Consider the following 144,179-nt stretch of genomic DNA (forward strand, 5'->3'; position numbering starts at 1 on the left):
GAATCCACTCTCCAGAAACCTAAAACTAATCTTAAAAAACTTCTTTCAGGCATCCAATCTTCCTAATCCTAAACGAAAATTTTAATTAACTTGTTGAAATAATTCAATCACATTTATCCTCAAACTACTTATAAATCAATTTTTTGAAGTAACACTCTCACCTTTTTCATTAAACTAACATATATTTTTTTCAGGAATCCGCTCTCCAGAAACCTGAAACAAATCTTGAAAAAACTTGTTTAAGGCATCCATTCTCCCTAATCCTAAAAGAAAATTTGAATTAACTTCTTGAAATACTAAAATAAATCTTATCCTCAAACTACATTTAAATCAATTTTTTGAAGTAACACTCTCACCTTTTTCATAAAACTAAGATATATTTTTTTTCAGGAATCCACTCTCCAGAAACCTAAAACTAATCTTAAAAAACTTCTTTCAGGCATCCAATCTTCCTAATCCTAAACGAAAATTTTAATTAACTTGTTGAAATAATTCAATCACATTTATCCTCAAACTACTTTTAAATCAATTTTTTCAAGTAACACTCTCACCTTTTTCATAGAACAAACATATTTTTTTTTCAGGAATCCACTCTCCAGAAACCTGAAACAAATCTTGAAAAAACCTGTTTAAGGCATCCATTCTCCCTAATCCTAATAGAACATTTTAATTAACTTCTTGAAATACTAAAATAAAGCTTATCCTCAAACTACATTTAAATCAATTTTTTGAAGTAACACTCTCACCTTTTTCATAAAACTAAGATATATTTTTTTCCAGGAATCCACTCTCCAGAAACCTAAAACTAATCTTAAAAAGCTTCTTTCAGGCATCCAATCTTCCTAATCCTAAACGAAAATTTTAATTAACTTGTTGAAATAATTCAATCACATTTATCCTCAAACTACATTTAAATCAATTTTTTCAAGTAACACTCTCACCTTTTTCATAGAACAAACATATTTTTTTTTCAGGAATCCACTCTCCAGAAACCTGAAACAAATCTTGAAAAAACTTGTTTAAGGCATCCATTCTCCCTAATCCTAAAAGAAAATTTTAATTAACTTCTTGAAATACTAAAATAAATCTTATCCTCAAACTACATTTAAATCAATTTTTTGAAGTAACACTCTCACCTTCTTCATAAAACTAACATATATTTTTTTTCAGGAATCCGCTCTCCAGAAACCTGAAACAAATCTTGAAAAAACTTGTTTAAGGCATCCATTCTCCCTAATCCTAAAAGAAAATTTTAATTAACTTCTTGAAATACTAAAAATAAATCTTATCCTCAAACTACTTTTAAATCAATTTTTTGAAGTAACACTCTCACCTTTTTCATAAAACTAACATAGTTTTTTTTCAGGAATCCGCTCTCCAGAAACCTGAAACAAATCTTGAAAAAACTTGTTTAAGGCATCCATTCTCCCTAATCCTAAAAGAAAATTTTAATTAACTTCTTGAAATACTAAAATAAATCTTATCCTCAAACTACATTTAAATAAATTTTTTGAAGTAACACTCTCACCTTTTTCATAAAACTAACATATATTTTTTTCCAGGAATCCACTCTCCAGAAACCTAAAACTAATCTTAAAAAGCTTCTTTCAGGCATCCAATCTTCCTAATCCTAAACGAAAATTTTAATTAACTTGTTGAAATAATTCAATCACATTTATCCTCAAACTACATTTAAATCAATTTTTTCAAGTAACACTCTCACCTTTTTCATAGAACAAACATATTTTTTTTTCAGGAATCCACTCTCCAGAAACCTGAAACAAATCTTGAAAAAACTTGTTTAAGGCATCCATTCTCCCTAATCCTAAAAGAAAATTTTAATTAACTTCTTGAAATACTAAAATAAATCTTATCCTCAAACTACATTTAAATCAATTTTTTGAAGTAACACTCTCACCTTCTTCATAAAACTAACATATATTTTTTTTCAGGAATCCGCTCTCCAGAAACCTGAAACAAATCTTGAAAAAACTTGTTTAAGGCATCCATTCTCCCTAATCCTAAAAGAAAATTTTAATTAACTTCTTGAAATACTAAAAATAAATCTTATCCTCAAACTACTTTTAAATCAATTTTTTGAAGTAACACTCTCACCTTTTTCATAAAACTAACATAGTTTTTTTTCAGGAATCCGCTCTCCAGAAACCTGAAACAAATCTTGAAAAAACTTGTTTAAGGCATCCATTCTCCCTAATCCTAAAAGAAAATTTTAATTAACTTCTTGAAATACTAAAATAAATCTTATCCTCAAACTACATTTAAATAAATTTTTTGAAGTAACACTCTTACCTTTTTCATAAAACTAACATATATTTTTTTTCAGGAATCCACTCTCCAGAAACCTAAAACTAATCTTAAAAAACTTCTTTCAGGCACCCAATCTTCCTAATCCTAAACGAAAATTTTAATTAACTTGTTGAAATTATTCAATCACATTTATCCTCAAAATACTTTTAAATCAATTTTTTCAAGTAACACTCTCACCTTTTTCATAGAACAAACATATTTTTTTTTCAGGAATCCACTCTCCAGAAACCTGAAACAAATCTTGAAAAAACTTGTTTAAGGCATCCATTCTCCCTAATCCTAAAAGAAAATGTTAATTAACTGCTTGAAATACTAAAAAAAATCTTATCCTCAAACTACATTTAAATCAATTTTTTGAAGTAACACTCTCACCTTTTTCATAAAACTAACATATATTTTTTTTCAGGAATCCACTCTCCACAAACCTAAAACTAATCTTAAAAAACTTATTTCAAGCATTCCAATCTTCCTAATACTAAACGAAAATTTTAATTAACTTGTTGAAATATTTCAATCACATTTATCCTCAAACTATGTTTAAATCAATTTTTTGAAGTAACACTCTCACCTTTTTCATAGAACAAACATATTTTTTTTTCAGGAATCCTCTCTCCAGAAACCTGAAACAAATCTTGAAAAAGCTTGTTAAAGGCATCCATTCTCCCTAATCCTAAAAGAACATTTTAATTAACCTTTTGAAATACTAAAAAAAATCTTATCCTCAAACTACATTTAAATCAATTTTTTGAAGTAACACTCTCACCTTTTTCATAAAACTAACATATATTTTTTTCAGGAATCCACTCTCCAGAAACCTAAAACTAATCTTAAAAAACTTATTTCAAGCATTCCAATCTTCCTAATCCTAAACGAAAATTTTAATTAACTTGTTGAAATAATTCAATCACATTTATCCTCAAACTACGTTTAAATCAATTTTTTGAAGTAACACTCTCACCTTTTTCTTAGAACAAACATATTTTTTTTTCAGGAATCCACTCTCCATAAACTTGAAACAAATCTTGAAAAAACTTGTTTAAGGCATCCATTCTCCCTAATCCTAAAAGAAAATTTTAATTAACTTCTTGAAATACTAAAATAAATCTTATCCTCAAACTACATTTAAATCAATTTTTTGAAGTAACACTCTCACCTTTTTCATAAAACTAAGATATATATTTTTTCAGGAATCCACTCTCCAGAAACCTAAAACTAATCTTAAAAAACTTCTTTCAGGCATCCAATCTTCCTAATCCTAAACGAAAATTTTAATTAACTTGTTGAAATAATTCAATCACATTTATCCTCAAACTACTTTTAAATCAATTTTTTCAAGTAACACTCTCACCTTTTTCATAGAACAAACATATTTTTTTTTCAGGAATCCACTCTCCAGAAACCTGAAACAAATCTTGAAAAAACTTGTTTAAGGCATCCATTCTCCCTAATCCTAATAGAAAATTTTAATTAACTTCTTGAAATACTAAAATAAATCTTATCCTCAAACTACATTTAAATCAATTTTTTGAAGTAACACTCACCTTTTTCATAAAACTAACATATATTTTTTTTCAGGAATCCGCTCTCCAGAAACCTGAAACAAATCTTGAAAAAACTTGTTTAAGGCATCCATTCTCCCTAATCCTAAAAGAAAATTTGAATTAACTTCTTGAAATACTAAAATAAATCTTATCCTCAAACTACATTTAAATCAATTTTTTGAAGTAACACTCTCACCTTTTTCATAAAACTAAGATATATTTTTTTTCAGGAATCCACTCTCCAGAAACCTAAAACTAATCTTAAAAAACTTCTTTCAGGCATCCAATCTTCCTAATCCTAAACGAAAATTTTAATTAACTTGTTGAAATAATTCAATCACATTTATCCTCAAACTACTTTTAAATCAATTTTTTCAAGTAACACTCTCACCTTTTTCATAGAACAAACATATTTTTTTTTCAGGAATCCACTCTCCAGAAACCTGAAACAAATCTTGAAAAAACCTGTTTAAGGCATCCATTCTCCCTAATCCTAATAGAACATTTTAATTAACTTCTTGAAATACTAAAATAAATCTTATCCTCAAACTACATTTAAATCAATTTTTTGAAGTAACACTCTCACCTTTTTCATAAAACTAAGATATATTTTTTTCCAGGAATCCACTCTCCAGAAACCTAAAACTAATCTTAAAAAGCTTCTTTCAGGCATCCAATCTTCCTAATCCTAAACGAAAATTTTAATTAACTTGTTGAAATAATTCAATCACATTTATCCTCAAACTACATTTAAATCAATTTTTTCAAGTAACACTCTCACCTTTTTCATAGAACAAACATATTTTTTTTTCAGGAATCCACTCTCCAGAAACCTGAAACAAATCTTGAAAAAACTTGTTTAAGGCATCCATTCTCCCTAATCCTAAAAGAAAATTTTAATTAACTTCTTGAAATACTAAAATAAATCTTATCCTCAAACTACATTTAAATCAATTTTTTGAAGTAACACTCTCACCTTCTTCATAAAACTAACATATATTTTTTTTCAGGAATCCGCTCTCCAGAAACCTGAAACAAATCTTGAAAAAACTTGTTTAAGGCATCCATTCTCCCTAATCCTAAAAGAAAATTTTAATTAACTTCTTGAAATACTAAAAATAAATCTTATCCTCAAACTACTTTTAAATCAATTTTTTGAAGTAACACTCTCACCTTTTTCATAAAACTAACATAGTTTTTTTTCAGGAATCCGCTCTCCAGAAACCTGAAACAAATCTTGAAAAAACTTGTTTAAGGCATCCATTCTCCCTAATCCTAAAAGAAAATTTTAATTAACTTCTTGAAATACTAAAATAAATCTTATCCTCAAACTACATTTAAATAAATTTTTTGAAGTAACACTCTCACCTTTTTCATAAAACTAACATATATTTTTTTCCAGGAATCCACTCTCCAGAAACCTAAAACTAATCTTAAAAAGCTTCTTTCAGGCATCCAATCTTCCTAATCCTAAACGAAAATTTTAATTAACTTGTTGAAATAATTCAATCACATTTATCCTCAAACTACATTTAAATCAATTTTTTCAAGTAACACTCTCACCTTTTTCATAGAACAAACATATTTTTTTTTCAGGAATCCACTCTCCAGAAACCTGAAACAAATCTTGAAAAAACTTGTTTAAGGCATCCATTCTCCCTAATCCTAAAAGAAAATTTTAATTAACTTCTTGAAATACTAAAATAAATCTTATCCTCAAACTACATTTAAATCAATTTTTTGAAGTAACACTCTCACCTTCTTCATAAAACTAACATATATTTTTTTTCAGGAATCCGCTCTCCAGAAACCTGAAACAAATCTTGAAAAAACTTGTTTAAGGCATCCATTCTCCCTAATCCTAAAAGAAAATTTTAATTAACTTCTTGAAATACTAAAAATAAATCTTATCCTCAAACTACTTTTAAATCAATTTTTTGAAGTAACACTCTCACCTTTTTCATAAAACTAACATAGTTTTTTTTCAGGAATCCGCTCTCCAGAAACCTGAAACAAATCTTGAAAAAACTTGTTTAAGGCATCCATTCTCCCTAATCCTAAAAGAAAATTTTAATTAACTTCTTGAAATACTAAAATAAATCTTATCCTCAAACTACATTTAAATAAATTTTTTGAAGTAACACTCTTACCTTTTTCATAAAACTAACATATATTTTTTTTCAGGAATCCACTCTCCAGAAACCTAAAACTAATCTTAAAAAACTTCTTTCAGGCACCCAATCTTCCTAATCCTAAACGAAAATTTTAATTAACTTGTTGAAATTATTCAATCACATTTATCCTCAAAATACTTTTAAATCAATTTTTTCAAGTAACACTCTCACCTTTTTCATAGAACAAACATATTTTTTTTTCAGGAATCCACTCTCCAGAAACCTGAAACAAATCTTGAAAAAACTTGTTTAAGGCATCCATTCTCCCTAATCCTAAAAGAAAATGTTAATTAACTGCTTGAAATACTAAAAAAAATCTTATCCTCAAACTACATTTAAATCAATTTTTTGAAGTAACACTCTCACCTTTTTCATAAAACTAACATATATTTTTTTTCAGGAATCCACTCTCCACAAACCTAAAACTAATCTTAAAAAACTTATTTCAAGCATTCCAATCTTCCTAATACTAAACGAAAATTTTAATTAACTTGTTGAAATATTTCAATCACATTTATCCTCAAACTATGTTTAAATCAATTTTTTGAAGTAACACTCTCACCTTTTTCATAGAACAAACATATTTTTTTTTCAGGAATCCTCTCTCCAGAAACCTGAAACAAATCTTGAAAAAGCTTGTTAAAGGCATCCATTCTCCCTAATCCTAAAAGAACATTTTAATTAACCTTTTGAAATACTAAAAAAAATCTTATCCTCAAACTACATTTAAATCAATTTTTTGAAGTAACACTCTCACCTTTTTCATAAAACTAACATATATTTTTTTCAGGAATCCACTCTCCAGAAACCTAAAACTAATCTTAAAAAACTTATTTCAAGCATTCCAATCTTCCTAATCCTAAACGAAAATTTTAATTAACTTGTTGAAATAATTCAATCACATTTATCCTCAAACTACGTTTAAATCAATTTTTTGAAGTAACACTCTCACCTTTTTCTTAGAACAAACATATTTTTTTTTCAGGAATCCACTCTCCATAAACTTGAAACAAATCTTGAAAAAACTTGTTTAAGGCATCCATTCTCCCTAATCCTAAAAGAAAATTTTAATTAACTTCTTGAAATACTAAAATAAATCTTATCCTCAAACTACATTTAAATCAATTTTTTGAAGTAACACTCTCACCTTTTTCATAAAACTAAGATATATATTTTTTCAGGAATCCACTCTCCAGAAACCTAAAACTAATCTTAAAAAACTTCTTTCAGGCATCCAATCTTCCTAATCCTAAACGAAAATTTTAATTAACTTGTTGAAATAATTCAATCACATTTATCCTCAAACTACTTTTAAATCAATTTTTTCAAGTAACACTCTCACCTTTTTCATAGAACAAACATATTTTTTTTTCAGGAATCCACTCTCCAGAAACCTGAAACAAATCTTGAAAAAACTTGTTTAAGGCATCCATTCTCCCTAATCCTAATAGAAAATTTTAATTAACTTCTTGAAATACTAAAATAAATCTTATCCTCAAACTACATTTAAATCAATTTTTTGAAGTAACACTCACCTTTTTCATAAAACTAACATATATTTTTTTTCAGGAATCCGCTCTCCAGAAACCTGAAACAAATCTTGAAAAAACTTGTTTAAGGCATCCATTCTCCCTAATCCTAAAAGAAAATTTGAATTAACTTCTTGAAATACTAAAATAAATCTTATCCTCAAACTACATTTAAATCAATTTTTTGAAGTAACACTCTCACCTTTTTCATAAAACTAAGATATATTTTTTTTCAGGAATCCACTCTCCAGAAACCTAAAACGAATCTTAAAAAACTTCTTTCAGGCATCCAATCTTCCTAATCCTAAACGAAAATTTTAATTAACTTGTTGAAATAATTCAATCACATTTATCCTCAAACTACTTTTAAATCAATTTTTTCAAGTAACAATCTCACCTTTTTCATAGAACAAACATATTTTTTTTTCAGGAATCCACTCTCCAGAAACCTGAAACAAATCTTGAAAAAACTTGTTTCAGGCATCCATTCTCCCTAATCCTAAAAGAAAATTTTAATTAACTTCTTGAAATACTAAAATAAATCTTATCCTCAAACTACATTTAAATCAATTTTTTGAAGTAACACTCTCACCTTTTTCATAAAACTAACATATATTTTTTTTCAGGAATCCGCTCTCCAGAAACCTGAAACAAATCTTGAAAAAACTTATTTAAGGCATCCATTCTCCCTAATCCTAAAAGAAAATTTGAATTAACTTCTTGAAATACTAAAAATAAATCTTATCCTCAAACTACTTTTAAATCAATTTTTTGAAGTAACACTCTCACCTTTTTCATAAAACTAAGATATATTTTTTTTCAGGAATCCACTCTCCAGAAACCTAAAACTAATCTTAAAAAACTTCTTTCAGGCATCCAATCTTCCTAATCCTAAACGAAAATTTTAATTAACTTGTTGAAATAATTCAATCACATTTATCCTCAAACTACTTTTAAATCAATTTTTTCAAGTAACACTCTCACCTTTTTCATAGAACAAACATATTTTTTTTCAGGAATCCACTCTCCAGAAACCTGAAACAAATCTTGAAAGACTTGTTTCAGGCATCCATTCTCCCTAATCCTAAAAGAAAATTTTAATTAACTTCTTGAAATACTAAAAATAAATCTTATCCTCAAACTACTTTTAAATCATTTTTTTGAAGTAACACTCTCACCTTTTTCATAAAACTAACATATAGTTTTTTTTCAGGAATCCGCTCTCCAGAAACCTGAAACAAATCTTGAAAAAACTTGTTTAAGGCATCCATTCTCCCTAATCCTAAAAGAACATTTTAATTAACTTCTTGAAATACTAAAATAAATCTTATCCTCAAATTACATTTAAATCAATTTTTTGAAGTAACACTCTCACCTTTTTCATAAAACTAACATATATTTTTTTTCAGGAATCCGCTCTCCAGAAACCTGAAACAAATCTTGAAAAAACTTGTTTAAGGCATCCATTCTCCCTAATCCTAAAAGAAAATTTTAATTAACTTCTTGACATACTAAACATAAATCTTATCCTCAAACTACTTTTAAATCAATTTTTTGAAGTAACACTCTCACCTTTTTCATAAAACTAACATATATTTTTTTCAGGAATCCGCTCTCCAGAAACCTGAAACAAATCTTGAAAAAACTTGTTTAAGGCATCCATTCTCCCTAATCCTAAAAGAAAATTTGAATTAACTTCTTGAAATACTAAAATAAATCTTATCCTCAAACTACATTTAAATCAATTTTTTGAAGTAACACTCTCACCTTTTTCATAAAACTAAGATATATTTTTTTTCAGGAATCCACTCTCCAGAAACCTAAAACTAATCTTAAAAAACTTCTTTCACGCATCCAATCTTCCTAATCCTAAACGAAAATTTTAATTAACTTATTGAAATAATTCAATCACATTTATCCTCAAACTACTTTTAAATCAATTTTTTCAAGTAACACTCTCACCTTTTTCATAGAACAAACATATTTTTTTTTCAGGAATCCACTCTCCAGAAACCTGAAACAAATCTTGAAAAAACTTGTTTCAGGCATCCAGTCTCCCTAATCCTAAAAGAAAATTTTAATTAACTTCTTGAAATACTAAATAAATCTTATCCTCAAACTACATTTAAATCAATTTTTTGAAGTAACACTCTCACCTTTTTCATAAAACTAACATATATTTTTTTTCAGGAATCCGCTCTCCAGAAACCTGAAACAAATCTTGAAAAAACTTATTTAAGGCATCCATTCTCCCTAATCCTAAAAGAAAATTTGAATTAACTTCTTGAAATACTAAAAATAAATCTTATCCTCAAACTACTTTTAAATCAATTTTTTGAAGTAACACTCTCACCTTTTTCATAAAACTAAGATATATTTTTTTTCAGGAATCCACTCTCCAGAAACCTAAAACTAATCTTAAAAAACTTCTTTCACGCATCCAATCTTCCTAATCCTAAACGAAAATTTTAATTAACTTATTGAAATAATTCAATCACATTTATCCTCAAACTACTTTTAAATCAATTTTTTCAAGTAACACTCTCACCTTTTTCATAGAACAAACATATTTTTTTTCAGGAATCCACTCTCCAGAAACCTGAAACAAATCTTGAAAGACTTGTTTCAGGCATCCATTCTCCCTAATCCTAAAAGAAAATTTTAATTAACTTCTTGAAATACTAAAAATAAATCTTATCCTCAAACTACTTTTAAATCAATTTTTTGAAGTAACACTCTCACCTTTTTCATAAAACTAACATATAGTTTTTTTTCAGGAATCCGCTCTCCAGAAACCTGAAACAAATCTTGAAAAAACTTGTTTCAGGCATCCATTCTCCCTAATCCTAAAAGAAAATTTTAATTAACTTCTTGAAATACTAAAATAAATCTTATCCTCAAATTACATTTAAATCAATTTTTTGAAGTAACTCTCTCACCTTTTTCATAAAACTAACATATATTTTTTTTCAGGAATCCGCTCTCCAGAAACCTGAAACAAATCTTGAAAAAACTTGTTTAAGGCATCCATTCTCCCTAATCCTAAAAGAAAATTTTTATTAACTTCTTGACATACTAAAAATAAATCTTATCCTCAAACTACTTTTAAATCAATTTTTTGAAGTAACACTCTCACCTTTTTCATAAAACTAACATATATTTTTTTTCAGGAATCCGCTCTCCAGAAACCTGAAACAAATCTTGAAAAAACTTATTTAAGGCATCCATTCTCCCTAATCCTAAAAGAAAATTTGAATTAACTTCTTGAAATACTAAAAATAAATCTTATCCTCAAACTACTTTTAAATCAATTTTTTGAAGTAACACTCTCACCTTTTTCATAAAACTAAGATATATTTTTTTTCAGGAATCCACTCTCCAGAAACCTAAAACTAATCTTAAAAAACTTCTTTCACGCATCCAATCTTCCTAATCCTAAACGAAAATTTTAATTAACTTATTGAAATAATTCAATCACATTTATCCTCAAACTACTTTTAAATCAATTTTTTCAAGTAACACTCTCACCTTTTTCATAGAACAAACATATTTTTTTTCAGGAATCCACTCTCCAGAAACCTGAAACAAATCTTGAAAGACTTGTTTCAGGCATCCATTCTCCCTAATCCTAAAAGAAAATTTTAATTAACTTCTTGAAATACTAAAAATAAATCTTATCCTCAAACTACTTTTAAATCAATTTTTTGAAGTAACACTCTCACCTTTTTCATAAAACTAACATATAGTTTTTTTTCAGGAATCCGCTCTCCAGAAACCTGAAACAAATCTTGAAAAAACTTGTTTCAGGCATCCATTCTCCCTAATCCTAAAAGAAAATTTTAATTAACTTCTTGAAATACTAAAATAAATCTTATCCTCAAATTACATTTAAATCAATTTTTTGAAGTAACTCTCTCACCTTTTTCATAAAACTAACATATATTTTTTTTCAGGAATCCGCTCTCCAGAAACCTGAAACAAATCTTGAAAAAACTTGTTTAAGGCATCCATTCTCCCTAATCCTAAAAGAAAATTTTTATTAACTTCTTGACATACTAAAAATAAATCTTATCCTCAAACTACTTTTAAATCAATTTTTTGAAGTAACACTCTCACCTTTTTCATAAAACTAACATATATTTTTTTCAGGAATCCGCTCTCCAGAAACCTGAAACAAATCTTGAAAAAACTTGTTTAAGGCATCCATTCTCCCTAATCCTAAAAGAAAATTTGAATTAACTTCTTGAAATACAAAAATAAATCTTATCCTCAAACTACATTTAAATCAATTTTTTGAAGTAACACTCTCACCTTTTTCATAAAACTAAGATATATTTTTTTCCAGGAATCCACTCTCCAGAAACCTAAAACTAATCTTAAAAAACTTCTTTCAGGCATCCAATCTTCCTAATCCTAAACGAAAATTTTTATTAACTTGTTGAAATAATTCAATCACATTTATCCTCAAACTACATTTAAATCAATTTGTTGAAGTAACACTCTCACCTTTTTCATAGAACAAACATATTTTTTTTTCAGGAATCCACTCTCCAGAAACCTGAAACAAATCTTGAAAAAACTTGTTTAAGGCATCCATTCTCCCTAATCCTAAAAGAAAATTTTAATTAACTTCTTGAAATACTAAAATAAATCTTATCCTCAAACTACATTTAAATCAATTTTTTGAAGTAACACTCTCACCTTTTTCATAAAACTAACATATATTTTTTTTCAGGAATCCACTCTCCAGAAACCTGAAACAAATCTTGAAAAAACTTGTTTAAGGCATCCATTCTCCCTAATCCTAAAAGAAAATTTTAATTAACTTCTTGAAATACTAAAAATAAATCTTATCCTCAAACTACTTTTAAAGCAATTTTTTGAAGTAACACTCTCACCTTTTTCATAAAACTAACATATAGTTTTTTTTCAGGAATCCGCTCTCCAGAAACCTGAAACAAATCTTGAAAAAACTTGTTTAAGGCATCCATTCTCCCTAATCCTAAAAGAAAATTTTAATTAACTTCTTGAAATACTAAAATAAATCTTATCCTCAAACTACATTTAAATCAATTTTTTGAAGTAACACTCTCACCTTTTTCATAAAACTAACATATATTTTTTTTCAGGAATCCACTCTCCAGAAACCTAAAACTAATCTTAAAAAACTTCTTTCAGGCATCCAATCTTCCTAATCCTAAACGAAAATTTTAATTAACTTGTTGAAATTATTCAATCACATTTATCCTCAAACTACTTTTAAATCAATGTTTTCAAGTAACACTCTCACCTTTTTCATAGAACAAACATATTTTTTTTTCAGGAATCCACTCTCCAGAAACCTGAAACAAATCTTGAAAAAACTTGTTTAAGGCATCCATTCTCCCTAATCCTAAAAGAAAATGTTAATTAACTGCTTGAAATACTAAAAAAAATCTTATCCTCCAACTACATTTAAATCAATTTTTTGAAGTAACACTCTCACCTTTTTCATAAAACTAACATATATTTTTTTTCAGGAATCCACTCTCCACAAACCTAAAACTAATCTTAAAAAACTTATTTCAAGCATTCCAATCTTCCTAATACTAAACGAAAATTTTAATTAACTTGTTGAAATATTTCAATCACATTTATCCTCAAACTACGTTTAAATCAATTTTTTGAAGTAACACTCTCACCTTTTTCATAGAACAAACATATTTTTTTTTCAGGAATCCTCTCTCCAGAAACCTGAAACAAATCTTGAAAAAACTTGTTAAAGGCATCCATTCTCCCTAATCCTAAAAGAACATTTTAATTAACTTTTTGAAATACTAAAAAAAATCTTATCCTCAAACTACATTTAAATCAATTTTTTGAAGTAACACTCTCACCTTTTTCATAAAACTAACATATATTTTTTTTCAGGAATCCACTCTCCACAAACCTAAAACTAATCTTAAAAAACTTATTTCAAGCATTCCAATCTTCCTAATACTAAACGAAAATTTTAATTAACTTGTTGAAATATTTCAATCACATTTATCCTCAAACTACGTTTAAATCAATTTTTTGAAGTAACACTCTCACCTTTTTCATAGAACAAACATATTTTTTTTTCAGGAATCCTCTCTCCAGAAACCTGAAACAAATCTTGTTAAAGGCATCCATTCTCCCTAATCCTAAAAGAACATTTTAATTAACTTTTTGAAATACTGAAAAAAATCTTATCCTCAAACTACATTTAAATCAATTTTTTGAAGTAACACTCTCACCTTTTTCATAAACTAAGATATATTTTTTTTCAGGAATCCACTCTCCAGAAACCTAAAACTAATCTTAAAAAACTTCTTTCAGGCATCCAATCTTCCTAATCCTAAACGAAAATTTTAATTAACTTGTTGAAATAATTCAATCACATTTATCCTCAAACTACTTATAAATCAATTTTTTGAAGTAACACTCTCACCTTTTTCATAAAACTAACATATATTTTTTTCAGGAATCCGCTCTCCAGAAACCTGAAACAAATCTTGAAAAAACTTGTTTAAGGCATCCATTCTCCCTAATCCTAAAAGAAAATTTGAATTAACTTCTTGAAATACTAAAATAAATCTTATCCTCAAACTACATTTAAATCAATTTTTTGAAGTAACACTCTCACCTTTTTCATAAAACTAAGATATATTTTTTTTCAGGAATCCACTCTCCAGAAACCTAAAACTAATCTTAAAAAACTTCTTTCAGGCATCCAATCTTCCTAATCCTAAACGAAAATTTTCATTAACTTGTTGAAATAATTCAATCACATTTATCCTCAAACTACTTTTAAATCAATTTTTTCAAGTAACACTCTCACCTTTTTCATAGAACAAACATATTTTTTTTTCAGGAATCCACTCTCCAGAAACCTGAAACAAATCTTGAAAAAACCTGTTTAAGGCATCCATTCTCCCTAATCCTAATAGAACATTTTAATTAACTTCTTGAAATACTAAAATAAATCTTATCCTCAAACTACATTTAAATCAATTTTTTGAAGTAACACTCTCACCTTTTTCATAAAACTAAGATATATTTTTTTCCAGGAATCCACTCTCCAGAAACCTAAAACTAATCTTAAAAAGCTTCTTTCAGGCATCCAATCTTCCTAATCCTAAACGAAAATTTTAATTAACTTGTTGAAATAATTCAATCACATTTATCCTCAAACTACATTTAAATCAATTTTTTCAAGTAACACTCTCACCTTTTTCATAGAACAAACATATTTTTTTTTCAGGAATCCACTCTCCAGAAACCTGAAACAAATCTTGAAAAAACTTGTTTAAGGCATCCATTCTCCCTAATCCTAAAAGAAAATTTTAATTAACTTCTTGAAATACTAAAATAAATCTTATCCTCAAACTACATTTAAATCAATTTTTTGAAGTAACACTCTCACCTTCTTCATAAAACTAACATATATTTTTTTTCAGGAATCCGCTCTCCAGAAACCTGAAACAAATCTTGAAAAAACTTGTTTAAGGCATCCATTCTCCCTAATCCTAAAAGAAAATTTTAATTAACTTCTTGAAATACTAAAAATAAATCTTATCCTCAAACTACTTTTAAATCAATTTTTTGAAGTAACACTCTCACCTTTTTCATAAAACTAACATAGTTTTTTTTCAGGAATCCGCTCTCCAGAAACCTGAAACAAATCTTGAAAAAACTTGTTTAAGGCATCCATTCTCCCTAATCCTAAAAGAAAATTTTAATTAACTTCTTGAAATACTAAAATAAATCTTATCCTCAAACTACATTTAAATAAATTTTTTGAAGTAACACTCTCACCTTTTTCATAAAACTAACATATATTTTTTTTCAGGAATCCACTCTCCAGAAACCTAAAACTAATCTTAAAAAACTTATTTCAAGCATTCCAATCTTCCTAATCCTAAACGAAAATTTTAATTAACTTGTTGAAATAATTCAATCACATTTATCCTCAAACTACGTTTAAATCAATTTTTTGAAGTAACACTCTCACCTTTTTCTTAGAACAAACATATTTTTTTTTCAGGAATCCACTCTCCATAAACTTGAAACAAATCTTGAAAAAACTTGTTTAAGGCATCCATTCTCCCTAATCCTAAAAGAAAATTTTAATTAACTTCTTGAAATACTAAAATAAATCTTATCCTCAAACTACATTTAAATCAATTTTTTGAAGTAACACTCTCACCTTTTTCATAAAACTAAGATATATTTTTTTTCAGGAATCCACTCTCCAGAAACCTAAAACTAATCTTAAAAAACTTCTTTCAGGCATCCAATCTTCCTAATCCTAATAGAAAATTTTAATTAACTTCTTGAAATACTAAAATAAATCTTATCCTCAAACTACATTTAAATCAATTTTTTGAAGTAACACTCACCTTTTTCATAAAACTAACATATATTTTTTTTCAGGAATCCGCTCTCCAGAAACCTGAAACAAATCTTGAAAAAACTTGTTTAAGGCATCCATTCTCCCTAATCCTAAAAGAAAATTTGAATTAACTTCTTGAAATACTAAAATAAATCTTATCCTCAAACTACATTTAAATCAATTTTTTGAAGTAACACTCTCACCTTTTTCATAAAACTAAGATATATTTTTTTTCAGGAATCCACTCTCCAGAAACCTAAAACGAATCTTAAAAAACTTCTTTCAGGCATCCAATCTTCCTAATCCTGAACGAAAATTTTAATTAACTTGTTGAAATAATTCAATCACATTTATCCTCAAACTACTTTTAAATCAATTTTTTCAAGTAACACTCTCACCTTTTTCATAGAACAAACATATTTTTTTTCAGGAATCCACTCTCCAGAAACCTGAAACAAATCTTGAAAGACTTGTTTCAGGCATCCATTCTCCCTAATCCTAAAAGAAAATTTTAATTAACTTCTTGAAATACTAAAAATAAATCTTATCCTCAAACTACTTTTAAATCAATTTTTTGAAGTAACACTCTCACCTTTTTCATAAAACTAACATATAGTTTTTTTTCAGGAATCCGCTCTCCAGAAACCTGAAACAAATCTTGAAAAAACTTGTTTAAGGCATCCATTCTCCCTAATCCTAAAAGAACATTTTAATTAACTTCTTGAAATACTAAAATAAATCTTATCCTCAAATTACATTTAAATCAATTTTTTGAAGTAACACTCTCACCTTTTTCATAAAACTAACATATATTTTTTTTCAGGAATCCGCTCTCCAGAAACCTGAAACAAATCTTGAAAAAACTTGTTTAAGGCATCCATTCTCCCTAATCCTAAAAGAAAATTTTAATTAACTTCTTGACATACTAAAAATAAATCTTATCCTCAAACTACTTTTAAATCAATTTTTTGAAGTAACACTCTCACCTTTTTCATAAAACTAACATATATTTTTTTCAGGAATCCGCTCTCCAGAAACCTGAAACAAATCTTGAAAAAACTTGTTTAAGGCATCCATTCTCCCTAATCCTAAAAGAAAATTTGAATTAACTTCTTGAAATACTAAAATAAATCTTATCCTCAAACTACATTTAAATCAATTTTTTGAAGTAACACTCTCACCTTTTTCATAAAACTAAGATATATTTTTTTCCAGGAATCCACTCTCCAGAAACCTAAAACTAATCTTAAAAAACTTCTTTCAGGCATCCAATCTTCCTAATCCTAAACGAAAATTTTAATTAACTTGTTGAAATAATTCAATCACATTTATCCTCAAACTACATTTAAATCAATTTGTTGAAGTAACACTCTCACCTTTTTCATAGAACAAACATATTTTTTTTTCAGGAATCCACTCTCCAGAAACCTGAAACAAATCTTGAAAAAACTTGTTTAAGGCATCCATTCTCCCTAATCCTAAAAGAAAATTTTAATTAACTTCTTGAAATACTAAAACAAATCTTATCCTCAAACTACATTTAAATCAATTTTTTGAAGTAACACTCTCACCTTTTTCATAAAACTAACATATATTTTTTTTCAGGAATCCACTCTCCAGAAACCTGAAACAAATCTTGAAAAAACTTGTTTAAGGCATCCATTCTCCCTAATCCTAAAAGAAAATTTTAATTAACTTCTTGAAATACTAAAAATAAATCTTATCCTCAAACTACTTTTAAAGCAATTTTTTGAAGTAACACTCTCACCTTTTTCATAAAACTAACATATAGTTTTTTTTCAGGAATCCGCTCTCCAGAAACCTGAAACAAATCTTGAAAAAACTTGTTTAAGGCATCCATTCTCCCTAATCCTAAAAGAAAATTTTAATTAACTTCTTGAAATACTAAAATAAATCTTATCCTCAAACTACATTTAAATCAATTTTTTGAAGTAACACTCTCACCTTTTTCATAAAACTAACATATATTTTTTTTCAGGAATCCACTCTCCAGAAACCTAAAACTAATCTTAAAAAACTTCTTTCAGGCATCCAATCTTCCTAATCCTAAACGAAAATTTTAATTAACTTGTTGAAATTATTCAATCACATTTATCCTCAAACTACTTTTAAATCAATTTTTTCAAGTAACACTCTCACCTTTTTCATAGAACAAACATATTTTTTTTTCAGGAATCCACTCTCCAGAAACCTGAAACAAATCTTGAAAAAACTTGTTTAAGGCATCCATTCTCCCTAATCCTAAAAGAAAATGTTAATTAACTGCTTGAAATACTAAAAAAAATCTTATCCTCAAACTACATTTAAATCAATTTTTTGAAGTAACACTCTCACCTTTTTCATAAAACTAACATATATTTTTTTTCAGGAATCCACTCTCCACAAACCTAAAACTAATCTTAAAAAACTTATTTCAAGCATTCCAATCTTCCTAATACTAAACGAAAATTTTAATTAACTTGTTGAAATATTTCAATCACATTTATCCTCAAACTACGTTTAAATCAATTTTTTGAAGTAACACTCTCACCTTTTTCATAGAACAAACATATTTTTTTTTCAGGAATCCTCTCTCCAGAAACCTGAAACAAATCTTGAAAAAACTTGTTAAAGGCATCCATTCTCCCTAATCCTAAAAGAATATTTTAATTAACTTTTTGAAATACTAAAAAAAATATTATCCTCAAACTACATTTAAATCAATTTTTTGAAGTAACACTCTCACCTTTTTCATAAAACTAACAAATTTTTTTTTTCAGGAATCCACTCTCCACAAACCTAAAACTAATCTTAAAAAACTTATTTCAAGCATTCCAATCTTCCTAATACTAAACGAAAATTTTAATTAACTTGTTGAAATATTTCAATCACATTTATCCTCAAACTACGTTTAAATCAATTTTTTGAAGTAACACTCTCACCTTTTTCATAGAACAAACATATTTTTTTTTCAGGAATCCTCTCTCCAGAAACCTGAAACAAATCTTGTTAAAGGCATCCATTCTCCCTAATCCTAAAAGAACATTTTAATTAACTTTTTGAAATACTGAAAAAAATCTTATCCTCAAACTACATTTAAATCAATTTTTTGAAGTAACACTCTCACCTTTTTCATAAAACTAACATATATTTTTTTCAGGAATCCACTCTCCAGAAACCTAAAACTAATCTTAAAAAACTTATTTCAAGCATTCCAATCTTCCTAATCCTAAACGAAAATTTTATTTAACTTGTTGAAATAATTCAATCACATTTATCCTCAAACTACGTTTAAATCAATTTTCTGAAGTAACACTCTCACCTTTTTCATAGAACAAACATATTTTTTTTTCAGGAATCCACCCTCCATAAACTTGAAACAAATCTTGAAAAAACTTGTTTAAGGCATCCATTCTCCCTAATCCTAAAAGAAAATTTTAATTAACTTCTTGAAATACGAAAATAAATCTTATCCTCAAACTACATTTAAATCAATTTTTTGAAGTAACACTCTCACCTTTTTCATAAAACTAAGATATATTTTTTTTCAGGAATCCACTCTCCAGAAACCTAAAACTAATCTTAAAAAACTTCTTTCAGGCATCCAATCTTCCTAATCCTAAACGAAAATTTTAATTAACTTGTTGAAATAATTCAATCACATTTATCCTCAAACTACTTTTAAATCAATTTTTTCAAGTAACACTCTCACCTTTTTCATAGAACAAACATATTTTTTTTTCAGGAATCCACTCTCCAGAAACCTGAAACAAATGTTGAAAAAACTTGTTTAAGGCATCCATTCTCCCTAATCCTAATAGAAAATTTTAATTAACTTCTTGAAATACTAAAATAAATCTTATCCTCAAACTACATTTAAATCAATTTTTTGAAGTAACACTCTCACCTTTTTCATAAAACTAACATATATTTTTTTTCAGGAATCCGCTCTCCAGAAACCTGAAACAAATCTTGAAAAAACTTGTTTAAGGCATCCATTCTCCCTAATCCTAAAAGAAAATTTGAATTAACTTCTTGAAATACTAAAATAAATCTTATCCTCAAACTACATTTAAATCAATTTTTTGAAGTAACACTCTCACCTTTTTCATAAAACTAAGATATATTTTTTTTCAGGAATCCACTCTCCAGAAACCTAAAACTAATCTTAAAAAACTTCTTTCAGGCATCCAATCTTCCTAATCCTAAACGAAAATTTTAATTAACTTGTTGAAATAATTCAATCACATTTATCCTCAAACTACTTTTAAATCAATTTTTTCAAGTAACACTCTCACCTTTTTCATAGAACAAACATATTTTTTTTTCAGGAATCCACTCTCCAGAAACCTGAAACAAATCTTGAAAAAACCTGTTTAAGGCATCCATTCTCCCTAATCCTAATAGAACATTTTAATTAACTTCTTGAAATACTAAAAGAAATCTTATCCTCAAACTACATTTAAATCAATTTTTTGAAGTAACACTCTCACCTTTTTCATAAAACTAAGATATATTTTTTTTCAGGAATCCACTCTCCAGAAACCTAAAACTAATCTTAAAAAACTTCTTTCAGGCATCCAATCTTCCTAATCCTAAACGAAAATTTTAATTAACTTGTTGAAATAATTCAATCACATTTATCCTCAAACTACTTTTAAATCAATTTTTTCAAGTAACACTCTCACCTTTTTCATAGAACAAACATATTTTTTTTTCAGGAATCCACTCTCCAGAAACCTGAAACAAATCTTGAAAAAACTTGTTTAAGGCATCCATTCTCCCTAATCCTAATAGAAAATTTTAATTAACTTCTTGAAATACTAAAATAAATCTTATCCTCAAACTACATTTAAATCAATTTTTTGAAGTAACACTCTCACCTTTTTCATAAAACTAACATATATTTTTTTCAGGAATCCACTCTCCAGAAACCTGAAACAAATCTTGAAAAAACTTGTTTCAGGCATCCATTCTCCCTAATCCTAAAAGAAAATTTTAATTAACTTCTTGAAATACTAAAATAAATCTTATCCTCAAACTACATTTAAATCAATTTTTTGAAGTAACACTCTCACCTTTTTCATAGAACAAACACATTTTTTTTTCAGGAATCCACTCTCCAGAAACCTGAAACAAATCTTGAAAAAACTTGTTTAAGGCATCCATTCTCCCTAATCCTAAAAGAAAATTTTAATTAACTTCTTGAAATACTAAAAAAAATCTTATCCTCAAACTACATTTAAATCAATTTTTTGAAGTAACACTCTCACCTTTTTCATAAAACTAAGATATATTTTTTTTCAGGAATCCACTCTCCAGAAACCTAAAACTAATCTTAAAAAACTTCTTTCAGGCATCCAATCTTCCTAATCCTAAACGAAAATGTTAATTAACTTGTTGAAATAATTCAATCACATTTATCCTCAAACTACTTTTAAATCAATTTTTTCAAGTAACACTCTCACCTTTTTCATAGAACAAACATATTTTTTTTTCAGGAATCCACTCTCCAGAAACCTGAAACAAATCTTGAAAAAACTTGTTTAAGGCATCCATTCTCCCTAATCCTAATAGAAAATTTTAATTAACTTCTTGAAATACTAAAATAAATCTTATCCTCAAACTACATTTAAATCAATTTTTTGAAGTAACACTCTCACCTTTTTCATAAAACTAACATATATTTTTTTTCAGGAATTCGCTCTCCAGAAACCTGAAACAAATCTTGAAAAAACTTGTTTAAGGCATCCATTCTCCCTAATCCTAAAAGAAAATTTGAATTAACTTCTTGAAATACTAAAATAAATCTTATCCTCAAACTACATTTAAATCAATTTTTTGAAGTAACACTCTCACCTTTTTCATAAAACTAAGATATATTTTTTTTCAGGAATCCACTCTCCAGAAACCTAAAACTAATCTTAAAAAACTTCTTTCAGGCATCCAATCTTCCTAATCCTAAACGAAAATTTTAATTAACTTGTTGAAATAATTCAATCACATTTATCCTCAAACTACTTTTAAATCAATTTTTTCAAGTAACACTCTCACCTTTTTCATAGAACAAACATATTTTTTTTTCAGGAATCCACTCTCCAGAAACCTGAAACAAATCTTGAAAAAACCTGTTTAAGGCATCCATTCTCCCTAATCCTAATAGAACATTTTAATTAACTTCTTGAAATACTAAAATAAATCTTATCCTCAAACTACATTTAAATCAATTTTTTGAAGTAACACTCTCACCTTTTTCATAAAACTAACATATATTTTTTTCAGGAATCCGCTCTCCAGAAACCTGAAACAAATCTTGAAAAAACTTGTTTAAGGCATCCATTCTCCCTAATCCTAAAAGAAAATTTGAATTAACTTCTTGAAATACTAAAATAAATCTTATCCTCAAACTACATTTAAATCAATTTTTTGAAGTAACACTCTCACCTTTTTCATAAAACTAAGATATATTTTTTTCCACGAATCCACTCTTCAGAAACCTAAAACTAATCTTAAAAAACTTCTTTCAGGCATCCAATCTTCCTAATCCTAAACAAAAATTTTAATTAACTTGTTGAAATAATTCAATCACATTTATCCTCAAACTACATTTAAATCAATTTGTTGAAGTAACACTCTCACCTTTTTCATAAAACTAACATATATTTTTTTTCAGGAATCCACTCTCCAGAAACCTGAAACAAATCTTGAAAAAACTTGTTTAAGGCATCCATTCTCCCTAATCCTAAAAGAAAATTTTAATTAACTTCTTGAAATACTAAAAATAAATCTTATCCTCAAACTACTTTTAAAGCAATTTTTTGAAGTAACACTCTCACCTTTTTCATAAAACTAACATATAGTTTTTTTTCAGGAATCCGCTCTCCAGAAACCTGAAACAAATCTTGAAAAAACTTGTTTAAGGCATCCATTCTCCCTAATCCTAAAAGAAAATTTTAATTAACTTCTTGAAATACTAAAATAAATCTTATCCTCAAACTACATTTAAATCAATTTTTTGAAGTAACACTCTCACCTTTTTCATAAAACTAACATATATTTTTTTTCAGGAATCCACTCTCCAGAAACCTAAAACTAATCTTAAAAAACTTCTTTCAGGCATCCAATCTTCCTAATCCTAAACGAAAATTTTAATTAACTTGTTGAAATTATTCAATCACATTTATCCTCAAACTACTTTTATATCAATTTTTTCAAGTAACACTCTCACCTTTTTCATAGAACAAACATATTTTTTTTTCAGGAATCCACTCTCCAGAAACCTGAAACAAATCTTGAAAAAACTTGTTTAAGGCATCCATTCTCACTAATCCTAAAAGAAAATGTTAATTAACTGCTTGAAATACTAAAAAAAATCTTATCCTCAAACTACATTTAAATCAATTTTTTGAAGTAACACTCTCACCTTTTTCATAAAACTAACATATATTTTTTTTCAGGAATCCACTCTCCACAAACCTAAAACTAATCTTAAAAAACTTATTTCAAGCATTCCAATCTTCCTAATACTAAACGAAAATTTTAATTAACTTGTTGAAATATTTCAATCACATTTATCCTCAAACTACGTTTAAATCAATTTTTTGAAGTAACACTCTCACCTTTTTCATAGAACAAACATATTTTTTTTTCAGGAATCCTTTCTCCAGAAACCTGAAACAAATCTTGAAAAAACTTGTTAAAGGCATCCATTCTCCCTAATCCTAAAAGAACATTTTAATTAACTTTTTGAAATACAAAAAAAAATCTTATCCTCAAACTACATTTAAATCAATTTTTTGAAGTAACACTCTCACCTTTTTCATAAAACTAACATATATTTTTTTTCAGGAATCCACTCTCCACAAACCTAAAACTAATCTTAAAAAACTTATTTCAAGCATTCCAATCTTCCTAATACTAAACAAAAATTTTAATTAACTTGTTGAAATATTTCAATCACATTTATCCTCAAACTACGTTTAAATCAATTTTTTGAAGTAACACTCTCACCTTTTTCATAGAACAAACATATTTTTTTTTCAGGAATCCTCTCTCCAGAAACCTGAAACAAATCTTGTTAAAGGCATCCATTCTCCCTAATCCTAAAAGAACATTTTAATTAACTTTTTGAAATACTGAAAAAAATCTTATCCTCAAACTACATTTAAATCAATTTTTTGAAGTAACACTCTCACCTTTTTCATAAACTAAGATATATTTTTTTTCAGGAATCCACTCTCCAGAAACCTAAAACTAATCTTAAAAAACTTCTTTCAGGCATCCAATCTTCCTAATCCTAAACGAAAATTTTAATTAACTTGTTGAAATAATTCAATCACATTTATCCTCAAACTACTTATAAATCAATTTTTTGAAGTAACACTCTCACCTTTTTCATAAAACTAACATATATTTTTTTCAGGAATCCGCTCTCCAGAAACCTGAAACAAATCTTGAAAAAACTTGTTTAAGGCATCCATTCTCCCTAATCCTAAAAGAAAATTTGAATTAACTTCTTGAAATACTAAAATAAATCTTATCCTCAAACTACATTTAAATCAATTTTTTGAAGTAACACTCTCACCTTTTTCATAAAACTAAGATATATTTTTTTTCAGGAATCCACTCTCCAGAAACCTAAAACTAATCTTAAAAAACTTCTTTCAGGCATCCAATCTTCCTAATCCTAAACGAAAATTTTAATTAACTTGTTGAAATAATTCAATCACATTTATCCTCAAACTACTTTTAAATCAATTTTTTCAAGTAACACTCTCACCTTTTTCATAGAACAAACATATTTTTTTTTCAGGAATCCACTCTCCAGAAACCTGAAACAAATCTTGAAAAAACCTGTTTAAGGCATCCATTCTCCCTAATCCTAATAGAACATTTTAATTAACTTCTTGAAATACTAAAATAAATCTTATCCTCAAACTACATTTAAATCAATTTTTTGAAGTAACACTCTCACCTTTTTCATAAAACTAAGATATATTTTTTTCCAGGAATCCACTCTCCAGAAACCTAAAACTAATCTTAAAAAGCTTCTTTCAGGCATCCAATCTTCCTAATCCTAAACGAAAATTTTAATTAACTTGTTGAAATAATTCAATCACATTTATCCTCAAACTACATTTAAATCAATTTTTTCAAGTAACACTCTCACCTTTTTCATAGAACAAACATATTTTTTTTTCAGGAATCCACTCTCCAGAAACCTGAAACAAATCTTGAAAAAACTTGTTTAAGGCATCCATTCTCCCTAATCCTAAAAGAAAATTTTAATTAACTTCTTGAAATACTAAAAATAAATCTTATCCTCAAACTACTTTTAAATCAATTTTTTGAAGTAACACTCTCACCTTTTTCATAAAACTAACATAGTTTTTTTTCAGGAATCCGCTCTCCAGAAACCTGAAACAAATCTTGAAAAAACTTGTTTAAGGCATCCATTCTCCCTAATCCTAAAAGAAAATTTTAATTAACTTCTTGAAATACTAAAATAAATCTTATCCTCAAACTACATTTAAATAAATTTTTTGAAGTAACACTCTCACCTTTTTCATAAAACTAACATATATTTTTTTTCAGGAATCCACTCTCCAGAAACCTAAAACTAATCTTAAAAAACTTATTTCAAGCATTCCAATCTTCCTAATCCTAAACGAAAATTTTAATTAACTTGTTGAAATAATTCAATCACATTTATCCTCAAACTACGTTTAAATCAATTTTTTGAAGTAACACTCTCACCTTTTTCTTAGAACAAACATATTTTTTTTTCAGGAATCCACTCTCCATAAACTTGAAACAAATCTTGAAAAAACTTGTTTAAGGCATCCATTCTCCCTAATCCTAAAAGAAAATTTTAATTAACTTCTTGAAATACTAAAATAAATCTTATCCTCAAACTACATTTAAATCAATTTTTTGAAGTAACACTCTCACCTTTTTCATAAAACTAAGATATATTTTTTTTCAGGAATCCACTCTCCAGAAACCTAAAACTAATCTTAAAAAACTTCTTTCAGGCATCCAATCTTCCTAATCCTAAACGAAAATTTTAATTAACTTGTTGAAATAATTCAATCACATTTATCCTCAAACTACTTTTAAATCAATTTTTTCAAGTAACACTCTCACCTTTTTCATAGAACAAACATATTTTTTTTTCAGGAATCCACTCTCCAGAAACCTGAAACAAATCTTGAAAAAACTTGTTTAAGGCATCCATTCTCCCTAATCCTAATAGAAAATTTTAATTAACTTCTTGAAATACTAAAATAAATCTTATCCTCAAACTACATTTAAATCAATTTTTTGAAGTAACACTCACCTTTTTCATAAAACTAACACATATTTTTTTTCAGGAATCCGCTCTCCAGAAACCTGAAACAAATCTTGAAAAAACTTGTTTAAGGCATCCATTCTCCCTAATCCTAAAAGAAAATTTGAATTAACTTTTTGAAATACTAAAATAAATCTTATCCTCAAACTACATTTAAATCAATTTTTTGAAGTAACACTCTCACCTTTTTCATAAAACTAAGATATATTTTTTTTCAGGAATCCACTCTCCAGAAACCTAAAACGAATCTTAAAAAACTTCTTTCAGGCATCCAATCTTCCTAATCCTAAACGAAAATTTTAATTAACGTGTTGAAATAATTCAATCACATTTATCCTCAAACTACTTTTAAATCAATTTTTTCAAGTAACACTCTCACCTTTTTCATAGAACAAACATATTTTTTTTCAGGAATCCACTCTCCAGAAACCTGAAACAAATCTTGAAAGACTTGTTTCAGGCATCCATTCTCCCTAATCCTAAAAGAAAATTTTAATTAACTTCTTGAAATACTAAAAATAAATCTTATCCTCAAACTACTTTTAAATCAATTTTTTGAAGTAACACTCTCACCTTTTTCATAAAACTAACATATAGTTTTTTTTCAGGAATCCGCTCTCCAGAAACCTGAAACAAATCTTGAAAAAACTTGTTTAAGGCATCCATTCTCCCTAATCCTAAAAGAACATTTTAATTAACTTCTTGAAATACTAAAATAAATCTTATCCTCAAATTACATTTAAATCAATTTTTTGAAGTAACACTCTCACCTTTTTCATAAAACTAACATATATTTTTTTTCAGGAATCCGCTCTCCAGAAACCTGAAACAAATCTTGAAAAAACTTGTTTAAGGCATCCATTCTCCCTAATCCTAAAAGAAAATTTTAATTAACTTCTTGACATACTAAAAATAAATCTTATCCTCAAACTACTTTTAAATCAATTTTTTGAAGTAACACTCTCACCTTTTTCATAAAACTAACATATATTTTTTTCAGGAATCCGCTCTCCAGAAACCTGAAACAAATTTGAAAAAACTTGTTTAAGGCATCCATTCTCCCTAATCCTAAAAGAAAATTTGAATTAACTTCTTGAAATACTAAAATAAATCTTATCCTCAAACTACATTTAAATCAATTTTTTGAAGTAACACTCTCACCTTTTTCATAAAACTAAGATATATTTTTTTCCAGGAATCCACTCTCCAGAAACCTAAAACTAATCTTAAAAAACTTCTTTCAGGCATCCAATCTTCCTAATCCTAAACGAAAATTTTAATTAACTTGTTGAAATAATTCAATCACATTTATCCTCAAACTACATTTAAATCAATTTGTTGAAGTAACACTCTCACCTTTTTCATAGAACAAACATATTTTTTTTTCAGGAATCCACTCTCCAGAAACCTGAAACAAATCTTGAAAAAACTTGTTTAAGGCATCCATTCTCCCTAATCCTAAAAGAAAATTTTAATTAACTTCTTGAAATACTAAAATAAATCTTATCCTCAAACTACATTTAAATCAATTTTTTGAAGTAACACTCTCACCTTTTTCATAAAACTAACATATATTTTTTTTCAGGAATCCACTCTCCAGAAACCTGAAACAAATCTTGAAAAAACTTGTTTAAGGCATCCATTCTCCCTAATCCTAAAAAAAATTTTTAATTAACTTCTTGAAATACTAAAAATAAATCTTATCCTCAAACTACTTTTAAAGCAATTTTTTGAAGTAACACTCTCACCTTTTTCATAAAACTAACATATAGTTTTTTTTCAGGAATCCGCTCTCCAGAAACCTGAAACAAATCTTGAAAAAACTTGTTTAAGGCATCCATTCTCCCTAATCCTAAAAGAAAATTTTAATTAACTTCTTGAAATACTAAAATAAATCTTATCCTCAAACTACATTTAAATCAATTTTTTGAAGTAACACTCTCACCTTTTTCATAAAACTAACATATATTTTTTTTCAGGAATCCACTCTCCAGAAACCTAAAACTAATCTTAAAAAACTTCTTTCAGGCATCCAATCTTCCTAATCCTAAACGAAAATTTTAATTAACTTGTTGAAATTATTCAATCACATTTATCCTCAAACTACTTTTAAATCAATTTTTTCAAGTAACACTCTCACCTTTTTCATAGAACAAACATATTTTTTTTTCAGGAATCCACTCTCCAGAAACCTGAAACAAATCTTGAAAAAACTTGTTTAAGGCATCCATTCTCCCTAATCCTAAAAGAAAATGTTAATTAACTGCTTGAAATACTAAAAAAAATCTTATCCTCAAACTACATTTAAATCAATTTTTTGAAGTAACACTCTCACCTTTTTCATAAAACTAACATATATTTTTTTTCAGGAATCCACTCTCCACAAACCTAAAACTAATCTTAAAAAACTTATTTCAAGCATTCCAATCTTCCTAATACTAAACGAAAATTTTAATTAACTTGTTGAAATATTTCAATCACATTTATCCTCAAACTACGTTTAAATCAATTTTTTGAAGTAACACTCTCACCTTTTTCATAGAACAAACATATTTTTTTTTCAGGAATCCTCTCTCCAGAAACCTGAAACAAATCTTGAAAAAACTTGTTAAAGGCATCCATTCTCCCTAATCCTAAAAGAATATTTTAATTAACTTTTTGAAATACTAAAAAAAATCTTATCCTCAAACTACATTTAAATCAATTTTTTGAAGTAACACTCTCACCTTTTTCATAGAACAAACATATTTTTTTTTCAGGAATCCTCTCTCCAGAAACCTGAAACAAATCTTGTTAAAGGCATCCATTCTCCCTAATCCTAAAAGAACATTTTAATTAACTTTTTGAAATACTGAAAAAAATCTTATCCTCAAACTACATTTAAATCAATTTTTTGAAGTAACACTCTCACCTTTTTCATAAAACTAACATATATTTTTTTCAGGAATCCACTCTCCAGAAACCTAAAACTAATCTTAAAAAACTTATTTCAAGCATTCCAATCTTCCTAATCCTAAACGAAAATTTTATTTAACTTGTTGAAATAATTCAATCACATTTATCCTCAAACTACGTTTAAATCAATTTTCTGAAGTAACACTCTCACCTTTTTCATAGAACAAACATATTTTTTTTTCAGGAATCCACTCTCCATAAACTTGAAACAAATCTTGAAAAAACTTGTTTAAGGCATCCATTCTCCCTAATCCTAAAAGAAAATTTTAATTAACTTCTTGAAATACTAAAATAAATCTTATCCTCAAACTACATTTAAATCAATTTTTTGAAGTAACACTCTCACCTTTTTCATAAAACTAAGATATATTTTTTTTCAGGAATCCACTCTCCAGAAACCTAAAACTAATCTTAAAAAACTTCTTTCAGGCATCCAATCTTCCTAATCCTAAACGAAAATTTTAATTAACTTGTTGAAATAATTCAATCACATTTATCCTCAAACTACTTTTAAATCAATTTTTTCAAGTAACACTCTCACCTTTTTCATAGAACAAACATATTTTTTTTTCAGGAATCCACTCTCCAGAAACCTGAAACAAATGTTGAAAAAACTTGTTTAAGGCATCCATTCTCCCTAATCCTAATAGAAAATTTTAATTAACTTCTTGAAATACTAAAATAAATCTTATCCTCAAACTACATTTAAATCAATTTTTTGAAGTAACACTCTCACCTTTTTCATAAAACTAACATATATTTTTTTTCAGGAATCCGCTCTCCAGAAACCTGAAACAAATCTTGAAAAAACTTGTTTAAGGCATCCATTCTCCCTAATCCTAAAAGAAAATTTGAATTAACTTCTTGAAATACTAAAATAAATCTTATCCTCAAACTACATTTAAATCAATTTTTTGAAGTAACACTCTCACCTTTTTCATAAAACTAAGATATATTTTTTTTCAGGAATCCACTCTCCAGAAACCTAAAACTAATCTTAAAAAACTTCTTTCAGGCATCCAATCTTCCTAATCCTAAACGAAAATTTTAATTAACTTGTTGAAATAATTCAATCACATTTATCCTCAAACTACTTTTAAATCAATTTTTTCAAGTAACACTCTCACCTTTTTCATAGAACAAACATATTTTTTTTTCAGGAATCCACTCTCCAGAAACCTGAAACAAATCTTGAAAAAACCTGTTTAAGGCATCCATTCTCCCTAATCCTAATAGAACATTTTAATTAACTTCTTGAAATAATAAAAGAAATCTTATCCTCAAACTACATTTAAATCAATTTTTTGAAGTAACACTCTCACCTTTTTCATAAAACTAAGATATATTTTTTTTCAGGAATCCACTCTCCAGAAACCTAAAACTAATCTTAAAAAACTTCTTTCAGGCATCCAATCTTCCTAATCCTAAACGAAAATTTTAATTAACTTGTTGAAATAATTCAATCACATTTATCCTCAAACTACTTTTAAATCAATTTTTTCAAGTAACACTCTCACCTTTTTCATAGAACAAACATATTTTTTTTTCAGGAATCCACTCTCCAGAAACCTGAAACAAATCTTGAAAAAACTTGTTTAAGGCATCCATTCTCCCTAATCCTAATAGAAAATTTTAATTAACTTCTTGAAATACTAAAATAAATCTTATCCTCAAACTACATTTAAATCAATTTTTTGAAGTAACACTCTCACCTTTTTCATAAAACTAACATATATTTTTTTCAGGAATCCACTCTCCAGAAACCTGAAACAAATCTTGAAAAAACTTGTTTAAGGCATCCATTCTCCCTAATCCTAATAGAAAATTTTAATTAACTTCTTGAAATACTAAAATAAATCTTATCCTCAAACTACATTTAAATCAATTTTTTGAAGTAACACTCTCACCTTTTTCATAAAACTAACATATATTTTTTTTCAGGAATCCGCTCTCCAGAAACCTGAAACAAATCTTGAAAAAACTTGTTTAAGGCATCCATTCTCCCTAATCCTAACAGAAAATTTGAATTAAGTTCTTGAAATACTAAAATAAATCTTATCCTCAAACTGCATTTAAATCAATTTTTTGAAGTAACACTCTCACCTTTTTCATAAAACTAAGATATATTTTTTTCCAGGAATCCACTCTCCAGAAACCTCAAACTAATCTTAAAAAACTTCTTTCAGGCATCCAATCTTCCTAATCCTAAACGAAAATTTTAATTAACTTGTTGAAATAATTCAATCACATTTATCCTCAAACTACTTTTAAATCAATTTTTTCAAGTAACACTCTCACCTTTTTCATAGAACAAACATATTTTTTTTTCAGGAATCCACTCTCCAGAAACCTGAAACAAATCTTGAAAAAACTTGTTTCAGGCATCCATTCTCCCTAATCCTAAAAGAAAATTTTAATTAACTTCTTGAAATACTAAAATAAATCTTATCCTCAAACTACATTTAAATCAATTTTTTGAAGTAACACTCTCACCTTTTTCATAGAACAAACACATTTTTTTTTCAGGAATCCACTCTCCAGAAACCTGAAACAAATCTTGAAAAAACTTGTTTAAGGCATCCATTCTCCCTAATCCTAAAAGAAAATTTTAATTAACTTCTTGAAATACTAAAAAAAATCTTATCCTCAAACTACATTTAAATCAATTTTTTGAAGTAACACTCTCACCTTTTTCATAAAACTAAGATATATTTTTTTTCAGGAATCCACTCTCCAGAAACCTAAAACTAATCTTAAAAAACTTCTTTCAGGCATCCAATCTTCCTAATCCTAAACGAAAATGTTAATTAACTTGTTGAAATAATTCAATCACATTTATCCTCAAACTACTTTTAAATCAATTTTTTCAAGTAACACTCTCACCTTTTTCATAGAACAAACATATTTTTTTTTCAGGAATCCACTCTCCAGAAACCTGAAACAAATCTTGAAAAAACTTGTTTAAGGCATCCATTCTCCCTAATCCTAATAGAAAATTTTAATTAACTTCTTGAAATACTAAAATAAATCTTATCCTCAAACTACATTTAAATCAATTTTTTGAAGTAACACTCTCACCTTTTTCATAAAACTAACATATATTTTTTTTCAGGAATTCGCTCTCCAGAAACCTGAAACAAATCTTGAAAAAACTTGTTTAAGGCATCCATTCTCCCTAATCCTAAAAGAAAATTTGAATTAACTTCTTGAAATACTAAAATAAATCTTATCCTCAAACTACATTTAAATCAATTTTTTGAAGTAACACTCTCACCTTTTTCATAAAACTAAGATATATTTTTTTTCAGGAATCCACTCTCCAGAAACCTAAAACTAATCTTAAAAAACTTCTTTCAGGCATCCAATCTTCCTAATCCTAAACGAAAATTTTAATTAACTTGTTGAAATAATTCAATCACATTTATCCTCAAACTACTTTTAAATCAATTTTTTCAAGTAACACTCTCACCTTTTTCATAGAACAAACATATTTTTTTTTCAGGAATCCACTCTCCAGAAACCTGAAACAAATCTTGAAAAAACCTGTTTAAGGCATCCATTCTCCCTAATCCTAATAGAACATTTTAATTAACTTCTTGAAATACTAAAATAAATCTTATCCTCAAACTACATTTAAATCAATTTTTTGAAGTAACACTCTCACCTTTTTCATAAAACTAACATATATTTTTTTCAGGAATCCGCTCTCCAGAAACCTGAAACAAATCTTGAAAAAACTTGTTTAAGGCATCCATTCTCCCTAATCCTAAAAGAAAATTTGAATTAACTTCTTGAAATACTAAAATAAATCTTATCCTCAAACTACATTTAAATCAATTTTTTGAAGTAACACTCTCACCTTTTTCATAAAACTAAGATATATTTTTTTCCACGAATCCACTCTTCAGAAACCTAAAACTAATCTTAAAAAACTTCTTTCAGGCATCCAATCTTCCTAATCCTAAACAAAAATTTTAATTAACTTGTTGAAATAATTCAATCACATTTATCCTCAAACTACATTTAAATCAATTTGTTGAAGTAACACTCTCACCTTTTTCATAAAACTAACATATATTTTTTTTCAGGAATCCACTCTCCAGAAACCTGAAACAAATCTTGAAAAAACTTGTTTAAGGCATCCATTCTCCCTAATCCTAAAAGAAAATTTTAATTAACTTCTTGAAATACTAAAAATAAATCTTATCCTCAAACTACTTTTAAAGCAATTTTTTGAAGTAACACTCTCACCTTTTTCATAAAACTAACATATAGTTTTTTTTCAGGAATCCGCTCTCCAGAAACCTGAAACAAATCTTGAAAAAACTTGTTTAAGGCATCCATTCTCCCTAATCCTAAAAGAAAATTTTAATTAACTTCTTGAAATACTAAAATAAATCTTATCCTCAAACTACATTTAAATCAATTTTTTGAAGTAACACTCTCACCTTTTTCATAAAACTAACATATATTTTTTTTCAGGAATCCACTCTCCAGAAACCTAAAACTAATCTTAAAAAACTTCTTTCAGGCATCCAATCTTCCTAATCCTAAACGAAAATTTTAATTAACTTGTTGAAATTATTCAATCACATTTATCCTCAAACTACTTTTAAATCAATTTTTTCAAGTAACACTCTCACCTTTTTCATAGAACAAACATATTTTTTTTTCAGGAATCCACTCTCCAGAAACCTGAAACAAATCTTGAAAAAACTTGTTTAAGGCATCCATTCTCCCTAATCCTAAAAGAAAATGTTAATTAACTGCTTGAAATACTAAAAAAAATCTTATCCTCAAACTACATTTAAATCAATTTTTTGAAGTAACACTCTCACCTTTTTCATAAAACTAACATATATTTTTTTTCAGGAATCCACTCTCCACAAACCTAAAACTAATCTTAAAAAACTTATTTCAAGCATTCCAATCTTCCTAATACTAAACGAAAATTTTAATTAACTTGTTGAAATATTTCAATCACATTTATCCTCAAACTACGTTTAAATCAATTTTTTGAAGTAACACTCTCACCTTTTTCATAGAACAAACATATTTTTTTTTCAGGAATCCTCTCTCCAGAAACCTGAAACAAATCTTGAAAAAACTTGTTAAAGGCATCCATTCTCCCTAATCCTAAAAGAACATTTTAATTAACTTTTTGAAATACAAAAAAAAATCTTATCCTCAAACTACATTTAAATCAATTTTTTGAAGTAACACTCTCACCTTTTTCATAAAACTAACATATATTTTTTTTCAGGAATCCACTCTCCACAAACCTAAAACTAATCTTAAAAAACTTATTTCAAGCATTCCAATCTTCCTAATACTAAACAAAAATTTTAATTAACTTGTTGAAATATTTCAATCACATTTATCCTCAAACTACGTTTAAATCAATTTTTTGAAGTAACACTCTCACCTTTTTCATAGAACAAACATATTTTTTTTTCAGGAATCCTCTCTCCAGAAACCTGAAACAAATCTTGTTAAAGGCATCCATTCTCCCTAATCCTAAAAGAACATTTTAATTAACTTTTTGAAATACTGAAAAAAATCTTATCCTCAAACTACATTTAAATCAATTTTTTGAAGTAACACTCTCACCTTTTTCATAAACTAAGATATATTTTTTTTCAGGAATCCACTCTCCAGAAACCTAAAACTAATCTTAAAAAACTTCTTTCAGGCATCCAATCTTCCTAATCCTAAACGAAAATTTTAATTAACTTGTTGAAATAATTCAATCACATTTATCCTCAAACTACTTATAAATCAATTTTTTGAAGTAACACTCTCACCTTTTTCATAAAACTAACATATATTTTTTTCAGGAATCCGCTCTCCAGAAACCTGAAACAAATCTTGAAAAAACTTGTTTAAGGCATCCATTCTCCCTAATCCTAAAAGAAAATTTGAATTAACTTCTTGAAATACTAAAATAAATCTTATCCTCAAACTACATTTAAATCAATTTTTTGAAGTAACACTCTCACCTTTTTCATAAAACTAAGATATATTTTTTTTCAGGAATCCACTCTCCAGAAACCTAAAACTAATCTTAAAAAACTTCTTTCAGGCATCCAATCTTCCTAATCCTAAACGAAAATTTTAATTAACTTGTTGAAATAATTCAATCACATTTATCCTCAAACTACTTTTAAATCAATTTTTTCAAGTAACACTCTCACCTTTTTCATAGAACAAACATATTTTTTTTTCAGGAATCCACTCTCCAGAAACCTGAAACAAATCTTGAAAAAACCTGTTTAAGGCATCCATTCTCCCTAATCCTAATAGAACATTTTAATTAACTTCTTGAAATACTAAAATAAATCTTATCCTCAAACTACATTTAAATCAATTTTTTGAAGTAACACTCTCACCTTTTTCATAAAACAAAGATATATTTTTTTCCAGGAATCCACTCTCCAGAAACCTAAAACTAATCTTAAAAAGCTTCTTTCAGGCATCCAATCTTCCTAATCCTAAACGAAAATTTTAATTAACTTGTTGAAATAATTCAATCACATTTATCCTCAAACTACATTTAAATCAATTTTTTCAAGTAACACTCTCACCTTTTTCATAGAACAAACATATTTTTTTTTCAGGAATCCACTCTCCAGAAACCTGAAACAAATCTTGAAAAAACTTGTTTAAGGCATCCATTCTCCCTAATCCTAAAAGAAAATTTTAATTAACTTCTTGAAATACTAAAAATAAATCTTATCCTCAAACTACTTTTAAATCAATTTTTTGAAGTAACACTCTCACCTTTTTCATAAAACTAACATAGTTTTTTTTCAGGAATCCGCTCTCCAGAAACCTGAAACAAATCTTGAAAAAACTTGTTTAAGGCATCCATTCTCCCTAATCCTAAAAGAAAATTTTAATTAACTTCTTGAAATACTAAAATAAATCTTATCCTCAAACTACATTTAAATAAATTTTTTGAAGTAACACTCTCACCTTTTTCATAAAACTAACATATATTTTTTTTCAGGAATCCACTCTCCAGAAACCTAAAACTAATCTTAAAAAACTTATTTCAAGCATTCCAATCTTCCTAATCCTAAACGAAAATTTTAATTAACTTGTTGAAATAATTCAATCACATTTATCCTCAAACTACGTTTAAATCAATTTTTTGAAGTAACACTCTCACCTTTTTCTTAGAACAAACATATTTTTTTTTCAGGAATCCACTCTCCATAAACTTGAAACAAATCTTGAAAAAACTTGTTTAAGGCATCCATTCTCCCTAATCCTAAAAGAAAATTTTAATTAACTTCTTGAAATACTAAAATAAATCTTATCCTCAAACTACATTTAAATCAATTTTTTGAAGTAACACTCTCACCTTTTTCATAAAACTAAGATATATTTTTTTTCAGGAATCCACTCTCCAGAAACCTAAAACTAATCTTAAAAAACTTCTTTCAGGCATCCAATCTTCCTAATCCTAAACGAAAATTTTAATTAACTTGTTGAAATAATTCAATCACATTTATCCTCAAACTACTTTTAAATCAATTTTTTCAAGTAACACTCTCACCTTTTTCATAGAACAAACATATTTTTTTTTCAGGAATCCACTCTCCAGAAACCTGAAACAAATCTTGAAAAAACTTGTTTAAGGCATCCATTCTCCCTAATCCTAATAGAAAATTTTAATTAACTTCTTGAAATACTAAAATAAATCTTATCCTCAAACTACATTTAAATCAATTTTTTGAAGTAACACTCACCTTTTTCATAAAACTAACATATATTTTTTTTCAGGAATCCGCTCTCCAGAAACCTGAAACAAATCTTGAAAAAACTTGTTTAAGGCATCCATTCTCCCTAATCCTAAAAGAAAATTTGAATTAACTTCTTGAAATACTAAAATAAATCTTATCCTCAAACTACATTTAAATCAATTTTTTGAAGTAACACTCTCACCTTTTTCATAAAACTAAGATATATTTTTTTCCACGAATCCACTCTTCAGAAACCTAAAACTAATCTTAAAAAACTTCTTTCAGGCATCCAATCTTCCTAATCCTAAACAAAAATTTTAATTAACTTGTTGAAATAATTCAATCACATTTATCCTCAAACTACATTTAAATCAATTTGTTGAAGTAACACTCTCACCTTTTTCATAAAACTAACATATATTTTTTTTCAGGAATCCACTCTCCAGAAACCTGAAACAAATCTTGAAAAAACTTGTTTAAGGCATCCATTCTCCCTAATCCTAAAAGAAAATTTTAATTAACTTCTTGAAATACTAAAAATAAATCTTATCCTCAAACTACTTTTAAAGCAATTTTTTGAAGTAACACTCTCACCTTTTTCATAAAACTAACATATAGTTTTTTTTCAGGAATCCGCTCTCCAGAAACCTGAAACAAATCTTGAAAAAACTTGTTTAAGGCATCCATTCTCCCTAATCCTAAAAGAAAATTTTAATTAACTTCTTGAAATACTAAAATAAATCTTATCCTCAAACTACATTTAAATCAATTTTTTGAAGTAACACTCTCACCTTTTTCATAAAACTAACATATATTTTTTTTCAGGAATCCACTCTCCAGAAACCTAAAACTAATCTTAAAAAACTTCTTTCAGGCATCCAATCTTCCTAATCCTAAACGAAAATTTTAATTAACTTGTTGAAATTATTCAATCACATTTATCCTCAAACTACTTTTAAATCAATTTTTTCAAGTAACACTCTCACCTTTTTCATAGAACAAACATATTTTTTTTTCAGGAATCCACTCTCCAGAAACCTGAAACAAATCTTGAAAAAACTTGTTTAAGGCATCCATTCTCCCTAATCCTAAAAGAAAATGTTAATTAACTGCTTGAAATACTAAAAAAAATCTTATCCTCAAACTACATTTAAATCAATTTTTTGAAGTAACACTCTCACCTTTTTCATAAAACTAACATATATTTTTTTTCAGGAATCCACTCTCCACAAACCTAAAACTAATCTTAAAAAACTTATTTCAAGCATTCCAATCTTCCTAATACTAAACGAAAATTTTAATTAACTTGTTGAAATATTTCAATCACATTTATCCTCAAACTACGTTTAAATCAATTTTTTGAAGTAACACTCTCACCTTTTTCATAGAACAAACATATTTTTTTTTCAGGAATCCTCTCTCCAGAAACCTGAAACAAATCTTGAAAAAACTTGTTAAAGGCATCCATTCTCCCTAATCCTAAAAGAACATTTTAATTAACTTTTTGAAATACAAAAAAAAATCTTATCCTCAAACTACATTTAAATCAATTTTTTGAAGTAACACTCTCACCTTTTTCATAAAACTAACATATATTTTTTTTCAGGAATCCACTCTCCACAAACCTAAAACTAATCTTAAAAAACTTATTTCAAGCATTCCAATCTTCCTAATACTAAACAAAAATTTTAATTAACTTGTTGAAATATTTCAATCACATTTATCCTCAAACTACGTTTAAATCAATTTTTTGAAGTAACACTCTCACCTTTTTCATAGAACAAACATATTTTTTTTTCAGGAATCCTCTCTCCAGAAACCTGAAACAAATCTTGTTAAAGGCATCCATTCTCCCTAATCCTAAAAGAACATTTTAATTAACTTTTTGAAATACTGAAAAAAATCTTATCCTCAAACTACATTTAAATCAATTTTTTGAAGTAACACTCTCACCTTTTTCATAAACTAAGATATATTTTTTTTCAGGAATCCACTCTCCAGAAACCTAAAACTAATCTTAAAAAACTTCTTTCAGGCATCCAATCTTCCTAATCCTAAACGAAAATTTTAATTAACTTGTTGAAATAATTCAATCACATTTATCCTCAAACTACTTATAAATCAATTTTTTGAAGTAACACTCTCACCTTTTTCATAAAACTAACATATATTTTTTTCAGGAATCCGCTCTCCAGAAACCTGAAACAAATCTTGAAAAAACTTGTTTAAGGCATCCATTCTCCCTAATCCTAAAAGAAAATTTGAATTAACTTCTTGAAATACTAAAATAAATCTTATCCTCAAACTACATTTAAATCAATTTTTTGAAGTAACACTCTCACCTTTTTCATAAAACTAAGATATATTTTTTTTCAGGAATCCACTCTCCAGAAACCTAAAACTAATCTTAAAAAACTTCTTTCAGGCATCCAATCTTCCTAATCCTAAACGAAAATTTTAATTAACTTGTTGAAATAATTCAATCACATTTATCCTCAAACTACTTTTAAATCAATTTTTTCAAGTAACACTCTCACCTTTTTCATAGAACAAACATATTTTTTTTTCAGGAATCCACTCTCCAGAAACCTGAAACAAATCTTGAAAAAACCTGTTTAAGGCATCCATTCTCCCTAATCCTAATAGAACATTTTAATTAACTTCTTGAAATACTAAAATAAATCTTATCCTCAAACTACATTTAAATCAATTTTTTGAAGTAACACTCTCACCTTTTTCATAAAACAAAGATATATTTTTTTCCAGGAATCCACTCTCCAGAAACCTAAAACTAATCTTAAAAAGCTTCTTTCAGGCATCCAATCTTCCTAATCCTAAACGAAAATTTTAATTAACTTGTTGAAATAATTCAATCACATTTATCCTCAAACTACATTTAAATCAATTTTTTCAAGTAACACTCTCACCTTTTTCATAGAACAAACATATTTTTTTTTCAGGAATCCACTCTCCAGAAACCTGAAACAAATCTTGAAAAAACTTGTTTAAGGCATCCATTCTCCCTAATCCTAAAAGAAAATTTTAATTAACTTCTTGAAATACTAAAAATAAATCTTATCCTCAAACTACTTTTAAATCAATTTTTTGAAGTAACACTCTCACCTTTTTCATAAAACTAACATAGTTTTTTTTCAGGAATCCGCTCTCCAGAAACCTGAAACAAATCTTGAAAAAACTTGTTTAAGGCATCCATTCTCCCTAATCCTAAAAGAAAATTTTAATTAACTTCTTGAAATACTAAAATAAATCTTATCCTCAAACTACATTTAAATAAATTTTTTGAAGTAACACTCTCACCTTTTTCATAAAACTAACATATATTTTTTTTCAGGAATCCACTCTCCAGAAACCTAAAACTAATCTTAAAAAACTTATTTCAAGCATTCCAATCTTCCTAATCCTAAACGAAAATTTTAATTAACTTGTTGAAATAATTCAATCACATTTATCCTCAAACTACGTTTAAATCAATTTTTTGAAGTAACACTCTCACCTTTTTCTTAGAACAAACATATTTTTTTTTCAGGAATCCACTCTCCATAAACTTGAAACAAATCTTGAAAAAACTTGTTTAAGGCATCCATTCTCCCTAATCCTAAAAGAAAATTTTAATTAACTTCTTGAAATACTAAAATAAATCTTATCCTCAAACTACATTTAAATCAATTTTTTGAAGTAACACTCTCACCTTTTTCATAAAACTAAGATATATTTTTTTTCAGGAATCCACTCTCCAGAAACCTAAAACTAATCTTAAAAAACTTCTTTCAGGCATCCAATCTTCCTAATCCTAAACGAAAATTTTAATTAACTTGTTGAAATAATTCAATCACATTTATCCTCAAACTACTTTTAAATCAATTTTTTCAAGTAACACTCTCACCTTTTTCATAGAACAAACATATTTTTTTTTCAGGAATCCACTCTCCAGAAACCTGAAACAAATCTTGAAAAAACTTGTTTAAGGCATCCATTCTCCCTAATCCTAATAGAAAATTTTAATTAACTTCTTGAAATACTAAAATAAATCTTATCCTCAAACTACATTTAAATCAATTTTTTGAAGTAACACTCACCTTTTTCATAAAACTAACATATATTTTTTTTCAGGAATCCGCTCTCCAGAAACCTGAAACAAATCTTAAAAAAACTTGTTTAAGGCATCCATTCTCCCTAATCCTAAAAGAAAATTTGAATTAACTTCTTGAAATACTAAAATAAATCTTATCCTCAAACTACATTTAAATCAATTTTTTGAAGTAACACTCTCACCTTTTTCATAAAACTAAGATATATTTTTTTTCAGGAATCCACTCTCCAGAAACCTAAAACGAATCTTAAAAAACTTCTTTCAGGCATCCAATCTTCCTAATCCTAAACGAAAATTTTAATTAACGTGTTGAAATAATTCAATCACATTTATCCTCAAACTACTTTTAAATCAATTTTTTCAAGTAACACTCTCACCTTTTTCATAGAACAAACATATTTTTTTTCAGGAATCCACTCTCCAGAAACCTGAAACAAATCTTGAAAGACTTGTTTCAGGCATCCATTCTCCCTAATCCTAAAAGAAAATTTTAATTAACTTCTTGAAATACTAAAAATAAATCTTATCCTCAAACTACTTTTAAATCAATTTTTTGAAGTAACACTCTCACCTTTTTCATAAAACTAACATATAGTTTTTTTTCAGGAATCCGCTCTCCAGAAACCTGAAACAAATCTTGAAAAAACTTGTTTAAGGCATCCATTCTCCCTAATCCTAAAAGAACATTTTAATTAACTTCTTGAAATACTAAAATAAATCTTATCCTCAAATTACATTTAAATCAATTTTTTGAAGTAACACTCTCACCTTTTTCATAAAACTAACATATATTTTTTTTCAGGAATCCGCTCTCCAGAAACCTGAAACAAATCTTGAAAAAACTTGTTTAAGGCATCCATTCTCCCTAATCCTAAAAGAAAATTTTAATTAACTTCTTGACATACTAAAAATAAATCTTATCCTCAAACTACTTTTAAATCAATTTTTTGAAGTAACACTCTCACCTTTTTCATAAAACTAACATATATTTTTTTCAGGAATCCGCTCTCCAGAAACCTGAAACAAATCTTGAAAAAACTTGTTTAAGGCATCCATTCTCCCTAATCCTAAAAGAAAATTTGAATTAACTTCTTGAAATACTAAAATAAATCTTATCCTCAAACTACATTTAAATCAATTTTTTGAAGTAACACTCTCACCTTTTTCATAAAACTAAGATATATTTTTTTCCAGGAATCCACTCTCCAGAAACCTAAAACTAATCTTAAAAAACTTCTTTCAGGCATCCAATCTTCCTAATCCTAAACGAAAATTTTAATTAACTTGTTGAAATAATTCAATCACATTTATCCTCAAACTACATTTAAATCAATTTGTTGAAGTAACACTCTCACCTTTTTCATAGAACAAACATATTTTTTTTTCAGGAATCCACTCTCCAGAAACCTGAAACAAATCTTGAAAAAACTTGTTTAAGGCATCCATTCTCCCTAATCCTAAAAGAAAATTTTAATTAACTTCTTGAAATACTAAAATAAATCTTATCCTCAAACTACATTTAAATCAATTTTTTGAAGTAACACTCTCACCTTTTTCATAAAACTAACATATATTTTTTTTCAGGAATCCACTCTCCAGAAACCTGAAACAAATCTTGAAAAAACTTGTTTAAGGCATCCATTCTCCCTAATCCTAAAAAAAAATTTTAATTAACTTCTTGAAATACTAAAAATAAATCTTATCCTCAAACTACTTTTAAAGCAATTTTTTGAAGTAACACTCTCACCTTTTTCATAAAACTAACATATAGTTTTTTTTCAGGAATCCGCTCTCCAGAAACCTGAAACAAATCTTGAAAAAACTTGTTTAAGGCATCCATTCTCCCTAATCCTAAAAGAAAATTTTAATTAACTTCTTGAAATACTAAAATAAATCTTATCCTCAAACTACATTTAAATCAATTTTTTGAAGTAACACTCTCACCTTTTTCATAAAACTAACATATATTTTTTTTCAGGAATCCACTCTCCAGAAACCTAAAACTAATCTTAAAAAACTTCTTTCAGGCATCCAATCTTCCTAATCCTAAACGAAAATTTTAATTAACTTGTTGAAATTATTCAATCACATTTATCCTCAAACTACTTTTAAATCAATTTTTTCAAGTAACACTCTCACCTTTTTCATAGAACAAACATATTTTTTTTTCAGGAATCCACTCTCCAGAAACCTGAAACAAATCTTGAAAAAACTTGTTTAAGGCATCCATTCTCCCTAATCCTAAAAGAAAATGTTAATTAACTGCTTGAAATACTAAAAAAAATCTTATCCTCAAACTACATTTAAATCAATTTTTTGAAGTAACACTCTCACCTTTTTCATAAAACTAACATATATTTTTTTTCAGGAATCCACTCTCCACAAACCTAAAACTAATCTTAAAAAACTTATTTCAAGCATTCCAATCTTCCTAATACTAAACGAAAATTTTAATTAACTTGTTGAAATATTTCAATCACATTTATCCTCAAACTACGTTTAAATCAATTTTTTGAAGTAACACTCTCACCTTTTTCATAGAACAAACATATTTTTTTTTCAGGAATCCTCTCTCCAGAAACCTGAAACAAATCTTGAAAAAACTTGTTAAAGGCATCCATTCTCCCTAATCCTAAAAGAATATTTTAATTAACTTTTTGAAATACTAAAAAAAATCTTATCCTCAAACTACATTTAAATCAATTTTTTGAAGTAACACTCTCACCTTTTTCATAAAACTAACATATATTTTTTTTCAGGAATCCACTCTCCACAAACCTAAAACTAATCTTAAAAAACTTATTTCAAGCATTCCAATCTTCCTAATACTAAACGAAAATTTTAATTAACTTGTTGAAATATTTCAATCACATTTATCCTCAAACTACGTTTAAATCAATTTTTTGAAGTAACACTCTCACCTTTTTCATAGAACAAACATATTTTTTTTTCAGGAATCCTCTCTCCAGAAACCTGAAACAAATCTTGTTAAAGGCATCCATTCTCCCTAATCCTAAAAGAACATTTTAATTAACTTTTTGAAATACTGAAAAAAATCTTATCCTCAAACTACATTTAAATCAATTTTTTGAAGTAACACTCTCACCTTTTTCATAAACTAAGATATATTTTTTTTCAGGAATCCACTCTCCAGAAACCTAAAACTAATCTTAAAAAACTTCTTTCAGGCATCCAATCTTCCTAATCCTAAACGAAAATTTTAATTAACTTGTTGAAATAATTCAATCACATTTATCCTCAAACTACTTATAAATCAATTTTTTGAAGTAACACTCTCACCTTTTTCATAAAACTAACATATATTTTTTTCAGGAATCCGCTCTCCAGAAACCTGAAACAAATCTTGAAAAAACTTGTTTAAGGCATCCATTCTCCCTAATCCTAAAAGAAAATTTGAATTAACTTCTTGAAATACTAAAATAAATCTTATCCTCAAACTACATTTAAATCAATTTTTTGAAGTAACACTCTCACCTTTTTCATAAAACTAAGATATATTTTTTTTCAGGAATCCACTCTCCAGAAACCTAAAACTAATCTTAAAAAACTTCTTTCAGGCATCCAATCTTCCTAATCCTAAACGAAAATTTTAATTAACTTGTTGAAATAATTCAATCACATTTATCCTCAAACTACTTTTAAATCAATTTTTTCAAGTAACACTCTCACCTTTTTCATAGAACAAACATATTTTTTTTTCAGGAATCCACTCTCCAGAAACCTGAAACAAATCTTGAAAAAACCTGTTTAAGGCATCCATTCTCCCTAATCCTAATAGAACATTTTAATTAACTTCTTGAAATACTAAAATAAATCTTATCCTCAAACTACATTTAAATCAATTTTTTGAAGTAACACTCTCACCTTTTTCATAAAACAAAGATATATTTTTTTCCAGGAATCCACTCTCCAGAAACCTAAAACTAATCTTAAAAAGCTTCTTTCAGGCATCCAATCTTCCTAATCCTAAACGAAAATTTTAATTAACTTGTTGAAATAATTCAATCACATTTATCCTCAAACTACATTTAAATCAATTTTTTCAAGTAACACTCTCACCTTTTTCATAGAACAAACATATTTTTTTTTCAGGAATCCACTCTCCAGAAACCTGAAACAAATCTTGAAAAAACTTGTTTAAGGCATCCATTCTCCCTAATCCTAAAAGAAAATTTTAATTAACTTCTTGAAATACTAAAAATAAATCTTATCCTCAAACTACTTTTAAATCAATTTTTTGAAGTAACACTCTCACCTTTTTCATAAAACTAACATAGTTTTTTTTCAGGAATCCGCTCTCCAGAAACCTGAAACAAATCTTGAAAAAACTTGTTTAAGGCATCCATTCTCCCTAATCCTAAAAGAAAATTTTAATTAACTTCTTGAAATACTAAAATAAATCTTATCCTCAAACTACATTTAAATAAATTTTTTGAAGTAACACTCTCACCTTTTTCATAAAACTAACATATATTTTTTTTCAGGAATCCACTCTCCAGAAACCTAAAACTAATCTTAAAAAACTTATTTCAAGCATTCCAATCTTCCTAATCCTAAACGAAAATTTTAATTAACTTGTTGAAATAATTCAATCACATTTATCCTCAAACTACGTTTAAATCAATTTTTTGAAGTAACACTCTCACCTTTTTCTTAGAACAAACATATTTTTTTTTCAGGAATCCACTCTCCATAAACTTGAAACAAATCTTGAAAAAACTTGTTTAAGGCATCCATTCTCCCTAATCCTAAAAGAAAATTTTAATTAACTTCTTGAAATACTAAAATAAATCTTATCCTCAAACTACATTTAAATCAATTTTTTGAAGTAACACTCTCACCTTTTTCATACAACTAAGATATATTTTTTTTCAGGAATCCACTCTCCAGAAACCTAAAACTAATCTTAAAAAACTTCTTTCAGGCATCCAATCTTCCTAATCCTAAACGAAAATTTTAATTAACTTGTTGAAATAATTCAATCACATTTATCCTCAAACTACTTTTAAATCAATTTTTTCAAGTAACACTCTCACCTTTTTCATAGAACAAACATATTTTTTTTTCAGGAATCCACTCTCCAGAAACCTGAAACAAATCTTGAAAAAACTTGTTTAAGGCATCCATTCTCCCTAATCCTAATAGAAAATTTTAATTAACTTCTTGAAATACTAAAATAAATCTTATCCTCAAACTACATTTAAATCAATTTTTTGAAGTAACACTCACCTTTTTCATAAAACTAACATATATTTTTTTTCAGGAATCCGCTCTCCAGAAACCTGAAACAAATCTTAAACAAACTTGTTTAAGGCATCCATTCTCCCTAATCCTAAAAGAAAATTTGAATTAACTTCTTGAAATACTAAAATAAATCTTATCCTCAAACTACATTTAAATCAATTTTTTGACGTAACACTCTCACCTTTTTCATAAAACTAAGATATATTTTTTTTCAGGAATCCACTCTCCAGAAACCTAAAACGAATCTTAAAAAACTTCTTTCAGGCATCCAATCTTCCTAATCCTAAACGAAAATTTTAATTAACGTGTTGAAATAATTCAATCACATTTATCCTCAAACTACTTTTAAATCAATTTTTTCAAGTAACACTCTCACCTTTTTCATAGAACAAACATATTTTTTTTCAGGAATCCACTCTCCAGAAACCTGAAACAAATCTTGAAAGACTTGTTTCAGGCATCCATTCTCCCTAATCCTAAAAGAAAATTTTAATTAACTTCTTGAAATACTAAAAATAAATCTTATCCTCAAACTACTTTTAAATCAATTTTTTGAAGTAACACTCTCACCTTTTTCATAAAACTAACATATAGTTTTTTTTCAGGAATCCGCTCTCCAGAAACCTGAAACAAATCTTGAAAAAACTTGTTTAAGGCATCCATTCTCCCTAATCCTAAAAGAACATTTTAATTAACTTCTTGAAATACTAAAATAAATCTTATCCTCAAATTACATTTAAATCAATTTTTTGAAGTAACACTCTCACCTTTTTCATAAAACTAACATATATTTTTTTTCAGGAATCCGCTCTCCAGAAACCTGAAACAAATCTTGAAAAAACTTGTTTAAGGCATCCATTCTCCCTAATCCTAAAAGAAAATTTTAATTAACTTCTTGACATACTAAAAATAAATCTTATCCTCAAACTACTTTTAAATCAATTTTTTGAAGTAACACTCTCACCTTTTTCATAAAACTAACATATATTTTTTTCAGGAATCCGCTCTCCAGAAACCTGAAACAAATCTTGAAAAAACTTGTTTAAGGCATCCATTCTCCCTAATCCTAAAAGAAAATTTGAATTAACTTCTTGAAATACTAAAATAAATCTTATCCTCAAACTACATTTAAATCAATTTTTTGAAGTAACACTCTCACCTTTTTCATAAAACTAAGATATATTTTTTTCCAGGAATCCACTCTCCAGAAACCTAAAACTAATCTTAAAAAACTTCTTTCAGGCATCCAATCTTCCTAATCCTAAACGAAAATTTTAATTAACTTGTTGAAATAATTCAATCACATTTATCCTCAAACTACATTTAAATCAATTTGTTGAAGTAACACTCTCACCTTTTTCATAGAACAAACATATTTTTTTTTCAGGAATCCACTCTCCAGAAACCTGAAACAAATCTTGAAAAAACTTGTTTAAGGCATCCATTCTCCCTAATCCTAAAAGAAAATTTTAATTAACTTCTTGAAATACTAAAATAAATCTTATCCTCAAACTACATTTAAATCAATTTTTTGAAGTAACACTCTCACCTTTTTCATAAAACTAACATATATTTTTTTTCAGGAATCCACTCTCCAGAAACCTGAAACAAATCTTGAAAAAACTTGTTTAAGGCATCCATTCTCCCTAATCCTAAAAAAAAATTTTAATTAACTTCTTGAAATACTAAAAATAAATCTTATCCTCAAACTACTTTTAAAGCAATTTTTTGAAGTAACACTCTCACCTTTTTCATAAAACTAACATATAGTTTTTTTTCAGGAATCCGCTCTCCAGAAACCTGAAACAAATCTTGAAAAAACTTGTTTAAGGCATCCATTCTCCCTAATCCTAAAAGAAAATTTTAATTAACTTCTTGAAATACTAAAATAAATCTTATCCTCAAACTACATTTAAATCAATTTTTTGAAGTAACACTCTCACCTTTTTCATAAAACTAACATATATTTTTTTTCAGGAATCCACTCTCCAGAAACCTAAAACTAATCTTAAAAAACTTCTTTCAGGCATCCAATCTTCCTAATCCTAAACGAAAATTTTAATTAACTTGTTGAAATTATTCAATCACATTTATCCTCAAACTACTTTTAAATCAATTTTTTCAAGTAACACTCTCACCTTTTTCATAGAACAAACATATTTTTTTTTCAGGAATCCACTCTCCAGAAACCTGAAACAAATCTTGAAAAAACTTGTTTAAGGCATCCATTCTCCCTAATCCTAAAAGAAAATGTTAATTAACTGCTTGAAATACTAAAAAAAATCTTATCCTCAAACTACATTTAAATCAATTTTTTGAAGTAACACTCTCACCTTTTTCATAAAACTAACATATATTTTTTTTCAGGAATCCACTCTCCACAAACCTAAAACTAATCTTAAAAAACTTATTTCAAGCATTCCAATCTTCCTAATACTAAACGAAAATTTTAATTAACTTGTTGAAATATTTCAATCACATTTATCCTCAAACTACGTTTAAATCAATTTTTTGAAGTAACACTCTCACCTTTTTCATAGAACAAACATATTTTTTTTTCAGGAATCCTCTCTCCAGAAACCTGAAACAAATCTTGAAAAAACTTGTTAAAGGCATCCATTCTCCCTAATCCTAAAAGAATATTTTAATTAACTTTTTGAAATACTAAAAAAAATCTTATCCTCAAACTACATTTAAATCAATTTTTTGAAGTAACACTCTCACCTTTTTCATAAAACTAACATATATTTTTTTTCAGGAATCCACTCTCCACAAACCTAAAACTAATCTTAAAAAACTTATTTCAAGCATTCCAATCTTCCTAATACTAAACGAAAATTTTAATTAACTTGTTGAAATATTTCAATCACATTTATCCTCAAACTACGTTTAAATCAATTTTTTGAAGTAACACTCTCACCTTTTTCATAGAACAAACATATTTTTTTTTCAGGAATCCTCTCTCCAGAAACCTGAAACAAATCTTGTTAAAGGCATCCATTCTCCCTAATCCTAAAAGAACATTTTAATTAACATTTTGAAATACTGAAAAAAATTCTTATCCTCAAACTACATTTAAATCAATTTTTTGAAGTAACACTCTCACCTTTTTCATAAAACTAACATATATTTTTTTCAGGAATCCACTCTCCAGAAACCTAAAACTAATCTTAAAAAACTTATTTCAAGCATTCCAATCTTCCTAATCCTAAACGAAAATTTTATTTAACTTGTTGAAATAATTCAATCACATTTATCCTCAAACTACGTTTAAATCAATTTTCTGAAGTAACACTCTCACCTTTTTCATAGAACAAACATATTTTTTTTTCAGGAATCCACTCTCCATAAACTTGAAACAAATCTTGAAAAAACTTGTTTAAGGCATCCATTCTCCCTAATCCTAAAAGAAAATTTTAATTAACTTCTTGAAATACTAAAATAAATCTTATCCTCAAACTACATTTAAATCAATTTTTTGAAGTAACACTCTCACCTTTTTCATAAAACTAAGATATATTTTTTTTCAGGAATCCACTCTCCAGAAACCTAAAACTAATCTTAAAAAACTTCTTTCAGGCATCCAATCTTCCTAATCCTAAACGAAAATTTTAATTAACTTGTTGAAATAATTCAATCACATTTATCCTCAAACTACTTTTAAATCAATTTTTTCAAGTAACACTCTCACCTTTTTCATAGAACAAACATATTTTTTTTTCAGGAATCCACTCTCCAGAAACCTGAAACAAATGTTGAAAAAACTTGTTTAAGGCATCCATTCTCCCTAATCCTAATAGAAAATTTTAATTAACTTCTTGAAATACTAAAATAAATCTTATCCTCAAACTACATTTAAATCAATTTTTTGAAGTAACACTCTCACCTTTTTCATAAAACTAACATATATTTTTTTTCAGGAATCCGCTCTCCAGAAACCTGAAACAAATCTTGAAAAAACTTGTTTAAGGCATCCATTCTCCCTAATCCTAAAAGAAAATTTGAATTAACTTCTTGAAATACTAAAATAAATCTTATCCTCAAACTACATTTAAATCAATTTTTTGAAGTAACACTCTCACCTTTTTCATAAAACTAAGATATATTTTTTTTCAGGAATCCACTCTCCAGAAACCTAAAACTAATCTTAAAAAACTTCTTTCAGGCATCCAATCTTCCTAATCCTAAACGAAAATTTTAATTAACTTGTTGAAATAATTCAATCACATTTATCCTCAAACTACTTTTAAATCAATTTTTTCAAGTAACACTCTCACCTTTTTCATAGAACAAACATATTTTTTTTTCAGGAATCCACTCTCCAGAAACCTGAAACAAATCTTGAAAAAACCTGTTTAAGGCATCCATTCTCCCTAATCCTAATAGAACATTTTAATTAACTTCTTGAAATACTAAAAGAAATCTTATCCTCAAACTACATTTAAATCAATTTTTTGAAGTAACACTCTCACCTTTTTCATAAAACTAAGATATATTTTTTTTCAGGAATCCACTCTCCAGAAACCTAAAACTAATCTTAAAAAACTTCTTTCAGGCATCCAATCTTCCTAATCCTAAACAAAAATTTTAATTAACTTGTTGAAATAATTCAATCACATTTATCCTCAAACTACTTTTAAATCAATTTTTTCAAGTAACACTCTCACCTTTTTCATAGAACAAACATATTTTTTTTTCAGGAATCCACTCTCCAGAAACCTGAAACAAATCTTGAAAAAACTTGTTTAAGGCATCCATTCTCCCTAATCCTAATAGAAAATTTTAATTAACTTCTTGAAATACTAAAATAAATCTTATCCTCAAACTACATTTAAATCAATGTTTTGAAGTAACACTCTCACCTTTTTCATAAAACTAACATATATTTTTTTCAGGAATCCACTCTCCAGAAACCTGAAACAAATCTTGAAAAAACTTGTTTAAGGCATCCATTCTCCCTAATCCTAATAGAAAATTTTAATTAACTTCTTGAAATACTAAAATAAATCTTATCCTCAAACTACATTTAAATCAATTTTTTGAAGTAACACTCTCACCTTTTTCATAAAACTAACATATATTTTTTTTCAGGAATCCGCTCTCCAGAAACCTGAAACAAATCTTGAAAAAACTTGTTTAAGGCATCCATTCTCCCTAATCCTAACAGAAAATTTGAATTAAGTTCTTGAAATACTAAAATAAATCTTATCCTCAAACTGCATTTAAATCAATTTTTTGAAGTAACACTCTCACCTTTTTCATAAAACTAAGATATATTTTTTTCCAGGAATCCACTCTCCAGAAACCTCAAACTAATCTTAAAAAACTTCTTTCAGGCATCCAATCTTCCTAATCCTAAACGAAAATTTTAATTAACTTGTTGAAATAATTCAATCACATTTATCCTCAAACTACTTTTAAATCAATTTTTTCAAGTAACACTCTCACCTTTTTCATAGAACAAACATATTTTTTTTTCAGGAATCCACTCTCCAGAAACCTGAAACAAATCTTGAAAAAACTTGTTTCAGGCATCCATTCTCCCTAATCCTAAAAGAAAATTTTAATTAACTTCTTGAAATACTAAAATAAATCTTATCCTCAAACTACATTTAAATCAATTTTTTGAAGTAACACTCTCACCTTTTTCATAGAACAAACACATTTTTTTTTCAGGAATCCACTCTCCAGAAACCTGAAACAAATCTTGAAAAAACTTGTTTAAGGCATCCATTCTCCCTAATCCTAAAAGAAAATTTTAATTAACTTCTTGAAATACTAAAAAAAATCTTATCCTCAAACTACATTTAAATCAATTTTTTGAAGTAACACTCTCACCTTTTTCATAAAACTAAGATATATTTTTTTTCAGGAATCCACTCTCCAGAAACCTAAAACTAATCTTAAAAAACTTCTTTCAGGCATCCAATCTTCCTAATCCTAAACGAAAATGTTAATTAACTTGTTGAAATAATTCAATCACATTTATCCTCAAACTACTTTTAAATCAATTTTTTCAAGTAACACTCTCACCTTTTTCATAGAACAAACATATTTTTTTTTCAGGAATCCACTCTCCAGAAACCTGAAACAAATCTTGAAAAAACTTGTTTAAGGCATCCATTCTCCCTAATCCTAATAGAAAATTTTAATTAACTTCTTGAAATACTAAAATAAATCTTATCCTCAAACTACATTTAAATCAATTTTTTGAAGTAACACTCTCACCTTTTTCATAAAACTAACATATAGTTTTTTTTCAGGAATTCGCTCTCCAGAAACCTGAAACAAATCTTGAAAAAACTTGTTTAAGGCATCCATTCTCCCTAATCCTAAAAGAAAATTTGAATTAACTTCTTGAAATACTAAAATAAATCTTATCCTCAAACTACATTTAAATCAATTTTTTGAAGTAACACTCTCACCTTTTTCATAAAACTAAGATATATTTTTTTTCAGGAATCCACTCTCCAGAAACCTAAAACTAATCTTAAAAAACTTCTTTCAGGCATCCAATCTTCCTAATCCTAAACGAAAATTTTAATTAACTTGTTGAAATAATTCAATCACATTTATCCTCAAACTACTTTTAAATCAATTTTTTCAAGTAACACTCTCACCTTTTTCATAGAACAAACATATTTTTTTTTCAGGAATCCACTCTCCAGAAACCTGAAACAAATCTTGAAAAAACCTGTTTAAGGCATCCATTCTCCCTAATCCTAATAGAACATTTTAATTAACTTCTTGAAATACTAAAATAAATCTTATCCTCAAACTACATTTAAATCAATTTTTTGAAGTAACACTCTCACCTTTTTCATAAAACTAACATATATTTTTTTCAGGAATCCGCTCTCCAGAAACCTGAAACAAATCTTGAAAAAACTTGTTTAAGGCATCCATTCTCCCTAATCCTAAAAGAAAATTTGAATTAACTTCTTGAAATACTAAAATAAATCTTATCCTCAAACTACATTTAAATCAATTTTTTGAAGTAACACTCTCACCTTTTTCATAAAACTAAGATATATTTTTTTCCACGAATCCACTCTTCAGAAACCTAAAACTAATCTTAAAAAACTTCTTTCAGGCATCCAATCTTCCTAATCCTAAACAAAAATTTTAATTAACTTGTTGAAATAATTCAATCACATTTATCCTCAAACTACATTTAAATCAATTTGTTGAAGTAACACTCTCACCTTTTTCATAGAACAAACATATTTTTTTTTCAGGAATCCACTCTCCAGAAACCTGAAACAAATCTTGAAAAAACTTGTTTAAGGCATCCATTCTCCCTAATCCTAAAAGAAAATGTTAATTAACTGCTTGAAATACTAAAAAAAATCTTATCCTCAAACTACATTTAAATCAATTTTTTGAAGTAACACTCTCACCTTTTTCATAAAACTAACATATATTTTTTTTCAGGAATCCACTCTCCACAAACCTAAAACTAATCTTAAAAAACTTATTTCAAGCATTCCAATCTTCCTAATACTAAACGAAAATTTTAATTAACTTGTTGAAATACTAAAATAAATCTTATCCTCAAACTACATTTAAATCAATTTTTTGAAGTAACACTCTCACCTTTTTCATAAAACTAAGATATATTTTTTTTCAGGAGTCCACTCTCCAGAAACCTAAAACTAATCTTAAAAAACTTCTTTCAGGCATCCAATCTTCCTAATCCTAAACGAAAATTTTAATTAACTTGTTGAAATAATTCAATCACATTTATCCTCAAACTACTTTTAAATCAATTTTTTCAAGTAACACTCTCACCTTTTTCATAGAACAAACATATTTTTTTTTCAGGAATCCACTCTCCAGAAACCTGAAACAAATCTTGAAAAAACCTGTTTAAGGCATCCATTCTCCCTAATCCTAATAGAACATTTTAATTAACTTCTTGAAATACTAAAACAAATCTACATTTAAATCAATTTTTTGAAGTAACACTCTCACCTTTTTCATAAAACTAACATATATTTTTTTCAGGAATCCGCTCTCCAGAAACCTGAAAAAAATCTTGAAAAAACTTGTTTAAGGCATCCATTCTCCCTAATCCTAAAAGAAAATTTGAATTAACTTCTTGAAATACTAAAATAAATCTTATCCTCAAACTACATTTAAATCAATTTTTTGAAGTAACACTCTCACCTTTTTCATAAAACTAAGATATATTTTTTTCCACGAATCCACTCTCCAGAAACCTAAAACTAATCTTAAAAAACTTCTTTCAGGCATCCAATCTTCCTAATCCTAAACAAAAATTTTAATTAACTTGTTGAAATAATTCAATCACATTTATCCTCAAACTACATTTAAATCAATTTGTTGAAGTAACACTCTCACCTTTTTCATAGAACAAACATATTTTTTTTTCAGGAATCCACTCTCCAGAAACCTGAAACAAATCTTGAAAAAACCTGTTTAAGGCATCCATTCTCCCTAATCCTAAAAGAAAATTTTAATTAACTTCTTGAAATACTAAAATAAATCTTATCCTCAAACTACATTTAAATCAATTTTTTGAAGTAACACTCTCACCTTTTTCATAAAACTAACATATATTTTTTTTCAGGAATCCACTCTCCAGAAACCTGAAACAAATCTTGAAAAAACTTGTTTAAGGCATCCATTCTCCCTAATCCTAAAAGAAAATTTTAATTAACTTCTTGAAATACTAAAAATAAATCTTATCCTCAAACTACTTTTAAAGCAATTTTTTGAAGTAACACTCTCACCTTTTTCATAAAACTAACATATAGTTTTTTTTCAGGAATCCGCTCTCCAGAAACCTGAAACAAATCTTGAAAAAACTTGTTTAAGGCATCCATTCTCCCTAATCCTAAAAGAAAATTTTAATTAACTTCTTGAAATACTAAAATAAATCTTATCCTCAAACTACATTTAAATCAATTTTTTGAAGTAACACTCTCACCTTTTTCATAAAACTAACATATATTTTTTTTCAGGAATCCACTCTCCAGAAACCTAAAACTAATCTTAAAAAACTTCTTTCAGGCATCCAATCTTCCTAATCCTAAACGAAAATTTTAATTAACTTGTTGAAATTATTCAATCACATTTATCCTCAAACTACTTTTAAATCAATTTTTTCAAGTAACACTCTCACCTTTTTCATAGAACAAACATATTTTTTTTTCAGGAATCCACTCTCCAGAAACCTGAAACAAATCTTGAAAAAACTTGTTTAAGGCATCCCTAATCCTAAAAGAAAATGTTAATTAACTGCTTGAAATACTAAAAAAAATCTTATCCTCAAACTACATTTAAATCAATTTTTTGAAGTAACACTCTCACCTTTTTCATAAAACTAACATATATTTTTTTTCAGGAATCCACTCTCCAGAAACCTAAAACTAATCTTAAAAAACTTCTTTCAGGCATCCAATCTTCCTAATCCTAAACGAAAATTTTAATTAACTTGTTGAAATTATTCAATCACATTTATCCTCAAACTACTTTTAAATCAATTTTTTCAAGTAACACTCTCACCTTTTTCATAGAACAAACATATTTTTTTTTCAGGAATCCACTCTCCAGAAACCTGAAACAAATCTTGAAAAAACTTGTTTAAGGCATCCATTCTCCCTAATCCTAAAAGAAAATGTTAATTAACTGCTTGAAATACTAAAAAAAATCTTATCCTCAAACTACATTTAAATCAATTTTTTGAAGTAACACTCTCACCTTTTTCATAAAACTAACATATATTTTTTTTCAGGAATCCACTCTCCACAAACCTAAAACTAATCTTAAAAAACTTATTTCAAGCATTCCAATCTTCCTAATACTAAACGAAAATTTTAATTAACTTGTTGAAATATTTCAATCACATTTATCCTCAAACTACGTTTAAATCAATTTTTTGAAGTAACACTCTCACCTTTTTCATAGAACAAACATATTTTTTTTTCAGGAATCCTCTCTCCAGAAACCTGAAACAAATCTTGAAAAAACTTGTTAAAGGCATCCATTCTCCCTAATCCTAAAAGAACATTTTAATTAACTTTTTGAAATACTAAAAAAAATCTTATCCTCAAACTACATTTAAATCAATTTTTTGAAGTAACACTCTCACCTTTTTCATAAAACTAACATATATTTTTTTTCAGGAATCCACTCTCCACAAACCTAAAACTAATCTTAAAAAACTTATTTCAAGCATTCCAATCTTCCTAATACTAAACGAAAATTTTAATTAACTTGTTGAAATATTTCAATCACATTTATCCTCAAACTACGTTTAAATCAATTTTTTGAAGTAACACTCTCACCTTTTTCATAGAACAAACATATTTTTTTTTCAGGAATCCTCTCTCCAGAAACCTGAAACAAATCTTGAAAAAACTTGTTAAAGGCATCCATTCTCCCTAATCCTAAAAGAACATTTTAATTAACTTTTTGAAATACTGAAAAAAATCTTATCCTCAAACTACATTTAAATCAATTTTTTGAAGTAACACTCTCACCTTTTTCATAAAACTAACATATATTTTTTTCAGGAATCCACTCTCCAGAAACCTAAAACTAATCTTAAAAAACTTATTTCAAGCATTCCAATCTTCCTAATCCTAAACGAAAATTTTAATTAACTTGTTGAAATAATTCAATCACATTTATCCTCAAACTACGTTTAAATCAATTTTTTGAAGTAACACTCTCACCTTTTTCATAGAACAAACATATTTTTTTTTCAGGAATCCACTCTCCATAAACTTGAAACAAATCTTGAAAAAACTTGTTTAAGGCATCCATTCTCCCTAATCCTAAAAGAAAATTTTAATTAACTTCTTGAAATACTAAAATAAATCTTATCCTCAAACTACATTTAAATCAATTTTTTGAAGTAACACTCTCACCTTTTTCATAAAACTAAGATATATTTTTTTTCAGGAATCCACTCTCCAGAAACCTAAAACTAATCTTAAAAAACTTCTTTCAGGCATCCAATCTTCCTAATCCTAAACGAAAATTTTAATTAACTTGTTGAAATAATTCAATCACATTTATACTCAAACTACTTTTAAATCAATTTTTTCAAGTAACACTCTCACCTTTTTCATAGAACAAACATATTTTTTTTTCAGGAATCCACTCTCCAGAAACCTGAAACAAATCTTGAAAAAACTTGTTTAAGGCATCCATTCTCCCTAATCCTAATAGAAAATTTTAATTAACTTCTTGAAATACTAAAATAAATCTTATCCTCAAACTACATTTAAATCAATTTTTTGAAGTAACACTCTCACCTTTTTCATAAAACTAACATATATTTTTTTTCAGGAATCCGCTCTCCAGAAACCTGAAACAAATCTTGAAAAAACTTGTTTAAGGCATCCATTCTCCCTAATCCTAAAAGAAAATTTGAATTAACTTCTTGAAATACTAAAATAAATCTTATCCTCAAACTACATTTAAATCAATTTTTTGAAGTAACACTCTCACCTTTTTCATAAAACTAAGATATATTTTTTTTCAGGAATCCACTCTCCAGAAACCTAAAACTAATCTTAAAAAACTTCTTTCAGGCATCCAATCTTCCTAATCCTAAACGAAAATTTTAATTAACTTGTTGAAATAATTCAATCACATTTATCCTCAAACTACTTTTAAATCAATTTTTTCAAGTAACACTCTCACCTTTTTCATAGAACAAACATATTTTTTTTTCAGGAATCCACTCTCCAGAAACCTGAAACAAATCTTGAAAAAACCTGTTTAAGGCATCCATTCTCCCTAATCCTAATAGAACATTTTAATTAACTTCTTGAAATACTAAAAGAAATCTTATCCTCAAACTACATTTAAATCAATTTTTTGAAGTAACACTCTCACCTTTTTCATAAAACTAAGATATATTTTTTTTCAGGAATCCACTCTCCAGAAACCTAAAACTAATCTTAAAAAACTTCTTTCAGGCATCCAATCTTCCTAATCCTAAACGAAAATTTTAATTAACTTGTTGAAATAATTCAATCACATTTATCCTCAAACTACTTTTAAATCAATTTTTTCAAGTAACACTCTCACCTTTTTCATAGAACAAACATATTTTTTTTTCAGGAATCCACTCTCCAGAAACCTGAAACAAATCTTGAAAAAACTTGTTTAAGGCATCCATTCTCCCTAATCCTAATAGAAAATTTTAATTAACTTCTTGAAATACTAAAATAAATCTTATCCTCAAACTACATTTAAATCAATTTTTTGAAGTAACACTCTCACCTTTTTCATAAAACTAACATATATTTTTTTCAGGAATCCACTCTCCAGAAACCTGAAACAAATCTTGAAAAAACTTGTTTAAGGCATCCATTCTCCCTAATCCTAATAGAAAATTTTAATTAACTTCTTGAAATACTAAAATAAATCTTATCCTCAAACTACATTTAAATCAATTTTTTGAAGTAACACTCTCACCTTTTTCATAAAACTAACATATATTTTTTTTCAGGAATCCGCTCTCCAGAAACCTGAAACAAATCTTGAAAAAACTTGTTTAAGGCATCCATTCTCCCTAATCCTAACAGAAAATTTGAATTAAGTTCTTGAAAAAATAAAATAAATCTTATCCTCAAACTACATTTAAATCAATTTTTTGAAGTAACACTCTCACCTTTTTCATAAAACTAACATATATTTTTTTTCAGGAATCCACTCTCCAGAAACCTCAAACTAATCTTAAAAAACTTCTTTCAGGCATCCAATCTTCCTAATCCTAAACGAAAATTTTAATTAACTTGTTGAAATAATTCAATCACATTTATCCTCAAACTACTTTTAAATCAATTTTTTCAAGTAACACTCTCACCTTTTTCATAGAACAAACATATTTTTTTTCAGGAATCCACTCTCCAGAAACCTGAAACAAATCTTGAAAAAACTTGTTTCAGGCATCCATTCTCCCTAATCCTAAAAGAAAATTTTAATTAACTTCTTGAAATACTAAAATAAATCTTATCCTCAAACTACATTTAAATCAATTTTTTGAAGTAACACTCTCACCTTTTTCATAGAACAAACACATTTTTTTTTCAGGAATCCACTCTCCAGAAACCTGAAACAAATCTTGAAAAAACTTGTTTAAGGCATCCATTCTCCCTAATCCTAAAAGAAAATTTTAATTAACTTCTTGAAATACTAAAAAAAATCTTATCCTCAAACTACATTTAAATCAATTTTTTGAAGTAACACTCTCACCTTTTTCATAAAACTAAGATATATTTTTTTTCAGGAATCCACTCTCCAGAAACCTAAAACTAATCTTTAAAAACTTCTTTCAGGCATCCAATCTTCCTAATCCTAAACGAAAATGTTAATTAACTTGTTGAAATAATTCAATCACATTTATCCTCAAACTACTTTTAAATCAATTTTTTCAAGTAACACTCTCACCTTTTTCATAGAACAAACATATTTTTTTTTCAGGAATCCACTCTCCAGAAACCTGAAACAAATCTTGAAAAAACTTGTTTAAGGCATCCATTCTCCCTAATCCTAATAGAAAATTTTAATTAACTTCTTGAAATACTAAAATAAATCTTATCCTCAAACTACATTTCAATCAATTTTTTGAAGTAACACTCTCACCTTTTTCATAAAACTAACATATATTTTTTTTCAGGAATTCGCTCTCCAGAAACCTGAAACAAATCTTGAAAAAACTTGTTTAAGGCATCCATTCTCCCTAATCCTAAAAGAAAATTTGAATTAACTTCTTGAAATACTAAAATAAATCTTATCCTCAAACTACATTTAAATCAATTTTTTGAAGTAACACTCTCACCTTTTTCATAAAACTAAGATATATTTTTTTTCAGGAATCCACTCTCCAGAAACCTAAAACTAATCTTAAAAAACTTCTTTCAGGCATCCAATCTTCCTAATCCTAAACGAAAATTTTAATTAACTTGTTGAAATAATTCAATCACATTTATCCTCAAACTACTTTTAAATCAATTTTTTCAAGTAACACTCTCACCTTTTTCATAGAACAAACATATTTTTTTTTCAGGAATCCACTCTCCAGAAACCTGAAACAAATCTTGAAAAAACCTGTTTAAGGCATCCATTCTCCCTAATCCTAATAGAACATTTTAATTAACTTCTTGAAATACTAAAATAAATCTTATCCTCAAACTACATTTAAATCAATTTTTTGAAGTAACACTCTCACCTTTTTCATAAAACTAACATATATTTTTTTCAGGAATCCGCTCTCCAGAAACCTGAAACAAATCTTGAAAAAACTTGTTTAAGGCATCCATTCTCCCTAATCCTAAAAGAAAATTTGAATTAACTTCTTGAAATACTAAAATAAATCTTATCCTCAAACTACATTTAAATCAATTTTTTGAAGTAACACTCTCACCTTTTTCATAAAACTAACATATATTTTTTTTCAGGAATCCACTCTCCAGAAACCTGAAACAAATCTTGAAAAAACTTGTTTAAGGCATCCATTCTCCCTAATCCTAAAAGAAAATTTTAATTAACTTCTTGAAATACTAAAAATAAATCTTATCCTCAAACTACTTTTAAAGCAATTTTTTGAAGTAACACTCTCACCTTTTTCATAAAACTAACATATAGTTTTTTTCAGGAATCCGCTCTCCAGAAACCTGAAACAAATCTTGAAAAAACTTGTTTAAGGCATCCATTCTCCCTAATCCTAAAAGAAAATTTTAATTAACTTCTTGAAATACTAAAATAAATCTTATCCTCAAACTACATTTAAATCAATTTTTTGAAGTAACACTCTCACCTTTTTCATAAAACTAACATATATTTTTTTTCAGGAATCCACTCTCCAGAAACCTAAAACTAATCTTAAAAAACTTCTTTCAGGCATCCAATCTTCCTAATCCTAAACGAAAATTTTAATTAACTTGTTGAAATTATTCAATCACATTTATCCTCAAACTACTTTTAAATCAATTTTTTCAAGTAACACTCTCACCTTTTTCATAGAACAAACATATTTTTTTTTCAGGAATCCACTCTCCAGAAACCTGAAACAAATCTTGAAAAAACTTGTTTAAGGCATCCCTAATCCTAAAAGAAAATGTTAATTAACTGCTTGAAATACTAAAAAAAATCTTATCCTCAAACTACATTTAAATCAATTTTTTGAAGTAACACTCTCACCTTTTTCATAAAACTAACATATATTTTTTTTCAGGAATCCACTCTCCAGAAACCTAAAACTAATCTTAAAAAACTTCTTTCAGGCATCCAATCTTCCTAATCCTAAACGAAAATTTTAATTAACTTGTTGAAATTATTCAATCACATTTATCCTCAAACTACTTTTAAATCAATTTTTTCAAGTAACACTCTCACCTTTTTCATAGAACAAACATATTTTTTTTTCAGGAATCCACTCTCCAGAAACCTGAAACAAATCTTGAAAAAACTTGTTTAAGGCATCCATTCTCCCTAATCCTAAAAGAAAATGTTAATTAACTGCTTGAAATACTAAAAAAAATCTTATCCTCAAACTACATTTAAATCAATTTTTTGAAGTAACACTCTCACCTTTTTCATAAAACTAACATATATTTTTTTTCAGGAATCCACTCTCCACAAACCTAAAACTAATCTTAAAAAACTTATTTCAAGCATTCCAATCTTCCTAATACTAAACGAAAATTTTAATTAACTTGTTGAAATATTTCAATCACATTTATCCTCAAACTACGTTTAAATCAATTTTTTGAAGTAACACTCTCACCTTTTTCATAGAACAAACATATTTTTTTTTCAGGAATCCTCTCTCCAGAAACCTGAAACAAATCTTGAAAAAACTTGTTAAAGGCATCCATTCTCCCTAATCCTAAAAGAATATTTTAATTAACTTTTTGAAATACTAAAAAAAATCTTATCCTCAAACTACATTTAAATCAATTTTTTGAAGTAACACTCTCACCTTTTTCATAAAACTAACATATATTTTTTTTCAGGAATCCACTCTCCACAAACCTAAAACTAATCTTAAAAAACTTATTTCAAGCATTCCAATCTTCCTAATACTAAACGAAAATTTTAATTAACTTGTTGAAATATTTCAATCACATTTATCCTCAAACTACGTTTAAATCAATTTTTTGAAGTAACACTCTCACCTTTTTCATAGAACAAACATATTTTTTTTTCAGGAATCCTCTCTCCAGAAACCTGAAACAAATCTTGTTAAAGGCATCCATTCTCCCTAATCCTAAAAGAACATTTTAATTAACATTTTGAAATACTGAAAAAAATCTTATCCTCAAACTACATTTAAATCAATTTTTTGAAGTAACACTCTCACCTTTTTCATAAAACTAACATATATTTTTTTCAGGAATCCACTCTCCAGAAACCTAAAACTAATCTTAAAAAACTTATTTCAAGCATTCCAATCTTCCTAATCCTAAACGAAAATTTTATTTAACTTGTTGAAATAATTCAATCACATTTATCCTCAAACTACGTTTAAATCAATTTTCTGAAGTAACACTCTCACCTTTTTCATAGAACAAACATATTTTTTTTTCAGGAATCCACTCTCCATAAACTTGAAACAAATCTTGAAAAAACTTGTTTAAGGCATCCATTCTCCCTAATCCTAAAAGAAAATTTTAATTAACTTCTTGAAATACTAAAATAAATCTTATCCTCAAACTACATTTAAATCAATTTTTTGAAGTAACACTCTCACCTTTTTCATAAAACTAAGATATATTTTTTTTCAGGAATCCACTCTCCAGAAACCTAAAACTAATCTTAAAAAACTTCTTTCAGGCATCCAATCTTCCTAATCCTAAACGAAAATTTTAATTAACTTGTTGAAATAATTCAATCACATTTATCCTCAAACTACTTTTAAATCAATTTTTTCAAGTAACACTCTCACCTTTTTCATAGAACAAACATATTTTTTTTTCAGGAATCCACTCTCCAGAAACCTGAAACAAATGTTGAAAAAACTTGTTTAAGGCATCCATTCTCCCTAATCCTAATAGAAAATTTTAATTAACTTCTTGAAATACTAAAATAAATCTTATCCTCAAACTACATTTAAATCAATTTTTTGAAGTAACACTCTCACCTTTTTCATAAAACTAACATATATTTTTTTTCAGGAATCCGCTCTCCAGAAACCTGAAACAAATCTTGAAAAAACTTGTTTAAGGCATCCATTCTCCCTAATCCTAAAAGAAAATTTGAATTAACTTCTTGAAATACTAAAATAAATCTTATCCTCAAACTACATTTAAATCAATTTTTTGAAGTAACACTCTCACCTTTTTCATAAAACTAAGATATATTTTTTTTCAGGAATCCACTCTCCAGAAACCTAAAACTAATCTTAAAAAACTTCTTTCAGGCATCCAATCTTCCTAATCCTAAACGAAAATTTTAATTAACTTGTTGAAATAATTCAATCACATTTATCCTCAAACTACTTTTAAATCAATTTTTTCAAGTAACACTCTCACCTTTTTCATAGAACAAACATATTTTTTTTTCAGGAATCCACTCTCCAGAAACCTGAAACAAATCTTGAAAAAACCTGTTTAAGGCATCCATTCTCCCTAATCCTAATAGAACATTTTAATTAACTTCTTGAAATACTAAAAGAAATCTTATCCTCAAACTACATTTAAATCAATTTTTTGAAGTAACACTCTCACCTTTTTCATAAAACTAAGATATATTTTTTTTCAGGAATCCACTCTCCAGAAACCTAAAACTAATCTTAAAAAACTTCTTTCAGGCATCCAATCTTCCTAATCCTAAACAAAAATTTTAATTAACTTGTTGAAATAATTCAATCACATTTATCCTCAAACTACTTTTAAATCAATTTTTTCAAGTAACACTCTCACCTTTTTCATAGAACAAACATATTTTTTTTTCAGGAATCCACTCTCCAGAAACCTGAAACAAATCTTGAAAAAACTTGTTTAAGGCATCCATTCTCCCTAATCCTAATAGAAAATTTTAATTAACTTCTTGAAATACTAAAATAAATCTTATCCTCAAACTACATTTAAATCAATGTTTTGAAGTAACACTCTCACCTTTTTCATAAAACTAACATATATTTTTTTCAGGAATCCACTCTCCAGAAACCTGAAACAAATCTTGAAAAAACTTGTTTAAGGCATCCATTCTCCCTAATCCTAATAGAAAATTTTAATTAACTTCTTGAAATACTAAAATAAATCTTATCCTCAAACTACATTTAAATCAATTTTTTGAAGTAACACTCTCACCTTTTTCATAAAACTAACATATATTTTTTTTCAGGAATCCGCTCTCCAGAAACCTGAAACAAATCTTGAAAAAACTTGTTTAAGGCATCCATTCTCCCTAATCCTAACAGAAAATTTGAATTAAGTTCTTGAAATACTAAAATAAATCTTATCCTCAAACTGCATTTAAATCAATTTTTTGAAGTAACACTCTCACCTTTTTCATAAAACTAAGATATATTTTTTTCCAGGAATCCACTCTCCAGAAACCTCAAACTAATCTTAAAAAACTTCTTTCAGGCATCCAATCTTCCTAATCCTAAACGAAAATTTTAATTAACTTGTTGAAATAATTCAATCACATTTATCCTCAAACTACTTTTAAATCAATTTTTTCAAGTAACACTCTCACCTTTTTCATAGAACAAACATATTTTTTTTTCAGGAATCCACTCTCCAGAAACCTGAAACAAATCTTGAAAAAACTTGTTTCAGGCATCCATTCTCCCTAATCCTAAAAGAAAATTTTAATTAACTTCTTGAAATACTAAAATAAATCTTATCCTCAAACTACATTTAAATCAATTTTTTGAAGTAACACTCTCACCTTTTTCATAGAACAAACACATTTTTTTTTCAGGAATCCACTCTCCAGAAACCTGAAACAAATCTTGAAAAAACTTGTTTAAGGCATCCATTCTCCCTAATCCTAAAAGAAAATTTTAATTAACTTCTTGAAATACTAAAAAAAATCTTATCCTCAAACTACATTTAAATCAATTTTTTGAAGTAACACTCTCACCTTTTTCATAAAACTAAGATATATTTTTTTTCAGGAATCCACTCTCCAGAAACCTAAAACTAATCTTAAAAAACTTCTTTCAGGCATCCAATCTTCCTAATCCTAAACGAAAATGTTAATTAACTTGTTGAAATAATTCAATCACATTTATCCTCAAACTACTTTTAAATCAATTTTTTCAAGTAACACTCTCACCTTTTTCATAGAACAAACATATTTTTTTTTCAGGAATCCACTCTCCAGAAACCTGAAACAAATCTTGAAAAAACTTGTTTAAGGCATCCATTCTCCCTAATCCTAATAGAAAATTTTAATTAACTTCTTGAAATACTAAAATAAATCTTATCCTCAAACTACATTTAAATCAATTTTTTGAAGTAACACTCTCACCTTTTTCATAAAACTAACATATATTTTTTTTCAGGAATTCGCTCTCCAGAAACCTGAAACAAATCTTGAAAAAACTTGTTTAAGGCATCCATTCTCCCTAATCCTAAAAGAAAATTTGAATTAACTTCTTGAAATACTAAAATAAATCTTATCCTCAAACTACATTTAAATCAATTTTTTGAAGTAACACTCTCACCTTTTTCATAAAACTAAGATATATTTTTTTTCAGGAATCCACTCTCCAGAAACCTAAAACTAATCTTAAAAAACTTCTTTCAGGCATCCAATCTTCCTAATCCTAAACGAAAATGTTAATTAACTTGTTGAAATAATTCAATCACATTTATCCTCAAACTACTTTTAAATCAATTTTTTCAAGTAACACTCTCACCTTTTTCATAGAACAAACATATTTTTTTTTCAGGAATCCACTCTCCAGAAACCTGAAACAAATCTTGAAAAAACTTGTTTAAGGCATCCATTCTCCCTAATCCTAATAGAAAATTTTAATTAACTTCTTGAAATACTAAAATAAATCTTATCCTCAAACTACATTTAAATCAATTTTTTGAAGTAACACTCTCACCTTTTTCATAAAACTAACATATATTTTTTTTCAGGAATTCGCTCTCCAGAAACCTGAAACAAATCTTGAAAAAACTTGTTTAAGGCATCCATTCTCCCTAATCCTAAAAGAAAATTTGAATTAACTTCTTGAAATACTAAAATAAATCTTATCCTCAAACTACATTTAAATCAATTTTTTGAAGTAACACTCTCACCTTTTTCATAAAACTAAGATATATTTTTTTTCAGGAATCCACTCTCCAGAAACCTAAAACTAATCTTAAAAAACTTCTTTCAGGCATCCAATCTTCCTAATCCTAAACGAAAATTTTAATTAACTTGTTGAAATAATTCAATCACATTTATCCTCAAACTACTTTTAAATCAATTTTTTCAAGTAACACTCTCACCTTTTTCATAGAACAAACATATTTTTTTTTCAGGAATCCACTCTCCAGAAACCTGAAACAAATCTTGAAAAAACCTGTTTAAGGCATCCATTCTCCCTAATCCTAATAGAACATTTTAATTAACTTCTTGAAATACTAAAATAAATCTTATCCTCAAACTACATTTAAATCAATTTTTTGAAGTAACACTCTCACCTTTTTCATAAAACTAACATATATTTTTTTCAGGAATCCGCTCTCCAGAAACCTGAAACAAATCTTGAAAAAACTTGTTTAAGGCATCCATTCTCCCTAATCCTAAAAGAAAATTTGAATTAACTTCTTGAAATACTAAAATAAATCTTATCCTCAAACTACATTTAAATCAATTTTTTGAAGTAACACTCTCACCTTTTTCATAAAACTAAGATATATTTTTTTCCACGAATCCACTCTTCAGAAACCTAAAACTAATCTTAAAAAACTTCTTTCAGGCATCCAATCTTCCTAATCCTAAACAAAAATTTTAATTAACTTGTTGAAATAATTCAATCACATTTATCCTCAAACTACATTTAAATCAATTTGTTGAAGTAACACTCTCACCTTTTTCATAGAACAAACATATTTTTTTTTCAGGAATCCACTCTCCAGAAACCTGAAACAAATCTTGAAAAAACTTGTTTAAGGCATCCATTCTCCCTAATCCTAAAAGAAAATGTTAATTAACTGCTTGAAATACTAAAAAAAATCTTATCCTCAAACTACATTTAAATCAATTTTTTGAAGTAACACTCTCACCTTTTTCATAAAACTAACATATATTTTTTTTCAGGAATCCACTCTCCACAAACCTAAAACTAATCTTAAAAAACTTATTTCAAGCATTCCAATCTTCCTAATACTAAACGAAAATTTTAATTAACTTGTTGAAATACTAAAATAAATCTTATCCTCAAACTACATTTAAATCAATTTTTTGAAGTAACACTCTCACCTTTTTCATAAAACTAAGATATATTTTTTTTCAGGAGTCCACTCTCCAGAAACCTAAAACTAATCTTAAAAAACTTCTTTCAGGCATCCAATCTTCCTAATCCTAAACGAAAATTTTAATTAACTTGTTGAAATAATTCAATCACATTTATCCTCAAACTACTTTTAAATCAATTTTTTCAAGTAACACTCTCACCTTTTTCATAGAACAAACATATTTTTTTTTCAGGAATCCACTCTCCAGAAACCTGAAACAAATCTTGAAAAAACCTGTTTAAGGCATCCATTCTCCCTAATCCTAATAGAACATTTTAATTAACTTCTTGAAATACTAAAATAAATCTTATCCTCAAACTACATTTAAATCAATTTTTTGAAGTAACACTCTCACCTTTTTCATAAAACTAACATATATTTTTTTCAGGAATCCGCTCTCCAGAAACCTGAAACAAATCTTGAAAAAACTTGTTTAAGGCATCCATTCTCCCTAATCCTAAAAGAAAATTTGAATTAACTTCTTGAAATACTAAAATAAATCTTATCCTCAAACTACATTTAAATCAATTTTTTGAAGTAACACTCTCACCTTTTTCATAAAACTAAGATATATTTTTTTCCACGAATCCACTCTTCAGAAACCTAAAACTAATCTTAAAAAACTTCTTTCAGGCATCCAATCTTCCTAATCCTAAACAAAAATTTTAATTAACTTGTTGAAATAATTCAATCACATTTATCCTCAAACTACATTTAAATCAATTTGTTGAAGTAACACTCTCACCTTTTTCATAGAACAAACATATTTTTTTTTCAGGAATCCACTCTCCAGAAACCTGAAACAAATCTTGAAAAAACTTGTTTAAGGCATCCATTCTCCCTAATCCTAAAAGAAAATGTTAATTAACTGCTTGAAATACTAAAAAAAATCTTATCCTCAAACTACATTTAAATCAATTTTTTGAAGTAACACTCTCACCTTTTTCATAAAACTAACATATATTTTTTTTCAGGAATCCACTCTCCACAAACCTAAAACTAATCTTAAAAAACTTATTTCAAGCATTCCAATCTTCCTAATACTAAACGAAAATTTTAATTAACTTGTTGAAATACTAAAATAAATCTTATCCTCAAACTACATTTAAATCAATTTTTTGAAGTAACACTCTCACCTTTTTCATAAAACTAAGATATATTTTTTTTCAGGAGTCCACTCTCCAGAAACCTAAAACTAATCTTAAAAAACTTCTTTCAGGCATCCAATCTTCCTAATCCTAAACGAAAATTTTAATTAACTTGTTGAAATAATTCAATCACATTTATCCTCAAACTACTTTTAAATCAATTTTTTCAAGTAACACTCTCACCTTTTTCATAGAACAAACATATTTTTTTTTCAGGAATCCACTCTCCAGAAACCTGAAACAAATCTTGAAAAAACCTGTTTAAGGCATCCATTCTCCCTAATCCTAATAGAACATTTTAATTAACTTCTTGAAATACTAAAACAAATCTACATTTAAATCAATTTTTTGAAGTAACACTCTCACCTTTTTCATAAAACTAACATATATTTTTTTCAGGAATCCGCTCTCCAGAAACCTGAAAAAAATCTTGAAAAAACTTGTTTAAGGCATCCATTCTCCCTAATCCTAAAAGAAAATTTGAATTAACTTCTTGAAATACTAAAATAAATCTTATCCTCAAACTACATTTAAATCAATTTTTTGAAGTAACACTCTCACCTTTTTCATAAAACTAAGATATATTTTTTTCCACGAATCCACTCTCCAGAAACCTAAAACTAATCTTAAAAAACTTCTTTCAGGCATCCAATCTTCCTAATCCTAAACAAAAATTTTAATTAACTTGTTGAAATAATTCAATCACATTTATCCTCAAACTACATTTAAATCAATTTGTTGAAGTAACACTCTCACCTTTTTCATAGAACAAACATATTTTTTTTTCAGGAATCCACTCTCCAGAAACCTGAAACAAATCTTGAAAAAACCTGTTTAAGGCATCCATTCTCCCTAATCCTAAAAGAAAATTTTAATTAACTTCTTGAAATACTAAAATAAATCTTATCCTCAAACTACATTTAAATCAATTTTTTGAAGTAACACTCTCACCTTTTTCATAAAACTAACATATATTTTTTTTCAGGAATCCACTCTCCAGAAACCTGAAACAAATCTTGAAAAAACTTGTTTAAGGCATCCATTCTCCCTAATCCTAAAAGAAAATTTTAATTAACTTCTTGAAATACTAAAAATAAATCTTATCCTCAAACTACTTTTAAAGCAATTTTTTGAAGTAACACTCTCACCTTTTTCATAAAACTAACATATAGTTTTTTTTCAGGAATCCGCTCTCCAGAAACCTGAAACAAATCTTGAAAAAACTTGTTTAAGGCATCCATTCTCCCTAATCCTAAAAGAAAATTTTAATTAACTTCTTGAAATACTAAAATAAATCTTATCCTCAAACTACATTTAAATCAATTTTTTGAAGTAACACTCTCACCTTTTTCATAAAACTAACATATATTTTTTTTCAGGAATCCACTCTCCAGAAACCTAAAACTAATCTTAAAAAACTTCTTTCAGGCATCCAATCTTCCTAATCCTAAACGAAAATTTTAATTAACTTGTTGAAATTATTCAATCACATTTATCCTCAAACTACTTTTAAATCAATTTTTTCAAGTAACACTCTCACCTTTTTCATAGAACAAACATATTTTTTTTTCAGGAATCCACTCTCCAGAAACCTGAAACAAATCTTGAAAAAACTTGTTTAAGGCATCCCTAATCCTAAAAGAAAATGTTAATTAACTGCTTGAAATACTAAAAAAAATCTTATCCTCAAACTACATTTAAATCAATTTTTTGAAGTAACACTCTCACCTTTTTCATAAAACTAACATATATTTTTTTTCAGGAATCCACTCTCCAGAAACCTAAAACTAATCTTAAAAAACTTCTTTCAGGCATCCAATCTTCCTAATCCTAAACGAAAATTTTAATTAACTTGTTGAAATTATTCAATCACATTTATCCTCAAACTACTTTTAAATCAATTTTTTCAAGTAACACTCTCACCTTTTTCATAGAACAAACATATTTTTTTTTCAGGAATCCACTCTCCAGAAACCTGAAACAAATCTTGAAAAAACTTGTTTAAGGCATCCATTCTCCCTAATCCTAAAAGAAAATGTTAATTAACTGCTTGAAATACTAAAAAAAATCTTATCCTCAAACTACATTTAAATCAATTTTTTGAAGTAACACTCTCACCTTTTTCATAAAACTAACATATATTTTTTTTCAGGAATCCACTCTCCACAAACCTAAAACTAATCTTAAAAAACTTATTTCAAGCATTCCAATCTTCCTAATACTAAACGAAAATTTTAATTAACTTGTTGAAATATTTCAATCACATTTATCCTCAAACTACGTTTAAATCAATTTTTTGAAGTAACACTCTCACCTTTTTCATAGAACAAACATATTTTTTTTTCAGGAATCCTCTCTCCAGAAACCTGAAACAAATCTTGAAAAAACTTGTTAAAGGCATCCATTCTCCCTAATCCTAAAAGAACATTTTAATTAACTTTTTGAAATACTAAAAAAAATCTTATCCTCAAACTACATTTAAATCAATTTTTTGAAGTAACACTCTCACCTTTTTCATAAAACTAACATATATTTTTTTTCAGGAATCCACTCTCCACAAACCTAAAACTAATCTTAAAAAACTTATTTCAAGCATTCCAATCTTCCTAATACTAAACGAAAATTTTAATTAACTTGTTGAAATATTTCAATCACATTTATCCTCAAACTACGTTTAAATCAATTTTTTGAAGTAACACTCTCACCTTTTTCATAGAACAAACATATTTTTTTTTCAGGAATCCTCTCTCCAGAAACCTGAAACAAATCTTGAAAAAACTTGTTAAAGGCATCCATTCTCCCTAATCCTAAAAGAACATTTTAATTAACTTTTTGAAATACTGAAAAAAATCTTATCCTCAAACTACATTTAAATCAATTTTTTGAAGTAACACTCTCACCTTTTTCATAAAACTAACATATATTTTTTTCAGGAATCCACTCTCCAGAAACCTAAAACTAATCTTAAAAAACTTATTTCAAGCATTCCAATCTTCCTAATCCTAAACGAAAATTTTAATTAACTTGTTGAAATAATTCAATCACATTTATCCTCAAACTACGTTTAAATCAATTTTTTGAAGTAACACTCTCACCTTTTTCATAGAACAAACATATTTTTTTTTCAGGAATCCACTCTCCATAAACTTGAAACAAATCTTGAAAAAACTTGTTTAAGGCATCCATTCTCCCTAATCCTAAAAGAAAATTTTAATTAACTTCTTGAAATACTAAAATAAATCTTATCCTCAAACTACATTTAAATCAATTTTTTGAAGTAACACTCTCACCTTTTTCATAAAACTAAGATATATTTTTTTTCAGGAATCCACTCTCCAGAAACCTAAAACTAATCTTAAAAAACTTCTTTCAGGCATCCAATCTTCCTAATCCTAAACGAAAATTTTAATTAACTTGTTGAAATAATTCAATCACATTTATACTCAAACTACTTTTAAATCAATTTTTTCAAGTAACACTCTCACCTTTTTCATAGAACAAACATATTTTTTTTTCAGGAATCCACTCTCCAGAAACCTGAAACAAATCTTGAAAAAACTTGTTTAAGGCATCCATTCTCCCTAATCCTAATAGAAAATTTTAATTAACTTCTTGAAATACTAAAATAAATCTTATCCTCAAACTACATTTAAATCAATTTTTTGAAGTAACACTCTCACCTTTTTCATAAAACTAACATATATTTTTTTTCAGGAATCCGCTCTCCAGAAACCTGAAACAAATCTTGAAAAAACTTGTTTAAGGCATCCATTCTCCCTAATCCTAAAAGAAAATTTGAATTAACTTCTTGAAATACTAAAATAAATCTTATCCTCAAACTACATTTAAATCAATTTTTTGAAGTAACACTCTCACCTTTTTCATAAAACTAAGATATATTTTTTTTCAGGAATCCACTCTCCAGAAACCTAAAACTAATCTTAAAAAACTTCTTTCAGGCATCCAATCTTCCTAATCCTAAACGAAAATTTTAATTAACTTGTTGAAATAATTCAATCACATTTATCCTCAAACTACTTTTAAATCAATTTTTTCAAGTAACACTCTCACCTTTTTCATAGAACAAACATATTTTTTTTTCAGGAATCCACTCTCCAGAAACCTGAAACAAATCTTGAAAAAACCTGTTTAAGGCATCCATTCTCCCTAATCCTAATAGAACATTTTAATTAACTTCTTGAAATACTAAAAGAAATCTTATCCTCAAACTACATTTAAATCAATTTTTTGAAGTAACACTCTCACCTTTTTCATAAAACTAAGATATATTTTTTTTCAGGAATCCACTCTCCAGAAACCTAAAACTAATCTTAAAAAACTTCTTTCAGGCATCCAATCTTCCTAATCCTAAACGAAAATTTTAATTAACTTGTTGAAATAATTCAATCACATTTATCCTCAAACTACTTTTAAATCAATTTTTTCAAGTAACACTCTCACCTTTTTCATAGAACAAACATATTTTTTTTTCAGGAATCCACTCTCCAGAAACCTGAAACAAATCTTGAAAAAACTTGTTTAAGGCATCCATTCTCCCTAATCCTAATAGAAAATTTTAATTAACTTCTTGAAATACTAAAATAAATCTTATCCTCAAACTACATTTAAATCAATTTTTTGAAGTAACACTCTCACCTTTTTCATAAAACTAACATATATTTTTTTCAGGAATCCACTCTCCAGAAACCTGAAACAAATCTTGAAAAAACTTGTTTAAGGCATCCATTCTCCCTAATCCTAATAGAAAATTTTAATTAACTTCTTGAAATACTAAAATAAATCTTATCCTCAAACTACATTTAAATCAATTTTTTGAAGTAACACTCTCACCTTTTTCATAAAACTAACATATATTTTTTTTCAGGAATCCGCTCTCCAGAAACCTGAAACAAATCTTGAAAAAACTTGTTTAAGGCATCCATTCTCCCTAATCCTAACAGAAAATTTGAATTAAGTTCTTGAAAAAATAAAATAAATCTTATCCTCAAACTACATTTAAATCAATTTTTTGAAGTAACACTCTCACCTTTTTCATAAAACTAACATATATTTTTTTTCAGGAATCCACTCTCCAGAAACCTCAAACTAATCTTAAAAAACTTCTTTCAGGCATCCAATCTTCCTAATCCTAAACGAAAATTTTAATTAACTTGTTGAAATAATTCAATCACATTTATCCTCAAACTACTTTTAAATCAATTTTTTCAAGTAACACTCTCACCTTTTTCATAGAACAAACATATTTTTTTTCAGGAATCCACTCTCCAGAAACCTGAAACAAATCTTGAAAAAACTTGTTTCAGGCATCCATTCTCCCTAATCCTAAAAGAAAATTTTAATTAACTTCTTGAAATACTAAAATAAATCTTATCCTCAAACTACATTTAAATCAATTTTTTGAAGTAACACTCTCACCTTTTTCATAGAACAAACACATTTTTTTTTCAGGAATCCACTCTCCAGAAACCTGAAACAAATCTTGAAAAAACTTGTTTAAGGCATCCATTCTCCCTAATCCTAAAAGAAAATTTTAATTAACTTCTTGAAATACTAAAAAAAATCTTATCCTCAAACTACATTTAAATCAATTTTTTGAAGTAACACTCTCACCTTTTTCATAAAACTAAGATATATTTTTTTTCAGGAATCCACTCTCCAGAAACCTAAAACTAATCTTTAAAAACTTCTTTCAGGCATCCAATCTTCCTAATCCTAAACGAAAATGTTAATTAACTTGTTGAAATAATTCAATCACATTTATCCTCAAACTACTTTTAAATCAATTTTTTCAAGTAACACTCTCACCTTTTTCATAGAACAAACATATTTTTTTTTCAGGAATCCACTCTCCAGAAACCTGAAACAAATCTTGAAAAAACTTGTTTAAGGCATCCATTCTCCCTAATCCTAATAGAAAATTTTAATTAACTTCTTGAAATACTAAAATAAATCTTATCCTCAAACTACATTTCAATCAATTTTTTGAAGTAACACTCTCACCTTTTTCATAAAACTAACATATATTTTTTTTCAGGAATTCGCTCTCCAGAAACCTGAAACAAATCTTGAAAAAACTTGTTTAAGGCATCCATTCTCCCTAATCCTAAAAGAAAATTTGAATTAACTTCTTGAAATACTAAAATAAATCTTATCCTCAAACTACATTTAAATCAATTTTTTGAAGTAACACTCTCACCTTTTTCATAAAACTAAGATATATTTTTTTTCAGGAATCCACTCTCCAGAAACCTAAAACTAATCTTAAAAAACTTCTTTCAGGCATCCAATCTTCCTAATCCTAAACGAAAATTTTAATTAACTTGTTGAAATAATTCAATCACATTTATCCTCAAACTACTTTTAAATCAATTTTTTCAAGTAACACTCTCACCTTTTTCATAGAACAAACATATTTTTTTTTCAGGAATCCACTCTCCAGAAACCTGAAACAAATCTTGAAAAAACCTGTTTAAGGCATCCATTCTCCCTAATCCTAATAGAACATTTTAATTAACTTCTTGAAATACTAAAATAAATCTTATCCTCAAACTACATTTAAATCAATTTTTTGAAGTAACACTCTCACCTTTTTCATAAAACTAACATATATTTTTTTCAGGAATCCGCTCTCCAGAAACCTGAAACAAATCTTGAAAAAACTTGTTTAAGGCATCCATTCTCCCTAATCCTAAAAGAAAATTTTAATTAACTTCTTGAAATACTAAAATAAATCTTATCCTCAAACTACATTTAAATCAATTTTTTGAAGTAACACTCTCACCTTTTTCATAAAACTAACATATATTTTTTTTCAGGAATCCACTCTCCAGAAACCTGAAACAAATCTTGAAAAAACTTGTTTAAGGCATCCATTCTCCCTAATCCTAAAAGAAAATTTTAATTAACTTCTTGAAATACTAAAAATAAATCTTATCCTCAAACTACTTTTAAAGCAATTTTTTGAAGTAACACTCTCACCTTTTTCATAAAACTAACATATAGTTTTTTTTCAGGAATCCGCTCTCCAGAAACCTGAAACAAATCTTGAAAAAACTTGTTTAAGGCATCCATTCTCCCTAATCCTAAAAGAAAATTTTAATTAACTTCTTGAAATACTAAAATAAATCTTATCCTCAAACTACATTTAAATCAATTTTTTGAAGTAACACTCTCACCTTTTTCATAAAACTAACATATATTTTTTTTCAGGAATCCACTCTCCAGAAACCTAAAACTAATCTTAAAAAACTTCTTTCAGGCATCCAATCTTCCTAATCCTAAACGAAAATTTTAATTAACTTGTTGAAATTATTCAATCACATTTATCCTCAAACTACTTTTAAATCAATTTTTTCAAGTAACACTCTCACCTTTTTCATAGAACAAACATATTTTTTTTTCAGGAATCCACTCTCCAGAAACCTGAAACAAATCTTGAAAAAACTTGTTTAAGGCATCCCTAATCCTAAAAGAAAATGTTAATTAACTGCTTGAAATACTAAAAAAAATCTTATCCTCAAACTACATTTAAATCAATTTTTTGAAGTAACACTCTCACCTTTTTCATAAAACTAACATATATTTTTTTTCAGGAATCCACTCTCCAGAAACCTAAAACTAATCTTAAAAAACTTCTTTCAGGCATCCAATCTTCCTAATCCTAAACGAAAATTTTAATTAACTTGTTGAAATTATTCAATCACATTTATCCTCAAACTACTTTTAAATCAATTTTTTCAAGTAACACTCTCACCTTTTTCATAGAACAAACATATTTTTTTTTCAGGAATCCACTCTCCAGAAACCTGAAACAAATCTTGAAAAAACTTGTTTAAGGCATCCATTCTCCCTAATCCTAAAAGAAAATGTTAATTAACTGCTTGAAATACTAAAAAAAATCTTATCCTCAAACTACATTTAAATCAATTTTTTGAAGTAACACTCTCACCTTTTTCATAAAACTAACATATATTTTTTTTCAGGAATCCACTCTCCACAAACCTAAAACTAATCTTAAAAAACTTATTTCAAGCATTCCAATCTTCCTAATACTAAACGAAAATTTTAATTAACTTGTTGAAATATTTCAATCACATTTATCCTCAAACTACGTTTAAATCAATTTTTTGAAGTAACACTCTCACCTTTTTCATAGAACAAACATATTTTTTTTTCAGGAATCCTCTCTCCAGAAACCTGAAACAAATCTTGAAAAAACTTGTTAAAGGCATCCATTCTCCCTAATCCTAAAAGAATATTTTAATTAACTTTTTGAAATACTAAAAAAAATCTTATCCTCAAACTACATTTAAATCAATTTTTTGAAGTAACACTCTCACCTTTTTCATAAAACTAACATATATTTTTTTTCAGGAATCCACTCTCCACAAACCTAAAACTAATCTTAAAAAACTTATTTCAAGCATTCCAATCTTCCTAATACTAAACGAAAATTTTAATTAACTTGTTGAAATATTTCAATCACATTTATCCTCAAACTACGTTTAAATCAATTTTTTGAAGTAACACTCTCACCTTTTTCATAGAACAAACATATTTTTTTTTCAGGAATCCTCTCTCCAGAAACCTGAAACAAATCTTGTTAAAGGCATCCATTCTCCCTAATCCTAAAAGAACATTTTAATTAACATTTTGAAATACTGAAAAAAATCTTATCCTCAAACTACATTTAAATCAATTTTTTGAAGTAACACTCTCACCTTTTTCATAAAACTAACATATATTTTTTTCAGGAATCCACTCTCCAGAAACCTAAAACTAATCTTAAAAAACTTATTTCAAGCATTCCAATCTTCCTAATCCTAAACGAAAATTTTATTTAACTTGTTGAAATAATTCAATCACATTTATCCTCAAACTACGTTTAAATCAATTTTCTGAAGTAACACTCTCACCTTTTTCATAGAACAAACATATTTTTTTTTCAGGAATCCACTCTCCATAAACTTGAAACAAATCTTGAAAAAACTTGTTTAAGGCATCCATTCTCCCTAATCCTAAAAGAAAATTTTAATTAACTTCTTGAAATACTAAAATAAATCTTATCCTCAAACTACATTTAAATCAATTTTTTGAAGTAACACTCTCACCTTTTTCATAAAACTAAGATATATTTTTTTTCAGGAATCCACTCTCCAGAAACCTAAAACTAATCTTAAAAAACTTCTTTCAGGCATCCAATCTTCCTAATCCTAAACGAAAATTTTAATTAACTTGTTGAAATAATTCAATCACATTTATCCTCAAACTACTTTTAAATCAATTTTTTCAAGTAACACTCTCACCTTTTTCATAGAACAAACATATTTTTTTTTCAGGAATCCACTCTCCAGAAACCTGAAACAAATGTTGAAAAAACTTGTTTAAGGCATCCATTCTCCCTAATCCTAATAGAAAATTTTAATTAACTTCTTGAAATACTAAAATAAATCTTATCCTCAAACTACATTTAAATCAATTTTTTGAAGTAACACTCTCACCTTTTTCATAAAACTAACATATATTTTTTTTCAGGAATCCGCTCTCCAGAAACCTGAAACAAATCTTGAAAAAACTTGTTTAAGGCATCCATTCTCCCTAATCCTAAAAGAAAATTTGAATTAACTTCTTGAAATACTAAAATAAATCTTATCCTCAAACTACATTTAAATCAATTTTTTGAAGTAACACTCTCACCTTTTTCATAAAACTAAGATATATTTTTTTTCAGGAATCCACTCTCCAGAAACCTAAAACTAATCTTAAAAAACTTCTTTCAGGCATCCAATCTTCCTAATCCTAAACGAAAATTTTAATTAACTTGTTGAAATAATTCAATCACATTTATCCTCAAACTACTTTTAAATCAATTTTTTCAAGTAACACTCTCACCTTTTTCATAGAACAAACATATTTTTTTTTCAGGAATCCACTCTCCAGAAACCTGAAACAAATCTTGAAAAAACCTGTTTAAGGCATCCATTCTCCCTAATCCTAATAGAACATTTTAATTAACTTCTTGAAATACTAAAAGAAATCTTATCCTCAAACTACATTTAAATCAATTTTTTGAAGTAACACTCTCACCTTTTTCATAAAACTAAGATATATTTTTTTTCAGGAATCCACTCTCCAGAAACCTAAAACTAATCTTAAAAAACTTCTTTCAGGCATCCAATCTTCCTAATCCTAAACAAAAATTTTAATTAACTTGTTGAAATAATTCAATCACATTTATCCTCAAACTACTTTTAAATCAATTTTTTCAAGTAACACTCTCACCTTTTTCATAGAACAAACATATTTTTTTTTCAGGAATCCACTCTCCAGAAACCTGAAACAAATCTTGAAAAAACTTGTTTAAGGCATCCATTCTCCCTAATCCTAATAGAAAATTTTAATTAACTTCTTGAAATACTAAAATAAATCTTATCCTCAAACTACATTTAAATCAATGTTTTGAAGTAACACTCTCACCTTTTTCATAAAACTAACATATATTTTTTTCAGGAATCCACTCTCCAGAAACCTGAAACAAATCTTGAAAAAACTTGTTTAAGGCATCCATTCTCCCTAATCCTAATAGAAAATTTTAATTAACTTCTTGAAATACTAAAATAAATCTTATCCTCAAACTACATTTAAATCAATTTTTTGAAGTAACACTCTCACCTTTTTCATAAAACTAACATATATTTTTTTTCAGGAATCCGCTCTCCAGAAACCTGAAACAAATCTTGAAAAAACTTGTTTAAGGCATCCATTCTCCCTAATCCTAACAGAAAATTTGAATTAAGTTCTTGAAATACTAAAATAAATCTTATCCTCAAACTGCATTTAAATCAATTTTTTGAAGTAACACTCTCACCTTTTTCATAAAACTAAGATATATTTTTTTCCAGGAATCCACTCTCCAGAAACCTCAAACTAATCTTAAAAAACTTCTTTCAGGCATCCAATCTTCCTAATCCTAAACGAAAATTTTAATTAACTTGTTGAAATAATTCAATCACATTTATCCTCAAACTACTTTTAAATCAATTTTTTCAAGTAACACTCTCACCTTTTTCATAGAACAAACATATTTTTTTTTCAGGAATCCACTCTCCAGAAACCTGAAACAAATCTTGAAAAAACTTGTTTCAGGCATCCATTCTCCCTAATCCTAAAAGAAAATTTTAATTAACTTCTTGAAATACTAAAATAAATCTTATCCTCAAACTACATTTAAATCAATTTTTTGAAGTAACACTCTCACCTTTTTCATAGAACAAACACATTTTTTTTTCAGGAATCCACTCTCCAGAAACCTGAAACAAATCTTGAAAAAACTTGTTTAAGGCATCCATTCTCCCTAATCCTAAAAGAAAATTTTAATTAACTTCTTGAAATACTAAAAAAAATCTTATCCTCAAACTACATTTAAATCAATTTTTTGAAGTAACACTCTCACCTTTTTCATAAAACTAAGATATATTTTTTTTCAGGAATCCACTCTCCAGAAACCTAAAACGAATCTTAAAAAACTTCTTTCAGGCATCCAATCTTCCTAATCCTAAACGAAAATTTTAATTAACTTGTTGAAATAATTCAATCACATTTATCCTCAAACTACTTTTAAATCAATTTTTTCAAGTAACAATCTCACCTTTTTCATAGAACAAACATATTTTTTTTTCAGGAATCCACTCTCCAGAAACCTGAAACAAATCTTGAAAAAACTTGTTTCAGGCATCCATTCTCCCTAATCCTAAAAGAAAATTTTAATTAACTTCTTGAAATACTAAAATAAATCTTATCCTCAAACTACATTTAAATCAATTTTTTGAAGTAACACTCTACCCTTTTTCATAAAACTAACATATATTTTTTTTCAGGAATCCGCTCTCCAGAAACCTGAAACAAATCTTGAAAAAACTTGTTTAAGGCATCCATTCTCCCTAATCCTAAAAGAACATTTTAATTAACTTCTTGAAATACTAAAATAAATCTTATCCTCAAATTACATTTAAATCAATTTTTTGAAGTAACACTCTCACCTTTTTCATAAAACTAACATATATTTTTTTTCAGGAATCCGCTCTCCAGAAACCTGAAACAAATCTTGAAAAAACTTGTTTAAGGCATCCATTCTCCCTAATCCTAAAAGAAAATTTTAATTAACTTCTTGAAATACTAAAAATAAATCTTATCCTCAAACTACTTTTAAATCAATTTTTTGAAGTAACACTCTCACCTTTTTCATAAAACTAACATATAATTTTTTTTCAGGAATCCGCTCTCCAGAAACCTGAAACAAATCTTGAAAAAACTTGTTTAAGGCATCCATTCTCCCTCATCCTAAAAGAAAATTTTAATTAACTTCTTGAAATACTAAAATAAATCTTATCCTCAAACTACATTTAAATCAATTTTTTGAAGTAACACTCTCACCTTTTTCATAAAACTAACATATATTTTTTTTCAGGAATCCACTCTCCAGAAACCTAAAACTAATCTTAAAAAACTTCTTTCAGGCATCCAATCTTCCTAATCCTAAACGAAAATTTTAATTAACTTGTTGAAATTATTCAATCACATTTATCCTCAAACTACTTTTAAATCAATTTTTTCAAGTAACACTCTCACCTTTTTCATAGAACAAACATATTTTTTTTTCAGGAATCCACTCTCCAGAAACCTGAAACAAATCTTGAAAAAACTTGTTTAAGGCATCCATTCTCCCTAATCCTAAAAGAAAATGTTAATTAACTGCTTGAAATACTAAAAAAAATCTTATCCTCAAACTACATTTAAATCAATTTTTTGAAGTAACACTCTCACCTTTTTCATAAAACTAACATATATTTTTTTTCAGGAATCCACTCTCCACAAACCTAAAACTAATCTTAAAAAACTTATTTCAAGCATTCCAATCTTCCTAATACTAAACGAAAATTTTAATTAACTTGTTGAAATATTTCAATCACATTTATCCTCAAACTACGTTTAAATCAATTTTTTGAAGTAACACTCTCACCTTTTTCATAGAACAAACATATTTTTTTTTCAGGAATCCTCTCTCCAGAAACCTGAAACAAATCTTGAAAAAACTTGTTAAAGGCATCCATTCTCCCTAATCCTAAAAGAACATTTTAATTAACTTTTTGAAATACTAAAAAAAATCTTATCCTCAAACTACATTTAAATCAATTTTTTGAAGTAACACTCTCACCTTTTTCATAAAACTAACATATATTTTTTTCAGGAATCCACTCTCCAGAAACCTAAAACTAATCTTAAAAAACTTATTTCAAGCATTCCAATCTTCCTAATCCTAAACGAAAATTTTAATTAACTTGTTGAAATAATTCAATCACATTTATCCTCAAACTACGTTTAAATCAATTTTTTGAAGTAACACTCTCACCTTTTTCATAGAACAAACATATTTTTTTTTCAGGAATCCACTCTCCATAAACTTGAAACAAATCTTGAAAAAACTTGTTTAAGGCATCCATTCTCCCTAATCCTAAAAGAACATTTTAATTAACTTCTTGAAATACTAAAATAAATCTTATCCTCAAACTACATTTAAATCAATTTTTTGAAGTAACACTCTCACCTTTTTCATTAAACTAAGATATATTTTTTTTCAGGAATCCACTCTCCAGAAACCTAAAACTAATCTAAAAAAACTTCTTTCAGGCATCCAATCTTCCTAATCCTAAACGAAAATTTTAATTAACTTGTTGAAATAATTCAATCACATTTATCCTCAAACTACTTTTAAATCAATTTTTTGAAGTAACACACTCACCTTTTTCATAAAATGAACATATTTTGTTTTCACGAATCCACTCTCCAGAAACCTAAAACAAATCTTGAAAAAACTTGTTTGAGGCATCCATTCTCCCTAATCCTAAAAGAAAATGTTAATTAACTTCTTGAAATACTAAAAAAATCTAATCCTCAAACTAGTTTAAATCAATTTTTTGAAGTAACACTCTCACCTTTTTCATAAAACTAACATATATTTTTTTTCAGGAATCCACTCTCCAGAAACCTAAAACTAATCTTAAAAATCTTATTTCAAGCATTCCAATCTTCCTAATCCTAAACGAAAATTTTAATTAACTTGTTGAAATAATTCAATCACATTTATCCTCAAACTACGTTTGAATCAATTTTTTGAAGTAACACTCTCACCTTTTTCATAAAACTAACATATATTTTTTTTCAGGAATCCGCTCTCCAGAAACCTGAAACAAATCTTGAAAAAACTTGTTTAAGGCATCCATTCTCCCTAATCCTAAAAGAAAATTTTAATTAACATCTTGAAATACTAAAAAAAATCTTATCCTCAAACTACATTTAAATCAATTTTTTGAAGTAACACTCTCACCTTTTTCATAAAACTAAGATATATTTTTTTTCAGGAATCCACTCTCCAGAAACCTAAAACTAATCTTAAAAAACTTCTTTCAGGCATCCAATCTTCCTAATTCTAAACGAAAATGTTAATTAACTTGTTGAAATAATTCAATCACATTTATCCTCAAACTACTTTTAAATCGATTTTTTCAAGTAACACTCTCACCTTTTTCATAGAACAAACATATTTTTTTTTCAGGAATCCACTCTCCAGAAACCTGAAACAAATCTTGAAAAAACTTGTTTAAGGCATCCATTCTCCCTAATCCTAATAGAAAATTTTAATTAACTTCTTGAAATACTAAAATAAATCTTATCCTCAAACTACATTTAAATCAATTTTTTGAAGTAACACTCTCACCTTTTTCATAAAATTAACATATATTTTTTTTCAGGAATTCGCTCTCCAGAAACCTGAAACAAATCTTGAAAAAACTTGTTTAAGGCATCCATTCTCCCTAATCCTAAAAGAAAATTTGAATTAACTTCTTGAAATACTAAAATAAATCTTATCCTCAAACTACATTTAAATCAATTTTTTGAAGTAACACTCTCACCTTTTTCATAAAACTAACATATATTTTTTTCAGGAATCCACTCTCCAGAAACCTAAAACTAATCTTAAAAAACTTATTTCAAGCATTCCAATCTTCCTAATACTAAACGAAAATTTTAATTAACTTGTTGAAATATTTCAATCACATTTATCCTCAAACTACGTTTAAATCAATTTTTTGAAGTAACACTCTCACCTTTTTCATAGAACAAACATATTTTTTTTTCAGGAATCCTCTCTCCAGAAACCTGAAACAAATCTTGAAAAAACTTGTTAAAGGCATCCATTCTCCCTAATCCTAAAAGAACATTTTAATTAACTTTTTGAAATACTAAAAAAAATCTTATCCTCAAACTACATTTAAATCAATTTTTTGAAGTAACACTCTCACCTTTTTCATAAAACTAACATATATTTTTTTCAGGAATCCACTCTCCAGAAACCTAAAACTAATCTTAAAAAACTTATTTCAAGCATTCCAATCTTCCTAATCCTAAACGAAAATTTTAATTAACTTGTTGAAATAATTCAATCACATTTATCCTCAAACTACGTTTAAATCAATTTTTTGAAGTAACACTCTCACCTTTTTCATAGAACAAACATATTTTTTTTTCAGGAATCCACTCTCCATAAACTTGAAACAAATCTTGAAAAAACTTGTTTAAGGCATCCATTCTCCCTAATCCTAAAAGAACATTTTAATTAACTTCTTGAAATACTAAAATAAATCTTATCCTCAAACTACATTTAAATCAATTTTTTGAAGTAACACTCTCACCTTTTTCATTAAACTAAGATATATTTTTTTTCAGGAATCCACTCTCCAGAAACCTAAAACTAATCTAAAAAAACTTCTTTCAGGCATCCAATCTTCCTAATCCTAAACGAAAATTTTAATTAACTTGTTGAAATAATTCAATCACATTTATCCTCAAACTACTTTTAAATCAATTTTTTGAAGTAACACACTCACCTTTTTCATAAAATGAACATATTTTGTTTTCACGAATCCACTCTCCAGAAACCTAAAACAAATCTTGAAAAAACTTGTTTGAGGCATCCATTCTCCCTAATCCTAAAAGAAAATGTTAATTAACTTCTTGAAATACTAAAAAAATCTAATCCTCAAACTAGTTTAAATCAATTTTTTGAAGTAACACTCTCACCTTTTTCATAAAACTAACATATATTTTTTTTCAGGAATCCACTCTCCAGAAACCTAAAACTAATCTTAAAAATCTTATTTCAAGCATTCCAATCTTCCTAATCCTAAACGAAAATTTTAATTAACTTGTTGAAATAATTCAATCACATTTATCCTCAAACTACGTTTGAATCAATTTTTTGAAGTAACACTCTCACCTTTTTCATAAAACTAACATATATTTTTTTTCAGGAATCCGCTCTCCAGAAACCTGAAACAAATCTTGAAAAAACTTGTTTAAGGCATCCATTCTCCCTAATCCTAAAAGAAAATTTTAATTAACATCTTGAAATACTAAAAAAAATCTTATCCTCAAACTACATTTAAATCAATTTTTTGAAGTAACACTCTCACCTTTTTCATAAAACTAAGATATATTTTTTTTCAGGAATCCACTCTCCAGAAACCTAAAACTAATCTTAAAAAACTTCTTTCAGGCATCCAATCTTCCTAATTCTAAACGAAAATGTTAATTAACTTGTTGAAATAATTCAATCACATTTATCCTCAAACTACTTTTAAATCGATTTTTTCAAGTAACACTCTCACCTTTTTCATAGAACAAACATATTTTTTTTTCAGGAATCCACTCTCCAGAAACCTGAAACAAATCTTGAAAAAACTTGTTTAAGGCATCCATTCTCCCTAATCCTAATAGAAAATTTTAATTAACTTCTTGAAATACTAAAATAAATCTTATCCTCAAACTACATTTAAATCAATTTTTTGAAGTAACACTCTCACCTTTTTCATAAAATTAACATATATTTTTTTTCAGGAATTCGCTCTCCAGAAACCTGAAACAAATCTTGAAAAAACTTGTTTAAGGCATCCATTCTCCCTAATCCTAAAAGAAAATTTGAATTAACTTCTTGAAATACTAAAATAAATCTTATCCTCAAACTACATTTAAATCAATTTTTTGAAGTAACACTCTCACCTTTTTCATAAAACTAACATATATTTTTTTCAGGAATCCACTCTCCAGAAACCTAAAACTAATCTTAAAAAACTTATTTCAAGCATTCCAATCTTCCTAATCCTAAACGAAAATTTTAATTAACTTGTTGAAATAATTCAATCACATTTATCCTCAAACTACGTTTAAATCAATTTTTTGAAGTAACACTCTCACCTTTTTCATAGAACAAACATATTTTTTTTTCAGGAATCCACTCTCCATAAACTTGAAACAAATCTTGAAAAAACTTGTTTAAGGCATCCATTCTCCCTAATCCTAAAAGAAAATTTTAATTAACTTCTTGAAATACTAAAATAAATCTTATCCTCAAACTACATTTAAATCAATTTTTTGAAGTAACACTCTCACCTTTTTCATAAAACTAACATATATTTTTTTTCAGGAATCCACTCTCCAGAAACCTAAAACTAATCTTAAAAAACTTCTTTCAGGCATCCAATCTTCCTAATCCTAAAAGAAAATTTGAATTAACTTGTTGAAATTATTCAATCACATTTATCCTCAAACTACTTTTAAATCAATTTTTTCAAGTAACACTCTCACCTTTTTCATAGAACAAACATATTTTTTTTTCAGGAATCCACTCTCCAGAAACCTGAAACAAATCTTGAAAAAACTTGTTTAAGGCATCCATTCTCCCTAATCCTAAAAGAAAATGTTAATTAACTGCTTGAAATACTAAAAAAAATCTTATCCTCAAACTACATTTAAATCAATTTTTTGAAGTAACACTCTCACCTTTTTCATAAAACTAACATATATTTTTTTTCAGGAATCCACTCTCCACAAACCTAAAACTAATCTTAAAAAACTTATTTCAAGCATTCCAATCTTCCTAATACTAAACGAAAATTTTAATTAACTTGTTGAAATATTTCAATCACATTTATCCTCAAACTACGTTTAAATCAATTTTTTGAAGTAACACTCTCACCTTTTTCATAGAACAAACATATTTTTTTTTCAGGAATCCTCTCTCCAGAAACCTGAAACAAATCTTGAAAAAACTTGTTAAAGGCATCCATTCTCCCTAATCCTAAAAGAACATTTTAATTAACTTTTTGAAATACTAAAAAAAATCTTATCCTCAAACTACATTTAAATCAATTTTTTGAAGTAACACTCTCACCTTTTTCATAAAACTAACATATATTTTTTTCAGGAATCCACTCTCCAGAAACCTAAAACTAATCTTAAAAAACTTATTTCAAGCATTCCAATCTTCCTAATCCTAAACGAAAATTTTAATTAACTTGTTGAAATAATTCAATCACATTTATCCTCAAACTACGTTTAAATCAATTTTTTGAAGTAACACTCTCACCTTTTTCATAGAACAAACATATTTTTTTTTCAGGAATCCACTCTCCATAAACTTGAAACAAATCTTGAAAAAACTTGTTTAAGGCATCCATTCTCCCTAATCCTAAAAGAAAATTTTAATTAACTTCTTGAAATACTAAAATAAATCTTATCCTCAAACTACATTTAAATCAATTTTTTGAAGTAACACTCTCACCTTTTTCATAAAACTAAGATATATTTTTTTTCAGGAATCCACTCTCCAGAAACCTAAAACTAATCTTAAAAAACTTCTTTCAGGCATCCAATCTTCCTAATCCTAAACGAAAATTTTAAATAACTTGTTGAAATAATTCAATCACATTTATCCTCAAACTACTTATAAATCAATTTTTTGAAGTAACACTCTCACCTTTTTCATAAAACTAACATATATTTTTTTTCAGGAATCCGCTCTCCAGAAACCTGAAACAAATCTTGAAAAAACTTGTTTAAGGCATCCATTCTCCCTAATCCTAAAAGAAAATTTGAATTAACTTCTTGAAATACTAAAATAAATCTTATCCTCAAACTACATTTAAATCAATTTTTTGAAGTAACACTCTCACCTTTTTCATAAAACTAAGATATATTTTTTTTCAGGAATCCACTCTCCAGAAACCTAAAACTAATCTTAAAAAACTTCTTTCAGGCATCCAATCTTCCTTATCCTAAACGAAAATTTTAATTAACTTGTTGAAATAATTCAATCACATTTATCCTCAAACTACTTTTAAATCAATTTTTTCAAGTAACACTCTCACCTTTTTCATAGAACAAACATATTTTTTTTTCAGGAATCCACTCTCCAGAAACCTGAAACAAATCTTGAAAAAACCTGTTTAAGGCATCCATTCTCCCTAATCCTAATAGAACATTTTAATTAACTTCTTGAAATACTAAAATAAATCTTATCCTCAAACTACATTTAAATCAATTTTTTGAAGTAACACTCTCACCTTTTTCATAAAACTAAGATATATTTTTTTCCAGGAATCCACTCTCCAGAAACCTAAAACTAATCTTAAAAAGCTTCTTTCAGGCATCCAATCTTCCTAATCCTAAACGAAAATTTTAATTAACTTGTTGAAATAATTCAATCACATTTATCCTCAAACTACATTTAAATCAATTTTTTCAAGTAACACTCTCACCTTTTTCATAGAACAAACATATTTTTTTTTCAGGAATCCACTCTCCAGAAACCTGAAACAAATCTTGAAAAAACTTGTTTAAGGCATCCATTCTCCCTAATCCTAAAAGAAAATTTGAATTAACTTCTTGAAATACTAAAATAAATCTTATCCTCAAACTACATTTAAATCAATTTTTTGAAGTAACACTCTCACCTTTTTCATAAAACTAACATATATTTTTTTTCAGGAATCCGCTCTCCAGAAACCTGAAACAAATCTTGAAAAAACTTGTTTAAGGCATCCATTCTCCCTAATCCTAAAAGAAAATTTTAATTAACTTCTTGAAATACTAAAAATAAATCTTATCCTCAAACTACTTTTAAATCAATTTTTTGAAGTAACACTCTCACCTTTTTCATAAAACTAACATATAGTTTTTTTTCAGGAATCCGCTCTCCAGAAACCTGAAACAAATCTTGAAAAAACTTGTTTAAGGCATCCATTCTCCCTAATCCTAAAAGAAAATTTTAATTAACTTCTTGAAATACTAAAATTAATCTTATCCTCAAACTACATTTAAATCAATTTTTTGAAGTAACACTCTCACCTTTTTCATAAAACTAACATATATTTTTTTTCAGGAATCCACTCTCCAGAAACCTAAAACTAATCTTAAAAAACTTCTTTCAGGCATCCAATCTTCCTAATCCTAAACGAAAATTTTAAATAACTTGTTGAAATAATTCAATCACATTTATCCTCAAACTACTTATAAATCAATTTTTTGAAGTAACACTCTCACCTTTTTCATAAAACTAACATATATTTTTTTTCAGGAATCCGCTCTCCAGAAACCTGAAACAAATCTTGAAAAAACTTGTTTAAGGCATCCATTCTCCCTAATCCTAAAAGAAAATTTGAATTAACTTCTTGAAATACTAAAATAAATCTTATCCTCAAAGTACATTTAAATCAATTTTTTGAAGTAACACTCTCACCTTTTTCATAAAACTAAGATATATTTTTTTTCAGGAATCCACTCTCCAGAAACCTAAAACTAATCTTAAAAAACTTCTTTCAGGCATCCAATCTTCCTTATCCTAAACGAAAATTTTAATTAACTTGTTGAAATAATTCAATCACATTTATCCTCAAACTACTTTTAAATCAATTTTTTCAAGTAACACTCTCACCTTTTTCATAGAACAAACATATTTTTTTTTCAGGAATCCACTCTCCAGAAACCTGAAACAAATCTTGAAAAAACCTGTTTAAGGCATCCATTCTCCCTAATCCTAATAGAACATTTTAATTAACTTCTTGAAATACTAAAATAAATCTTATCCTCAAACTACATTTAAATCAATTTTTTGAAGTAACACTCTCACCTTTTTCATAAAACTAAGATATATTTTTTTCCAGGAATCCACTCTCCAGAAACCTAAAACTAATCTTAAAAAGCTTCTTTCAGGCATCCAATCTTCCTAATCCTAAACGAAAATTTTAATTAACTTGTTGAAATAATTCAATCACATTTATCCTCAAACTACATTTAAATCAATTTTTTCAAGTAACACTCTCACCTTTTTCATAGAACAAACATATTTTTTTTTCAGGAATCCACTCTCCAGAAACCTGAAACAAATCTTGAAAAAACTTGTTTAAGGCATCCATTCTCCCTAATCCTAAAAGAAAATTTTAATTAACTTCTTGAAATACTAAAAATAAATCTTATCCTAAAACTACTTTTAAATCAATTTTTTGAAGTAACACTCTCACCTTTTTCATAAAACTAACATATAGTTTTTTTTCAGGAATCCGCTCTCCAGAAACCTGAAACAAATCTTGAAAAAACTTGTTTAAGGCATCCATTCTCCCTAATCCTAAAAGAAAATTTGAATTAACTTCTTGAAATACTAAAATAAATCTTATCCTCAAACTACATTTAAATCAATTTTTTGAAGTAACACTCTCACCTTTTTCATAAAACTAACATATATTTTTTTTCAGGAATCCGCTCTCCAGAAACCTGAAACAAATCTTGAAAAAACTTGTTTAAGGCATCCATTCTCCCTAATCCTAAAAGAAAATTTTAATTAACTTCTTGAAATACTAAAAATAAATCTTATCCTAAAACTACTTTTAAATCAATTTTTTGAAGTAACACTCTCACCTTTTTCATAAAACTAACATATAGTTTTTTTTCAGGAATCCGCTCTCCAGAAACCTGAAACAAATCTTGAAAAAACTTGTTTAAGGCATCCATTCTCCCTCATCCTAAAAGAAAATTTTAATTAACTTCTTGAAATACTAAAATAAATCTTATCCTCAAACTACATTTAAATCAATTTTTTGAAGTAACACTCTCACCTTTTTCATAAAACTAACATATATTTTTTTTCAGGAATCCACTCTCCAGAAACCTAAAACTAATCTTAAAAAACTTCTTTCAGGCATCCAATCTTCCTAATCCTAAACGAAAATTTTAATTAACTTGTTGAAATTATTCAATCACATTTATCCTCAAACTACTTTTAAATCAATTTTTTCAAGTAACACTCTCACCTTTTTCATAGAACAAACATATTTTTTTTTCAGGAATCCACTCTCCAGAAACCTGAAACAAATCTTGAAAAAACTTGTTTAAGGCATCCATTCTCCCTAATCCTAAAAGAAAATGTTAATTAACTGCTTGAAATACTAAAAAAAATCTTATCCTCAAACTACATTTAAATCAATTTTTTGAAGTAACACTCTCACCTTTTTCATAAAACTAACATATATTTTTTTTCAGGAATCCACTCTCCACAAACCTAAAACTAATCTTAAAAAACTTATTTCAAGCATTCCAATCTTCCTAATACTAAACGAAAATTTTAATTAACTTGTTGAAATATTTCAATCACATTTATCCTCAAACTACGTTTAAATCAATTTTTTGAAGTAACACTCTCACCTTTTTCATAGAACAAACATATTTTTTTTTCAGGAATCCTCTCTCCAGAAACCTGAAACAAATCTTGAAAAAACTTGTTAAAGGCATCCATTCTCCCTAATCCTAAAAGAACATTTTAATTAACTTTTTGAAATACTAAAAAAAATCTTATCCTCAAACTACATTTAAATCAATTTTTTGAAGTAACACTCTCACCTTTTTCATAAAACTAACATATATTTTTTTCAGGAATCCACTCTCCAGAAACCTAAAACTAATCTTAAAAAACTTATTTCAAGCATTCCAATCTTCCTAATCCTAAACGAAAATTTTAATTAACTTGTTGAAATAATTCAATCACATTTATCCTCAAACTACGTTTAAATCAATTTTTTGAAGTAACACTGTCACCTTTTTCATAGAACAAACATATTTTTTTTTCAGGAATCCACTCTCCGTAAACTTGAAACAAATCTTGAAAAAACTTGTTTAAGGCATCCATTCTCCCTAATCCTAAAAGAAAATTTTAATTAACTTCTTGAAATACTAAAATAAATCTTATCCTCAAACTACATTTAAATCAATTTTTTGAAGTAACACTCTCACCTTTTTCATAAAACTAAAATATATTTTTTTTCAGGAATCCACTCTCCAGAAACCTAAAACTAATCTTAAAAAACTTCTTTCAGGCATCCAATCTTCCTAATCCTAAACGAAAATTTTAAATAACTTGTTGAAATAATTCAATCACATTTATCCTCAAACTACTTATAAATCAATTTTTTGAAGTAACACTCTCACCTTTTTCATAAAACTAACATATATTTTTTTTCAGGAATCCGCTCTCCAGAAACCTGAAACAAATCTTGAAAAAACTTGTTTAAGGCATCCATTCTCCCTAATCCTAAAAGAAAATTTGAATTAACTTCTTGAAATACTAAAATAAATCTTATCCTCAAACTACATTTAAATCAATTTTTTGAAGTAACACTCTCACCTTTTTCATAAAACTAAGATATATTTTTTTTCAGGAATCCACTCTCCAGAAACCTAAAACTAATCTTAAAAAACTTCTTTCAGGCATCCAATCTCCCTAATCCTAAAAGAAAATTTTAATTAACTTCTTGAAATACTAAAATTAATCTTATCCTCAAACTACATTTAAATCAATTTTTTGAAGTAACACTCTCACCTTTTTCATAAAACTAACATATATTTTTTTTCAGGAATCCACTCTCCAGAAACCTAAAACTAATCTTAAAAAACTTCTTTCAGGCATCCAATCTTCCTAATCCTAAACGAAAATTTTAAATAACTTGTTGAAATAATTCAATCACATTTATCCTCAAACTACTTATAAATCAATTTTTTGAAGTAACACTCTCACCTTTTTCATAAAACTAACATATATTTTTTTTCAGGAATCCGCTCTCCAGAAACCTGAAACAAATCTTGAAAAAACTTGTTTAAGGCATCCATTCTCCCTAATCCTAAAAGAAAATTTGAATTAACTTCTTGAAATACTAAAATAAATCTTATCCTCAAAGTACATTTAAATCAATTTTTTGAAGTAACACTCTCACCTTTTTCATAAAACTAAGATATATTTTTTTTCAGGAATCCACTCTCCAGAAACCTAAAACTAATCTTAAAAAACTTCTTTCAGGCATCCAATCTTCCTTATCCTAAACGAAAATTTTAATTAACTTGTTGAAATAATTCAATCACATTTATCCTCAAACTACTTTTAAATCAATTTTTTCAAGTAACACTCTCACCTTTTTCATAGAACAAACATATTTTTTTTTCAGGAATCCACTCTCCAGAAACCTGAAACAAATCTTGAAAAAACCTGTTTAAGGCATCCATTCTCCCTAATCCTAATAGAACATTTTAATTAACTTCTTGAAATACTAAAATAAATCTTATCCTCAAACTACATTTAAATCAATTTTTTGAAGTAACACTCTCACCTTTTTCATAAAACTAAGATATATTTTTTTCCAGGAATCCACTCTCCAGAAACCTAAAACTAATCTTAAAAAGCTTCTTTCAGGCATCCAATCTTCCTAATCCTAAACGAAAATTTTAATTAACTTGTTGAAATAATTCAATCACATTTATCCTCAAACTACATTTAAATCAATTTTTTCAAGTAACACTCTCACCTTTTTCATAGAACAAACATATTTTTTTTTCAGGAATCCACTCTCCAGAAACCTGAAACAAATCTTGAAAAAACTTGTTTAAGGCATCCATTCTCCCTAATCCTAAAAGAAAATTTTAATTAACTTCTTGAAATACTAAAAATAAATCTTATCCTAAAACTACTTTTAAATCAATTTTTTGAAGTAACACTCTCACCTTTTTCATAAAACTAACATATAGTTTTTTTTCAGGAATCCGCTCTCCAGAAACCTGAAACAAATCTTGAAAAAACTTGTTTAAGGCATCCATTCTCCCTAATCCTAAAAGAAAATTTGAATTAACTTCTTGAAATACTAAAATAAATCTTATCCTCAAACTACATTTAAATCAATTTTTTGAAGTAACACTCTCACCTTTTTCATAAAACTAACATATATTTTTTTTCAGGAATCCGCTCTCCAGAAACCTGAAACAAATCTTGAAAAAACTTGTTTAAGGCATCCATTCTCCCTAATCCTAAAAGAAAATTTTAATTAACTTCTTGAAATACTAAAAATAAATCTTATCCTAAAACTACTTTTAAATCAATTTTTTGAAGTAACACTCTCACCTTTTTCATAAAACTAACATATAGTTTTTTTTCAGGAATCCGCTCTCCAGAAACCTGAAACAAATCTTGAAAAAACTTGTTTAAGGCATCCATTCTCCCTCATCCTAAAAGAAAATTTTAATTAACTTCTTGAAATACTAAAATAAATCTTATCCTCAAACTACATTTAAATCAATTTTTTGAAGTAACACTCTCACCTTTTTCATAAAACTAACATATATTTTTTTTCAGGAATCCACTCTCCAGAAACCTAAAACTAATCTTAAAAAACTTCTTTCAGGCATCCAATCTTCCTAATCCTAAACGAAAATTTTAATTAACTTGTTGAAATTATTCAATCACATTTATCCTCAAACTACTTTTAAATCAATTTTTTCAAGTAACACTCTCACCTTTTTCATAGAACAAACATATTTTTTTTTCAGGAATCCACTCTCCAGAAACCTGAAACAAATCTTGAAAAAACTTGTTTAAGGCATCCATTCTCCCTAATCCTAAAAGAAAATGTTAATTAACTGCTTGAAATACTAAAAAAAATCTTATCCTCAAACTACATTTAAATCAATTTTTTGAAGTAACACTCTCACCTTTTTCATAAAACTAACATATATTTTTTTTCAGGAATCCACTCTCCACAAACCTAAAACTAATCTTAAAAAACTTATTTCAAGCATTCCAATCTTCCTAATACTAAACGAAAATTTTAATTAACTTGTTGAAATATTTCAATCACATTTATCCTCAAACTACGTTTAAATCAATTTTTTGAAGTAACACTCTCACCTTTTTCATAGAACAAACATATTTTTTTTTCAGGAATCCTCTCTCCAGAAACCTGAAACAAATCTTGAAAAAACTTGTTAAAGGCATCCATTCTCCCTAATCCTAAAAGAACATTTTAATTAACTTTTTGAAATACTAAAAAAAATCTTATCCTCAAACTACATTTAAATCAATTTTTTGAAGTAACACTCTCACCTTTTTCATAAAACTAACATATATTTTTTTCAGGAATCCACTCTCCAGAAACCTAAAACTAATCTTAAAAAACTTATTTCAAGCATTCCAATCTTCCTAATCCTAAACGAAAATTTTAATTAACTTGTTGAAATAATTCAATCACATTTATCCTCAAACTACGTTTAAATCAATTTTTTGAAGTAACACTGTCACCTTTTTCATAGAACAAACATATTTTTTTTTCAGGAATCCACTCTCCGTAAACTTGAAACAAATCTTGAAAAAACTTGTTTAAGGCATCCATTCTCCCTAATCCTAAAAGAAAATTTTAATTAACTTCTTGAAATACTAAAATAAATCTTATCCTCAAACTACATTTAAATCAATTTTTTGAAGTAACACTCTCACCTTTTTCATAAAACTAAAATATATTTTTTTTCAGGAATCCACTCTCCAGAAACCTAAAACTAATCTTAAAAAACTTCTTTCAGGCATCCAATCTTCCTAATCCTAAACGAAAATTTTAAATAACTTGTTGAAATAATTCAATCACATTTATCCTCAAACTACTTATAAATCAATTTTTTGAAGTAACACTCTCACCTTTTTCATAAAACTAACATATATTTTTTTTCAGGAATCCGCTCTCCAGAAACCTGAAACAAATCTTGAAAAAACTTGTTTAAGGCATCCATTCTCCCTAATCCTAAAAGAAAATTTGAATTAACTTCTTGAAATACTAAAATAAATCTTATCCTCAAACTACATTTAAATCAATTTTTTGAAGTAACACTCTCACCTTTTTCATAAAACTAAGATATATTTTTTTTCAGGAATCCACTCTCCAGAAACCTAAAACTAATCTTAAAAAACTTCTTTCAGGCATCCAATCTTCCTTATCCTAAACGAAAATTTTAATTAACTTGTTGAAATAATTCAATCACATTTATCCTCAAACTACTTTTAAATCAATTTTTTCAAGTAACACTCTCACCTTTTTCATAGAACAAACATATTTTTTTTTCAGGAATCCACTCTCCAGAAACCTGAAACAAATCTTGAAAAAACCTGTTTAAGGCATCCATTCTCCCTAATCCTAATAGAAAATTTTAATTAACTTCTTGAAATACTAAAATAAATCTTATCCTCAAACTACATTTAAATCAATTTTTTGAAGTAACACTCTCACCTTTTTCATAAAACTAAGATATATTTTTTTCCAGGAATCCACTCTCCAGAAACCTAAAACTAATCTTAAAAAGCTTCTTTCAGGCATCCAATCTTCCTAATCCTAAACGAAAATTTTAATTAACTTGTTGAAATAATTCAATCACATTTATCCTCAAACTACATTTAAATCAATTTTTTCAAGTAACACTCTCACCTTTTTCATAGAACAAACATATTTTTTTTTCAGGAATCCACTCTCCAGAAACCTGAAACAAATCTTGAAAAAACTTGTTTAAGGCATCCATTCTCCCTAATCCTAAAAGAAAATTTGAATTAACTTCTTGAAATACTAAAATAAATCTTATCCTCAAACTACATTTAAATCGATTTTTTGAAGTAACACTCTCACCTTTTTCATAAAACTAACATATATTTTTTTTCAGGAATCCGCTCTCCAGAAACCTGAAACAAATCTTGAAAAAACTTGTTTAAGGCATCCATTCTCCCTAATCCTAAAAGAAAATTTTAATAAACTTCTTGAAATACTAAAAATAAATCTTATCCTCAAACTACTTTTAAATCAATTTTTTGAAGTAACACTCTCACCTTTTTCATAAAACTAACATATAGTTTTTTTTCAGGAATCCGCTCTCCAGAAACCTGAAACAAATCTTGAAAAAACTTGTTTAAGGCATCCATTCTCCCTAATCCTAAAAGAAAATTTTAATTAACTTCTTGAAATACTAAAATAAATCTTATCCTCAAACTACATTTAAATCAATTTTTTGAAGTAACACTCTCACCTTTTTCATAAAACTAACATATATTTTTTTTCAGGAATCCACTCTCCAGAAACCTAAAACTAATCTTAAAAAACTTCTTTCAGGCATCCAATCTTCCTAATCCTAAACGAAAATTTTAATTAACTTGTTGAAATTATTCAATCACATTTATCCTCAAACTACTTTTAAATCAATTTTTTCAAGTAACACTCTCACCTTTTTCATAGAACAAACATATTTTTTTTTCAGGAATCCACTCTCCAGAAACCTGAAACAAATCTTGAAAAAACTTGTTTAAGGCATCCATTCTCCCTAATCCTAAAAGAAAATGTTAATTAACTGCTTGAAATACTAAAAAAAATCTTATCCTCAAACTACATTTAAATCAATTTTTTGAAGTAACACTCTCACCTTTTTCATAAAACTAACATATATTTTTTTTCAGGAATCCACTCTCCACAAACCTAAAACTAATCTTAAAAAACTTATTTCAAGCATTCCAATCTTCCTAATACTAAACGAAAATTTTAATTAACTTGTTGAAATATTTCAATCACATTTATCCTCAAACTACGTTTAAATCAATTTTTTGAAGTAACACTCTCACCTTTTTCATAGAACAAACATATTTTTTTTTCAGGAATCCTCTCTCCAGAAACCTGAAACAAATCTTGAAAAAACTTGTTAAAGGCATCCATTCTCCCTAATCCTAAAAGAACATTTTAATTAACTTTTTGAAATACTAAAAAAAATCTTATCCTCAAACTACATTTAAATCAATTTTTTGAAGTAACACTCTCACCTTTTTCATAAAACTAACATATATTTTTTTCAGGAATCCACTCTCCAGAAACCTAAAACTAATCTTAAAAAACTTATTTCAAGCATTCCAATCTTCCTAATCCTAAACGAAAATTTTAATTAACTTGTTGAAATAATTCAATCACATTTATCCTCAAACTACGTTTAAATCAATTTTTTGAAGTAACACTCTCACCTTTTTCATAGAACAAACATTTTTTTTTTCAGGAATCCACTCTCCATAAACTTGAAACAAATCTTGAAAAAACTTGTTTAAGGCATCCATTCTCCCTAATCCTAAAAGAAAATTTTAATTAACTTCTTGAAATACTAAAATAAATCTTATCCTCAAACTACATTTAAATCAATTTTTTGAAGTAACACTCTCACCTTTTTCATAAAACTAAGATATATTTTTTTTCAGGAATCCACTCTCCAGAAACCTAAAACTAATCTTAAAAAACTTCTTTCAGGCATCCAATCTTCCTAATCCTAAACGAAAATTTTAAATAACTTGTTGAAATAATTCAATCACATTTATCCTCAAACTACTTATAAATCAATTTTTTGAAGTAACACTCTCACCTTTTTCATAAAACTAACATATATTTTTTTTCAGGAATCCGCTCTCCAGAAACCTGAAACAAATCTTGAAAAAACTTGTTTAAGGCATCCATTCTCCCTAATCCTAAAAGAAAATTTGAATTAACTTCTTGAAATACTAAAATAAATCTTATCCTCAAACTACATTTAAATCAATTTTTTGAAGTAACACTCTCACCTTTTTCATAAAACTAAGATATATTTTTTTTCAGGAATCCACTCTCCAGAAACCTAAAACTAATCTTAAAAAACTTCTTTCAGGCATCCAATCTTCCTTATCCTAAACGAAAATTTTAATTAACTTGTTGAAATAATTCAATCACATTTATCCTCAAACTACTTTTAAATCAATTTTTTCAATTAACACTCTCACCTTTTTCATAGAACAAACATATTTTTTTTTCAGGAATCCACTCTCCAGAAACCTGAAACAAATCTTGAAAAAACTTGTTTAAGGCATCCATTCTCCCTAATCCTAAAAGAAAATTTGAATTAACTTCTTGAAATACTAAAATAAATCTTATCCTCAAACTACATTTAAATCAATTTTTTGAAGTAACACTCTCACCTTTTTCATAAAACTAAGATATATTTTTTTTCAGGAATCCACTCTCCAGAAACCTAAAACTAATCTTAAAAAACTTCTTTCAGGCATCCAATCTTCCTAATCCTAAACGAAAATTTTAAATAACTTGTTGAAATAATTCAATCACATTTATCCTCAAACTACTTATAAATCAATTTTTTGAAGTAACACTCTCACCTTTTTCATAAAACTAACATATATTTTTTTTCAGGAATCCGCTCTCCAGAAACCTGAAACAAATCTTGAAAAAACTTGTTTAAGGCATCCATTCTCCCTAATCCTAAAAGAAAATTTGAATTAACTTCTTGAAATACTAAAATAAATCTTATCCTCAAACTACATTTAAATCAATTTTTTGAAGTAACACTCTCACCTTTTTCATAAAACTAAGATATATTTTTTTTCAGGAATCCACTCTCCAGAAACCTAAAACTAATCTTAAAAAACTTCTTTCAGGCATCCAATCTTCCTTATCCTAAACGAAAATTTTAATTAACTTGTTGAAATAATTCAATCACATTTATCCTCAAACTACTTTTAAATCAATTTTTTCAATTAACACTCTCACCTTTTTCATAGAACAAACATATTTTTTTTTCAGGAATCCACTCTCCAGAAACCTGAAACAAATCTTGAAAAAACCTGTTTAAGGCATCCATTCTCCCTAATCCTAATAGAACATTTTAATTAACTTCTTGAAATACTAAAATAAATCTTATCCTCAAACTACATTTAAATCAATTTTTTGAAGTAACACTCTCACCTTTTTCATAAAACTAAGATATATTTTTTTCCAGGAATCCACTCTCCAGAAACCTAAAACTAATCTTAAAAAGCTTCTTTCAGGCATCCAATCTTCCTAATCCTAAACGAAAATTTTAATTAACTTGTTGAAATAATTCAATCACATTTATCCTCAAACTACATTTAAATCAATTTTTTCAAGTAACACTCTCACCTTTTTCATAGAACAAACATATTTTTTTTTCAGGAATCCACTCTCCAGAAACCTGAAACAAATCTTGAAAAAACTTGTTTAAGGCATCCATTCTCCCTAATCCTAAAAGAAAATTTGAATTAACTTCTTGAAATACTAAAATAAATCTTATCCTCAAACTACATTTAAATCAATTTTTTGAAGTAACACTCTCACCTTTTTCATAAAACTAACATATATTTTTTTTCAGGAATCCGCTCTCCAGAAACCTGAAACAAATCTTGAAAAAACTTGTTTAAGGCATCCATTCTCCCTAATCCTAAAAGAAAATTTTAATTAACTTCTTGAAATACTAAAAATAAATCTTATCCTCAAACTACTTTTAAATCAATTTTTTGAAGTAACACTCTCACCTTTTTCATAAAACTAACATATAGTTTTTTTTCAGGAATCCGCTCTCCAGAAACCTGAAACAAATCTTGAAAAAACTTGTTTAAGGCATCCATTCTCCCTAATCCTAAAAGAAAATTTTAATTAACTTCTTGAAATACTAAAATAAATCTTATCCTCAAACTACATTTAAATCAATTTTTTGAAGTAACACTCTCACCTTTTTCATAAAACTAACATATATTTTTTTTCAGGAATCTACTCTCCAGAAACCTAAAACTAATCTTAAAAAACTTCTTTCAGGCATCCAATCTTCCTAATCCTAAACGAAAATTTTAATTAACTTGTTGAAATTATTCAATCACATTTATCCTCAAACTACTTTTAAATCAATTTTTTCAAGTAACACTCTCACCTTTTTCATAGAACAAACATATTTTTTTTTCAGGAATCCACTCTCCAGAAACCTGAAACAAATCTTGAAAAAACTTGTTTAAGGCATCCATTCTCCCTAATCCTAAAAGAAAATGTTAATTAACTGCTTGAAATACTAAAAAAAATCTTATCCTCAAACTACATTTAAATCAATTTTTTGAAGTAACACTCTCACCTTTTTCATAAAACTAACATATATTTTTTTTCAGGAATCCACTCTCCACAAACCTAAAACTAATCTTAAAAAACTTATTTCAAGCATTCCAATCTTCCTAATCCTAAACGAAAATTTTAATTAACTTGTTGAAATAATTCAATCACATTTATCCTCAAACTACGTTTAAATCAATTTTTTGAAGTAACACTCTCACCTTTTTCATAGAACAAACATATTTTTTTTTCAGGAATCCACTCTCCATAAACTTGAAACAAATCTTGAAAAAACTTGTTTAAGGCATCCATTCTCCCTAATCCTAAAAGAAAATTTTAATTAACTTCTTGAAATACTAAAATAAATCTTATCCTCAAACTACATTTAAATCAATTTTTTGAAGTAACACTCTCACCTTTTTCATAAAACTAAGATATATTTTTTTTCAGGAATCCACTCTCCAGAAACCTAAAACTAATCTTAAAAAACTTCTTTCAGGCATCCAATCTTCCTAATCCTAAACGAAAATTTTAAATAACTTGTTGAAATAATTCAATCACATTTATCCTCAAACTACTTATAAATCAATTTTTTGAAGTAACACTCTCACCTTTTTCATAAAACTAACATATATTTTTTTTCAGGAATCCGCTCTCCAGAAACCTGAAACAAATCTTGAAAAAACTTGTTTAAGGCATCCATTCTCCCTAATCCTAAAAGAAAATTTGAATTAACTTCTTGAAATACTAAAATAAATCTTATCCTCAAACTACATTTAAATCAATTTTTTGAAGTAACACTCTCACCTTTTTCATAAAACTAAGATATATTTTTTTTCAGGAATCCACTCTCCAGAAACCTAAAACTAATCTTAAAAAACTTCTTTCAGGCATCCAATCTTCCTTATCCTAAACGAAAATTTTAATTAACTTGTTGAAATAATTCAATCACATTTATCCTCAAACTACTTTTAAATCAATTTTTTCAAGTAACACTCTCACCTTTTTCATAGAACAAACATATTTTTTTTTCAGGAATCCACTCTCCAGAAACCTGAAACAAATCTTGAAAAAACCTGTTTAAGGCATCCATTCTCCCTAATCCTAATAGAACATTTTAATTAACTTCTTGAAATACTAAAATAAATCTTATCCTCAAACTACATTTAAATCAATTTTTTGAAGTAACACTCTCACCTTTTTCATAAAACTAAGATATATTTTTTTCCAGGAATCCACTCTCCAGAAACCTAAAACTAATCTTAAAAAGCTTCTTTCAGGCATCCAATCTTCCTAATCCTAAACGAAAATTTTAATTAACTTGTTGAAATAATTCAATCACATTTATCCTCAAACTACATTTAAATCAATTTTTTCAAGTAACACTCTCACCTTTTTCAGAGAACAAACATATTTTTTTTTCAGGAATCCACTCTCCAGAAACCTGAAACAAATCTTGAAAAAACTTGTTTAAGGCATCCATTCTCCCTAATCCTAAAAGAAAATTTGAATTAACTTCTTGAAATACTAAAATAAATCTTATCCTCAAACTACATTTAAATCAATTTTTTGAAGTAACACTCTCACCTTTTTCATAAAACTAACATATATTTTTTTTCAGGAATCCGCTCTCCAGAAACCTGAAACAAATCTTGAAAAAACTTGTTTAAGGCATCCATTCTCCCTAATCCTAAAAGAAAATTTTAATTAACTTCTTGAAATACTAAAAATAAATCTTATCCTCAAACTACTTTTAAATCAATTTTTTGAAGTAACACTCTCACCTTTTTCATAAAACTAACATATAGTTTTTTTTCAGGAATCCGCTCTCCAGAAACCTGAAACAAATCTTGAAAAAACTTGTTTAAGGCATCCATTCTCCCTAATCCTAAAAGAAAATTTTAATTAACTTCTTGAAATACTAAAATAAATCTTATCCTCAAACTACATTTAAATAAATTTTTTGAAGTAACACTCTCACCTTTTTCATAAAACTAACATATATTTTTTTTCAGGAATCCACTCTCCAGAAACCTAAAACTAATCTTAAAAAACTTCTTTCAGGCATCCAATCTTCCTAATCCTAAACGAAAATTTTAATTAACTTGTTGAAATTATTCAATCACATTTATCCTCAAACTACTTTTAAATCAATTTTTTCAAGTAACACTCTCACCTTTTTCATAGAACAAACATATTTTTTTTTCAGGAATCCACTCTCCAGAAACCTGAAACAAATCTTGAAAAAACTTGTTTAAGGCATCCATTCTCCCTAATCCTAAAAGAAAATGTTAATTAACTGCTTGAAATACTAAAAAAAATCTTATCCTCAAACTACATTTAAATCAATTTTTTGAAGTAACACTCTCACCTTTTTCATAAAACTAACATATATTTTTTTTCAGGAATCCACTCTCCACAAACCTAAAACTAATCTTAAAAAACTTATTTCAAGCATTCCAATCTTCCTAATACTAAACGAAAATTTTAATTAACTTGTTGAAATATTTCAATCACATTTATCCTCAAACTACGTTTAAATCAATTTTTTGAAGTAACACTCTCACCTTTTTCATAGAACAAACATATTTTTTTTTCAGGAATCCTCTCTCCAGAAACCTGAAACAAATCTTGAAAAAACTTGTTAAAGGCATCCATTCTCCCTAATCCTAAAAGAACATTTTAATTAACTTTTTGAAATACTAAAAAAAATCTTATCCTCAAACTACATTTAAATCAATTTTTTGAAGTAACACTCTCACCTTTTTCATAAAACTAACATATATTTTTTTCAGGAATCCACTCTCCAGAAACCTAAAACTAATCTTAAAAAACTTATTTCAAGCATTCCAATCTTCCTAATCCTAAACGTAAATTTTAATTAACTTGTTGAAATAATTCAATCACATTTATCCTCAAACTACGTTTAAATCAATTTTTTGAAGTAACACTCTCACCTTTTTCATAGAACAAACATATTTTTTTTTCAGGAATCCACTCTCCATAAACTTGAAACAAATCTTGAAAAAACTTGTTTAAGGCATCCATTCTCCCTAATCCTAAAAGAAAATTTTAATTAACTTCTTGAAATACTAAAATAAATCTTATCCTCAAACTACATTTAAATCAATTTTTTGAAGTAACACTCTCACCTTTTTCATAAAACTAAGATATATTTTTTTTCAGGAATCCACTCTCCAGAAACCTAAAACTAATCTTAAAAAACTTCTTTCAGGCATCCAATCTTCCTAATCCTAAACGAAAATTTTAAATAACTTGTTGAAATAATTCAATCACATTTATCCTCAAACTACTTATAAATCAATTTTTTGAAGTAACACTCTCACCTTTTTCATAAAACTAACATATATTTTTTTTCAGGAATCCGCTCTCCAGAAACCTGAAACAAATCTTGAAAAAACTTGTTTAAGGCATCCATTCTCCCTAATCCTAAAAGAAAATTTGAATTAACTTCTTGAAATACTAAAATAAATCTTATCCTCAAACTACATTTAAATCAATTTTTTGAAGTAACACTCTCACCTTTTTCATAAAACTAAGATATATTTTTTTTCAGGAATCCACTCTCCAGAAACCTAAAACTAATCTTAAAAAACTTCTTTCAGGCATCCAATCTTCCTTATCCTAAACGAAAATTTTAATTAACTTGTTGAAATAATTCAATCACATTTATCCTCAAACTACTTTTAAATCAATTTTTTCAAGTAACACTCTCACCTTTTTCATAGAACAAACATATTTTTTTTTCAGGAATCCACTCTCCAGAAACCTGAAACAAATCTTGAAAAAACCTGTTTAAGGCATCCATTCTCCCTAATCCTAATAGAACATTTTAATTAACTTCTTGAAATACTAAAATAAATCTTATCCTCAAACTACATTTAAATCAATTTTTTGAAGTAACACTCTCACCTTTTTCATAAAACTAAGATATATTTTTTTCCAGGAATCCACTCTCCAGAAACCTAAAACTAATCTTAAAAAGCTTCTTTCAGGCATCCAATCTTCCTAATCCTAAACGAAAATTTTAATTAACTTGTTGAAATAATTCAATCACATTTATCCTCAAACTACATTTAAATCAATTTTTTCAAGTAACACTCTCACCTTTTTCATAGAACAAACATATTTTTTTTTCAGGAATCCACTCTCCAGAAACCTGAAACAAATCTTGAAAAAACTTGTTTAAGGCATCCATTCTCCCTAATCCTAAAAGAAAATTTTAATTAACTTCTTGAAATACTAAAATAAATCTTATCCTCAAACTACATTTAAATCAATTTTTTGAAGTAACACTCTCACCTTCTTCATAAAACTAACATATATTTTTTTTCAGGAATCCGCTCTCCAGAAACCTGTAACAAATCTTGAAAAAACTTGTTTAAGGCATCCATTCTCCCTAATCCTAAAAGAAAATTTTAATTAACTTCTTGAAATACTAAAAATAAATCTTATCCTCAAACTACTTTTAAATCAATTTTTTGAAGTAACACTCTCACCTTTTTCATAAAACTAACATAGTTTTTTTCAGGAATCCGCTCTCCAAAAACCTAAAACTAATCTTAAAAAGCTTCTTTCAGGCATCCAATCTTCCTAATCCTAAACGAAAATTTTAATTAACTTGTTGAAATAATTCAATCACATTTATCCTCAAACTACATTTAAATCAATTTTTTCAAGTAACACTCTCACCTTTTTCATAGAACAAACATATTTTTTTTTCAGGAATCCACTCTCCAGAAACCTGAAACAAATCTTGAAAAAACTTGTTTAAGGCATCCATTCTCCCTAATCCTAAAAGAAAATTTTAATTAACTTCTTGAAATACTAAAATAAATCTTATCCTCAAACTACATTTAAATCAATTTTTTGAAGTAACACTCTCACCTTCTTCATAAAACTAACATATATTTTTTTTCAGGAATCCGCTCTCCAGAAACCTGAAACAAATCTTGAAAAAACTTGTTTAAGGCATCCATTCTCCCTAATCCTAAAAGAAAATTTTAATTAACTTCTTGAAATACTAAAAATAAATCTTATCCTCAAACTACTTTTAAATCAATTTTTTGAAGTAACACTCTCACCTTTTTCATAAAACTAACATAGTTTTTTTTCAGGAATCCGCTCTCCAAAAACCTGAAACAAATCTTGAAAAAACTTGTTTAAGGCATCCATTCTCCCTAATCCTAAAAGAAAATTTTAATTAACTTCTTGAAATACTAAAATAAATCTTATCCTCAAACTACATTTAAATCAATTTTTTGAAGTAACACTCTCACCTTTTTCATAAAACTAACATATATTTTTTTTCAGGAATCCACTCTCCACAAACCTAAAACTAATCTTAAAAAACTTATTTCAAGCATTCCAATCTTCCTAATACTAAACGAAAATTTTAATTAACTTGTTGAAATATTTCAATCACATTTATCCTCAAACTACGTTTAAATCAATTTTTTGAAGTAACACTCTCACCTTTTTCATAGAACAAACATATTTTTTTTTCAGGAATCCTCTCTCCAGAAACCTGAAACAAATCTTGAAAAAACTTGTTAAAGGCATCCATTCTCCCTAATCCTAAAAGAACATTTTAATTAACTTTTTGAAATACTAAAAAAAATCTTATCCTCAAACTACATTTAAATCAATTTTTTGAAGTAACACTCTCACCTTTTTCATAAAACTAACATATATTTTTTTCAGGAATCCACTCTCCAGAAACCTAAAACTAATCTTAAAAAACTTATTTCAAGCATTCCAATCTTCCTAATCCTAAACGAAAATTTTAATTAACTTGTTGAAATAATTCAATCACATTTATCCTCAAACTACGTTTAAATCAATTTTTTGAAGTAACACTCTCACCTTTTTCATAGAACAAACATATTTTTTTTTCAGGAATCCACTCTCCATAAACTTGAAACAAATCTTGAAAAAACTTGTTTAAGGCATCCATTCTCCCTAATCCTAAAAGAAAATTTTAATTAACTTCTTGAAATTCTAAAATAAATCTTATCCTCAAACTACATTTAAATCAATTTTTTGAAGTAACACTCTCACCTTTTTCATAAAACTAAGATATATTTTTTTTCAGGAATCCACTCTCCAGAAACCTAAAACTAATCTTAAAAAACTTCTTTCAGGCATCCAATCTTCCTAATCCTAAACGAAAATTTTAATTAACTTGTTGAAATAATTCAATCACATTTATCCTCAAACTACTTATAAATCAATTTTTTGAAGTAACACTCTCACCTTTTTCATAAAACTAACATATATTTTTTTTCAGGAATCCGCTCTCCAGAAACCTGAAACAAATCTTGAAAAAACTTGTTTAAGGCATCCATTCTCCCTAATCCTAAAAGAAAATTTGAATTAACTTCTTGAAATACTAAAATAAATCTTATCCTCAAACTACATTTAAATCAATTTTTTGAAGTAACACTCTCACCTTTTTCATAAAACTAAGATATATTTTTTTTCAGGAATCCACTCTCCAGAAACCTAAAACTAATCTTAAAAAACTTCTTTCAGGCATCCAATCTTCCTTATCCTAAACGAAAATTTTAATTAACTTGTTGAAATAATTCAATCACATTTATCCTCAAACTACTTTTAAATCAATTTTTTCAATTAACACTCTCACCTTTTTCATAGAACAAACATATTTTTTTTTCAGGAATCCACTCTCCAGAAACCTGAAACAAATCTTGAAAAAACCTGTTTAAGGCATCCATTCTCCCTAATCCTAATAGAACATTTTAATTAACTTCTTGAAATACTAAAATAAATCTTATCCTCAAACTACATTTAAATCAATTTTTTGAAGTAACACTCTCACCTTTTTCATAAAACTAAGATATATTTTTTTCCAGGAATCCACTCTCCAGAAACCTAAAACTAATCTTAAAAAGCTTCTTTCAGGCATCCAATCTTCCTAATCCTAAACGAAAATTTTAATTAACTTGTTGAAATAATTCAATCACATTTATCCTCAAACTACATTTAAATCAATTTTTTCAAGTAACACTCTCACCTTTTTCATAGAACAAACATATTTTTTTTTCAGGAATCCACTCTCCAGAAACCTGAAACAAATCTTGAAAAAACTTGTTTAAGGCATCCATTCTCCCTAATCCTAAAAGAAAATTTGAATTAACTTCTTGAAATACTAAAATAAATCTTATCCTCAAACTACATTTAAATCCATTTTTTGAAGTAACACTCTCACCTTTTTCATAAAACTAAGATATATTTTTTTTCAGGAATCCACTCTCCAGAAACCTAAAACTAATCTTAAAAAACTTCTTTCAGGCATCCAATCTTCCTAATCCTAAACGAAAATTTTAAATAACTTGTTGAAATAATTCAATCACATTTATCCTCAAACTACTTATAAATCAATTTTTTGAAGTAACACTCTCACCTTTTTCATAAAACTAACATATATTTTTTTTCAGGAATCCGCTCTCCAGAAACCTGAAACAAATCTTGAAAAAACTTGTTTAAGGCATCCATTCTCCCTAATCCTAAAAGAAAATTTGAATTAACTTCTTGAAATACTAAAATAAATATTATCCTCAAACTACATTTAAATCAATTTTTTGAAGTAACACTCTCACCTTTTTCATAAAACTAAGATATATTTTTTTTCAGGAACACACTCTCCAGAAACCTAAAACTAATCTTAAAAAACTTCTTTCAGGCATCCAATCTTCCTTATCCTAAACGAAAATTTTAATTAACTTGTTGAAATAATTCAATCACATTTATCCTCAAACTACTTTTAAATCAATTTTTTCAATTAACACTCTCACCTTTTTCATAGAACAAACATATTTTTTTTTCAGGAATCCACTCTCCAGAAACCTGAAACAAATCTTGAAAAAACCTGTTTAAGGCATCCATTCTCCCTAATCCTAATAGAACATTTTAATTAACTTCTTGAAATACTAAAATAAATCTTATCCTCAAACTACATTTAAATCAATTTTTTGAAGTAACACTCTCACCTTTTTCATAAAACTAAGATATATTTTTTTCCAGGAATCCACTCTCCAGAAACCTAAAACTAATCTTAAAAAGCTTCTTTCAGGCATCCAATCTTCCTAATCCTAAACGAAAATTTTAATTAACTTGTTGAAATAATTCAATCACATTTATCCTCAAACTACATTTAAATCAATTTTTTCAAGTAACACTCTCACCTTTTTCATAGAACAAACATATTTTTTTTTCAGGAATCCACTCTCCAGAAACCTGAAACAAATCTTGAAAAAACTTGTTTAAGGCATCCATTCTCCCTAATCCTAAAAGAAAATTTGAATTAACTTCTTGAAATACTAAAATAAATCTTATCCTCAAACTACATTTAAATCAATTTTTTGAAGTAACACTCTCACCTTTTTCATAAAACTAACATATATTTTTTTTCAGGAATCCACTCTCCAGAAACCTAAAACTAATCTTAAAAAACTTCTTTCAGGCATCCAATCTTCCTTATCCTAAACGAAAATTTTAATTAACTTGTTGAAATAATTCAATCACATTTATCCTCAAACTACTTTTAAATCAATTTTTTCAAGTAACACTCTCACCTTTTTCATAGAACAAACATATTTTTTTTTCAGGAATCCACTCTCCAGAAACCTGAAACAAATCTTGAAAAAACCTGTTTAAGGCATCCATTCTCCCTAATCCTAATAGAACATTTTAATTAACTTCTTGAAATACTAAAATAAATCTTATCCTCAAACTACATTTAAATCAATTTTTTGAAGTAACACTCTCACCTTTTTCATAAAACTAACATATATTTTTTTTCAGGAATCCGCTCTCCAGAAACCTGAAACAAATCTTGAAAAAACTTGTTTAAGGCATCCATTCTCCCTAATCCTAAAAGAAAATTTTAATTAACTTCTTGAAATACTAAAAATAAATCTTATCCTCAAACTACTTTTAAATCAATTTTTTGAAGTAACACTCTCACCTTTTTCATAAAACTAACATATAGTTTTTTTTCAGGAATCCGCTCTCCAGAAACCTGAAACAAATCTTGAAAAAACTTGTTTAAGGCATCCATTCTCCCTAATCCTAAAAGAAAATTTTAATTAACTTCTTGAAATACTAAAATAAATCTTATCCTCAAACTACATTTAAATCAATTTTTTGAAGTAACACTCTCACCTTTTTCATAAAACTAACATATATTTTTTTTCAGGAATCCACTCTCCAGAAACCTAAAACTAATCTTAAAAAACTTCTTTCAGGCATCCAATCTTCCTAATCCTAAACGAAAATTTTAATTAACTTGTTGAAATTATTCAATCACATTTATCCTCAAACTACTTTTAAATCAATTTTTTCAAGTAACACTCTCACCTTTTTCATAGAACAAACATATTTTTTTTTCAGGAATCCACTCTCCAGAAACCTGAAACAAATCTTGAAAAAACTTGTTTAAGGCATCCATTCTCCCTAATCCTAAAAGAAAATGTTAATTAACTGCTTGAAATACTAAAAAAAATCTTATCCTCAAACTACATTTAAATCAATTTTTTGAAGTAACACTCTCACCTTTTTCATAAAACTAACATATATTTTTTTTCAGGAATCCACTCTCCACAAACCTAAAACTAATCTTAAAAAACTTATTTCAAGCATTCCAATCTTCCTAATACTAAACGAAAATTTTAATTAACTTGTTGAAATATTTCAATCACATTTATCCTCAAACTACGTTTAAATCAATTTTTTGAAGTAACACTCTCACCTTTTTCATAGAACAAACATATTTTTTTTTCAGGAATCCTCTCTCCAGAAACCTGAAACAAATCTTGAAAAAACTTGTTAAAGGCATCCATTCTCCCTAATCCTAAAAGAACATTTTAATTAACTTTTTGAAATACTAAAAAAAATCTTATCCTCAAACTACATTTAAATCAATTTTTTGAAGTAACACTCTCACCTTTTTCATAAAACTAACATATATTTTTTTCAGGAATCCACTCTCCAGAAACCTAAAACTAATCTTAAAAAACTTATTTCAAGCATTCCAATCTTCCTAATCCTAAACGTAAATTTTAATTAACTTGTTGAAATAATTCAATCACATTTATCCTCAAACTACGTTTAAATCAATTTTTTGAAGTAACACTCTCACCTTTTTCATAGAACAAACATATTTTTTTTTCAGGAATCCACTCTCCATAAACTTGAAACAAATCTTGAAAAAACTTGTTTAAGGCATCCATTCTCCCTAATCCTAAAAGAAAATTTTAATTAACTTCTTGAAATACTAAAATAAATCTTATCCTCAAACTACATTTAAATCAATTTTTTGAAGTAACACTCTCACCTTTTTCATAAAACTAAGATATATTTTTTTTCAGGAATCCACTCTCCAGAAACCTAAAACTAATCTTAAAAAACTTCTTTCAGGCATCCAATCTTCCTAATCCTAAACGAAAATTTTAAATAACTTGTTGAAATAATTCAATCACATTTATCCTCAAACTACTTATAAATCAATTTTTTGAAGTAACACTCTCACCTTTTTCATAAAACTAACATATATTTTTTTTCAGGAATCCGCTCTCCATAAACCTGAAACAAATCTTGAAAAAACTTGTTTAAGGCATCCATTCTCCCTAATCCTAAAAGAAAATTTGAATTAACTTCTTGAAATACTAAAATAAATCTTATCCTCAAACTACATTTAAATCAATTTTTTGAAGTAACACTCTCACCTTTTTCATAAAACTAAGATATATTTTTTTTCAGGAATCCACTCTCCAGAAACCTAAAACTAATCTTAAAAAACTTCTTTCAGGCATCCAATCTTCCTTATCCTAAACGAAAATTTTAATTAACTTGTTGAAATAATTCAATCACATTTATCCTCAAACTACTTTTAAATCAATTTTTTCAAGTAACACTCTCACCTTTTTCATAGAACAAACATATTTTTTTTTCAGGAATCCACTCTCCAGAAACCTGAAACAAATCTTGAAAAAACCTGTTTAAGGCATCCATTCTCCCTAATCCTAATAGAACATTTTAATTAACTTCTTGAAATACTAAAATAAATCTTATCCTCAAACTACATTTAAATCAATTTTTTGAAGTAACACTCTCACCTTTTTCATAAAACTAAGATATATTTTTTTCCAGGAATCCACTCTCCAGAAACCTAAAACTAATCTTAAAAAGCTTCTTTCAGGCATCCAATCTTCCTAATCCTAAACGAAAATTTTAATTAACTTGTTGAAATAATTCAATCACATTTATCCTCAAACTACATTTAAATCAATTTTTTCAAGTAACACTCTCACCTTTTTCATAGAACAAACATATTTTTTTTTCAGGAATCCACTCTCCAGAAACCTGAAACAAATCTTGAAAAAACTTGTTTAAGGCATCCATTCTCCCTAATCCTAAAAGAAAATTTTAATTAACTTCTTGAAATACTAAAATAAATCTTATCCTCAAACTACATTTAAATCAATTTTTTGAAGTAACACTCTCACCTTCTTCATAAAACTAACATATATTTTTTTTCAGGAATCCGCTCTCCAGAAACCTGTAACAAATCTTGAAAAAACTTGTTTAAGGCATCCATTCTCCCTAATCCTAAAAGAAAATTTTAATTAACTTCTTGAAATACTAAAAATAAATCTTATCCTCAAACTACTTTTAAATCAATTTTTTGAAGTAACACTCTCACCTTTTTCATAAAACTAACATAGTTTTTTTCAGGAATCCGCTCTCCAAAAACCTAAAACTAATCTTAAAAAGCTTCTTTCAGGCATCCAATCTTCCTAATCCTAAACGAAAATTTTAATTAACTTGTTGAAATAATTCAATCACATTTATCCTCAAACTACATTTAAATCAATTTTTTCAAGTAACACTCTCACCTTTTTCATAGAACAAACATATTTTTTTTTCAGGAATCCACTCTCCAGAAACCTGAAACAAATCTTGAAAAAACTTGTTTAAGGCATCCATTCTCCCTAATCCTAAAAGAAAATTTTAATTAACTTCTTGAAATACTAAAATAAATCTTATCCTCAAACTACATTTAAATCAATTTTTTGAAGTAACACTCTCACCTTCTTCATAAAACTAACATATATTTTTTTTCAGGAATCCGCTCTCCAGAAACCTGAAACAAATCTTGAAAAAACTTGTTTAAGGCATCCATTCTCCCTAATCCTAAAAGAAAATTTGAATTAACTTCTTGAAATACTAAAATAAATCTTATCCTCAAACTACATTTAAATCAATTTTTTGAAGTAACACTCTCACCTTTTTCATAAAACTAAGATATATTTTTTTTCAGGAATCCACTCTCCAGAAACCTAAAACTAATCTTAAAAAACTTCTTTCAGGCATCCAATCTTCCTTATCCTAAACGAAAATTTTAATTAACTTGTTGAAATAATTCAATCACATTTATCCTCAAACTACTTTTAAATCAATTTTTTCAATTAACACTCTCACCTTTTTCATAGAACAAACATATTTTTTTTTCAGGAATCCACTCTCCAGAAACCTGAAACAAATCTTGAAAAAACCTGTTTAAGGCATCCATTCTCCCTAATCCTAATAGAACATTTTAATTAACTTCTTGAAATACTAAAATAAATCTTATCCTCAAACTACATTTAAATCAATTTTTTGAAGTAACACTCTCACCTTTTTCATAAAACTAAGATATATTTTTTTCCAGGAATCCACTCTCCAGAAACCTAAAACTAATCTTAAAAAGCTTCTTTCAGGCATCCAATCTTCCTAATCCTAAACGAAAATTTTAATTAACTTGTTGAAATAATTCAATCACATTTATCCTCAAACTACATTTAAATCAATTTTTTCAAGTAACACTCTCACCTTTTTCATAGAACAAACATATTTTTTTTTCAGGAATCCACTCTCCAGAAACCTGAAACAAATCTTGAAAAAACTTGTTTAAGGCATCCATTCTCCCTAATCCTAAAAGAAAATTTGAATTAACTTCTTGAAATACTAAAATAAATCTTATCCTCAAACTACATTTAAATCCATTTTTTGAAGTAACACTCTCACCTTTTTCATAAAACTAAGATATATTTTTTTTCAGGAATCCACTCTCCAGAAACCTAAAACTAATCTTAAAAAACTTCTTTCAGGCATCCAATCTTCCTAATCCTAAACGAAAATTTTAAATAACTTGTTGAAATAATTCAATCACATTTATCCTCAAACTACTTATAAATCAATTTTTTGAAGTAACACTCTCACCTTTTTCATAAAACTAACATATATTTTTTTTCAGGAATCCGCTCTCCAGAAACCTGAAACAAATCTTGAAAAAACTTGTTTAAGGCATCCATTCTCCCTAATCCTAAAAGAAAATTTGAATTAACTTCTTGAAATACTAAAATAAATCTTATCCTCAAACTACATTTAAATCAATTTTTTGAAGTAACACTCTCACCTTTTTCATAAAACTAAGATATATTTTTTTTCAGGAACACACTCTCCAGAAACCTAAAACTAATCTTAAAAAACTTCTTTCAGGCATCCAATCTTCCTTATCCTAAACGAAAATTTTAATTAACTTGTTGAAATAATTCAATCACATTTATCCTCAAACTACTTTTAAATCAATTTTTTCAATTAACACTCTCACCTTTTTCATAGAACAAACATATTTTTTTTTCAGGAATCCACTCTCCAGAAACCTGAAACAAATCTTGAAAAAACCTGTTTAAGGCATCCATTCTCCCTAATCCTAATAGAACATTTTAATTAACTTCTTGAAATACTAAAATAAATCTTATCCTCAAACTACATTTAAATCAATTTTTTGAAGTAACACTCTCACCTTTTTCATAAAACTAAGATATATTTTTTTCCAGGAATCCACTCTCCAGAAACCTAAAACTAATCTTAAAAAGCTTCTTTCAGGCATCCAATCTTCCTAATCCTAAACGAAAATTTTAATTAACTTGTTGAAATAATTCAATCACATTTATCCTCAAACTACATTTAAATCAATTTTTTCAAGTAACACTCTCACCTTTTTCATAGAACAAACATATTTTTTTTTCAGGAATCCACTCTCCAGAAACCTGAAACAAATCTTGAAAAAACTTGTTTAAGGCATCCATTCTCCCTAATCCTAAAAGAAAATTTGAATTAACTTCTTGAAATACTAAAATAAATCTTATCCTCAAACTACATTTAAATCAATTTTTTGAAGTAACACTCTCACCTTTTTCATAAAACTAACATATATTTTTTTTCAGGAATCCACTCTCCAGAAACCTAAAACTAATCTTAAAAAACTTCTTTCAGGCATCCAATCTTCCTTATCCTAAACGAAAATTTTAATTAACTTGTTGAAATAATTCAATCACATTTATCCTCAAACTACTTTTAAATCAATTTTTTCAAGTAACACTCTCACCTTTTTCATAGAACAAACATATTTTTTTTTCAGGAATCCACTCTCCAGAAACCTGAAACAAATCTTGAAAAAACCTGTTTAAGGCATCCATTCTCCCTAATCCTAATAGAACATTTTAATTAACTTCTTGAAATACTAAAATAAATCTTATCCTCAAACTACATTTAAATCAATTTTTTGAAGTAACACTCTCACCTTTTTCATAAAACTAAGATATATTTTTTTCCAGGAATCCACTCTCCAGAAACCTAAAACTAATCTTAAAAAGCTTCTTTCAGGCATCCAATCTTCCTAATCCTAAACGAAAATTTTAATTAACTTGTTGAAATAATTCAATCACATTTATCCTCAAACTACATTTAAATCAATTTTTTCAAGTAACACTCTCACCTTTTTCAGAGAACAAACATATTTTTTTTTCAGGAATCCACTCTCCAGAAACCTGAAACAAATCTTGAAAAAACTTGTTTAAGGCATCCATTCTCCCTAATCCTAAAAGAAAATTTGAATTAACTTCTTGAAATACTAAAATAAATCTTATCCTCAAACTACATTTAAATCAATTTTTTGAAGTAACACTCTCACCTTTTTCATAAAACTAACATATATTTTTTTTCAGGAATCCGCTCTCCAGAAACCTGAAACAAATCTTGAAAAAACTTGTTTAAGGCATCCATTCTCCCTAATCCTAAAAGAAAATTTTAATTAACTTCTTGAAATACTAAAAATAAATCTTATCCTCAAACTACTTTTAAATCAATTTTTTGAAGTAACACTCTCACCTTTTTCATAAAACTAACATATAGTTTTTTTTCAGGAATCCGCTCTCCAGAAACCTGAAACAAATCTTGAAAAAACTTGTTTAAGGCATCCATTCTCCCTAATCCTAAAAGAAAATTTTAATTAACTTCTTGAAATACTAAAATAAATCTTATCCTCAAACTACATTTAAATCAATTTTTTGAAGTAACACTCTCACCTTTTTCATAAAACTAACATATATTTTTTTTCAGGAATCCACTCTCCAGAAACCTAAAACTAATCTTAAAAAACTTCTTTCAGGCATCCAATCTTCCTAATCCTAAACGAAAATTTTAATTAACTTGTTGAAATTATTCAATCACATTTATCCTCAAACTACTTTTAAATCAATTTTTTCAAGTAACACTCTCACCTTTTTCATAGAACAAACATATTTTTTTTTCAGGAATCCACTCTCCAGAAACCTGAAACAAATCTTGAAAAAACTTGTTTAAGGCATCCATTCTCCCTAATCCTAAAAGAAAATGTTAATTAACTGCTTGAAATACTAAAAAAAATCTTATCCTCAAACTACATTTAAATCAATTTTTTGAAGTAACACTCTCACCTTTTTCATAAAACTAACATATATTTTTTTTCAGGAATCCACTCTCCACAAACCTAAAACTAATCTTAAAAAACTTATTTCAAGCATTCCAATCTTCCTAATACTAAACGAAAATTTTAATTAACTTGTTGAAATATTTCAATCACATTTATCCTCAAACTACGTTTAAATCAATTTTTTGAAGTAACACTCTCACCTTTTTCATAGAACAAACATATTTTTTTTTCAGGAATCCTCTCTCCAGAAACCTGAAACAAATCTTGAAAAAACTTGTTAAAGGCATCCATTCTCCCTAATCCTAAAAGAACATTTTAATTAACTTTTTGAAATACTAAAAAAAATCTTATCCTCAAACTACATTTAAATCAATTTTTTGAAGTAACACTCTCACCTTTTTCATAAAACTAACATATATTTTTTTCAGGAATCCACTCTCCAGAAACCTAAAACTAATCTTAAAAAACTTATTTCAAGCATTCCAATCTTCCTAATCCTAAACGTAAATTTTAATTAACTTGTTGAAATAATTCAATCACATTTATCCTCAAACTACGTTTAAATCAATTTTTTGAAGTAACACTCTCACCTTTTTCATAGAACAAACATATTTTTTTTTCAGGAATCCACTCTCCATAAACTTGAAACAAATCTTGAAAAAACTTGTTTAAGGCATCCATTCTCCCTAATCCTAAAAGAAAATTTTAATTAACTTCTTGAAATACTAAAATAAATCTTATCCTCAAACTACATTTAAATCAATTTTTTGAAGTAACACTCTCACCTTTTTCATAAAACTAAGATATATTTTTTTTCAGGAATCCACTCTCCAGAAACCTAAAACTAATCTTAAAAAACTTCTTTCAGGCATCCAATCTTCCTAATCCTAAACGAAAATTTTAAATAACTTGTTGAAATAATTCAATCACATTTATCCTCAAACTACTTATAAATCAATTTTTTGAAGTAACACTCTCACCTTTTTCATAAAACTAACATATATTTTTTTTCAGGAATCCGCTCTCCAGAAACCTGAAACAAATCTTGAAAAAACTTGTTTAAGGCATCCATTCTCCCTAATCCTAAAAGAAAATTTGAATTAACTTCTTGAAATACTAAAATAAATCTTATCCTCAAACTACATTTAAATCAATTTTTTGAAGTAACACTCTCACCTTTTTCATAAAACTAAGATATATTTTTTTTCAGGAATCCACTCTCCAGAAACCTAAAACTAATCTTAAAAAACTTCTTTCAGGCATCCAATCTTCCTTATCCTAAACGAAAATTTTAATTAACTTGTTGAAATAATTCAATCACATTTATCCTCAAACTACTTTTAAATCAATTTTTTCAAGTAACACTCTCACCTTTTTCATAGAACAAACATATTTTTTTTTCAGGAATCCACTCTCCAGAAACCTGAAACAAATCTTGAAAAAACCTGTTTAAGGCATCCATTCTCCCTAATCCTAATAGAACATTTTAATTAACTTCTTGAAATACTAAAATAAATCTTATCCTCAAACTACATTTAAATCAATTTTTTGAAGTAACACTCTCACCTTTTTCATAAAACTAAGATATATTTTTTTCCAGGAATCCACTCTCCAGAAACCTAAAACTAATCTTAAAAAGCTTCTTTCAGGCATCCAATCTTCCTAATCCTAAACGAAAATTTTAATTAACTTGTTGAAATAATTCAATCACATTTATCCTCAAACTACATTTAAATCAATTTTTTCAAGTAACACTCTCACCTTTTTCATAGAACAAACATATTTTTTTTTCAGGAATCCACTCTCCAGAAACCTGAAACAAATCTTGAAAAAACTTGTTTAAGGCATCCATTCTCCCTAATCCTAAAAGAAAATTTTAATTAACTTCTTGAAATACTAAAATAAATCTTATCCTCAAACTACATTTAAATCAATTTTTTGAAGTAACACTCTCACCTTCTTCATAAAACTAACATATATTTTTTTTCAGGAATCCGCTCTCCAGAAACCTGTAACAAATCTTGAAAAAACTTGTTTAAGGCATCCATTCTCCCTAATCCTAAAAGAAAATTTTAATTAACTTCTTGAAATACTAAAAATAAATCTTATCCTCAAACTACTTTTAAATCAATTTTTTGAAGTAACACTCTCACCTTTTTCATAAAACTAACATAGTTTTTTTCAGGAATCCGCTCTCCAAAAACCTAAAACTAATCTTAAAAAGCTTCTTTCAGGCATCCAATCTTCCTAATCCTAAACGAAAATTTTAATTAACTTGTTGAAATAATTCAATCACATTTATCCTCAAACTACATTGAAATCAATTTTTTCAAGTAACACTCTCACCTTTTTCATAGAACAAACATATTTTTTTTTCAGGAATCCACTCTCCAGAAACCTGAAACAAATCTTGAAAAAACTTGTTTAAGGCATCCATTCTCCCTAATCCTAAAAGAAAATTTTAATTAACTTCTTGAAATACTAAAATAAATCTTATCCTCAAACTACATTTAAATCAATTTTTTGAAGTAACACTCTCACCTTCTTCATAAAACTAACATATATTTTTTTTCAGGAATCCGCTCTCCAGAAACCTGAAACAAATCTTGAAAAAACTTGTTTAAGGCATCCATTCTCCCTAATCCTAAAAGAAAATTTTAATTAACTTCTTGAAATACTAAAAATAAATCTTATCCTCAAACTACTTTTAAATCAATTTTTTGAAGTAACACTCTCACCTTTTTCATAAAACTAACATAGTTTTTTTTCAGGAATCCGCTCTCCAAAAACCTGAAACAAATCTTGAAAAAACTTGTTTAAGGCATCCATTCTCCCTAATCCTAAAAGAAAATTTTAATTAACTTCTTGAAATACTAAAATAAATCTTATCCTCAAACTACATTTAAATCAATTTTTTGAAGTAACACTCTCACCTTTTTCATAAAACTAACATATATTTTTTTTCAGGAATCCACTCTCCACAAACCTAAAACTAATCTTAAAAAACTTATTTCAAGCATTCCAATCTTCCTAATACTAAACGAAAATTTTAATTAACTTGTTGAAATATTTCAATCACATTTATCCTCAAACTACGTTTAAATCAATTTTTTGAAGTAACACTCTCACCTTTTTCATAGAACAAACATATTTTTTTTTCAGGAATCCTCTCTCCAGAAACCTGAAACAAATCTTGAAAAAACTTGTTAAAGGCATCCATTCTCCCTAATCCTAAAAGAACATTTTAATTAACTTTTTGAAATACTAAAAAAAATCTTATCCTCAAACTACATTTAAATCAATTTTTTGAAGTAACACTCTCACCTTTTTCATAAAACTAACATATATTTTTTTCAGGAATCCACTCTCCAGAAACCTAAAACTAATCTTAAAAAACTTATTTCAAGCATTCCAATCTTCCTAATCCTAAACGAAAATTTTAATTAACTTGTTGAAATAATTCAATCACATTTATCCTCAAACTACGTTTAAATCAATTTTTTGAAGTAACACTCTCACCTTTTTCATAGAACAAACATATTTTTTTTTCAGGAATCCACTCTCCATAAACTTGAAACAAATCTTGAAAAAACTTGTTTAAGGCATCCATTCTCCCTAATCCTAAAAGAAAATTTTAATTAACTTCTTGAAATACTAAAATAAATCTTATCCTCAAACTACATTTAAATCAATTTTTTGAAGTAACACTCTCACCTTTTTCATAAAACTAAGATATATTTTTTTTCAGGAATCCACTCTCCAGAAACCTAAAACTAATCTTAAAAAACTTCTTTCAGGCATCCAATCTTCCTAATCCTAAACGAAAATTTTAATTAACTTGTTGAAATAATTCAATCACATTTATCCTCAAACTACTTATAAATCAATTTTTTGAAGTAACACTCTCACCTTTTTCATAAAACTAACATATATTTTTTTTCAGGAATCCGCTCTCCAGAAACCTGAAACAAATCTTGAAAAAACTTGTTTAAGGCATCCATTCTCCCTAATCCTAAAAGAAAATTTGAATTAACTTCTTGAAATACTAAAATAAATCTTATCCTCAAACTACATTTAAATCAATTTTTTGAAGTAACACTCTCACCTTTTTCATAAAACTAAGATATATTTTTTTTCAGGAATCCACTCTCCAGAAACCTAAAACTAATCTTAAAAAACTTCTTTCAGGCATCCAATCTTCCTTATCCTAAACGAAAATTTTAATTAACTTGTTGAAATAATTCAATCACATTTATCCTCAAACTACTTTTAAATCAATTTTTTCAATTAACACTCTCACCTTTTTCATAGAACAAACATATTTTTTTTTCAGGAATCCACTCTCCAGAAACCTGAAACAAATCTTGAAAAAACCTGTTTAAGGCATCCATTCTCCCTAATCCTAATAGAACATTTTAATTAACTTCTTGAAATACTAAAATAAATCTTATCCTCAAACTACATTTAAATCAATTTTTTGAAGTAACACTCTCACCTTTTTCATAAAACTAAGATATATTTTTTTCCAGGAATCCACTCTCCAGAAACCTAAAACTAATCTTAAAAAGCTTCTTTCAGGCATCCAATCTTCCTAATCCTAAACGAAAATTTTAATTAACTTGTTGAAATAATTCAATCACATTTATCCTCAAACTACATTTAAATCAATTTTTTCAAGTAACACTCTCACCTTTTTCATAGAACAAACATATTTTTTTTTCAGGAATCCACTCTCCAGAAACCTGAAACAAATCTTGAAAAAACTTGTTTAAGGCATCCATTCTCCCTAATCCTAAAAGAAAATTTGAATTAACTTCTTGAAATACTAAAATAAATCTTATCCTCAAACTACATTTAAATCAATTTTTTGAAGTAACACTCTCACCTTTTTCATAAAACTAAGATATATTTTTTTTCAGGAATCCACTCTCCAGAAACCTAAAACTAATCTTAAAAAACTTCTTTCAGGCATCCAATCTTCCTAATCCTAAACGAAAATTTTAAATAACTTGTTGAAATAATTCAATCACATTTATCCTCAAACTACTTATAAATCAATTTTTTGAAGTAACACTCTCACCTTTTTCATAAAACTAACATATATTTTTTTTCAGGAATCCGCTCTCCAGAAACCTGAAACAAATCTTGAAAAAACTTGTTTAAGGCATCCATTCTCCCTAATCCTAAAAGAAAATTTGAATTAACTTCTTGAAATACTAAAATAAATCTTATCCTCAAACTACATTTAAATCAATTTTTTGAAGTAACACTCTCACCTTTTTCATAAAACTAAGATATATTTTTTTTCAGGAATCCACTCTCCAGAAACCTAAAACTAATCTTAAAAAACTTCTTTCAGGCATCCAATCTTCCTTATCCTAAACGAAAATTTTAATTAACTTGTTGAAATAATTCAATCACATTTATCCTCAAACTACTTTTAAATCAATTTTTTCAATTAACACTCTCACCTTTTTCATAGAACAAACATATTTTTTTTTCAGGAATCCACTCTCCAGAAACCTGAAACAAATCTTGAAAAAACCTGTTTAAGGCATCCATTCTCCCTAATCCTAATAGAACATTTTAATTAACTTCTTGAAATACTAAAATAAATCTTATCCTCAAACTACATTTAAATCAATTTTTTGAAGTAACACTCTCACCTTTTTCATAAAACTAAGATATATTTTTTTCCAGGAATCCACTCTCCAGAAACCTAAAACTAATCTTAAAAAGCTTCTTTCAGGCATCCAATCTTCCTAATCCTAAACGAAAATTTTAATTAACTTGTTGAAATAATTCAATCACATTTATCCTCAAACTACATTTAAATCAATTTTTTCAAGTAACACTCTCACCTTTTTCATAGAACAAACATATTTTTTTTTCAGGAATCCACTCTCCAGAAACCTGAAACAAATCTTGAAAAAACTTGTTTAAGGCATCCATTCTCCCTAATCCTAAAAGAAAATTTGAATTAACTTCTTGAAATACTAAAATAAATCTTATCCTCAAACTACATTTAAATCAATTTATTGAAGTAACACTCTCACCTTTTTCATAAAACTAACATATATTTTTTTTCAGGAATCCGCTCTCCAGAAACCTGAAACAAATCTTGAAAAAACTTGTTTAAGGCATCCATTCTCCCTAATCCTAAAAGAAAATTTTAATTAACTTCTTGAAATACTAAAAATAAATCTTATCCTCAAACTACTTTTAAATCAATTTTTTGAAGTAACACTCTCACCTTTTTCATAAAACTAACATATAGTTTTTTTTCAGGAATCCGCTCTCCAGAAACCTGAAACAAATCTTGAAAAAACTTGTTTAAGGCATCCATTCTCCCTAATCCTAAAAGAAAATTTTAATTAACTTCTTGAAATACTAAAATAAATCTTATCCTCAAACTACATTTAAATCAATTTTTTGAAGTAACACTCTCACCTTTTTCATAAAACTAACATATATTTTTTTTCAGGAATCTACTCTCCAGAAACCTAAAACTAATCTTAAAAAACTTCTTTCAGGCATCCAATCTTCCTAATCCTAAACGAAAATTTTAATTAACTTGTTGAAATTATTCAATCACATTTATCCTCAAACTACTTTTAAATCAATTTTTTCAAGTAACACTCTCACCTTTTTCATAGAACAAACATATTTTTTTTTCAGGAATCCACTCTCCAGAAACCTGAAACAAATCTTGAAAAAACTTGTTTAAGGCATCCATTCTCCCTAATCCTAAAAGAAAATGTTAATTAACTGCTTGAAATACTAAAAAAAATCTTATCCTCAAACTACATTTAAATCAATTTTTTGAAGTAACACTCTCACCTTTTTCATAAAACTAACATATATTTTTTTTCAGGAATCCACTCTCCACAAACCTAAAACTAATCTTAAAAAACCTATTTCAAGCATTCCAATCTTCCTAATCCTAAACGAAAATTTTAATTAACTTGTTGAAATAATTCAATCACATTTATCCTCAAACTACGTTTAAATCAATTTTTTGAAGTAACACTCTCACCTTTTTCATAGAACAAACATATTTTTTTTTCAGGAATCCACTCTCCATAAACTTGAAACAAATCTTGAAAAAACTTGTTTAAGGCATCCATTCTCCCTAATCCTAAAAGAAAATTTTAATTAACTTCTTGAAATACTAAAATAAATCTTATCCTCAAACTACATTTAAATAAATTTTTTGAAGTAACACTCTCACCTTTTTCATAAAACTAAGATATATTTTTTTTCAGGAATCCACTCTCCAGAAACCTAAAACTAATCTTAAAAAACTTCTTTCAGGCATCCAATCTTCCTAATCCTAAACGAAAATTTTAAATAACTTGTTGAAATAATTCAATCACATTTATCCTCAAACTACTTATAAATCAATTTTTTGAAGTAACACTCTCACCTTTTTCATAAAACTAACATATATTTTTTTTCAGGAATCCGCTCTCCAGAAACCTGAAACAAATCTTGAAAAAACTTGTTTAAGGCATCCATTCTCCCTAATCCTAAAAGAAAATTTGAATTAACTTCTTGAAATACTAAAATAAATCTTATCCTCAAACTACATTTAAATCAATTTTTTGAAGTAACACTCTCACCTTTTTCATAAAACTAAGATATATTTTTTTTCAGGAATCCACTCTCCAGAAACCTAAAACTAATCTTAAAAAACTTCTTTCAGGCATCCAATCTTCCTTATCCTAAACGAAAATTTTAATTAACTTGTTGAAATAATTCAATCACATTTATCCTCAAACTACTTTTAAATCAATTTTTTCAAGTAACACTCTCACCTTTTTCATAGAACAAACATATTTTTTTTTCAGGAATCCACTCTCCAGAAACCTGAAACAAATCTTGAAAAAACCTGTTTAAGGCATCCATTCTCCCTAATCCTAATAGAACATTTTAATTAACTTCTTGAAATACTAAAATAAATCTTATCCTCAAACTACATTTAAATCAATTTTTTGAAGTAACACTCTCACCTTTTTCATAAAACTAAGATATATTTTTTTCCAGGAATCCACTCTCCAGAAACCTAAAACTAATCTTAAAAAGCTTCTTTCAGGCATCCAATCTTCCTAATCCTAAACGAAAATTTTAATTAACTTGTTGAAATAATTCAATCACATTTATCCTCAAACTACATTTAAATCAATTTTTTCAAGTAACACTCTCACCTTTTTCAGAGAACAAACATATTTTTTTTTCAGGAATCCACTCTCCAGAAACCTGAAACAAATCTTGAAAAAACTTGTTTAAGGCATCCATTCTCCCTAATCCTAAAAGAAAATTTGAATTAACTTCTTGAAATACTAAAATAAATCTTATCCTCAAACTACATTTAAATCAATTTTTTGAAGTAACACTCTCACCTTTTTCATAAAACTAACATATATTTTTTTTCAGGAATCCGCTCTCCAGAAACCTGAAACAAATCTTGAAAAAACTTGTTTAAGGCATCCATTCTCCCTAATCCTAAAAGAAAATTTTAATTAACTTCTTGAAATACTAAAAATAAATCTTATCCTCAAACTACTTTTAAATCAATTTTTTGAAGTAACACTCTCACCTTTTTCATAAAACTAACATATAGTTTTTTTTCAGGAATCCGCTCTCCAGAAACCTGAAACAAATCTTGAAAAAACTTGTTTAAGGCATCCATTCTCCCTAATCCTAAAAGAAAATTTTAATTAACTTCTTGAAATACTAAAATAAATCTTATCCTCAAACTACATTTAAATCAATTTTTTGAAGTAACACTCTCACCTTTTTCATAAAACTAACATATATTTTTTTTCAGGAATCCACTCTCCAGAAACCTAAAACTAATCTTAAAAAACTTCTTTCAGGCATCCAATCTTCCTAATCCTAAACGAAAATTTTAATTAACTTGTTGAAATTATTCAATCACATTTATCCTCAAACTACTTTTAAATCAATTTTTTCAAGTAACACTCTCACCTTTTTCATAGAACAAACATATTTTTTTTTCAGGAATCCACTCTCCAGAAACCTGAAACAAATCTTGAAAAAACTTGTTAAAGGCATCCATTCTCCCTAATCCTAAAAGAACATTTTAATTAACTTTTTGAAATACTAAAAAAAATCTTATCCTCAAACTACATTTAAATCAATTTTTTGAAGTAACACTCTCACCTTTTTCATAAAACTAACATATATTTTTTTCAGGAATCCACTCTCCAGAAACCTAAAACTAATCTTAAAAAACTTATTTCAAGCATTCCAATCTTCCTAATCCTAAACGTAAATTTTAATTAACTTGTTGAAATAATTCAATCACATTTATCCTCAAACTACGTTTAAATCAATTTTTTGAAGTAACACTCTCACCTTTTTCATAGAACAAACATATTTTTTTTTCAGGAATCCACTCTCCATAAACTTGAAACAAATCTTGAAAAAACTTGTTTAAGGCATCCATTCTCCCTAATCCTAAAAGAAAATTTTAATTAACTTCTTGAAATACTAAAATAAATCTTATCCTCAAACTACATTTAAATCAATTTTTTGAAGTAACACTCTCACCTTTTTCATAAAACTAAGATATATTTTTTTTCAGGAATCCACTCTCCAGAAACCTAAAACTAATCTTAAAAAACTTCTTTCAGGCATCCAATCTTCCTAATCCTAAACGAAAATTTTAAATAACTTGTTGAAATAATTCAATCACATTTATCCTCAAACTACTTATAAATCAATTTTTTGAAGTAACACTCTCACCTTTTTCATAAAACTAACATATATTTTTTTTCAGGAATCCGCTCTCCAGAAACCTGAAACAAATCTTGAAAAAACTTGTTTAAGGCATCCATTCTCCCTAATCCTAAAAGAAAATTTGAATTAACTTCTTGAAATACTAAAATAAATCTTATCCTCAAACTACATTTAAATCAATTTTTTGAAGTAACACTCTCACCTTTTTCATAAAACTAAGATATATTTTTTTTCAGGAATCCACTCTCCAGAAACCTAAAACTAATCTTAAAAAACTTCTTTCAGGCATCCAATCTTCCTTATCCTAAACGAAAATTTTAATTAACTTGTTGAAATAATTCAATCACATTTATCCTCAAACTACTTTTAAATCAATTTTTTCAAGTAACACTCTCACCTTTTTCATAGAACAAACATATTTTTTTTTCAGGAATCCACTCTCCAGAAACCTGAAACAAATCTTGAAAAAACCTGTTTAAGGCATCCATTCTCCCTAATCCTAATAGAACATTTTAATTAACTTCTTGAAATACTAAAATAAATCTTATCCTCAAACTACATTTAAATCAATTTTTTGAAGTAACACTCTCACCTTTTTCATAAAACTAAGATATATTTTTTTCCAGGAATCCACTCTCCAGAAACCTAAAACTAATCTTAAAAAGCTTCTTTCAGGCATCCAATCTTCCTAATCCTAAACGAAAATTTTAATTAACTTGTTGAAATAATTCAATCACATTTATCCTCAAACTACATTTAAATCAATTTTTTCAAGTAACACTCTCACCTTTTTCATAGAACAAACATATTTTTTTTTCAGGAATCCACTCTCCAGAAACCTGAAACAAATCTTGAAAAAACTTGTTTAAGGCATCCATTCTCCCTAATCCTAAAAGAAAATTTTAATTAACTTCTTGAAATACTAAAATAAATCTTATCCTCAAACTACATTTAAATCAATTTTTTGAAGTAACACTCTCACCTTCTTCATAAAACTAACATATATTTTTTTTCAGGAATCCGCTCTCCAGAAACCTGTAACAAATCTTGAAAAAAATTGTTTAAGGCATCCATTCTCCCTAATCCTAAAAGAAAATTTTAATTAACTTCTTGAAATACTAAAAATAAATCTTATCCTCAAACTACTTTTAAATCAATTTTTTGAAGTAACACTCTCACCTTTTTCATAAAACTAACATAGTTTTTTTCAGGAATCCGCTCTCCAAAAACCTAAAACTAATCTTAAAAAGCTTCTTTCAGGCATCCAATCTTCCTAATCCTAAACGAAAATTTTAATTAACTTGTTGAAATAATTCAATCACATTTATCCTCAAACTACATTTAAATCAATTTTTTCAAGTAACACTCTCACCTTTTTCATAGAACAAACATATTTTTTTTTCAGGAATCCACTCTCCAGAAACCTGAAACAAATCTTGAAAAAACTTGTTTAAGGCATCCATTCTCCCTAATCCTAAAAGAAAATTTTAATTAACTTCTTGAAATACTAAAATAAATCTTATCCTCAAACTACATTTAAATCAATTTTTTGAAGTAACACTCTCACCTTCTTCATAAAACTAACATATATTTTTTTTCAGGAATCCGCTCTCCAGAAACCTGAAACAAATCTTGAAAAAACTTGTTTAAGGCATCCATTCTCCCTAATCCTAAAAGAAAATTTTAATTAACTTCTTGAAATACTAAAAATAAATCTTATCCTCAAACTACTTTTAAATCAATTTTTTGAAGTAACACTCTCACCTTTTTCATAAAACTAACATAGTTTTTTTTCAGGAATCCGCTCTCCAAAAACCTGAAACAAATCTTGAAAAAACTTGTTTAAGGCATCCATTCTCCCTAATCCTAAAAGAAAATTTTAATTAACTTCTTGAAATACTAAAATAAATCTTATCCTCAAACTACATTTAAATCAATTTTTTGAAGTAACACTCTCACCTTTTTCATAAAACTAACATATATTTTTTTTCAGGAATCCACTCTCCACAAACCTAAAACTAATCTTAAAAAACTTCTTTCAGGCATCCAATCTTCCTTATCCTAAACGAAAATTTTAATTAACTTGTTGAAATAATTCAATCACATTTATCCTCAAACTACTTTTAAATCAATTTTTTCAATTAACACTCTCACCTTTTTCATTGAACAAACATATTTTTTTTTCAGGAATCCACTCTCCAGAAACCTGAAACAAATCTTGAAAAAACCTGTTTAAGGCATCCATTCTCCCTAATCCTAATAGAACATTTTAATTAACTTCTTGAAATACTAAAATAAATCTTATCCTCAAACTACATTTAAATCAATTTTTTGAAGTTACACTCTCACCTTTTTCATAAAACTAAGATATATTTTTTTCCAGGAATCCACTCTCCAGAAACCTAAAACTAATCTTAAAAAGCTTCTTTCAGGCATCCAATCTTCCTAATCCTAAACAAAAATTTTAATTAACTTGTTGAAATAATTCAATCACATTTATCCTCAAACTACATTTAAATCAATTTTTTCAAGTAACACTCTCACCTTTTTCATAGAACAAACATATTTTTTTTTCAGGAATCCACTCTCCAGAAACCTGAAACAAATCTTGAAAAAACCTGTTTAAGGCATCCATTCTCCCTAATCCTAATAGAACATTTTAATTAACTTCTTGAAATACTAAAATAAATCTTATCCTCAAACTACATTTAAATCAATTTTTTGAAGTAACACTCTCACCTTTTTCATAAAACTAACATATATTTTTTTTCAGGAATCCGCTCTCCAGAAACCTGAAACAAATCTTGAAAAAACTTGTTTAAGGCATCCATTCTCCCTAATCCTAAAAGAAAATTTTAATTAACTTCTTGAAATACTAAAATAAATCTTATCCTCAAACTACATTTAAATCAATTTTTTGAAGTAACACTCTCACCTTTTTCATAAAACTAACATATATTTTTTTTCAGGAATCTACTCTCCAGAAACCTAAAACTAATCTTAAAAAACTTCTTTCAGGCATCCAATCTTCCTAATCCTAAACGAAAATTTTAATTAACTTGTTGAAATTATTTAATCACATTTATCCTCAAACTACTTTTAAATCAATTTTTTCAAGTAACACTCTCACCTTTTTCATAGAACAAACATATTTTTTTTTCAGGAATCCACTCTCCAGAAACCTGAAACAAATCTTGAAAAAACTTGTTTAAGGCATCCATTCTCCCTAATCCTAAAAGAAAATGTTAATTAACTGCTTGAAATACTAAAAAAAATCTTATCCTCAAACTACATTTAAATCAATTTTTTGAAGTAACACTCTCACCTTTTTCATAAAACTAACATATATTTTTTTTCAGGAATCCACTCTCCACAAACCTAAAACTAATCTTAAAAAACTTATTTCAAGCATTCCAATCTTCCTAATCCTAAACGAAAATTTTAATTAACTTGTTGAAATAATTCAATCACATTTATCCTCAAACTACGTTTAAATCAATTTTTTGAAGTAACACTCTCACCTTTTTCATAGAACAAACATATTTTTTTTTCAGGAATCCACTCTCCATAAACTTGAAACAAATCTTGAAAAAACTTGTTTAAGGCATCCATTCTCCCTAATCCTAAAAGAAAATTTTAATTAACTTCTTGAAATACTAAAATAAATCTTATCCTCAAACTACATTTAAATAAATTTTTTGAAGTAACACTCTCACCTTTTTCATAAAACTAAGATATATTTTTTTTCAGGAATCCACTCTCCAGAAACCTAAAACTAATCTTAAAAAACTTCTTTCAGGCATCCAATCTTCCTAATCCTAAACGAAAATTTTAAATAACTTGTTGAAATAATTCAATCACATTTATCCTCAAACTACTTATAAATCAATTTTTTGAAGTAACACTCTCACCTTTTTCATAAAACTAACATATATTTTTTTTCAGGAATCCGCTCTCCAGAAACCTGAAACAAATCTTGAAAAAACTTGTTTAAGGCATCCATTCTCCCTAATCCTAAAAGAAAATTTGAATTAACTTCTTGAAATACTAAAATAAATCTTATCCTCAAACTACATTTAAATCAATTTTTTGAAGTAACACTCTCACCTTTTTCATAAAACTAAGATATATTTTTTTTCAGGAATCCACTCTCCAGAAACCTAAAACTAATCGTAAAAAACTTCTTTCAGGCATCCAATCTTCCTTATCCTAAACGAAAATTTTAATTAACTTGTTGAAATAATTCAATCACATTTATCCTCAAACTACTTTTAAATCAATTTTTTCAAGTAACACTCTCACCTTTTTCATAGAACAAACATATTTTTTTTTCAGGAATCCACTCTCCAGAAACCTGAAACAAATCTTGAAAAAACCTGTTTAAGGCATCCATTCTCCCTAATCCTAATAGAACATTTTAATTAACTTCTTGAAATACTAAAATAAATCTTATCCTCAAACTACATTTAAATCAATTTTTTGAAGTAACACTCTCACCTTTTTCATAAAACTAAGATATATTTTTTTCCAGGAATCCACTCTCCAGAAACCTAAAACTAATCTTAAAAAGCTTCTTTCAGGCATCCAATCTTCCTAATCCTAAACGAAAATTTTAATTAACTTGTTGAAATAATTCAATCACATTTATCCTCAAACTACATTTAAATCAATTTTTTCAAGTAACACTCTCACCTTTTTCAGAGAACAAACATATTTTTTTTTCAGGAATCCACTCTCCAGAAACCTGAAACAAATCTTGAAAAAACTTGTTTAAGGCATCCATTCTCCCTAATCCTAAAAGAAAATTTGAATTAACTTCTTGAAATACTAAAATAAATCTTATCCTCAAACTACATTTAAATCAATTTTTTGAAGTAACACTCTCACCTTTTTCATAAAACTAACATATATTTTTTTTCAGGAATCCGCTCTCCAGAAACCTGAAACAAATCTTGAAAAAACTTGTTTAAGGCATCCATTCTCCCTAATCCTAAAAGAAAATTTTAATTAACTTCTTGAAATACTAAAAATAAATCTTATCCTCAAACTACTTTTAAATCAATTTTTTGAAGTAACACTCTCACCTTTTTCATAAAACTAACATATAGTTTTTTTTCAGGAATCCGCTCTCCAGAAACCTGAAACAAATCTTGAAAAAACTTGTTTAAGGCATCCATTCTCCCTAATCCTAAAAGAAAATTTTAATTAACTTCTTGAAATACTAAAATAAATCTTATCCTCAAACTACATTTAAATCAATTTTTTGAAGTAACACTCTCACCTTTTTCATAAAACTAACATATATTTTTTTTCAGGAATCCACTCTCCAGAAACCTAAAACTAATCTTAAAAAACTTCTTTCAGGCATCCAATCTTCCTAATCCTAAACGAAAATTTTAATTAACTTGTTGAAATTATTCAATCACATTTATCCTCAAACTACTTTTAAATCAATTTTTTCAAGTAACACTCTCACCTTTTTCATAGAACAAACATATTTTTTTTTCAGGAATCCACTCTCCAGAAACCTGAAACAAATCTTGAAAAAACTTGTTAAAGGCATCCATTCTCCCTAATCCTAAAAGAACATTTTAATTAACTTTTTGAAATACTAAAAAAAATCTTATCCTCAAACTACATTTAAATCAATTTTTTGAAGTAACACTCTCACCTTTTTCATAAAACTAACATATATTTTTTTCAGGAATCCACTCTCCAGAAACCTAAAACTAATCTTAAAAAACTTATTTCAAGCATTCCAATCTTCCTAATCCTAAACGTAAATTTTAATTAACTTGTTGAAATAATTCAATCACATTTATCCTCAAACTACGTTTAAATCAATTTTTTGAAGTAACACTCTCACCTTTTTCATAGAACAAACATATTTTTTTTTCAGGAATCCACTCTCCATAAACTTGAAACAAATCTTGAAAAAACTTGTTTAAGGCATCCATTCTCCCTAATCCTAAAAGAAAATTTTAATTAACTTCTTGAAATACTAAAATAAATCTTATCCTCAAACTACATTTAAATCAATTTTTTGAAGTAACACTCTCACCTTTTTCATAAAACTAAGATATATTTTTTTTCAGGAATCCACTCTCCAGAAACCTAAAACTAATCTTAAAAAACTTCTTTCAGGCATCCAATCTTCCTAATCCTAAACGAAAATTTTAAATAACTTGTTGAAATAATTCAATCACATTTATCCTCAAACTACTTATAAATCAATTTTTTGAAGTAACACTCTCACCTTTTTCATAAAACTAACATATATTTTTTTTCAGGAATCCGCTCTCCAGAAACCTGAAACAAATCTTGAAAAAACTTGTTTAAGGCATCCATTCTCCCTAATCCTAAAAGAAAATTTGAATTAACTTCTTGAAATACTAAAATAAATCTTATCCTCAAACTACATTTAAATCAATTTTTTGAAGTAACACTCTCACCTTTTTCATAAAACTAAGATATATTTTTTTTCAGGAATCCACTCTCCAGAAACCTAAAACTAATCTTAAAAAACTTCTTTCAGGCATCCAATCTTCCTTATCCTAAACGAAAATTTTAATTAACTTGTTGAAATAATTCAATCACATTTATCCTCAAACTACTTTTAAATCAATTTTTTCAAGTAACACTCTCACCTTTTTCATAGAACAAACATATTTTTTTTTCAGGAATCCACTCTCCAGAAACCTGAAACAAATCTTGAAAAAACCTGTTTAAGGCATCCATTCTCCCTAATCCTAATAGAACATTTTAATTAACTTCTTGAAATACTAAAATAAATCTTATCCTCAAACTACATTTAAATCAATTTTTTGAAGTAACACTCTCACCTTTTTCATAAAACTAAGATATATTTTTTTCCAGGAATCCACTCTCCAGAAACCTAAAACTAATCTTAAAAAGCTTCTTTCAGGCATCCAATCTTCCTAATCCTAAACGAAAATTTTAATTAACTTGTTGAAATAATTCAATCACATTTATCCTCAAACTACATTTAAATCAATTTTTTCAAGTAACACTCTCACCTTTTTCATAGAACAAACATATTTTTTTTTCAGGAATCCACTCTCCAGAAACCTGAAACAAATCTTGAAAAAACTTGTTTAAGGCATCCATTCTCCCTAATCCTAAAAGAAAATTTTAATTAACTTCTTGAAATACTAAAATAAATCTTATCCTCAAACTACATTTAAATCAATTTTTTGAAGTAACACTCTCACCTTCTTCATAAAACTAACATATATTTTTTTTCAGGAATCCGCTCTCCAGAAACCTGTAACAAATCTTGAAAAAAATTGTTTAAGGCATCCATTCTCCCTAATCCTAAAAGAAAATTTTAATTAACTTCTTGAAATACTAAAAATAAATCTTATCCTCAAACTACTTTTAAATCAATTTTTTGAAGTAACACTCTCACCTTTTTCATAAAACTAACATAGTTTTTTTCAGGAATCCGCTCTCCAAAAACCTAAAACTAATCTTAAAAAGCTTCTTTCAGGCATCCAATCTTCCTAATCCTAAACGAAAATTTTAATTAACTTGTTGAAATAATTCAATCACATTTATCCTCAAACTACATTTAAATCAATTTTTTCAAGTAACACTCTCACCTTTTTCATAGAACAAACATATTTTTTTTTCAGGAATCCACTCTCCAGAAACCTGAAACAAATCTTGAAAAAACTTGTTTAAGGCATCCATTCTCCCTAATCCTAAAAGAAAATTTTAATTAACTTCTTGAAATACTAAAATAAATCTTATCCTCAAACTACATTTAAATCAATTTTTTGAAGTAACACTCTCACCTTCTTCATAAAACTAACATATATTTTTTTTCAGGAATCCGCTCTCCAGAAACCTGAAACAAATCTTGAAAAAACTTGTTTAAGGCATCCATTCTCCCTAATCCTAAAAGAAAATTTTAATTAACTTCTTGAAATACTAAAAATAAATCTTATCCTCAAACTACTTTTAAATCAATTTTTTGAAGTAACACTCTCACCTTTTTCATAAAACTAACATAGTTTTTTTTCAGGAATCCGCTCTCCAAAAACCTGAAACAAATCTTGAAAAAACTTGTTTAAGGCATCCATTCTCCCTAATCCTAAAAGAAAATTTTAATTAACTTCTTGAAATACTAAAATAAATCTTATCCTCAAACTACATTTAAATCAATTTTTTGAAGTAACACTCTCACCTTTTTCATAAAACTAACATATATATTTTTTTCAGGAATCCACTCTCCACAAACCTAAAACTAATCTTAAAAAACTTATTTCAAGCATTCCAATCTTCCTAATACTAAACGAAAATTTTAATTAACATGTTGAAATATTTCAATCACATTTATCCTCAAACTACGTTTAAATCAATTTTTTGAAGTAACACTCTCACCTTTTTCATAGAACAAACATATTTTTTTTTCAGGAATCCTCTCTCCAGAAACCTGAAACAAATCTTGAAAAAACTTGTTAAAGGCATCCATTCTCCCTAATCCTAAAAGAACATTTTAATTAACTTTTTGAAATACTAAAAAAAATCTTATCCTCAAACTACATTTAAATCAATTTTTTGAAGTAACACTCTCACCTTTTTCATAAAACTAACATATATTTTTTTCAGGAATCCACTCTCCAGAAACCTAAAACTAATCTTAAAAAACTTATTTCAAGCATTCCAATCTTCCTAATCCTAAACGAAAATTTTAATTAACTTGTTGAAATAATTCAATCACATTTATCCTCAAACTACGTTTAAATCAATTTTTTGAAGTAACACTCTCACCTTTTTCATAGAACAAACATATTTTTTTTCAGGAATCCACTCTCCATAAACTTGAAACAAATCTTGAAAAAACTTGTTTAGGCATCCATTCTCCCTAATCCTAAAAGAAAATTTTAATTAACTTCTTGAAATACTAAAATAAATCTTATCCTCAAACTACATTTAAATCAATTTTTTGAAGTAACACTCTCACCTTTTTCATAAAACTAAGATATATTTTTTTTCAGGAATCCACTCTCCAGAAACCTAAAACTAATCTTAAAAAACTTCTTTCAGGCATCCAATCTTCCTAATCCTAAACGAAAATTTTAATTAACTTGTTGAAATAATTCAATCACATTTATCCTCAAACTACTTATAAATCAATTTTTTGAAGTAACACTCTCACCTTTTTCATAAAACTAACATATATTTTTTTTCAGGAATCCGCTCTCCAGAAACCTGAAACAAATCTTGAAAAAACTTGTTTAAGGCATCCATTCTCCCTAATCCTAAAAGAAAATTTGAATTAACTTCTTGAAATACTAAAATAAATCTTATCCTCAAACTACATTTAAATCAATTTTTTGAAGTAACACTCTCACCTTTTTCATAAAACTAAGATATATTTTTTTTCAGGAATCCACTCTCCAGAAACCTAAAACTAATCTTAAAAAACTTCTTTCAGGCATCCAATCTTCCTTATCCTAAACGAAAATTTTAATTAACTTGTTGAAATAATTCAATCACATTTATCCTCAAACTACTTTTAAATCAATTTTTTGAAGTAACACTCTCACCTTTTTCATAAAACTAACATAGTTTTTTTTCAGGAATCCGCTCTCCAGAAACCTGAAACAAATCTTGAAAAAACTTGTTTAAGGCATCCATTCTCCCTAATCCTAAAAGAAAATTTTAATTAACTTCTTGAAATACTAAAAAAAATCTTATCCTCAAACTACATTTAAATCAATTTTTTGAAGTAACACTCTCACCTTTTTCATAAAACTAACATATATTTTTTTTCAGGAATCCACTCTCCACAAACCTAAAACTAATCTTAAAAAACTTATTTCAAGCATTCCAATCTTCCTAATACTAAACGAAAATTTTAATTAACTTGTTGAAATATTTCAATCACATTTATCCTCAAACTACGTTTAAATCAATTTTTTGAAGTAACACTCTCACCTTTTTCATAGAACAAACATATTTTTTTTTCAGGAATCCTCTCTCCAGAAACCTGAAACAAATCTTGAAAAAACTTGTTAAAGGCATCCATTCTCCCTAATCCTAAAAGAACATTTTAATTAACTTTTTGAAATACTAAAAAAAATCTTATCCTCAAACTACATTTAAATCAATTTTTTGAAGTAACACTCTCACCTTTTTCATAAAACTAACATATATTTTTTTCAGGAATCCACTCTCCAGAAACCTAAAACTAATCTTAAAAAACTTATTTCAAGCATTCCAATCTTCCTAATCCTAAACGAAAATTTTAATTAACTTGTTGAAATAATTCAATCACATTTATCCTCAAACTACGTTTAAATCAATTTTTTGAAGTAACACTCTCACCTTTTTCATAGAACAAACATATTTTTTTTTCAGGAATCCACTCTCCATAAACTTGAAACAAATCTTGAAAAAACTTGTTTAAGGCATCCATTCTCCCTAATCCTAAAAGAAAATTTTAATTAACTTCTTGAAATACTAAAATAAATCTTATCCTCAAACTACATTTAAATCAATTTTTTGAAGTAACACTCTCACCTTTTTCATAAAACTAAGTTATATTTTTTTTCAGGAATCCACTCTCCAGAAACCTAAAACTAATCTTAAAAAACTTCTTTCAGGCATCCAATCTTCCTAATCCTAAACGAAAATTTTAAATAACTTGTTGAAATAATTCAATCACATTTATCCTCAAACTACTTATAAATCAATTTTTTGAAGTAACACTCTCACCTTTTTCATAAAACTAACATATATTTTTTTTCAGGAATCCGCTCTCCAGAAACCTGAAACAAATCTTGAAAAAACTTGTTTAAGGCATCCATTCTCCCTAATCCTAAAAGAAAATTTGAATTAACTTCTTGAAATACTAAAATAAATCTTATCCTCAAACTACATTTAAATCAATTTTTTGAAGTAACACTCTCACCTTTTTCATAAAACTAAGATATATTTTTTTTCAGGAATCCACTCTCCAGAAACCTAAAACTAATCTTAAAAAACTTCTTTCAGGCATCCAATCTTCCTTATCCTAAACGAAAATTTTAATTAACTTGTTGAAATAATTCAATCACATTTATCCTCAAACTACTTTTAAATCAATTTTTTCAAGTAACACTCTCACCTTTTTCATAGAACAAACATATTTTTTTTTCAGGAATCCACTCTCCAGAAACCTGAAACAAATCTTGAAAAAACCTGTTTAAGGCATCCATTCTCCCTAATCCTAATAGAACATTTTAATTAACTTCTTGAAATACTAAAATAAATCTTATCCTCAAACTACATTTAAATCAATTTTTTGAAGTAACACTCTCACCTTTTTCATAAAACTAAGATATATTTTTTTCCAGGAATCCACTCTCCAGAAACCTAAAACTAATCTTAAAAAGCTTCTTTCAGGCATCCAATCTTCCTAATCCTAAACGAAAATTTTAATTAACTTGTTGAAATAATTCAATCACATTTATCCTCAAACTACATTTAAATCAATTTTTTCAAGTAACACTCTCACCTTTTTCATAGAACAAACATATTTTTTTTTCAGGAATCCACTCTCCAGAAACCTGAAACAAATCTTGAAAAAACTTGTTTAAGGCATCCATTCTCCCTAATCCTAAAAGAAAATTTTAATTAACTTCTTGAAATACTAAAATAAATCTTATCCTCAAACTACATTTAAATCAATTTTTTGAAGTAACACTCTCACCTTCTTCATAAAACTAACATATATTTTTTTTCAGGAATCCGCTCTCCAGAAACCTGAAACAAATCTTGAAAAAACTTGTTTAAGGCATCCATTCTCCCTAATCCTAAAAGAAAATTTTAATTAACTTCTTGAAATACTAAAAATAAATCTTATCCTCAAACTACTTTTAAATCAATTTTTTGAAGTAACACTCTCACCTTTTTCATAAAACTAACATAGTTTTTTTTCAGGAATCCGCTCTCCAAAAACCTAAAACTAATCTTAAAAAGCTTCTTTCAGGCATCCAATCTTCCTAATCCTAAACGAAAATTTTAATTAACTTGTTGAAATAATTCAATCACATTTATCCTCAAACTACATTTAAATCAATTTTTTCAAGTAACACTCTCACCTTTTTCATAGAACAAACATATTTTTTTTTCAGGAATCCACTCTCCAGAAACCTGAAACAAATCTTGAAAAAACTTGTTTAAGGCATCCATTCTCCCTAATCCTAAAAGAAAATTTTAATTAACTTCTTGAAATACTAAAATAAATCTTATCCTCAAACTACATTTAAATCAATTTTTTGAAGTAACACTCTCACCTTCTTCATAAAACTAACATATATTTTTTTTCAGGAATCCGCTCTCCAGAAACCTGAAACAAATCTTGAAAAAACTTGTTTAAGGCATCCATTCTCCCTAATCCTAAAAGAAAATTTTAATTAACTTCTTGAAATACTAAAAATAAATCTTATCCTCAAACTACTTTTAAATCAATTTTTTGAAGTAACACTCTCACCTTTTTCATAAAACTAACATAGTTTTTTTTCAGGAATCCGCTCTCCAAAAACCTGAAACAAATCTTGAAAAAACTTGTTTAAGGCATCCATTCTCCCTAATCCTAAAAGAAAATTTTAATTAACTTCTTGAAATACTAAAATAAATCTTATCCTCAAACTACATTTAAATCAATTTTTTGAAGTAACACTCTCACCTTTTTCATAAAACTAACATATATTTTTTTTCAGGAATCCACTCTCCACAAACCTAAAACTAATCTTAAAAAACTTATTTCAAGCATTCCAATCTTCCTAATACTAAACGAAAATTTTAATTAACTTGTTGAAATATTTCAATCACATTTATCCTCAAACTACGTTTAAATCAATTTTTTGAAGTAACACTCTCACCTTTTTCATAGAACAAACATATTTTTTTTTCAGGAATACTCTCTCCAGAAACCTGAAACAAATCTTGAAAAAACTTGTTAAAGGCATCCATTCTCCCTAATCCTAAAAGAACATTTTAATTAACTTTTTGAAATACTAAAAAAAATCTTATCCTCAAACTACATTTAAATCAATTTTTTGAAGTAACACTCTCACCTTTTTCATAAAACTAACATATATTTTTTTCAGGAATCCACTCTCCAGAAACCTAAAACTAATCTTAAAAAACTTATTTCAAGCATTCCAATCTTCCTAATCCTAAACGAAAATTTTAATTAACTAGTTGAAATAATTCAATCACATTTATCCTCAAACTACGTTTAAATCAATTTTTTGAAGTAACACTCTCACCTTTTTCATAGAACAAACATATTTTTTTTTCAGGAATCCACTCTCCATAAACTTGAAACAAATCTTGAAAAAACTTGTTTAAGGCATCCATTCTCCCTAATCCTAAAAGAAAATTTTAATTAACTTCTTGAAATACTAAAATAAATCTTATCCTCAAACTACATTTAAATCAATTTTTTGAAGTAACACTCTCACCTTTTTCATAAAACTAAGATATATTTTTTTTCAGGAATCCACTCTCCAGAAACCTAAAACTAATCTTAAAAAACTTCTTTCAGGCATCCAATCTTCCTAATCCTAAACGAAAATTTTAATTAACTTGTTGAAATAATTCAATCACATTTATCCTCAAACTACTTATAAATCAATTTTTTGAAGTAACACTCTCACCTTTTTCATAAAACTAACATATATTTTTTTTCAGGAATCCGCTCTCCAGAAACCTGAAACAAATCTTGAAAAAACTTGTTTAAGGCATCCATTCTCCCTAATCCTAAAAGAAAATTTGAATTAACTTCTTGAAATACTAAAATAAATCTTATCCTCAAACTACATTTAAATCAATTTTTTGAAGTAACACTCTCACCTTTTTCATAAAACTAAGATATATTTTTTTTCAGGAATCCACTCTCCAGAAACCTAAAACTAATCTTAAAAAACTTCTTTCAGGCATCCAATCTTCCTTATCCTAAACGAAAATTTTAATTAACTTGTTGAAATAATTCAATCACATTTATCCTCAAACTACTTTGAAATCAATTTTTTGAAGTAACACTCTCACCTTTTTCATAAAACTAACATAGTTTTTTTTCAGGAATCCGCTCTCCAGAAACCTGAAACAAATCTTGAAAAAACTTGTTTAAGGCATCCATTCTCCCTAATCCTAAAAGAAAATTTTAATTAACTTCTTGAAATACTAAAATAAATCTTATCCTCAAACTACATTTAAATCAATTTTTTGAAGTAACACTCTCACCTTTTTCATAAAACTAACATATATTTTTTTTCAGGAATCCACTCTCCACAAACCTAAAACTAATCTTAAAAAACTTATTTCAAGCATTCCAATCTTCCTAATACTAAACGAAAATTTTAATTAACTTGTTGAAATATTTCAATCACATTTATCCTCAAACTACGTTTAAATCAATTTTTTGAAGTAACACTCTCACCTTTTTCATAGAACAAACATATTTTTTTTTCAGGAATCCTCTCTCCAGAAACCTGAAACAAATCTTGAAAAAACTTGTTAAAGGCATCCATTCTCCCTAATCCTAAAAGAACATTTTAATTAACTTTTTGAAATACTAAAAAAAATCTTATCCTCAAACTACATTTAAATCAATTTTTTGAAGTAACACTCTCACCTTTTTCATAAAACTAACATATATTTTTTTCAGGAATCCACTCTCCAGAAACCTAAAACTAATCTTAAAAAACTTATTTCAAGCATTCCAATCTTCCTAATCCTAAACGAAAATTTTAATTAACTTGTTGAAATAATTCAATCACATTTATCCTCAAACTACGTTTAAATCAATTTTTTGAAGTAACACTCTCACCTTTTTCATAGAACAAACATATTTTTTTTCAGGAATCCACTCTCCATAAACTTGAAACAAATCTTGAAAAAACTTGTTTAAGGCATCCATTCTCCCTAATCCTAAAAGAAAATTTTAATTAACTTCTTGAAATACTAAAATAAATCTTATCCTCAAACTACATTTAAATCAATTTTTTGAAGTAACACTCTCACCTTTTTCATAAAACTAAGATATATTTTTTTTCAGGAATCCACTCTCCAGAAACCTAAAACTAATCTTAAAAAACTTCTTTCAGGCATCCAATCTTCCTAATCCTAAACGAAAATTTTAATTAACTTGTTGAAATAATTCAATCACATTTATCCTCAAACTACTTATAAATCAATTTTTTGAAGTAACACTCTCACCTTTTTCATAAAACTAACATATATTTTTTTTCAGGAATCCGCTCTCCAGAAACCTGAAACAAATCTTGAAAAAACTTGTTTAAGGCATCCATTCTCCCTAATCCTAAAAGAAAATTTGAATTAACTTCTTGAAATACTAAAATAAATCTTATCCTCAAACTACATTTAAATCAATTTTTTGAAGTAACACTCTCACCTTTTTCATAAAACTAAGATATATTTTTTTTCAGGAATCCACTCTCCAGAAACCTAAAACTAATCTTAAAAAACTTCTTTCAGGCATCCAATCTTCCTTATCCTAAACGAAAATTTTAATTAACTTGTTGAAATAATTCAATCACATTTATCCTCAAACTACTTTTAAATCAATTTTTTCAAGTAACACTCTCACCTTTTTCATAGAACAAACATATTTTTTTTTCAGGAATCCACTCTCCAGAAACCTGAAACAAATCTTGAAAAAACCTGTTTAAGGCATCCATTCTCCCTAATCCTAATAGAACATTTTAATTAACTTCTTGAAATACTAAAATAAATCTTATCCTCAAACTACATTTAAATCAATTTTTTGAAGTAACACTCTCACCTTTTTCATAAAACTAAGATATATTTTTTTCCAGGAATCCACTCTCCAGAAACCTAAAACTAATCTTAAAAAGCTTCTTTCAGGCATCCAATCTTCCTAATCCTAAACGAAAATTTTAATTAACTTGTTGAAATAATTCAATCACATTTATCCTCAAACTACATTTAAATCAATTTTTTCAAGTAACACTCTCACCTTTTTCATAGAACAAACATATTTTTTTTTCAGGAATCCACTCTCCAGAAACCTGAAACAAATCTTGAAAAAACTTGTTTAAGGCATCCATTCTCCCTAATCCTAAAAGAAAATTTTAATTAACTTCTTGAAATACTAAAATAAATCTTATCCTCAAACTACATTTAAATCAATTTTTTGAAGTAACACTCTCACCTTCTTCATAAAACTAACATATTTTTTTTCAGGAATCCGCTCTCCAGAAACCTGAAACAAATCTTGAAAAAACTTGTTTAAGGCATCCATTCTCCCTAATCCTAAAAGAAAATTTTAATTAACTTCTTGAAATACTAAAAATAAATCTTATCCTCAAACTACTTTTAAATCAATTTTTTGAAGTAACACTCTCACCTTTTTCATAAAACTAACATAGTTTTTTTTCAGGAATCCGCTCTCCAGAAACCTGAAACAAATCTTGAAAAAACTTGTTTAAGGCATCCATTCTCCCTAATCCTAAAAGAAAATTTTAATTAACTTCTTGAAATACTAAAATAAATCTTATCCTCAAACTACATTTAAATCAATTTTTTGAAGTAACACTCTCACCTTTTTCATAAAACTAACATATATTTTTTTTCAGGAATCCACTCTCCACAAACCTAAAACTAATCTTAAAAAACTTATTTCAAGCATTCCAATCTTCCTAATACTAAACGAAAATTTTAATTAACTTGTTGAAATATTTCAATCACATTTATCCTCAAACTACGTTTAAATCAATTTTTTGAAGTAACACTCTCACCTTTTTCATAGAACAAACATATTTTTTTTTCAGGAATCCTCTCTCCAGAAACCTGAAACAAATCTTGAAAAAACTTGTTAAAGGCATCCATTCTCCCTAATCCTAAAAGAACATTTTAATTAACTTTTTGAAATACTAAAAAAAATCTTATCCTCAAACTACATTTAAATCAATTTTTTGAAGTAACACTCTCACCTTTTTCATAAAACTAACATATATTTTTTTCAGGAATCCACTCTCCAGAAACCTAAAACTAATCTTAAAAAACTTATTTCAAGCATTCCAATCTTCCTAATCCTAAACGAAAATTTTAATTAACTTGTTGAAATAATTCAATCACTTTTATCCTCAAACTACGTTTAAATCAATTTTTTGAAGTAACACTCTCACCTTTTTCATAGAACAAACATATTTTTTTTTCAGGAATCCACTCTCCATAAACTTGAAACAAATCTTGAAAAAACTTGTTTAAGGCATCCATTCTCCCTAATCCTAAAAGAAAATTTTAATTAACTTCTTGAAATACTAAAATAAATCTTATCCTCAAACTACATTTAAATCAATTTTTTGAAGTAACACTCTCACCTTTTTCATAAAACTAAAATATAT

Source organism: Triturus cristatus, chromosome 3_1 (assembly GCF_964204655.1).
Source record: "Triturus cristatus chromosome 3_1, aTriCri1.1, whole genome shotgun sequence".
NCBI lineage: Eukaryota > Metazoa > Chordata > Amphibia > Caudata > Salamandridae > Triturus > Triturus cristatus.